At 54.5% G+C, this 137,130-nt stretch overlaps 6 protein-coding genes and 1 long non-coding RNA gene across 11 annotated transcripts; 2 read left to right on the plus strand and 5 right to left on the minus strand.

The window, feature by feature from the left end:
* Positions 1–2,643: 2,643 nt before the first annotated feature.
* Positions 2,644–44,354, plus strand: ITPR3 (inositol 1,4,5-trisphosphate receptor type 3). 2 transcript variants are annotated; one of them, XM_071449891.1, is made up of 58 exons: positions 2,644–3,086; positions 8,551–8,621; positions 13,000–13,121; positions 15,633–15,719; positions 16,407–16,565; positions 16,670–16,768; positions 16,853–16,936; positions 17,987–18,133; positions 18,219–18,314; positions 19,336–19,386; positions 19,837–19,979; positions 20,085–20,184; positions 20,467–20,627; positions 21,265–21,406; positions 21,613–21,774; positions 21,861–22,033; positions 22,734–22,853; positions 23,233–23,415; positions 23,500–23,751; positions 23,985–24,129; positions 24,259–24,406; positions 24,682–24,878; positions 25,007–25,136; positions 25,426–25,483; positions 25,657–25,822; positions 25,963–26,127; positions 26,310–26,378; positions 26,740–26,865; positions 26,995–27,117; positions 27,280–27,480; positions 27,864–28,115; positions 28,201–28,326; positions 28,575–28,700; positions 28,799–28,919; positions 29,573–29,757; positions 29,857–30,005; positions 30,213–30,321; positions 30,463–30,553; positions 30,747–30,916; positions 31,349–31,523; positions 32,138–32,322; positions 32,906–33,106; positions 33,451–33,561; positions 33,899–33,994; positions 34,202–34,303; positions 34,583–34,669; positions 35,213–35,323; positions 35,734–35,926; positions 36,688–36,813; positions 37,646–37,818; positions 38,889–39,053; positions 39,542–39,734; positions 40,086–40,181; positions 40,510–40,658; positions 40,863–41,028; positions 41,863–42,023; positions 42,476–42,637; positions 42,932–44,354. In XM_071449891.1, the coding sequence occupies exons 1-58, from the start codon at positions 2,998–3,000 to the stop codon at positions 42,998–43,000; spliced, it is 8,019 nt and encodes a 2,672-aa protein (XP_071305992.1). In that variant the 5' UTR covers positions 2,644–2,997; the 3' UTR covers positions 43,001–44,354. The 2 variants fall into 2 exon arrangements, with proteins under 2 accessions (XP_071305992.1, XP_071305991.1); XM_071449890.1 differs by having other exon boundaries at positions 40,534–40,658.
* A 414-nt stretch (positions 44,355–44,768) lies between these two features.
* Positions 44,769–48,376, minus strand: UQCC2 (ubiquinol-cytochrome c reductase complex assembly factor 2). 2 transcript variants are annotated; one of them, XM_071449893.1, is made up of 4 exons: positions 48,219–48,376; positions 46,041–46,115; positions 45,643–45,712; positions 44,769–44,947 (listed from the first exon to the last, which is right to left on the minus strand). In XM_071449893.1, the coding sequence occupies exons 1-4, from the start codon at positions 48,318–48,320 to the stop codon at positions 44,853–44,855; spliced, it is 342 nt and encodes a 113-aa protein (XP_071305994.1). In that variant the 5' UTR covers positions 48,321–48,376; the 3' UTR covers positions 44,769–44,852. The 2 variants fall into 2 exon arrangements, with proteins under 2 accessions (XP_071305994.1, XP_071305993.1); XM_071449892.1 differs by having other exon boundaries at positions 48,183–48,364.
* A 1,171-nt stretch (positions 48,377–49,547) lies between these two features.
* IP6K3 (inositol hexakisphosphate kinase 3) lies at positions 49,548–62,503 on the minus strand. The gene is made up of 6 exons (XM_071450261.1): positions 62,032–62,503; positions 58,276–58,623; positions 54,442–54,622; positions 53,225–53,397; positions 52,432–52,607; positions 49,548–50,988 (listed from the first exon to the last, which is right to left on the minus strand). The coding sequence occupies exons 1-6, from the start codon at positions 62,126–62,128 to the stop codon at positions 50,536–50,538; spliced, it is 1,428 nt and encodes a 475-aa protein (XP_071306362.1). The 5' UTR covers positions 62,129–62,503; the 3' UTR covers positions 49,548–50,535.
* Positions 62,504–64,001: 1,498 nt separating this feature from the next.
* LEMD2 (LEM domain nuclear envelope protein 2) lies at positions 64,002–76,092 on the minus strand. The gene is made up of 9 exons (XM_071449985.1): positions 74,533–76,092; positions 73,346–73,386; positions 72,214–72,289; positions 70,937–71,013; positions 70,213–70,292; positions 68,249–68,394; positions 67,207–67,308; positions 67,023–67,125; positions 64,002–65,912 (listed from the first exon to the last, which is right to left on the minus strand). Exons 1-9 carry the CDS (start codon positions 76,079–76,081, stop codon positions 65,762–65,764), a joined length of 2,325 nt encoding a protein of 774 aa, XP_071306086.1. The 5' UTR covers positions 76,082–76,092; the 3' UTR covers positions 64,002–65,761.
* A 4,707-nt stretch (positions 76,093–80,799) lies between these two features.
* Positions 80,800–84,367, minus strand: MLN (motilin). Its single transcript, XM_071449929.1, has 4 exons — positions 84,218–84,367; positions 82,876–82,992; positions 81,443–81,761; positions 80,800–80,876 (listed from the first exon to the last, which is right to left on the minus strand). Exons 1-4 carry the CDS (start codon positions 84,332–84,334, stop codon positions 80,800–80,802), a joined length of 630 nt encoding a protein of 209 aa, XP_071306030.1. The 5' UTR covers positions 84,335–84,367.
* An 11,147-nt stretch (positions 84,368–95,514) lies between these two features.
* Positions 95,515–105,035, minus strand: LOC139601286 (uncharacterized). 3 transcript variants are annotated; one of them, XR_011682864.1, is made up of 4 exons: positions 104,692–105,035; positions 103,021–103,193; positions 102,008–102,107; positions 95,515–96,845 (listed from the first exon to the last, which is right to left on the minus strand). It is a non-coding gene; the product is annotated as an uncharacterized lncRNA (long non-coding RNA). The 3 variants fall into 3 exon arrangements; XR_011682862.1 differs by lacking the exon at positions 95,515–96,845 and adding an exon at positions 98,873–98,992; XR_011682863.1 differs by lacking the exon at positions 95,515–96,845 and having other exon boundaries at positions 101,377–102,107.
* LOC139601285 (green-sensitive opsin) lies at positions 95,815–99,636 on the plus strand. Its single transcript, XM_071450200.1, has 5 exons — positions 95,815–96,175; positions 97,784–97,952; positions 98,217–98,382; positions 98,489–98,728; positions 98,869–99,636. The coding sequence occupies exons 1-5, from the start codon at positions 95,815–95,817 to the stop codon at positions 98,998–99,000; spliced, it is 1,068 nt and encodes a 355-aa protein (XP_071306301.1). The 3' UTR covers positions 99,001–99,636.
* Positions 105,036–137,130: the final 32,095 nt, after the last annotated feature.

Raw genomic sequence — 137,130 nt, forward strand, 5'->3', positions numbered from 1 at the left:
GCCTCCTCGCAGCCGCTTCCTCTCTGGGAGGCAGAAACTCCCAGTTTTTATTTATCACACGGCCTAAAGTAGGGGTGAAGGAAGGAAATGTTCTTATTTTTAACTGCTCTGTCTCCCCAGGGCCTGGGCCAGCGCTGGCATGGCGAGGTGACCACCAGGAGCATCCCCATGGCCAGGGCTCCCCCTCACCTGAGCACTGCAGCTCCCCACAGGCTCTGAGCCCATGCACGGAGTGTCCCTGCAGGCTGGGACCATCCAGGGACCCTGTACAGAGTGGGGACACCCAGGGTGGGCAGGGGGATGGCTCATTGTGGGCACAGCCACGCTCAGGGCAGCTGAGATCCACTGAGAGCCCCTGAGAAAATTCATTTCTCTTTCCTTGGAGCCACCTGCCCGTGCTGCTGCTTGTGTAGGGACAAACCTTGGGCACCTCCTGGGGGTCCCTGTTTGTGCCCTCCACAAGGACAGAGCTGTCACCAGTCCCAGGGTGCTGGGGGTCCCTGTTTGTGCCCTCCACAAGGACAGAGCTGTCACCAACTCTGGGGTGCTGGGGGTCCCTGTTTGTGCCAATCTGGGGTGCTGGGGGTCCCTGTTTATGTCCCCACAAGGACAGAGCTGTCACCAATCCCAGGGTGCTGGGGGTCCCTGTTTGTGCCCCCACAAGGCAGAGCTGTCCCAGAGCTGGAGGATGGGGAGGGTTTCATCCATCCCAGCTCCATCCAGGGAGGATTTGGGGGTGTTGTGTCACCATTCCCAAGGTTCAGAGTGGGCAGGGTGACACCCCTGGAATATTTTGGGTTCCTCAGCTGAGCTGGGACATTCAGTGCCTGGCTGGGTGCTGGCAGCACCCGGTGGTGCCATGGCTGGGATGGAGGCTCTGTCCTGCTATTCCCAGTCCTCCTGGGTGGCAGAAACCAGGCCAGGTGTCTGTTTGTGTAATGCCACAGGGGTTTTTTGCATTTCCAGAGGGTTTTCCTTGCCCAGCCATGCCAGGTGAGGCCGGTGGCACTGGTGTGGCACAGCCACAGTGCCCCTCAGCTGAGGCACAGCTCACGTCTGTGCTCAGATCCAGGTGTGAAGTTTGAGACTTTGGTTCCTTGGGGCTTCCCTTGAGCTCCTGTTGTGAAACCTTCATTTGCTTCTAAAAGCAGGGAGGTTTTGTTGGGTGGTTTTTTTTCTCATGATCTTCTCTTTTCCCCCTCTGTTGCCCTGAGATAAAGGCTTCTAAATTTGTCCTGTGCTGAAAACGCAGCTAATCCTGATGGACCTGAATTCGCATCTCCCCCCCAGAGGAATTGCACTAATTTTTTTCCCTTTGTTCTGCCAGGGGACCTGTCCGTTTCCTAGTGGAAAGAATTAAAAAAAAAAAAAAAAATCACTATTTAGGGCAAGGTTTATATTCCCGAAACCTGTGTTTGTTTGTGAGAAAAGAGGACAGGAGGGAAATAAATGAGAAAAGCATCATGCTGCTTTTTTTTTTCTTTTTTCCTTCCCCGATATTGTTTTTACAGCAGGCAAATTTTAATTAAAGTCAAGAACTGGGTCGCTTGTGCTGTCCAGAAGATGCTCTGAGGACGTGCTCCTTCCCCACCTGTGTTAATTTGGGAGCCCAGAGCAGCTGGCCCAGCCTGGAGGTGTTGGGAAGGACTGCAGGGGCAGGGTGGGCTCTGGAGGAGGGCTGGGGTCTCTCCTCCCTGCCCACAGCCCCTGGCAGCGATGCAGGGCTTGGATGTGGCTTTTTGGACGTCACCGCGGCAGGGACAGGAGGGGACAGCGCTGGTGGGAGGCAGAGCAGGTGGAGCTGGCCCTGCTGGGAGCGGCAGGAGCCACCTGGGCTGCGGGAAAACCGCGAGTGGCAGAAAAATGGCAGAAAAATCCAGCGAGAGCCGCCTGGGGCTCACCTGGGGCTCTCCCTGCTGCGGGACCAGGACAGGGACGGGGACAGGGAAAGGAACAGAGACCGGGACAGGGATGGGGACAGGGAGAGGGACAGGGACAAGGAAAGGAACAGGGGACAGGGAAAGGAACAGGGATGGGGACGGGGACAGGGAAAGGAGCAGGGACAGGGATGGGGACAGGGATGGGGAAAGGGAAAGGAACAGGGACGGGGACAGGGGCAGGGACAGGGACCTGTGGTCCCTGCGGTGCCACCTGAGCAGGGGCTGCACCCCGGGGGCGGCACGGGAGGGGTCGGGGGCAGGGAAGGAGCGGCGGCAGTGCCTGCTCGCTGTCACCGCCCTGGCTGCCGACGGTGCCTGGGGGGTTTCCCCGCGACCCCCGATGCCCCGGGGCCGTTCCAAGCGGGGCAGAGACCCCCGGGCTGGGCTGGGGGCTCCGTGCCGGCTCTGAGCGGCCCGAGGGGGAGCTCGTGCCGGGGCTCGGGGGTGGCGGAGCCGAACCGGGGCAGCCGAACCGGAGCAGCCGAACCGGGGCAGCCGAACCGGGGCAGCCGAACCGGGGCAGCCGAACCGGGGCTGCCCGCGGGCACCGGGGCTCGCAGCCGCCGCCCCCCCCCCCCGGCGGGAGGCGGGTGCGGGGGTGGGGCCTCCGGTGCCCCCCCCGGTCCCGGGCGGCCCCGGGTCCCCTCCCCGCACGCTGCTGCCGTCGGGACTTCCTGATCCCGCCGCATTGGCCGCAGGTAGCGCAGCTGTGCGGGACGGGGCACGGACAGACGGACAGAGCCCATGCGGACACTTAGCTGAGCTTCATCCCCCGCCCCCCCCCCACCCCGCTCCTCCTCCTCCTCGTCTTCCTCCTCCCTCCCTGCCCGGCTCCCTTCCTGCCCGGCACATGTAAAACTTGTGCGTGGAGCTCCGCTCCCGTCCCGCTCCCGGTGCTGCTGGCGGCAGGAGCCGGGCTGGGAGCGTCCCCCCGGCGGAGCAGAGACCCCTCCTCACCCTCGGAGCGGGGACCCCCCGGCTCCGCTGGCCCATGCTGGATTTCGGCCCGGGAAGGTGACTGCAGGAGGAAGCGGCGCCGCGCCGGGTCAGGGTAACCATGAATGAGATGTCGAGTTTCCTGCACATCGGGGACATCGTCTCCCTGTACGCCGAGGGCTCCGTCAATGGATTCATCAGCACCTTGGGGTGAGCCAGGGGCTCCCGGGGCCGCCCCGAGGGGATTCCGGGATGGACGGCACGGGAGCGGTGGGAAAAGGAGCCGGGAAGCTCCGAGCGACGGGGACAGGAGCCGGGCAGGGGGACAGGCTGTCCCCGGGCTGGCAGGGGCAGGAGGTGACCCTGGAGGGACCCTCAGCCCCCTTTCCCCTGGCCAGAAGCTGCTTCCCCCCATTCAGGGCCGGGGGATCAGATGGGTTTGAGCGGTGCGGTGAGGATGGGGACATGTGGGGGTGACAGCTGGGCCAGCCCCTCCTGGGCACGGGGTCATTGTGTGCTCCCAGCGCTGCCCTGCACAGGCAGCGGCGGCTCCGCTGTCCCCTCAGTGTCGCACACAGCCGGGGGTCAGCGGGGATGGCTGCGGGGACAACACCAGGCGGGGCTGGGGGACAGGGCAGCGCCAGCTCCGGGCTGAGGCAGCTCCCTGGCCGTGACAGGACAGGCCGGGAGATCCCTGCCCAGCCTGGGGACCCGTCCCGTGCCACTCCCGGGCACAGCCAGGCCAGCGATGCCCCCCTGCTCCCCCCGGGAATGTTTGCCCGGTGCCACCGGGACACGGTGGGTGACAGCAGGGCCACCCTAGGGCACGGCTGGGCTTTTCCTGAGCCTCATTCAGGACCCCAGAGGTGCCCACAGCCCCGGGCAGGGGGGATGTGGGGCCATGCCAGCTCCTGCCCCACGCTGCTGCGTGTAGGAGAGGCTGAGCTCAGGCAGGAATGCTGACTTGGATGGGATTCCTGGGGCAGGAGCTGCCCAGCTCTATAATCTGCGCTGAAAGCGCTTGCTCCCACATGCCTGAGCTGCACATACCTGCGCCCACACGCCTTCCCTCAGCACCACTGGGCACGTGTGGCACTGGGCTGCTGCCCACCGAGGTCCCCTGCACCTGGCTGCCCAGAAATGGGGGGCAGAAGTGCCCAGAAGCCCCGTGTGTGCAGGCACAGGGCCGGGCAGCAGCTCCTGCAGGTGCAGCCCGTCTGTGCCAGCCCTTCCTGCATCCCCACGGGGGCTTTTGGAGAGCTCTCCTTGGAGCTGTCCCCAGGCAGATGGGGCATGCTGAGCACCCCTCCAGCCCCTTGGGAATGGGGTCTGCAGGAGGCTCTGGTTGCTGTCCCCAATCACGTCCCAGTGGCTCAATTAGAATTAGTGGCTCATTTTTCAGAGCTCTGATCCCTTTGCAGCTCTGGCCTTCGCGTCCCCCTTTTTGCCAGGTGTTTTTCCAGACCTCTTCAGAAGCAGCTGAAGGGCAGGGCTTGCTTGGGGGAGCCTCTTCTCTGTGGCCCAGCACATCCTCTGCTGGGCAGCCCCACTTTCCCAGGCTCGGCTCTTTCCCTCCTCCTTCCTAAAATTGTTTTCCCTGGTGCCCTGCGACACGGGAGACCCAACCGCACCTTAAATCACTCCTGCGATAAGGGACCAGGTGACTCACCCAGCGTGCTCCTCCCGCCACCGGGACCTTCCTGAGCTCATTTGCAAGGCAAACAGCTCTGCCAGCCCACGCGGCCGCCCTGCGGAAGCTTTCCTGACATCCTTCCTTGTGGAGGGGCCGCCTCTGGGCTCTGGGGTCGCCTGGGCTCTGCAGCGGGATCCTCCTCTCTTTATGGGGTGACCCCAGGTGTTGATCACCAGTGTCACATTAACGTGGCTGCTGCCACATCCCCGTGGAGCCTCCGGGGGTCTCTGGGGTGTGTGTGGAGGTGGGGGGAGCCCTGCAGCCCCACCTGAGGCTCCTCTGCTCCCCAAATCTCTCAGTTCAGGCACGAATCCTCCCTTTCACCCCCTCTTTGCTTGTGAGCAGGAAAAACATCCCAGGCCAGCTCAGGCTGGGCTTGGGGAATGCCAAACTACCCAAACCAGCCCAAAACCACTTGGGTCAGCCCAAAGCAGAGCCCTGGGAAGGCAGAACCGGGCTCAGGGCTGCTCACAGTGACCCTTGTGGGGCTGGGGCACGGCATGGGCAGATTGGAGCGGCCAGAAGAGGTTTTGGAGATGTGGGATTTGCCCGGGAGGATTTTGTGCTGCCCCATCCCTGCCAGGGGCTCCTTTTGTGCTGCCCCATCCCTGCCAGGCTCCTGGAACCCGTCAGGGGGCTCAGAACGGGTGCTGGCAGAGGGGAAGGGTCGGTGACAAACCCAGCTGGGTGCCGGGAGGCCGTTTCAGGTGAAATCACACCTGGACCTGTGGTTGCAGGTGGATTTCGGGGTGGAGCAGCTCGGGGACATGCAGTTGGTTAAAGGGTAACTCCAGCTCTGCCGGGTCAGGATGATCCCGTCCCTGCCGGAGGGAGGAGGAGGAGGAGGAGGAACCCGAGCCCTCCTGGCACCGGGACAGCCCCAAAAAGCTGCATTTTTGTGGCTGCCCCAGCTCAATTCACTCTCTCCTCCCTGGGGCAGTGGTGCCAGAGGGGCTGACCCGGCTCTATAGCCAACAACGAGCTCTCATCACCCTCCTCTTCCTCCTCCTCCTCCTCCTCCTTCTCCTCACCTCAGGGTTTGCTGGGCTTTCTGTTGGGGCTCTCCTGGCTCTCTTGGGGTTTCCCAGAGAAGAATTCCCCGGACCCTTGACGTGCCCGAGCCCCCTTGGCATCACCTGTGCCACACCTGGCGATGGTTTCTGCCCAGCCCAGCGGGCTCCAGCTGGGGGTTGACCCCGAGGAGGGCTCGGCAGGGTCGGACTGCCCCGGATTTTGGGCGAGCTCCTTCTCCCCTGCCCTCGGGGAAGGCTCTGCCTCGCACGGGGCCAAACACGCCGGCCCAGGGAATCACTTTGTGCTCGGGGTTTGGAAGCACCAGGAAACCCCGCTGGAAGCCCGGGGCTAAGGAAGAGCCGGGCCAGATGCTCGCCCGTGCTTTGATGAGGGGCTCATCAGGGCTGGATCCCTCCCTTTCTGCTCCCGGAGGGGAATTTGGAAGGGCAAAATGACCTTCCACGGGCTCATCCCGCCTCGCTCAGGATCCCCCTCCCCACGGTTTTCCCATTAAAAGGTGCCCTCGCACATCCCCGCTGCTCCCTGGGGAGCTTCCCTGGCCCATCCCACCGCGGGAATGCCGGTTGTTGTCCCGGCCCCAGCAGCCTCCCAGGTGACTCATGTCCACTCTGTCAGAATCCCTTTTTTTTTTTATTATTTTTTCATTTATTTATTTATTTTATTATTTTCAGCAGATTTTTAGCTGAGGAATGTTCGCCCAGAGTTATCAGTTTAATAAAAAGAACACTTGGGGTCCCTGCCGAGCGTGTAATCCTGGGATTAAAGATGCTGAAAAGTGCCTTGAGATCGTTAACTAATTAAGACTTCCAGGCTGGCAGGTCACTGTAATCCTGCCCGGTGGAGCAGGGCCCAGTGGAGGGAGAGGCTCCCGTGCTCTTTTCTTCAGTGCTGAAAACAATCCTGGCAGGTCAGGCACTTCCTCAGAGACCCCCGGCAGTAAGAGTGGAGGATTTGGGGGTTTAAAGTGCCCAGATGAATCTTTCCCATCGAGCCTTTCTGCCTCCGTGGGAGCTGGGGATGTGCTGAGGGCCAGGGCTTCACTCCCTGAGCCCCACCCATGGGTTGGTGCCCTCAGCCCCCGGTGGTTTTTGCTCCCAGGCACATCCCAAGGGTTTGTTCTGCCCTGGATCCCCTCAAAAGAACAGAACAGAAACCAAAACTGCCCCTGAGTGATACCAGGGCTGGGCTGGGGCTTTGCATGTCCCCTGTGGTGCTGCAGCTGCTCTGGTTTTTCCTCTTTCCCTCTTTCCCTGCCCTCCCAAGGCTCTGCAACAACCTGGGAATGTCCCTGGCTACTTCCCTGCTGTCACAACCCAAGGAAAAGGTGTTTGGGCAGCCCCAAACACCCTGGTTTGCAAAGCCCTCTCTGCCCACAGCTCGTGGGTTTGGGGTTTTTCCAACCTTCCAGGTCTTTGCTAATGGTTTTGAAGCTTCTTGCTGCCACCAGGCAAATTGCTTTTCTCCCTTTCTGTGAAATGTGAGGCACAGAAAGCAGCTCAGGGGTGTCAGAGCCCGGTGCCAGCCCACGCCTCCTCGCAAGGCCACGGCAGCCCCGGGGTCCCCGGGGTCCCCATCCATCAGCACCGAGGCCAAATTCCTCCGTGCCGAGCCAAAGGAATTCTCCCCTCCTCCAGAGAGCGGCTGGGCTGAGGGAAGGAGGCTGGAGCTGCGGCTGGGATGGGTCTGTCCGTGTTCCAGCCCTTTGCAGAGCCATCTTCAGCCATTTTCGGGTGGTTTGGGGGACACCGAGAGTCCCTCGGGGACAGCAGGGACAGCGCAGGCTCTGCTCTGCCTTTGCCTCGCTGCTCCAGGCTGTCCCTGCCCTCCTGTCCCACCACGGGGGAGCACTGCTGGCCATTCTCGCGTCCTCCCGAGGACGGGGACAGGTTTCCCTCTCTCTCTCCCTCCCTGGGCAGGAGCAGAGTTTCTCCTGTTCCTGTGGCTTCCCGGGGCTGGGGAAAGTGGCTGAGTGGGTACAGCCTGTCCTGCTGGAGCTCCCAGTTCCCTCCCAGCACAGGGAGCCCCTCAGGGGATGCTCCCCCCTCTGATCCCCCTGCCTGCCGGGCTCTGCTTTGCTCTTCTCCCTAACTCTGAAAAGCAACGTCCCACCCACCCCAAAATCAGCCCCCAGCACCCAAGGCCAAGCCTGTCCTATCCACCCCAAAATCAGCCCCCAGCACTCAAAGTCAAGCCTGTCCTATCCACCCCAAAATCAGCCCCCAGCACCCAAAGCCAAGCCTGTCCTATCCACCCCAAAATCAGCACCCAGCACCCAAAGCCAAGCCTGTCCTATCTACCCCAAAATCAGCACCCAGCACCCAAGGCCGGGCCTGTGCCACCCACCCCAAAATCAGCCCCCAGCACCCAAGGCTGAGCCTGAGGGATTTTGCTCAACGCTGGGAAAACAGAGGTGGGCAGGGAGGAGACACAGCCTTGATCTGATGGGCAGAGCCTTCAGCTCTGATCAGATAATAATTAATTACTGGTTTTGGGGGGGCCCTGCCACCTCCATGCACAGCACCTGCACCCTCTGTGTCCCCATGGGAAGAGTTCCCAGCCAGGGAAGGAGAACTGGTGGTGAATGGAGCTGATCTCCTCCTGTTTTTGCAGGATGAAGGGTGCAATAACAGAGCTCTGTGTGCAGCAGGGAGAGCTGGGCAGGGCAGGGTCCCCTCTGGCACTGATCACCCTGCAAAGGAGCTGCAGTGACTGCCACAAACCTCCCTGGTCCCTCAGTGCTGTGCCAGCCCTGTGTGCCCGAGGCAGGGCATGGAGAACACCCAGGGAAGCAGCGGGAACTGAGGGGAATTTGGCTCCTGAGGAATATTTATGGGTGGGAAACAGGAGGTGCAGCAGCTTTGGATTTGTCACTGTGGGCCATGAGAACCACTCTGCACCCTCAGCCCTGCTGTTCCTGACCCTGCTCCTGCCTTTTGTCCCCCTCAGGCTGGTGGACGATCGGTGCGTGGTGGAGCCAGCAGCTGGAGACCTGGACAACCCCCCCAAGAAATTCAGAGGTGAGGCTGGGGCAGCTCCAGCTCTGTGAGCAGCCCTGGGGCCTGTCCTGGCCCTGAGCATCCACCTGGGGTGGGATGGGGTCCATGGGATGGGATGGGATCCATGGGATGGGATGGGATCCATGGGATGGGATGGGATGGGATCCATGGGATGGGATCCATGGGATGGGATCCATGGGATGGGATCCAAGATCTTGACATCTTCAGTGTCATGCTTTTTATAAGCTACAAGAACGTAAAATTTGGTGGGTGATTGGTTGATGGTTTATCATCATGGTTTGTATTTTTGTTTGGTTTTTTGGGGGGCGTTAGTTCTGGGGTCAAGTCAATGTTTGTTTGGGGGTGGTTGTGGAGTGATGGTGACAGTTGGGTATTGGTTTTAATACTAGGAAATATAGAGGAAGGTTAACTGATACCATCCATGGGATGGGATGGGATCCATGGGATGGGATGGGATCCATGGGATGGGATAGGATCCATGGGATTGATGGGATCCCTGGGATGGGGGCACAGCTCTGCCCTGTGCTGCACCCACCTGGGATGTGCTGGTGTGGTGCTGACTGCCCCAAGGGCTCAGGGTGCTGCCCACTCAGGGAAGGGCCCTATCTCGGCAGGATTTGAGTGCCTGGATCACACAGCCAGGGAGCAGAGATGGGAAATGTCCCCAAGCCCATGACTGGGGTGTTGGTTTAGGGCAGCTGCTCCTTTCATCCCCCCTGTTGTCATTTTATGTCTTCTTTTAAATCAGACTTTTTAAATATCAGTTCCCCACTCTGCCTTGCGCCTCCACCTTTTTCTCAGAGTGGCTTTACCAGCACCCATCCCCCTGACCACCCTCCTTTCCCCCAAAAAATCTCAAGACACCAATTCTTCCACTCTCTCAGGATCCCACCAAGCAGCGACCTGCCTCTCCACGGGAGTCATTACCATTAATTCATTCATTAATCTAATTAACAACCCATCCAGCACCTCCAGCATCCCCCCAGCACCTCCATCCCCACATCCCACCCAGGGCTGGATGCTCAGCAGCCTGGCCGTGCCTGTGGCTCCCAATCTCTTTTCCAGGCGCAGGTTTTTGGGCTCAGCCCTGCTCCCTATCAGGATATCCAGCTGTTTGTTTTAATGGCCGGAAAGGTAGAGCTCTCCCCGCTCGATAGCCATCGCCTGCAGCGAGGTGGAAACAAGGGCTGGGGCTGCTCCTGGCCCCGAGGCTGCGGGCGATTTTCGTGCTCCGTCGCCGTCCCCACATCCTGTGGCCGGACCCTGCCCTATCCTGCAGCTCACACGGGTCGTGCCGGGGCTTCCCGCTGGGAAAACAGCCGAGCTCAGCTCCCAAAAGCTCCTTTGGAAATGCCAGAACCCACCTGGGAGCTGTTCCTGCCCGGCTCCACACCTCTCAGTTATTTGCTTTTTTTATTCCTTGCGGTTTCTCCCTCCCCCTGCCAAGGTTCTTCCCAGCCCAGCTCAGGCACGGCAGGAAAAGCTTCCACCCTCGCAGGCAAGGGGACAGCAGGACCTTCGGCTGTGCCACTGCTCTCCCTGGTTCCCCAAAGGAGCCACCTGGAGCTTTTGCCCACCCAGATCTCTCTGGCTTGAAGTTTTGCCCCCAGAGCCTCTCTGGGTGGAAGTTTTGGCCTCAAAGCCACTCTGGGTGGGAAACTTTTCCCCCAAAGCCACTCTAGGTAGGAAGTTTTGCCCCCCAGATCTCTCTAGGTGGAACTTTTGCCCCCCAGCCCTCTCTGGATGGAAGTTTTGTCCCCAAAGCCCTCTCTGATTAGGAGGTTTTGACCTCCAGACCTCTATAGGTAGAAGGTTTTGCCCCCAAAGCCACTCTGGGTTGAAGTTTTGCCCCCAGATCTCTCTGGATGGAAGCTTTGCCCCCCAGCCCTCTCTGGGTGGAAGTTTTGCCCCCAGTTCTCTCTGGGTTGAGGTTTTGCCCCCAGATCTCTCTGGGTAAGAAGTTTTGCCCCCAGTTCTCTCTGGATGAGAAGTTTTGCCCCCAGTTCTCTCTGGATGAGAAGTTTTGCCCCCAGAGCCACTCTGGCTCCTGGCAGGTCAGCCCAACATCCCCCTCTGGGCGCTGCTGCTGCAGGAGCTTCCTTCACCTCCCCTCTTTTCCACCCCGATCCATTTTCAGAAATCTGGCAGTGCTTTAGGGACCAAAACCTGCTGCTCCCAACAGGAGCTGTGCTGGAGATTTTCTACACACACAGCCCCCGCCGTGCCTCAGTTTCCCTCCTTACAAAGCCACGCTCAGAGCCAGGCCTTGGATTTGCAGCCATTTCAGAGTCGCTGCGCTGGGGTTTTTTTACCTCCCCTTGGCTTCTCCTTCCCACCAGCAGCTCCCATTAATGACCCATTAATGACCCATTAATTACCCATTAACGGAGCCCCATGCAGGTGCTCAGGGGGGCTCACGGCCGCTGCCCCGGCCCTGGGGGCTGCTCTGGCTGCTCGGTAAATGGGGCTGGCAAAGGAGATGTGAAACCTGGCCCTGCCCCAGCCGGTGAGAGCGGCACTCCCAGGTAAATAAACACACACCCGGGCCAGCCGCCAGCCAGGGAAGGGACTTTGGTTTTTTGTTTTTTGTTTTTGGGGTTTTTATTTTTATTTTTTAAATCTTCTTTTTTGTGTCTGAAAAAAAATTTCTTTTAATTTTTTAATTTTGTATAATTTATATGCTTTTTATACTATATGTTTTATATAATTTATATGTTTTTTATAATATATAAATTTATAATTTATATGTTTTTAAATTTTTTAAATTTTCTTTTTTTGTGTCTGAAAAAATTTTCTTTTATTTTTAAAATTTTTTATTTTTAAATCACTTATATGTTTTTATAATATATGTTTTATATCATTTATATAATTTATGTTTTTATAATATATAAGTTTATAATTTATGTTTTTATAATGTTTTATATAATTTATATAATTTATATAATTTATGTGTTTTTTATAATATATAAATGTATAATTTATATGGTTTTTATTTTTTAAATTTTCTTTTTTGTGTCTGAAAAAAATTTCTTTTAATTTTTAAATTTTTTAAATTTTTTATAATATATGTTTTATATCATTTATATGTTTTTTATAATATATAAATTCATAATTTATATGGGTTTTTTTAATTTTATTTTTTGTGTCTGAACTTTCTGGGCTGCTATTTCAGGCATAATTAGGGCAATTCAGGCTGCAGAGCCCTTCCTGCCCTTCCAGCTCGGGAAGGGGGCTGGGAGATGTGAGGTTGTCTGCAGACATCTGCTCTCCTGCTCCAGTTCCTGGCCCTGGATGTCTGCACTTCCCGCCCACCATCCTGGGGGAAAACAGGGGAATGGGGGCAATCTGCACTGCAGGGCGGGTCTGGAGGAGCTGGGATGCATTTTGTGCATCCTTCAGGAGCTCGAAATAGAGCTGCTGACACTGAGGTTTTGGGAGTGGGTGCCTGCAGCATCCAGTGCTGGTGATCCAGGTCACGGAGGGATGGGTGTGTGTGTCCTGATGGCACGGCCACCACAGGCTCCTTCCACAGCTTCTGCAGGCTCAGGGCGTCCCCTGGGTGACAAGGGTCGTGGTTTGAGAGGAAGTGAGGTGTTTTGGGATGTTATGGTTTAACTAATAGGTGCTTACATTTGGATATTGGCACTTGGTGTGGCTATTGAGGGCGTGGATGCGCTTCTGAGAACACAGGGGGTTAAAAGCAGAGAATTCTTAGGAAAACTTTCTTTTGGTTTTGGTAAGTGAAAGGTTTAGATTGGGCAGGGCCCACTGGGTTAGTAGAGCTTTAGGGTGTTAACTAATCAGGTGGCTTTTGCCAGATGCTGCTCTCAGTTTTTGAAAGGTTTCTCATTTAATGCTTTCAATGTGGTTTTTCACAGTCTGTTGTGCTTCTCTGCTTTGTTTGCAGCTGGTGCATGGTAGGGGACATGGTGCCCCTACTCAATGCCATGTTCTTTAGCACAGGTGTTGATAAGGCTGTTTTTGAAATGAATCAAGGGACCTGGAGGTGGCTGATGGTGTCCCAGCCTCCCTCCTGCATCCTTCCCACCAGGATCCTCTCCTCCTTTGGTGCAGCTGGGCTCCATCAGAGCTCCTTCTCCCCCCTGAAGCTTTCCTTCCCGAGCAGCACAGCCATTTCCGATGGGAACACTCCTAATCACGAGTCCAAGCAGTGCAGTAATTCCTGGACTCATTATTTATCCTGATTTAGAGCCGACCCAGCAGCCAGCACACGCTGACGTGACCTCCAGCAGTTCTCCCTCGCTGATGGGGGGGACCATCCCAGGAGTGTCCCTGCCCCGAGGGGACATTGGCCCTGCTGGGGACACCCTGGTGGCTGTGCAGCCTCGCCAGGCTCTGCTCTGTGCTCTGTTCCCAGATTGCCTCTTCAAGGTGTGTCCCATGAACCGCTACTCTGCCCAGAAGCAGTACTGGAAGGCCAAGCAAACCAAGCAGGACAAGGACAAGATTGCTGATGTGGTGCTGCTGCAGAAGCTCCAGGTGAGCAGGAGCCAGGAGCCCAGAGCTGGCAGTGCCCACCAGCTGCCTGGGCAATGGCATCCACACCTCTGCTCATGCTGGTTTGGGATGAGGAGGGATTTCCAGGCTGGGTTCTCCCCCTTGTCCCCTGCCCAGCCACGGCTGTGTCACCCTCCTGATGCTTCTTGTGCAGAGGTGCTGTGGCAGAGGAGCTCTGTGTGCACAGCCCTGCACCTTGGGGCACCTTGGGGCACCCCATGGCACTCCAGAACATCCCAAGGCACCCTTCAGTACCCCAGGACACCCCAGGGAACACTTCAGTGCCCCAGGGAACCCCAGGACATCCCTCAGTACCCCAGAACAATCCTCAACACCCCAGAGCACTTTTCAGCATTTCAGGACACCCAGGGCACCCCGGAGCACCTTTCAGCACCCCAGGGCACCCCTCAGCACCCCGGGACACCCGTGCAGGAGGGAGCCCTGCTTCCAGGACGTGTTCCAAAGGGCTGGGGAAGGGAAAGGCTCCCGTTGGCTTCCCCCAGCTTTGGCCAGGGCCCACATCAAACATTGCACAACGGCCTCAGGCAGCTGGCGAGGCCCCGCCGATGATTCATAAAAGCGAGGCTGGGGAGAGATTTCACTAAATCATCTCATCGGGCCTCCAGCCCAGCCCCAGCCCCGCCAGCCCCGGCTCTGCCTCGGCCAGGGGGGGCTGAGCAGTGCCAGGACAGGGTGTCCTGCCCTGGAGGTGCCAGGGCAGGGTCAGTGCCCAGCCCTGAGCCATCCCTGGCACGCAGAATTCCCATTTTCCTGCTCCCCTTAGCCAGGTTTGTAACGTCCCAGCTGTCCTGGCCACGAGTGGTCCCAGAGGCTCATTTCTGAGCCTGATTGATTGCACCTTGCTTAGGGCTTGTCTTAAAGAGATTCTGCCATTTCCTGGCTCCTTTCTGCTGCTCCCGGTGTTTCCCTTCGCGGCCGGAGCTCAGCCCAGCCCTGCCGAGCTCTGCAGGCACTGCCCTCATCAGGGAGGAGAGAAACAGGCTGAGAACATCCCCCAGCCCACGGGGGTGATCCCCTGAGGCAGGAGCAGCCAGGCCTGGAGTGGGGGAACCCTGCCTGTGATGCCTGTGCTCGCCTTTCTGAGCTCCTGCCCCTCACTGCTGTGCTTCTGTGGGTTTAAACTCTGTTTTCCTCACCCAAAGCAGCTCAGACAGGCTGGGGGGGCTTTCCAGCCCCTCTGCTGATGTCCCCCAGTCCCTTGTGGGCATCCCTGACTGGGCTTGGGGACAGACCCTGCCCATGCAAGGGACAGTGTGGGAACATCAGTCCCGGGAACTCGAGCTGCCACTGCCAGCCCCCCTGGCTGCTGGCTCAGATCTGGAGGGAGATTCAGGATATCTGAGGTGCTGGATCTCCCATCAGAGCCCTGCTGCTCCCTGGAGTTGTTGTTAAACTCCCAGAGCAGCGTCAGTGTGGGATTTCTGGGAGCAGGTTTGTTCTCCTGATGGCAGCAGCCACCACTGCAGGGAGGTGAGGGTGACTCCAGGTGGCACCCAGAGCTCTGAGGGCATGGAGGGGTCACTCTGAGTGGCACCCAGAGCTCTGAGGGCATGGAGGGTGACTCCAGGTGTCACCCAGAGCTCTGTGGGGACAGGTACCAGCCACATTCAAAGCCCTCACCTCCTTGGGCACTCAGGCCCTGCAGCCCCATCCTCCCTCTCACTGCCAAGCCGTGGTTCCAGGTGTTTCCCAATTCCTCTGCCCTCAGGTGAAAGGGGTGAGAGAAGGATGGGAAAGGGCAGAAGCTCTCCCAGCTCCATCCCTCACTGTTTCCCATCTTCCCATCTCAATTTTGGGGATCCCTGGGCTGGAGCTGCCTGGGCCGTGCCCAGCCTGGCACTGGGGCTGTCAGCGCTCCCTCACCATTCCCAGATTTGCTGTGGGAGCAAGTTCCTGCCTCACTCCTCATGTGTCAACATCCCATCCCTGCTCCCACTGCCAGAGCCAGAGTGGAAAATCTCTGTGGTTTTGGAGAGGGGCTGCTGAGCCTTCTTCACTCCTGGGGACACCTCCTGCAGCAGCAGCAGCAGGTCCAGGCCTGCTCCATCTCTGGGCTGGCACAGCTGGCACTCAGCTGGCACTCAGCCTTTGGCTGCTTGGCTTTGGTGCTGCCAAGAGCCCCCAGTGCCCACATCCCCCATTTTGGGGGTTTGACCCCCATTCCCAGCCCGTGCCCAGCACCCCTGTTCAGTGTTACCCCACAACCTGCTGTCCTGGGGGAATTCTGGTGCCAGGGTTAGGGTTAGGCCTCGTGGCCTTCCTGGGGCTGGTCAAGGCCACACCTTGGCCCTGGATGGCTCTGGGCTGGAATTCCTGGTTGAATTCATCCCTGGGGGACAGAGGGGTGCTGACCCCGATCCCAGCCCGTCCCATCCTTCCCAAAGCCGGGGCTGGGAGTGACCCTGCTGGGATTTGCTCCTGGGGAGGGAGGAGGGAGCTGCCCCACCCTCAGCCCTTCTCCTCTCGGAGCAGCACGCGGCCCAGATGGAGCAGAAGCAGAACGAGACAGAGAACAAGAAGGTGCACGGGGACGTGGTGAAGTACGGGAGCGTCATCCAGGTACGGGGCAGCACGGGGCCAGCAGGGATCAAACACGGATTAAATATGGATTAAACATGGATCCAGCAGGGATCCAACATGGGTCAAACACAGATTAAACATGGATCCAACATGGATCCAACACGGGGCCAGCAGGGATCAAACGTGGATTGAACATGGATTAAACATGGATCCAGCAGGGATCAAACATGGATCCAACACGGGGCCAGCAGGGATCAAACATGGATCCAACACGGATTAAACATGGATCCAGCAGGGATCAAACATGGATCCAACATGGTGCCAGCAGGGATCAAACATGGATCCAACACGGGGCCAGCAGGGATCAAACATGGATCAAACATGGATTAAACATGGATCCAGCAGGGATCAAACATGGATCCAGCACAGGGCCAACAGGGATCCAACATGGATCCAACATGGATCCAACACGGGGCCAGCAGGGATCAAACATGGATCAAACATAGATCCAGCATGGGTCCAGCATGGATCAAACATGGATCCAACATGGGCCCATCATGGATCCAATATGGATCCAGCACAGGTCCAGCACAGATCCAGCATGGATCCAACACAGATCCAGCCAGTCCAACATAGATCCAGCATGGGTCCAGCACAGATCCAGCACATCTGGGAAAGGGCTGGTGTTGCTGCACTTCTCATCTCCCCCACCCTTGTCTCCTGCAGCTGCTGCACATGAAGAGCAACAAGTACCTGACGGTGAACAAGCGTCTGCCGGCGCTGCTGGAGAAGAACGCCATGCGGGTCACCCTGGATGCCACCGGCAACGAGGGCTCCTGGCTCTTCATCCAGCCCTTCTGGAAGCTCAGGAGCAACGGGGACAACGTGAGCCTGGGGCCCAGCAGTCCCTGAAGGGGGAGCTCCGTGCCTGGGCTCGGCTCCACACCCAGGTCTCACCCTCGCTGCCCTTCTCCCATTTTGCTCCCCAGGTAGTCGTGGGAGACAAAGTCATCCTGAACCCCGTGAACGCCGGGCAGCCGCTGCACGCCAGCAACTACGAGCTGGCTGACAATGCTGGCTGCAAGGAGGTACAGGAGGGGCTGGTTTTTTCCTTCTTTTTTCCCTTCTTTCCCTTTGTCCTGGGGTCGTGACCGTGCTCTCTTGCTCTGCAGGTGAACTCGGTCAATTGTAACACCAGCTGGAAAATCAACCTGTTCATGCAGTTCTGCGACCACATGGAGGAAGTGCTGAAGGGGGTAAGGAAGGAGGTTTGGCTGCATGGACCCGGCAGGCTGTGGGGGACAGGATGTGTGAGCCTTGTCCTGGCTCTGTGACAAGGGCACAAAAGAGCTCCTGCCTTGAGGGCTGTAATTCCTGCTTGAATTCATCACCTGGAGAACAGCACAGTGAGGAGGAGTGGGATATTTTAGGATCTGCTGGCAGCAGGGAGCCAAGGGCACAAATTACCGACCTCAGGGTGTTGAATTGACTTTTGGGGACAACCCCACGCAGTGCCAGCAGTGGCCTCTTGTGCAGGGACAATTCCAGCAGCTCAGCCGTGCAGCAGGGTGGCTGTTGCCTGGGAAAGGAACTTTCCCTGCTGAGCTATTGTTCGGGGCTGAGGTCCTCCAGGAAGCAGCTGGATGGATGTGGATTGTTGGGATCAAACAGCCTTTCATCCCCAGGCACTGTGCTTATCCCAGCTTCCCACATCCTCCTTCCCGGGGTGTTAATGCCTTAAACAGGTCTGGGAGTGGAGCCTCTGCCTGCTCCAGGGCTGGAAAGTGATGGATTCACATCCATTTATCCCCTGGGGGTGGAAGCAGAGGGTCACTGCATGGATAATGGGAGTGATGGCAATGCAGGGTGCCTGTGCCCTGTCCCCTGGGCTCAGAGGAGCATTCGAGCTGCCTGGGGCAGGTTTTAGCAGAGCTCCAGGAGGTTGGATGGGAAGAGGTGACAGTGCCCTGTGGTCCCCAGGGTCCCACAGTCCTGCCATGCAGCTGGGAGCTGTGTCCAGGAGGAATCCTGTCCCCTTTGCAGCATGAGGGGTCACAAGAGGAGATGCATTGCAGGACAGTCATGGAGAAATTTCTCCACTGACTGAGTGGTTAAACATGGGAACCGGCTCCCCAGGACAGTCACCATCCCTGGGGGTACTCGAAAATGAGTAGACAAACACTTCAGGTTACAGTTTGGTGGGCATGGTGGTGAAAGAGTGGATTTAATGACCTTGGAGGCCTTTTCCAACCTGAAAGACTCCAGGATTCTTTGACCCTGACCCTGAGCCCTGTGTCCTGGTGCAGGGGGACGTGGTGAGGCTGTTCCACGCCGAGCAGGAGAAGTTCCTCACCTGTGACGAGTACAAGGGCAAGCTGCACGTCTTCCTCCGCACCACGCTGCGCCAGTCAGCCACCTCAGCCACCAGCTCCAACGCGCTGTGGGAGGTGGAGGTGAGCAGGGCAGGGTGTGGAGGGGTTGTCTGGAGCTGTCCCAGCCCCTGCTGTGCTGTGGCTGAGCTCCCCCTGCCTCTCCCAGGTGGTTCACCACGACCCGTGCCGAGGGGGAGCCGGGCACTGGAATGGCTTGTACCGCTTCAAGCACCTCGCCACGGGCAACTACCTGGCAGCAGAGGTAAGGGGGTGGCAGAGGGGTGCAGGAACGTGCCCTGGGGCTGTGGCGCCCCTTGCAAAGGCAGTGCCCACCTCGGGCAGGGAGTGATGCCCACTGTTTGCTCTGGTCCTCTCCAGTTTGCTCTGGGAACCCCTGTGGCTGGCAGGAGATGTTGACACCTGACCACCGTCATCATTTACCTGGTTTAGGACCAAATTTCCCCCCTGAAATCCACCAGTGAAGGGGCTCACTTGCTCAGATTGTCTGGGTTTGGCTCCTTTTCTGGCCCAGGGGGACAGGAGGAGGTGTCTGGGGTGTTTCTGTGATCACCCCATGCCATGGGGACCGAGTGGCACAGCCCAGTGCTTGGAAGTGGGACATGACTCACCCTGCTGTCCTCACCTGGCAGAGGGTGGGGGCAAAATCTGGGTCTGGAAGCACCATCTGCCAGGTTTTTCTGCTCCCTTTTAAGGCCAGCTCAAGGCCTCCTGACGGAGGCACAAGGGAATTGCTGCACTTGGATACCGGGGTGTGTTTGGCACTGCCGGCACCGAGGGCTGTGCTCTGCTGCCAGGGCAGCAGGGACATCCTGGGGATGCTCCCCAGCTGGAGAAGACACCCAAGGGCAGCCCCCAGGACCCTTCCATCACTGTGGGATGGAAACCAGCAAACAGTGGGACTCTGAAATGGGTGCTTTAAACCCAAAGACACTCTGTTAACACTTGAAGACAAAAGAAGATCTCAGACTGAGCCCATCCTGGGCTGGTGCTGCTCACTGGGAGCTCAGCCTGGAGCCTCCAGGGAGTTCTTGCTGCCACACAGAGCCCAGGTCTGCTCCCCTGGGCTTCCCCATCCTCCTCCCAGGGCTGGGACACTGTGCAGTGGGCACAGGTCACGTCCTCCAGCCCCACCTGGGCAGGTTTCCTCTCCGTGCTGTGTTCAGGGAAGGCAGGAACAGGGATCACACACCATCCCCAGGGGTTTGGAGGGACCGAGCAGGAGGACTGACAGCTGCTTTTCATCTCCCTCTTTAACTTTCCAGGAAAACCCAAGTTATAAAGGAGACGTGGCTGAGCCCAAAGCAGCGCCCACGGTGAGCAGAACCGCTGCTGCCGCTGCCCTAACCACGCCAGCTCTCAGCCAGGGCCTGAAAGGAGGGAAATGCCCCAAAACAGAGCCCTCTGAGGGGACTACAGCCGAGTCTGTCCCTCTGTGCCAGCCCAGCACCCCTGCCCTGCACTTAGAGCAGTGTCCCACAATGAGAGGGCCCTGCCAAAACCTCTCAGAGGGGTCCCACTGCATGTTGGCTCCCCAGGCACAGGGAAATGCTTGGTGGATGAGAGAGCTGGACGTTCAAGGGGGTTTTTCTGTGCTGTTGGTGAGGTTTGGATCAGGGGGGGCCTCGTAGCTCAGGTGCATCCATGCTGCTTGTGCTCCACTCATGAGAGGCTCAGCCCCAGCAAAGCTTCTGCTGCATCCCCCCGATGCCCTGGGCACTGGGGACCCCCGAGCCGGGCTCAGAGACCCCCTCCCCACCGTGCAGGGGGGCAGCAGCCGTGCCAGCCGCAGGAACACCGGGGAGAAGATCAAGTACAGGCTGGTGGCCGTGCCCCACGGCAACGACATCGCCTCCCTCTTTGAGCTGGACCCCACCACGCTGCAGAAGACGGATTCCTTTGTCCCACGGTACAGCAGTGGGGTCAGGGTGAGGGAGGAGGCTGAGTGCCGGGGAAGGGCAGTGCTGGTGTGTCCCCGTGGGGGTCACTCAGCAGGACACTGTGCTGTTGGCAGGAACTCCTACGTGAGGCTGCGCCACCTGTGCACCAACACCTGGATCCAGAGCACCAATGTGCCCATCGACATTGATGAGGAGAGGCCCATCCGCCTCATGGTACAGCCCCGCTCCCTCCTCCCTCCCTGGGCTTGGTCCCTGTTCCCCAAGAGCTCTCAGGCTGCTCCTTCCCTCCCAGCACCCAGGGACTGAAACACCCTGGATGATCCAAAGGGGAGGGTGGACACCAGCCTGGAGCCCACCCCAGTCACCCAGAGCCCACTCCAGCCCCTCTGGTGGGGACAAACTGAGTCACTGATGTCAGCAGGGGTGGTGGCAGACGGTGGGGAGGCACCTGGCATGGCCTTGTCTGTGTGATGCTGCTGCTCTGTTGCTTCCCAGCTGGGCACGTGCCCCACCAAAGAGGACAAAGAAGCTTTTGCCATCGTCTCCGTGCCCGTGTCTGAGATCAGGGACCTGGACTTTGCCAACGATGCCAGCTCCATGCTGGCCAACGTGGTGGAGAAGATGAACGAGGGTTTCCTCAGTCAGAACGACAGGAGGTAAAAGGGAGATGGGGCCGTGCTGGGCTCCTCCAAGGGCTCCCCACCAGGATAGGGCCCCTGCCTGGTGCTGATACCAGCACTGCCCTTGCTTCCCTGCCCACAACCCCAATCCACGCCCGCTTCTCCCAGAAGCCTGGCGAGGAAACCAGATAACGGCACAGCCCCGCTCTGGCCCCTCCTAGAAAAATATCCTAGAAAAATATCCCAGAAAAATATCCTAGAAAAATATCCGAGGGGCTGGGAGATGGCCCCACGATAGGGGCAGCCGCCTTAGTCACTGTATTATTTTTAGGTGGGTGGGTTCTTGGTGCTTCCTGAGCAAACACAGATCCCTGTGGGACACAGCGAGCGGCTTCCGCCCTGCCAGCCTGGCCCACGGGGGTGACCACAGGGGAAGAGGTGTTAAATGCAGAATCCCTGGTGTAAGCCACAAGCAAAGCTCCCCAGACATTCACCCTGGCAGGGGCTGCACATCCAGCCACTGACCTCCATCAGGGAGTGCAGGATCAGCCAGCAGCTCCCCTGGCAGGTTTCTGAGGCTCTTTGGTCCCCAAAACCCACCAGCATCACTGAAGGGACCTGAGTCTGGGCAGGTGAGCAGCCCCCAGCCCACTCACCCCATGTCCCTTTGCAGGTTTGTGATCCAGCTGCTGGAGGACCTGGTGTTTTTTGTCAGTGATGTCCCCAACAATGGCCAGAACGTGCTGGACATCGTGGTGACCAAGCCCAACCGGGAGCGGCAGAAGCTGATGCGGGAGCAGAACATCCTGAAGCAGGTGGGTGGCCCTGGGGCCCTGCATCCCAGTGAGGCTGGGACGTGTCCTGTGGACATCTCCTGTCCTGCTCAGGGCCACTCTGGGGGCCAGAGGGATGGAAAACACCACGGGGAAGGGTCTGGCCTCCAGCTCATGCCATGGTGTCCAGCTGTGCACAGGGGGCTGGTGTGGAGGAGGACACAGCCCTGATCTCTGCTTTTGGGCAGATCTTTGGGATCCTGAAGGCGCCATTCAAGGACAAGGGCGGGGAAGGGCCCCTGGTGAGGCTGGAAGAGCTGTCGGACCAGAAGAACGCTCCCTACCAATACATGTTCCGCCTGTGCTACCGCGTGCTCCGGCACTCCCAGGAGGATTACCGCAAGAACCAGGTGCTGGGGGCCGGGGACTCCCCATCCCCATGGAGCCTCAGGGGGGCAGGGGGACATCGCTCACAGCCCCTCCGTGCCCGCTGCAGGAGCACATTGCCAAGCAGTTCGGAATGATGCAGTCGCAGATCGGCTACGACATCCTGGCCGAGGACACCATCACGGCCCTGCTGCACAACAACCGCAAGCTGCTGGAGAAGCACATCACCAAAACGGAGGTGGAGACCTTCGTCAGCCTGGTGCGCAAGAACCGCGAGCCACGGTGCGTGTCTGGGGGGCTCTGTGGCGGGAGAGGGGAAGGGGAGCCATGGAGTCTCGGGTTGCTGTTTGTTAATTGCTGCCCTGAGATGTGCAGGATGTCTCTGCTTTGGCCCGTGCAACTGAAGAACGAGTCTGGACTCTTCACTTTTTGGTCTTGAGGTTGTTTATTAATTCTTAGCTATAAAATTTTCTTTCTGCTCAGCAGGGCAGCCACAGGCACTCTGACCACCTCCAAGGTGGTGTTGTCCTTTTATACTACAAACTACATATAACATATTTACACTTAATTCCCAATACCCATCACCTGTGTTAGACAGTGCACTTCTACTCTAAACCAATCCCAAAGTGCCAACATCACTGCAGAAAATGGAGAACAGAAGAAGAAAAAGAAAGGCTGGACATGCCCAAGTTCCTCCATCTTGTCCCCATAACCCCCATACCAAAAATCCTAAAATCGACCTTTTCACCCTGTGATAATTTTATTATTATGCTATTTAAACTTCTGTGACTTTCAGATCCTCATACAAAGCTGGTAACTTGCTCCAGGGGTCAAAATCAAATCCCCAGGTGGTCTGGGCTGTGTGCCAGGGTCTCCGAGCCCCCCGGCGGGGTCCTGGGCAACTCTGGACACCCGGAGGGATGCGCTGAGTTCTGACAATGGGGAACGCCCTCTCATGGCAGAGCTGCCTCTCCCCCGGCAGGTTTTTGGATTATCTCTCGGATCTCTGCGTGTCCAACCACATCGCCATCCCCGTCACGCAGGAGCTGATCTGCAAGTGCGTGCTGGACTCGAAGAACAGTGATATCCTCATCAAAACTGAGTGAGTGGATGAGGGAGGGGTTTTCCACATCAGGGTGGTGTGGGGTGGTTGTCAGGCGCCCACCAAAGCCTCTCAGTCTGCAGCTGGAAGGAGAGAAAATGTATCGAAGGGTTCATTGGTTGGGATAAGAACCAGGAGAAATCGCTCATCAAATACAATCACAGGCAAAACAGGCTCTAGTCAGGGATGTGAATTAAGTTTATTCTTAACTAAATCAGAGCAGGATAATGAGAAGGTAAATAAAACCCTTACACCTTCTCCCCATCCTATAAGAAACCCTCTGCAGGATGGGCCTGGTCCCACTGAAGCTCCATCACCTCTTGAGGTGCAGCCCCTCCATCCATGGGAGCATCTCCAGATTTCCCCTTTCCTGTCCCAGGCTGAGGCCAGTGAAGGAGATGTCCCAGACCCACGAGTACCTGAGCATTGAGTACTCAGAGGAGGAGGTCTGGCTCACCTGGACGGACAAGAACAACGACCACCACGAGAAAAGCATCCGGCAGCTGGCACAGGAGGCCCGGGCTGGCAATGCCCACGACGAGAACGTCCTCAGCTACTACAGGTGATGCTCCTGTGGCACCTCCTGTCCAGGTGAGGCTGTGAGGGTTGCACGGCCTCACTCCCTCTCCCCCTCACCCCTGGGCAGGTACCAGCTGAAGCTCTTTGCCCGCATGTGCCTGGACCGCCAGTACCTGGCCATCAAGGAGATCTCCCAGCAGCTGGGGGTGGACCTGATCTTCCTGTGCATGGCAGATGAGATGCTGCCCTTCGACCTGCGCGCCTCCTTCTGCCACCTCATGCTGCACGTGCACGTGGACAGGGACCCCCAGGAGCTGGTGATGCCCGTGAAGTTTGCACGGCTCTGGACGGAGATCCCCACAGCCATCACCATCAAAGAGTGAGGCACACCAGGGCTCGGGATGGCTCTGAGGGACAGGGCAGGACAGGGGGTGGCAGATGATATGGCAGGGAGTTTGTGGAGTGATCTGGGTGGGCTTGAGCCCTCAGAAGGAAGTGGGCTCCATCTGTCTCAGCATCACTGCTGGTCACAGTGGCTCTGCACAGCGCTCCTGCCAGCTGGGTGTGAGGATACCCGCTGTCCCCAGCTCACCCCGATGTGTCCCCGTGCAGCTACGACTCCAACCTCAACACCTCACGTGATGACAAGAAGAACAAGTTTGCCAGCACCATGGAGTTCGTGGAGGACTATCTCAACAATGTGGTGAGCGAGGCCGTGCCCTTCGCCAACGAGGAGAAGAACAAGCTCACCTTCGAGGTGCGGCCCCTTGCAGGGTGTGCCACGGGCTGGCTGCTGCTGCCCCTGCAATGTCCCTGTCCCCCACCGTGGATTCTCCTGCTCAGCCCCGAGCAGGGCGAGGTCTGGAGCTGCCTTGTCCTTCCCCAGGTCGTCAGCCTTGCCCACAACCTCATCTACTTCGGCTTCTACAGCTTCAGCGAGCTGCTGCGCCTGACACGGACCCTGCTGGGCATCATCGACTGCGTCCAGAACCCTCAGCTGATGATGCAGGCTGTCTACAATGATGAGGTGACAGGTGAGTCCCTGTTTTCCATGGTCTGCCCAGTGTTTTCCATGATCTGCCCAGTGCTTTCCAGTTTTGGTGGCAAGAAAACCAGACACTGCTTGCTGATGTGGCTGGTTGTGCTGTAGGACATGGGGTGGTGAGCCCTTGGCTATGCCAAAAGAAATATTTGGTGCCTTCTGCTCATTCTCTGATTAAGTCCAGAGCATTTTCCGGTCCAAGTGGGTCCTTCCTTGGTCCTCTGCCACCTCCCTCTCCACCCACTCTAACTGTGGCTGCCTCTGCAGGGAAGAACGTGCGGAGATCGATCCAGGGCGTGGGGCAGATGATGTCCACCATGGTGCTGAGCAGGAAACAGTCCATCTTCAGCCCCCCCAGCCTCAGCACTGGCTCTGCCCCGGAGCAAGTGGACAGAGGAAGGAGCATTGAGAACGAGAACATTGTGGTGATGGAGACCAAGCTGAAGATCCTGAAGATCTTGCAGGTTGGAGCCAAAGGAGTGGTGGGACCTGTGGGATGAGGGTGTGTAATGTGATTTTCTTAAGCAGGGGCACAGTTGGTGTGAAGAGGGCACTCAGTCACTTCTGGTTTCTCTTTCCCTGCTGCTTCCAGTTCATCCTGAATGTGCGGCTGGACTACAGGATCTCCTACCTGCTCTCTGTCTTCAAGAAGGAGTTTGTGGAGGTTTACCCCATGCAGGACAGCGCAGCCGATGGCACCGCTCCAGCCTTTGACTCCACAAGTAACTCTCCCACTTTGCTCCTGGTACACCCCCAGCTCAGCAGACCCCAGGGGCTGGGAGGACACAGGTGGCAGAGGTGGCACCTCCAGCATAAGTGACATCTCCAGCATAAGTGACATTTCCAGCATAAGTGACATCTCCAGCAGCTGCTGCTGGCAGGGGGCAGGGAGGGATGGAGTCAGCGTTTTGGTGGGAGCAGGATCAGGGAGCTGGGTTGGTTCCTGTGGGTTCCTGCCAAGACACAGGGCTGGCATTGTCCACCCTTGTCACTCCCTTCCTCTCCCTGCAGCTGCAGCCATGAACCTGGACCGGATTGGGGAGCACGCCGAGGCCATGTTTGGTGTGGGGTGAGTGCCTGTCCCCCATAGCTCCCCTGGCCACAGAGCCCTTCCCCTTCTGTCCATCCTGCCCAGGCTGGGAGCTGCAGGTGATGAGCAGGATGAGGCTCTAAAGGCTCCAAAGCTGTCCCCATCAGCCCCTGAGCTCCCTGCTGATGCCCAACGCTTCCATCCCGCTCCAGGAAGTCCAGCAGCATGTTGGAGGTGGATGACGAGGGAGGGAGGATGTTCCTGAGGGTGCTGATCCACCTGACCATGCACGACTACCCCCCACTCATCTCTGGCTCCCTGCAGCTCCTCTTCAAGCACTTCAGCCAGAGGCAGGAGGTCCTGCACACCTTCAAACAGGTGACACTGAGGGGACCTGGAGATCCCACGCCTGGCTGTGGGTGGGGGACGTGGTGTGGATCCTGGCCCTTTCCTTGGGAGGGAGATCTGGGAGGGGGATTTGTGCCCCAAGCTGGAAACCCCTGGGAATGTCACTGCAGGTCCAGCTCCTGATCTCAGCCCAGGACGTGGAGAACTACAAGGTGATCAAGTCAGAGCTGGACAAACTCCGTATGATGGTGGAGAAATCAGAGCTCTGGGTGGACAAGAAGGGCAGCACCAAAGGGGACAGCACAGGGGAGGGGAACAAGAAGGAGAAGAAGGAGGTGAGAGCCCTGAGCAAGATCCTGGGATCCAGGGTGGGGAAGGAGTGGGAGGCAGGGGGGCAGCTCACCTTAATCCAACACCTGATGCCTCTGGATGGGCTCAATGGGGAGGCTCCAGAGGGTCCTGTGGGGTGTGGCTGGAGGGGCACAGTGTGACCCCAGTGCTGTCGTGTCCCCTGCAGCACGGTGCCGACGAGGAGGTCATTGCTCCAGGAGAGAAAAGCAGTGAGAACTACCAGATAGTGAAGGGGGTGAGTGAGACCAAACCCCGGTGCACTGGCGGGAAGGAAAGGGGCAAAATCCTTGGGGGGATTTCCAAGTTCTGCTGTGCTTCAGTAGAAACAAGTGCAAGCCTGGCTTGCTCCTGCCAGCTCAGCACAGGGAAAAGCTGTCACATCCTTGCACTTGAGGGGACTGGAGGGCACTGGGTGGGTGACAGCTATGAGGGCTGTGCACGGAGGATCCCTGAGGGCAGCTGAGATTTGTGAGTAAAGCAGGGAACACCCAGGATTACGGAGGGAACACATGGAATGCAAACCAGCCCCAGGGCTGGTGGCCATCCTGAGTGGCTCCAGGCTCAGCCCCTGCCTGCTGTGGTCTCTCTGTCCCCAGATCCTGGAGCGGCTCAACAAGATGTGCGGGGTGGGGGAGCAGGTGCGCAAGAAGCAGCAGCGCCTGCTGAAGAACATGGATGCCCACAAGGTGATGCTGGACCTGCTGCAGATCCCCTATGAAAAGGTGGGTGGACAGAAACCAGCTGGTCCTGAGTGCCCAGGGCAAAGGGGGCACACAGGGACCCCCCTGAGTGGCCTCCTGCCAGTCCCATCCCTCTCAGCTCCACGTGTTTCTCCTCTGTCCCCTCCTCAGGGGGATGCCAAGATGATGGAGATCCTCAAGTTCACCCACCAGTTCCTGCAGAAGTTTTGTGCTGGCAACCAGGAGAACCAGGCCCTGCTGCACAAACATCTCAACCTGTTCCTGACCCCAGGGGTAAGGAGAGGACATGGAGGGGCAGCAGCGCAGGGAGGGAATTCAGCACCACTCCTGGGGCTGAGAGCGCGGGATGGAAAAGCCAGGAGGAGACACCAAGCAGGGCAGGAGTTGGGGACAGTTCCTGCAGCCCCCTGACCTCACTCTGCCCCTTGTCCCCAGCTGCTGGAGGCAGAGACGATGCAGCACATCTTCCTCAACAACTACCAGCTGTGCTCAGAGATCAACGAGACGGTGCCGCAGCACTTCATCCACTGCGTGGCCACCCACGGCCGCCACGTCCAGTACCTCGACTTCCTGCACACCATCATCAAGGCCGAGGGCAAGTACGTCAAGAAGTGCCAGGACATGATCATGACTGAGGTGAGGACCTCTCCTGCAGGGCAGGAGTTGGGGGGGGAAGCAGGACAAGGCTTTTGGAACCTGCACCGTTGGCTTCTTCCTTGAGAAGAGCCTTCCAGCCGTGCTGGATCCTCCCTGGAACCAGCCAGCCCCAGTGCTGGTGGACATCTTGAGTGGCCATCAACCATCTCCAGGGGCTCAATGCAAGGTCCAAGAGTCAGTTTGGGAGTCCCACAATTTTTGATTGCACTGTGAATGCCTGGTTTTCCCTGTAAACACAAATCCCCGTCCCCCTTCCCAGCCATCCCCCACTGCACAGGGGACACCATTGGCCTTGGAGGCTTCTGACTTTCCTTTTTCAGAGTGGTGAGCACTGAGCACTGAGCACTGACCCTTCCCTGCAGCTCACCAACGCCGGGGATGACGTGGTAGTTTTCTACAACGACAAAGCTTCACTGGCCACCCTGCTGGAGATGATGACAGCAGCCAGGGATGGGGTGGAGGAGAACAGCCCCCTGATGTACCACATCTCCCTGGTGGACCTGCTGGCTGCCTGCGCCGAGGGCAAGAACGTCTACACCGAGATCAAGTGCACGTCCCTGCTGCCCCTGGAGGACGTGGTGCGGGTGGTGACACACGAGGACTGCATCACAGAGGTACAGGGTGGCAGCCAGGAGGACACTGGGCTCTGCACTGGCTGTCCCCTGACGGTGTCCCTGCCCCTTTCCCCATCCCTGACAGGTGAAGATGGCCTATGTGAACTTTGTCAACCACTGCTATGTGGACACAGAGGTGGAGATGAAGGAGATCTACACCAGCAACCACATCTGGACCCTCTTTGAGAACTTCACCCTGGACATGGCCCAGGTGCTTGGGGAGGGTTGGGTGGGAGGGACACAGCAGTGGTGACTTGGATGGGGACAGGGTAGTGTCACCGAGGCTCCTTTGAATCCTCCTGCAGGGCATGGATATACATGTGGGACCTCATTCAGCTGCCACACTTGGGGCTGGGGGGTGGTCAGGGCTCTCTGTCCCTCAGCTCAGTGTGGTCCCAGCAGCCTCTGGGCAGACAGGAGCTGGCCCTGGTGCCATCAGTGCCCTCCCTGTCCTCACAGATGTGCAAGAAGAGGGAGAAGCGCCTGCCGGACGCCACACTGGAGAAGTACGTGCTGACGGTGGTGCTGGACACCATCAACGCGTTCTTCAGCTCGCCCTTCTCAGAGAACAGCACCTCACTGCAGGTGACAAGGGTGGGCAGGGTGGCAGAGGGGGACAGCAGCTCAGCCAGACCCCCAAAACACAGTTTGGATGCGTGTACTGACAGTCCTGTCTCCTCCAGACCCACCAGACCATCGTGGTGCAGCTCCTCCAGTCCACCACGAGGCTGCTGGAGTGTCCCTGGCTGCAGCAGCAGCACAAGAGCTCGGTGGAGTCCTGCATCCGCACGCTGGCCATGGTTGGTAAGGAGCCACTGCTGGGGACAGGGGACAGGGCCACCCTGGGCCAGCAGCAAGCAGGACACTCTGTCCCTCCTGTGGGGGTGGCAGGACACCATGGTGAGGGGCTGCCAGCTGGGGATGGGGACATTGCAGCTCCAGGATGGGCTTTTTTTGAGCTTCATCTCAGCATTCCCAGGATAATGTGAGGATAACCAGAGCCTGGGCTTGGCTGGGAGCTCCCTGGTGTGTCCTTGCCCGGACACAAAGCCAACATTGACAGTGGTTTTCCCTGGCCAGGACTTTGCCCTCAGTGTGCAGCTGCCTGACTCAGGCTGAGGGCTGTTAGCACTGAGTCACCGTGGAAAGGATTGCTGGAGGCTGGGCTCTGGGTGGGGATTTCCCTTTGGAATTCCAGGCAGGGTGCTTGCAGCCTCCCCACGCTGGGCTTTCCCAACCAAAAACTGGGGCTGGGGCCAGTTTCCACCCTGTCAGGTGCTGTGGGTTTGGGGACATGTGTGAACACTCCAGCCCATACTGCCCTGGAGGAGTTTACTGATGTATTTACCCCAAATCTCTGCTGCAAACGAGGTGACCACTGGTGAAGGGATGCCCAGACAGGGCGGTGGGACCCAGCTGGGTGATGGCTGTGCCAACCCCACCCCTGTGTCCCTCAGCCAAGAGCCGCTCCATCGCTCTGCCCATGGACCTGGACGCCCACGTGAGCTCCCTGCTCAACAGCAGCTCCACCAGCACGGTGCAGAGGAACACCTCCAGCTACAAGGCAGCCACACGCACCTTCCCTCGTGTGTCCACCACCCCCAACCAGTGGGACTACAAGAACATCATCGAGAAGCTGCAGGTACGGGGCAGGGCGTGGCGGGGCTCAGGAGGGCTCTGGCATTGCAGGGTCCCTCTCCCGTGTGTCCCCTGGCTCTGAAGGGGTTGCTGTGGCCTGCAGGACATCATCAACGCCCTGGAGGATCGCCTGAAGCCGCTGGTGGAGGCCGAGCTGTCCGTGCTGGTGGATGTCCTGCACCGGCCAGAGCTGCTCTTCATGGAGGGCACGGAGGCGTTCCAGCGCTGCGAGAGCGGGGGGTTCCTGTCCAAGTGAGCCTGGGCTGGGGGTCCTGGGGGTGCCGGAAAGGGTTTGAGACCCTCACCATGGGTGCTGGGGGTGCTGGGAAGGGGTTGGGAGCCTCATCCTGGGCAGGCTGTGCATCCCTGTGTGCCTGCAGCTGGAGGGGCGATGGGGGTGGCTCCCCCTGGCATGCCCAGGTCCCTCCCAGCTGTGTGACAATGGCTTTGCTGTGCCAGGCTGGTGCAGCACACCAAGGACCTCATGGAGACGGAGGAGAAGCTCTGCATCAAGGTGCTGAGGACGCTGCAGCAGATGCTGGTGAAGAGGAACAAGTATGGAGAGAGGGTGAGCAGCATGATGTGTGTCCATCCAGCCCCACTCCCAGGCTGGCAGAGCCCACCCTGGGCACCCAGGGGTGCTCAGCTGGTTCTGCCCTGGCCCCAGCCTTGGCCTGGGGACACTGGTGATGTTTGTTTGCCTTGGCAGGGCAACCTGCTGCGGAAAATGCTCATGAACAATTACCTGCAGAACAAGAGGTCCAGCTCCAAGGGGGAGATGGGGGATGCTGCTGGGGGAGGTGAGTGCCCCTCTCCTGCCCCTTCCCCTCAAACAGCGACGATGGCACCAGGTCTGTGGCTGGTTGCCAGCTCCACAGAGGAGCAGAGGATTTGGGGAGGTGAAGGGATGGCACTGAGATGCCCCTGGCAGTGGTGGAGCTGTGCTGGCCCTGTGCTGCCACAGCCTTACATCCCTGCTGTCCTCTGACACAGGCCAGGACCAGGACTGGTCAGCCATTGCTGCTGTCCAGTGCCGGCTGGACCGTGAGGGGGCCACCAAGCTGGTGGCTGACCTCATCATGAACACCAAGAACGAGAAGATCTTCCAGGAGAGCATCCTGCTGGCCATCCGCCTGCTGGATGGAGGCAACACCGAGATCCAGGTGCTCAGGGGAGTTGGGCAGCCAGGGGTTGATGTGGGCAGGCTGAGGGTCCAGTGCTCAGCCCCGGGCAGAGCAAACAAACCTCTTGTTTGTGCTGAAATCTGATGATTGGAGTTTCCCAGCTCCATGGCTGGATGAAGGGCTGTGGGAAGAGCAGGTGGCTCCAGGTTGTTTCTGGAGTTCTGCTGATGCCCTCTGCCGGGAATTCCTAAAATGGCTCAGGGCTGCAGCGCTTGTGGGGGACCTCCAGGGTTTTCCCAAGCCCTTTGTCACAGAGAAGCTGAAAAATGGTGTGTGCAAAACCCAGTGGGGCTCCAGCAAAAACCAGATTATCCTGGGCAATGCCTGCAGTGCTGAGGCTGCTGCCCAGAGGGACAGGCAGGGACACTTCGGACCCCGTGGTGGGGACTGAAGCGAGTGCCCTTTCACCAGAAATCCTTTTACAACCTCATGACGAGCGACAAGAAGTCCGAGAAGTTCTTCAAGGTTCTGCACGACCGGATGAAGAAGGCGCAGCAGGAGACCAAGTCCACGGTGTCGGTGAACATGAGTGACATCGGGAACAAACCCCGTGAGGACAAGGACGAGCCAGAGCCTGGCACCAAAGGTATGGGCACTGTCCCCTTGTCCCCTCAGGAAGGCCAGCGCTGGCTCGGTGACAGGCTGAGCTGAGGAGGGGACAATTCCTATGGTGGTGTTCACAGGGGGAAGAGATGAGAATGTTGACTCTAAGTTTTAGAAGGTTTGATTTATTATTTTATGATATATAGTATACTAAAACTATACTAAAAGAATAGAAGAAAGTCCATCCAGCACTGGCTGAGCTGGGGAGGGGACAATTCCTATGGTGGTGTTCACTGGGGAAAGAGACAAGAATGTTGACTCTAAGTTTCAGAAGGTTTGATTTATTATTTTATTATATATATATTATATTAAAACTACACTAAAAAAATAGAAGAAAGGATTTCATCAGAAGGCTAGCTAAGAATAGAATAAGAAGGAATGATAACAAAGGTTGGTGGCTCAGACTCTGTCTGAGCCAGCTGGGCTGTGATTGGCCATTAATTAGAAACAACCACATGAGCCCAATCCCAGATGCACCTGTTGCATTGCACAGCAGCAGATAACCACTGGTTACATTTTGTTCCTGAGGCTTCTCAGGAATAAAAATCCTAAGGAAAGAGTTTTCCATAACACGTGTCTGTGCCATATTCCCTCCAGGACGAGGAGACGCCTTCCTGCTGCCCGGCACCCCCACGAGGTACCCGATGGCCGTGGGGTTCCGCAAGGGCCACGAGCCCGGGGAGCAGGGCCAGAACAATGAGATGGGGGTGACAGTGCTGATCATGGAGCCCATCCTGCGCTTCCTGCAGCTGCTCTGTGAGAACCACAACCGGGACCTGCAGGTTGGTGCTGGAGCCATGGGGTTCTGGGAGGTCAGCTCTGGGCTTGGGCTGGGGGAAGGTTGGAGACAAAACGATGTGGACATGCTGCTGTTCTCGAGGTAAAAGGGGAAGTTTATTTTCTGACTCCAACATTTATAGGTTTCTAAAAGTGACAGTGGACTGGAGGGTGACAGTGCCACCTCTCCAATGGCACCAGGCAAACCAACGGTCCATCAAATTTTTTTCCTCCTCTATAAAAGAATGCAAAACAATCAGTTATTTACAGAAAGTGCATGAGAAAGTTTGTTACAAGGATGTAAATATCAGAAGGCTTAGAGAATCTTTAAAAATCAGGGAGACAGTTGGGATCTGCCCCCGTTTGGCCCCAAAATTCCGTGGCGCTCAGCAGCTCTGTGCCTCAGTTTCCCCATGTGCAGTGCACCATCCAGCTTGGGGCTGTGGGAGGAGTTCATGGCAGGAGTGGCTGTGGGACTGAGGTCTGAAGGTTACAGGGGCAGTCCCAGCCCAAATGTCCCTCAAAGTGCAGCTGGAGGCGTGTGGGGAGAGAGGGATGGGGACTCCATTGCTGGGCTCTGCTCCACAGAACTTCCTGCGGTGCCAGAACAACAAAACCAACTACAACCTGGTGTGTGAGACGCTGCAGTTCCTGGACATCATGTGTGGCAGCACCACGGGCGGGCTGGGGCTGCTCGGCCTCTACATCAACGAGTACAATGTGGCTCTCATCACCCAGACCCTGGAGACTCTGACCGAGTACTGCCAGGGGCCCTGCCACGAGAACCAGGTCTGGGGGGCCTTCCCCAAAGCTCATCACAGGCCAGGGGAGCTTCTGGGGGGATGTGGGGGAAGCAGGGACAGGTTTTGGGTTCAGAATGTGGAGCAGAATGTGGGCAGCAGAGGTCACAGGGTTCCTGCACAGGTCACCAGCTGCTGCTTGGCTGCAAAATGGGGGGTAAATAAAGGGGGGTAAATAATTCAGTGGTGTGAATGGGTCCTCTGCAGGGAGAGGGGAGGTTTGGGGGCCCAGGGCTGCAGGCAGGGCAGTGTTTCAGACCAGGGCTGTGCTGGAGGGTGGAGCTGGGAGGACTGGCAGGATCTGTGGGATAACACACTGCCCGACTCCCCCAGAGCTGCATCGTGACCCACGAGTCCAACGGGATCGACATCATCACAGCCCTGATCCTAAACGACATCAGCCCCCTCTGCAAGTACAGGATGGACCTGGTCCTGCAGCTGAAGGTGCACAGAGGCCTGGGCTGGGCTGCTAGGAATGTGTCTGTGTGTCACTGAGTGTGTCACTGAGTGTGTCACTGCGTGTGTCACTGCGTGTGCCACTGCCAGGACTCACGGGCAGGGTCACAGGGTGTGCTGTGGGGTGAGGTTGTCACTGTAGAGGGGACTCTGTCTGTGTCAGACCCTTGGGTGTGGGGGCAGATGGGCTCGGTGGGGCAGAGCTGGGGCATCTCCACCACACTCAGATGCCCCTGGCACAAGGGAGTTGGATAATTCTGCCCACCCCAAATCCCTGGGCAGTGGCAGGGCACAGCTCCCCTCATCAAGGGCTTCTCCTCACCAGGACAATGCCTCCAAACTCCTCCTGGCCCTCATGGAGAGCAGGCACGACAGCGAGAACGCCGAGCGGATCCTCATCAGCCTCCGTCCCCAGGAACTGGTGAGGGAACTGGGAACGTCCCACTGAGCCCCCAGCCCATGCCCTGGCTCATGCTGCAGTTTCTGCCTCCCTCCTCCACGGCCCACATCCTCTGCCCTGGGTCCTGGGTGCTGCAGTTTCTGCCTCCCCTGCCCCACTGCCCAAATCCTGGCTGGAGGAGGAAGCAGGGAGTGGGGAGGAGCTCAGTGCCCCTGTGCTGCCTTGCAGGTGGATGTGATTAAGAAGGCCTATCTGCAGGAGGAGGAGTGTGAGAATTCTGAGGTTTCTCCCCGGGAAGTTGGACACAACATTTATATCCTGGCGCTGCAGGTAGGGAGCTGTAAAAGCATCCTGCCAGGCTGTGCTCACAGGTTGCACTTTTCCCTCCGCAATTATGCACATTTCCCTCCATAATTTTGCACATTTCCCTCCATAATTTTGCACATTTCCTGCAGCCAGAGTGGCCTCCCTGGGGAGCCAAATGTGCCTTTGGCTGTGGGGAGCAGCCATGGCTTGCTGGCCATCCTGTGCCCCGTGTCCCCCTGCCGCGTGTGCTGGGGGCTGCCTGCCATGCTGTGCTCACTGTCACCACCCCTGTCCCCCTCCCAGCTCTCCCGACACAACAAGTCTCTGCAGCAGCTCCTGAAGCCAGTGAAGCGAATCCAGGAGGAGGAGGAGGAGGGAATCTCATCCATGGTACGGAGAAGCACAGCCCCCACAATCCGCCCTCATCCGAGGCTGTAAAAAGCCTTTGCAGAGCCCACCTGGGCTTTGTTGTTCAGGATTTGATGGATTTTGGTGGGATTAAAGAGGGAGAGACACCTGAATGCCCTTTTAGCCAGAGGTAGGAGCCCAGAGGTGTGTGTGCCCTGCTGTGGGTGACACAGGCTGGTGGCCCTGGGGGGGTCCTGCCCTTACACACTTCCCCCCTTCCCTTCCCTTCAGAAAGGAAGGGCTGAGTCCTTCGCTGCTGTTCCCGGCCCAGGTACCTCAGATCCCGACAAGATTCAGCAGGAATGTGATTTCCCCGGGGGTTTTGTGAGCACCGGTTTGTAATTTGTGGATTAGCAGCACTTGGATGTAATTATTGCAGGGAATCGATTGTCTGTCACGGCAGGGAGCACTCACACCCTTCACAGAAGCTTTAATTCATTTGCTTTTCCCTGGAAACCTCATCAGCTGTGGGAGATGTTGAGGCATGTTGGATCCTCATCCTCTCCCTTTCCCTTTCCCATCCAGCTCAGCCTTAACAACAAGCAGCTGTCACAGATGCTGAAGTCCACGGCCCCAGTGCAGGAGGAAGAGGAGGATCCACTGGCTTATTATGAGAAGCACACGTCCCAAATCGAGGCAAGACCTCCTGGCTGTTGGCTTTCCATGAATCCCACCTGGCTCCAGATGCCTCATGTCTGATTATCTTGCACCAAGAGCTGCCCCCTCTTCCCACGGCCATGCTGGCAGGAGCATTAACTCCAGGAACTGAGGGATGAGCAGCCCCCTGGGCCCTGCCCTTCTCTCCCAGCAGCAGTGGGATGCAGATAATCCAGCAGCCTCATCCTTGGCATGGATCCCCCATTCCCACACTCCCGCTTACCCCAGCCAGAGCTGCCTCTGCTGGGGGAACTTTGGAAGCTTTTAAATAAGGGGCTGACAATATTTAGACCCTGTGAAGCTGGAGGGAGGAGGGGAAGGCACAGCTGGATGTGAGAAGGAGGAAAAAGCCCCAGCAGGGCAGGGTCTGAGGGCTCTGCATCCTGCAGATCGTGCGGCTGGACCGGAGCATGGAGCAGATCATCTTCCCCGTGCCTGGGATCTGTGAGTTCCTCACCAAGGAGACCAAGTACAGGCTCTTCACCACCACGGAGCAGGACGAGCAGGGCAGCAAAGTCAGCGACTTCTTTGACCAATCCTCCTTCCTGCACAACGAGATGGAGTGGCAGAAGAAGCTGCGCAGTAAGAGCAAGGCAGAGCCTCCCTCCCTCCCTCCCTCCCTCCCCTGGGCTGCCCCGCTGGGAATCTGGGGACATTCCTGCAGGGAAAGGGCTGGGAATGGCATGGCTGAGCTGCCTGAGCTCTGCAGAGCACCACACACCTGGCACAGTGCAGGGAGTGAGGGCTGAAATCCCAGCCATGGGCTCCTCTGTGCTCTCAGGGCACCCTGCTCATGTTCCCTGGGATTCCAGCTGAGGTGTTTTCCCTGGAGAGCCCTTTCAGTTGCCTTCTCCTAAACCAGGGTCTTGTAGCTGCACGTGGGAAATAAAAGCTGTTTCTCTGCCCCCTGCAGACCTGCTCAGGGGCTTCCAGGGTGCAAATCCTGGCTGTAAATCCCAGGAACTGAGTAGAGGGTTGCACTACGGATACTGGGATGCAGCTGAGGAGTAGTGTAGGAGCTGGGAGGGAGGACAGAGCCAACCTGATTCCAGGGTCTCAGAGCAGGTTTCCAGAGAGACCAAGGAATGTGAGCAGAGTCACTTAGAAGGTGCACTCCTCTTCTAACAGATGGACAGGAATGTTTTCAAAACACTTCATGAATGGTTTGAAGAAGGCGGGAGGCTGGGTTGGTCTGGGGGCAGCAGCTGCAGAGCCCACAGGGGTCTGGGGTGGCACAGAGGGTCTGGGATGGCACAGAGGGTCTGGGATGGCACAGGGGCTCCAGGAGGACCCGGTTGGCACGAGGCTGGCTGAGGTTTGTGTGTTGCCTCCTCTCCCCCCAGGCATGCCGCTGATGTACTGGTTCTCCCGCAGAATGACGCTCTGGGGAAGCATTTCCTTCAACCTGGCCGTCTTCATCAACATCATCATTGCTTTCTTCTACCCCTACGTGGAAGCCACTTCCATGGGTAAGTGCCCAGGCATCTGCTGCTCCTCGGGGTGGGAGGAGCAGGTCCTTGGGCTGGAAAAAGGCAGATCCTTGGGCTGCTACAAGCCCAGGCCCTTTCTGCTGGATAAAGGATTAATCAGGATTTCAGTTTCCAGCTCTCCCACCCCTTCCTCCTCAAGGAAACCTCTCTTCTCCTGGGCTGCCCTTCCCCTGTTTGTACAGTGTGGGGAGCAGTGATGGGATACGTTCCTGCTGTCAGGGAAAGCCTCCATCACCTACAGTGGTTCTGAGCTCTTGGATAAAAGATGTTAGAAAATGCATCAGCAAAAACCACCTGAACCAGCACAAAGCCTGCAGTGCAGCATCATCATTTCTGATAAAGAGCTTGTGACGGTGTTCACAGGGGTCTCAGGTTGAGGGAAGAGACGAGGATCTGACTCCATGTTTCAGGAGGCTTGATTTATTATTTTATTATATATATTACATTAAAACTATACTAAAAGAATAGAAGAAAGGATTTCATCACAAGGCTAGCTAAGAATAGAATAAGAAGGAATGATAACAAAGGCTTGTGGCTCAGACAGAGAGTCCGAGCCAGCTGGGCTGTGATTGGCCATTAATTAGAAACAACCACATGAGCCCAATCCCAGATGCACCTGTTGCATTCCACAGCAGCAGATAATCAATGTTTGCATTTTGTTCCTGAGGCCTCTCAGCTTCTCAGGAGGCAAAAAATCCTAAGAAAAGGGTTTCTCATAAAAGCTGTCTGCGACAAGAGCTCATTGGTGTGGCTGGGCAGCCTGGCAGCAGCAGTGCCCCTGCCTTTAGCATCCATGTGTTCCTCTTGCCAGGAGTGCTGGATTCCCCGCTGATCTCCCTGCTCTTCTGGATCCTGATCTGCTTCTCCATCATGGCCCTGTTCACCAAGCGCTACGGGGTGAGGCCGCTGCTGGTGGCGCTGATCCTGCGCTCCATCTACTACCTGGGCATCGGGCTCACCCTCAACATCCTGGGCGCGCTCAATGTGAGTTCTGTGCCTGCTGGGGGATCAGGAGTGTCCCACATTCCCAGAGCACAGCCAACCCCACTCCCTCCTGCGCAGAGGATCAGTAACGGGACATCACGCCGTGATCAATATGATCAAGTGAAGCCAATTTATTACAAAATCAAGCCATTTTTATACTATTCTCTATTGTTCGTGCCTTGAGCTAATACACGATTGGTTAAATCCTTTTTATGCACGCATTTTAATATTTCAGTTAATTTTAGTTAGTCTTCCTTCTTCATGCGTCTCACTGGGGTTTTCTTGTCTGCCTCTGCATCCTGAGCTGTCTGCTTCTGAGCATGTTCTTCTCCTTTTGTGTCCTTCAAGGACACGGTGACCTTACTTCTCAGAGTTTAGTTGTTAATTGTTGCCCCAAGATGTGCAGGATGTCTCTGTTTCGGCCCGTGCGTCCGAAGAACGAGTCAGAGCTCTTCGGTTTTTGGTCTTGAGGTTGTTTATTAATTCTTAGCTATAAAATTTTCTTTCTGCCCAGCCGAGATCTGCTCAGCAGGGCAGCCACAGGCACTCTGACTGCCCCCAAGGCAGTGTTGTCTCTTTATACTACAAACTACATATAACATATTTACAATTACTTTCCAATACCTATTACCTGTGTTAGACAGTGAACTTCTACTCTAAACCAATCCCAAAGTGCCAACATCACTGCAGAAAATGGAGAACAGAAGAAGAAGAAGAAAGGCTGGACATGCCCAAGCTCCTCCATCTTGTCCCCATAACCCCCATTCCAAAAATCCTAAAGTCGACCTTTTCACCCTGTGATAATTTTATTATTATGCTGTTTAAACTTCTGTGCCTTTCAGGTCCTCATACAAAGCTGGTAACTTGCTCCAGGGGTCACAATCAAATCCCCAGGTGTTCTGGGCTGTGTGCCAGGGTCTCTGAGCCCCCCGGCTACTCTGGACACCTGGAGGGGTGACTGAGTTCCAACACTTACTCAGTCTCTATGAGGGCTGGTTTGTGCATATGTTGGACATGTCCATTGTCCTGCAAAAAACTCTCAACACCCTCCTGTTTCTGGCTGTCCCCAGCTGACCAACAAGATCGTGTTCGTGGTGAGCTTCGTGGGCAACCGAGGCACCTTCATCCGTGGCTACAAGGCCATGATCATGGATGTGGAATTCCTCTACCACGTGGGCTACATCGTGACCAGTGTCCTGGGGCTCTTCGTGCACGAGCTCTTCTACAGCATCCTGGTATGATCAATTCAGGAGCCTGGGGAGCACAGGCAGCCTGGCTGCTGCTTTAGGAGCTGGAAGGTTCCTGTGACACCTCCCAGGGGCTGATTGATAGCGGAGAGAACAATTCCCCGTGCTCTAATCTTTGCATGGGCTGAGCTTTCTGCCTCCTGACAGCATCTATTGCTGTCTCTCTCCTGGTCCTGGCCTGTATCTCTCCTTCTAATCTGCTGTGTGCTTTATCTGGGTCAGCTGGGAGGCAACGTGAGCTGCCGAGGGCAGAGCCAGGGTACATGTGGCCTATTCTTGGCTCTCCTGCTGTGTCTAAGTCACTCCATTCTTCTCTGCTTCCCTTCAGTAAGCTGGGAAACTTAAAGGCTTTGTGAGGAAAGTTAGTCAAGGTCTGCTGAGCGATCCAAGATCTCAGGATAAAAGGGGATATAGATAGGCCAGGCATTATCAAGAGAAGCACTCAGCAGCATTTCTTTGCTCCTGGGTCCTTTCAGTTGTTTGACTTGATCTACCGTGAGGAGACCTTGTTTAATGTCATCAAAAGCGTGACACGGAACGGGCGCTCCATCCTGCTGACCGCCCTGCTGGCCCTCATCCTCGTCTACCTCTTCTCCATCGTGGGCTTCCTGTTCCTGAAGGACGACTTCATCCTCGAGGTGGACCGGCTGCCGGACAGGAAAGCCAAAGGTTGGGCAGTGCTGGGGGTGGTGGGACACTGTGGGACCCTCCACAGCACATCTCGGGGGTGCTGGCTGGGGTTTTACACTGGGAGCGCTGGTTTTGGGCTCACAGAGAGGACAGCTTTGTGCTCGTGCTGCACAGAGCAGGGTTTGGGGTTGGTGGTGGCAGGGAAGGGGGCACAATGAAGGGTCAGCTCTGTGGGGTCTCAACTCCAAGAAAAAGCTTCAGGGCCCAGGAAAAGTAAGAGAATATGAGGCAGGCTTTGCCCAGGAAGGTTGGCATCTTCCTGGGAGCCCATGGCAGTGGTTTGCTGGGGAGAGGTGCTGCTCTCACAGGGCTGGGGTCTCTTCCTTGCAGATGATCCCTTGGGGATGCAAAAGAACGTGGAGAGCTTCATGGAGTCGTGCAGCAGTGACAAAATCAGCTGCTCTGCTGCACCCACTGCCTTGGAAGGTAAGAGAGCCCTGTGGAAATGCCAGCTGTGTGTGGCAGTGTGGATTTGCCAGCCAGCTGAGGAAAATCCCAGCTTTTCCAAGGCAGAAACTCAATCTGCTTCCTGGGATGTATTGGGCAAGAGGCCTGTGAATTTTGCACTGACCCTGGCATAAAAAATGTTGGGGTGGATTGATTTAATCAGAAAGGAGGTGGGAGCTGCAGGAGGGTTTGGCTGCTGGAGGAGCTGCTGGCTGGGACATCACAGCAGCAGCAGCTGCTCCTGTGTCACTGCCACTGCAGCTGGAGCCATGCCACTGCCAGGCTCTGTGCTCTGCTGTGCCCTGAGTCCTTGCCCTGCTCTCCTCCCCAGAAGCAGAGCCAGAGCAGTGGGAACGCGCCTGTGACACGCTGCTCATGTGCATCGTCACCGTCCTCAACCACGGCCTGCGCAACGGCGGCGGCGTGGGGGACATCCTGAGGAAACCCTCCAAGGATGTGAGTGGGGACAGCGCCTGGGACTTCTTTCCTCTGCCAAACCCTGCTGCAATCACTGCTGGCCCTTCTCCATGGGGGCTGCAACACATCCAGCTCCATCTCTCACGTTCTCCTCCTCCCTGGTGCCTCAGCCACAGCTGTGTCACAGGGCTGGCTGGAGCAGAGCTGTGCAAGACACCCAATTCTCCCTCTCATCCATTGCAGGAGTCCCTGTTCCCTGCTCGAGTTGTCTACGACCTCCTCTTCTTCTTCATTGTCATTATCATTGTCCTCAACCTCATCTTTGGGGTCATTATTGACACCTTTGCTGATCTGAGGAGCGAGAAACAGAAGAAGGAAGAGATCCTGAAGACCACTTGTTTTATTTGTGGTGAGCACTGGGAATACAGGAATTGCCCCAAAGCTCTTCCTCCCCTCCCAGGTTGGGGGAAGGAAAAGAATTTCAGCTGGTTTTTATTTATCACTGCAAAACTTGAATCTGTTCATTGAGGGGTCACTGCACTGGGATGGGTTTAAACAAGAGCACAGCTGGAGGGAAATTCTCAGAGTTGTTCCTCACCCTGCTAATGAGGTGTTAAACTAAAACCACATTGTGGGATTCTTGTCGCTGTGCATGTCAGTGCTGAGACCTTCCCTTGGCCAGTGGGGGAAAAAAGCAGCAAATCACTGGAGAAATATAATAGAGAAAATGCTCTGGAATCCTTTCAGTCAGCAGTAGGCATAAAAAAAAAAAGAAAACCCCAGTAAATCTCTCTGCTTTTTTCCTCTAAAGATCCTCTGGGTTTATTTTACTGGGCAGAGGCAGAGCCAGCAGGACATGGGAAGAAATTGTTCCCTGTGAGGGTGGTGGGGCCCTGGCACAGGGTGCCCAGAGAAGCTGTGGCTGCTTCATCCCTGGAAGTGTCCAAGGCCAGTTGGACAGGGCTTGGAGCAACCTGGGATAGCGGAAGGGGGTGAAAGATCCCTTCCAACCCAAACCATTCCATGATTCTCTGATTCTGTGATTTTAAACAGAAGTCTCCTGAACCCCCAGCTGGGTTGTTGCCCCCTGGTTTGGATGTGTATGTGCTAAATGCCAACTAATTACTAAAAGCACTTAAATGTCACCTTTAGGAGAGGATGCACTGGGCTGAATTTCCTTCCACATGTTTGCTGCTCACTCACCTCCTCCCTGTCCTCCTCCTCCCTTCCTTGCTTTTACCAGGGCTGGAAAGGGACAAGTTTGACAACAAGACCGTGTCCTTTGAGGAGCACATCAAATATGAGCACAACATGTGGAACTACCTGTACTTCATCGTGCTGGTGCGGGTGAAGAACAAGACTGACTACACCGGCCCTGAGAGCTACGTGGCACAGATGATCAAGGTACAGGTGCCCTCAGGGCAGCTCCTTGGCCATCCCAACCTGCCTGCCCTAGGGATGTTGGGAACAAGGGGCTGGCCAAGGAAAAACAGCTCTGGGAAGTCCTTTTGGAAAATACTGGATAACGGTGCAGTGCCTGAGGTTGTTCTTTGCTGGTTTTTTCCATGTGGTCTGTTTGAAGGTTTGTCCTGTGGGTTGAAGGGTTGAACCAAGCAGGGAGTGGGGCTTCAATGGGGTTTCTAGGCAAGGGAGGGAAAGGAAAGCAAGGAAAGAAAAACCTCTGCACTTAAGCCCACGAATCAACCTAGAAATGGAGCATGCATGGAAAAAAGGCAGATTTTGCAAAGATTTTTCTTTAATCCTTAAGCACAGGGAGGCTGCCTGTTAAACCCTATCTTCCCTCCTCCTCTCTGACCCCTCACCCCAACTTCCCTTGTCCATGGTCACGTTCCCAGAACAAGAACCTGGACTGGTTCCCCCGGATGCGAGCCATGTCTCTGGTCAGCAATGAAGGGGAAGGGGAGCAGAACGAGATCCGCAATCTGCAGGACAAACTCAACACCACCATGAAGCTCGTGTCCCACCTCACCTCCCAGCTGAACGAGCTGAAGGAACAGGTATGGAAATGGGAAATCCCCTGGAGGAACCCTCTGTCCTTCCCAAAATAGCCACCGAGGGCAGGCAATGGGAGAAAGGACCTGCCCAAGGCAGCACAAAGACAAGCACAGGGCTCCTGCAACTCTTTTTTGGGGGGGAACTGGGGACACCTGGGACACGTGGGTTTGGGAAGCGCCTCACCAGCTCAGAGCTTGCTGGCAGAGGCTCAAAGCAGCACAGTCAGACACTTGGGAAGCACATCCAAGAGCAGGAGGGCCTGGAATTGCCTCAGCGTGTCCTTGTTGGAATTGCAGATGACGGAGCAGCGGAAGCGCAGGCAGAGGATGGGGTTTGTGGATGTCCAGAACACCATGAACCACTGAGACACGGCTCCAGCCACCGAGGGACTGCACCTGTGTCAGCTGAGGAGGCTGCTCCTCCTGCCTGGGCTCCAGGCATGGATTGTCACTGCCTGGGGACAATGGACCACATGGAAAGGGGTTCCCAGGCATCATCTCCCTTAGAGCTTGCAAGCAATCCCAGGAGCAGGGACTGGCCCGAGCCCACCCCACACCTGGGCCCAGGTGTTTTTCCAACACCCTCGTAGGAAGATAAACCATACAGGACTTTCATTCCTCATTGCAATAACTCTTTTATTTTGCAACTGTGGAGGGTTGTATCTTTATCTCCATGTGCTCCAGCCCCCCTCAGCTGTGGGGTAAGTAGCTGTAGGGCCGCACTATTTAACTTATTCCGAGTGCCACTTGTCCCTGTGGATATTTGCCAAGCAGCCCTCGTTATCTGCTGTGCCTGCTCCACGCTGACCGCTCTCCATTTACAGAATTCTCTCCGTTCTGTGGTGCAGTAAAGAGCAGCTGAACTCAAGGAGGTGGATTTAATTTAATTAACTTGCCAGATGAGGAGCTGAGCTTGTCCTAGTGGGAACTAAAAGTCTTTTGCCTTCTGTGGACCAAGGATCTTTGGGCAGCACTAGTAGGAGCCTGCAGGTTTACAGGAGTTCACTGTGAAGGGGTGTCCTGTGTTTTAGTTTCATCTCTGGTGTCATATTTTACCTTTTTTTTTTGGTTGTTTTGTTTGTTTTTTTTTTTTTTAGTTGTTATCATTGTTACTTAAGAACTGAAGTGTAAATTGCCTTAACTAAATTAAATACAGAATCATGTTATAATAAAAACTTCAACGTGGTAAAGAAAGTCCCCTCCCTGTGCCCTCTGTGTGATGGGGCTGTGGAACAGAACCCAAAGCAGGGCTGGCACCCAAGGTGCTCCCCAGCCTGCTGCTCCCAGCTCCAGGTGTTGCACATCCCCTGCCAAACGCTGCCAGGAAGAGCCACCACCAGCACCAGCCTTGGTTCCTGGAGCTCTGGACCAGAGCCTGCTGCAGTTTCAAATTCTTTCACTGCCTGCCAGGAAATCACTGCTGAAACCCATAAAAAGGAGCAGCTGTTGGTGCTGTGGAGCCCTGGCACAGCTCTGCTCCAGACACTCATCCTTCCCAAGCCAGCCCCAGCTCCAAGCCCAAGAACAGACACTGATGAAAGCAGTAAAGCTCTAAAAAAGAATAAAAAAGCCCATAACAGTGAAGTTGCAGAACACTTGAAATGTGTTTATGGCTCCATCTAGCAGCATGTCATTTAATCCTGCCTTCACCCTCAGCTCTGCACTAACCCACACATCCCTCTCCTCAGGCTGGGGGGAATCTGCACAGAGCCTGGCTCCTGCAGCAGCAGCAGCTGATTAAAATCTCAATTAAACTCGTGCTCCACTGTCACCATGGCAAAGTCACCCTCTGTCCTCTCTGTCTCCTCCGAAGGAAAATAAATGTGGTGATTAAAGTTCTCCCTCCCTGCACTGCCCTGGTCCCTGAGCTAACACACAAGCACAGAGAGGTTTTCATATCCTCTCTGTTCTCTTCACAAGAACATTTAAAGCTGCACCTCCTCCCTCTGGGCAGCTCCTGCTTGTTCCATTTTTTGAGATGCAAAGGGCCAGGTTTGACACCACAAAGTTCCCTTCCCTACGTTGCTCCAGCAGGGATGGATGTGCTCAGCTCTGCCCCAGATTCTCAGCAGCAAAAAAGGAGGCACTAAATATGAAGAATGTAAAGGGTAGGGTTGAACAAAAATGCTGTTGCTAAGAGGAATAAGTGGTTTTATTCATCATGGCAACACACAGAGCTTCAGGGATATGTACAGTGGAGAAGCTGAGAGCTGGGCCCTCACTTCAAGTCATCCTCGGGTTTCTTGGCAGAGAACTTTTCCCGCAGTCTTTTCCACGTCCCTTTTTTCCTGTCTTCCATCTGTCTCAGAATGTCTGCAAAAAGGAGAAGGGAGACAGAGATGGGGCCAGAAGAAGATAAGCAGGCAAGCAGAGAAATGAAACCCTCTTAAAACAGCTCTGCCTTCCATCTGATTTCCTTTCCTGACTTCTCTTCTTAATGAATTTTCATTCCAGGCCCGAGGCGAGGTTGGTTTCCCTTCCAATCAATGCAGGGAGTCTCTTATCACCAACAACTGATACTCAGTTTCCACGCACTGCAATCAAAGTCAGGAACTGGAGCAGAACAAAGCTGCTCTGGCTCCCAGCTCTGCCCTTCCTAAGGGATGTGGTGAGAGCATTTCTGCATGGGGCACCAGCTCCTTCCCAGGGTCTGACACACAAGGAATACCAAGGGAACTGGAAGATGGTGAAAGAGAAGCTGAGCTCAGTGTTGGGCTGATGTAGCAAATGTGTTCCTTCCACACAGATCCTGCTGTCTGACCCCACAGGGCCTTTGCAAACCCTCTGTGGTTCCTGACAGTGCAAAATCCAATTGATTCCTCACCCCAAAATACTGAGTTACTCCTATTCCTGAACTTACCCCTCATCCAACACCTCCACAGAATTGCAGGCAGCTCCTTGGCACCCTCCAGTCCCAGGGGCTGAGAAGGGATGTGAGGGAGCACCCCAAAAACCAAAACATCCCTTTCCCCTGCCCTGCCCTCTCAGAGCAAGCCCAGCAGCAGTACCTGTAGCCAGGATTGTCCTGCAATCCTCCACTGTCACCCCGGTGAAGGTGGTGTCTTTCAGGCGTGGGTACTTCCCAGGGGAGCAGCAAAAGGAGGGAGAGAGACAAAGAAGTCACTTGTAGTGCATGAAAAAGGCACAAATGTCACCAGCTGGCTCAGTCTGAGAGTGCTTTCAGCTGGGATTCTGTTCATCCACACCAAGAACCAGGCCTGCCCTGCTCACCCAGCAGCTGCCCTGAGTGACCACAGGCACGGCTGCATCATCCACCCCTCAGCTGTCCCTCAGGCATTCCCAGCAATGCTGCCATTCCCAGCAATGCTGCCATTCCCAGCAATGCTGCAGCAGGTGGGGGCTCCCCCCCAGAGAGAGGGGCAGAGGCCAGTGCCTCAACTCTCACCTTGTTTTTGTAGAAGTTGGTGTGGATCCTGACCAAGCTCTCGTACATTTGGTCACAGGCCTCGGGGTCAGGGATCTGCAGGGGACACAAGTGTCACACAAGTCTGGTTTTGCACCTCCACAGCAAAATGCCTCCTTGTTCCAAGGGACAATGGCCATGGGGGAGCAGCTCAGAACTCCCAGTGCACTGCTGGATACTGTCCATCTGCTGTCCTGCTCCAGGCTTTTCCCCTCCATCTCCCACCAGCTCAGCCTGCAGGAATAACAACACCTGGGATTTCCAGAATGGATCTGAAACTCTGCCCCAACAAGATCTGACAGTGAATACACAGCTCCAGAGAACGTTACTGGCTGGTGCTGTGAAATCTGTGGCCCTTCCTGCTGTGAGGCCACTTCTGTCACCTGCCTCATTGTAGGGAATCACCCAGGACAAGGTGCCAGGACTCCCTATAGGGGGCTATAAATAACCTGTAATTGATTAAGGAAATCAGCACAAATGACAGGGAACAGCTTGAAGGGTAACTGGATTTCTATTTCAGCTGGAAGATCCGGCTCACCCCGCTGTCTCTGCCTGGCACAGCCCTTGCTCAGCTGCTTTTCCACTCTACAATGTTTTCCCTGTTGGTTTTTTATTGTGGTAAAATGAGCCCAGCTCACCCCAGAACTCAGTGTTGGTCCATGAATGGTTAAAATAAGAGTAAAAATAACACAAAAGGTGTCAGGATGAAGTAGAAAGAGTAAGGAAAAGGTTTCTGCAGGAGAGAGGACACAGGGACAGCCACATCCCCCTGCAGGTGATCCCCAAGGCTCCAGCAGATCCAGCCATTAAAAGGGTGGCACAAACAGCATCTCTCTCCTGGAAATCCAGCAAATCTCATTTCATTAGATGGCTAAAGAAGCCCTGTGGCTCTAGTTCCCCTCTTAGAAGCTCCTCCTGCCAGCACATTCAGCCTCTCCACGCACAAATTGCCACCGCTGCTGCAGGCATCAATTCAGATTTCCAGGATCAGTGGCAGCTTTGGGATCTTGGAGCCAACTGGTGCAACACATTAAGCTGTCCTGAGCATATGGAAAAGCAATAAAACCCTTCCCAAAATGCCTGCTGCAGACTATTCTGGTCACCAGTACAGGATTAGGAGCATCTAATGGCCCCTTGTGGTCTAAAGTGCATCTCTGGAACAATGTTTTTATGCTAAGAAAGGGCACATTTGCATTCTGCAGCAACACCTCCGCGCCTGGGAAGGTCTGCAGCCAAGTCAGGCAGCAGATTCCCTAATTTATTTCAGCAGCAAAGCCTAAACTCCAAGAGAATTACAGCTGGAGGCGGAATTCAATTGTACAACCGCTGCATTCCATCAGTGTCAGGCAGTGCTGCAGCATCCCATCATCCCAGCCTCGAGGTAAGGACATCACAGGAATTAACTGGATTCCAGCAGGGCTGACAAATTCCCAAAGCCCTGTACCCCACTCCCACAACCACAGGAACGGGCTTCTCCAAAGAACATGGTGTAAAGGGTGCAAGAACTGGGTATAAACCTTTGGCAAGGGCACCAACCAGGTGTCTTGGGTCCAAACTGTCCTAGTCAGAAATTGTCCTGGGCACGCACCAGGTGTCCTGGGTACAAATTGTCCCGGTCAGAAATTGTCCTGGGCACACACTAGGTGTTCTAGGTACAAATTGTCCTGGGCACAAACCATTTATCCTGAGCACTAACCAGGTGTCCTAATCACAAAACCCAGGTGTCCCAGTTACAAAACTCAGTGTCTCGGGTACAAACCCGGTGTCCCGGCTACCAATCATTTGTCCCAGGTACAGCCCAGGTGTCCCGGGCGCAGTTTGCCCATGGAGGCACAAGCCCGTGGGCGGTATTCCAAAGCCTTCCCGGGATGCGCGTTCCAAATTCTGCCGAGCCCGGCCCGGGAGCAGCCGGACTCCATCACCCCTGGAGCTCCCGTTCCCTTCCAGCTCTAATATTCCACGAAGCCCCGAGCACAGCCCCCTACAGCCCAGCGAGCCCCAGGGCAGAACCGCGTGTGAGCCCCGAACCCCGCGCTCCGCCCCGGCCCCTCAGAGCCCCCGCCGGGCCGCTCCCCGCGCCCTCCCAGGCCGGCGCCGCGGCGGTGCCGCCCTCCCGCCCCTCACCGGCGTGTTCTCGCCCTCGCGGAAGGCCTGCGCCACCTTCTGCCGCAGGAAGGAGCCCAGGTCCCGCTGCTGCTTGGTCTCCTCCACCGGCCATTCCTCGCAGAGCCGCAGGAAGCGCCGGTACCGGCTGGCGGCCATGGCGCCGGGTCACGTGCGCCGGGGGTCACGTGGCGCCGCCGCCGGGTCACGTGCGGGCGCGGCTGGGCGGGAACGCCTGAGGGGGGAGAATCGTGAGGGGGGCGTCGGGTCCCAGAGTGCGCCCGGTGCCCGCCTTGTGGGCAGCCCGGAGCGTTGGGAGCCGCACCTCCAGCCGTGAGGGCTCCAACACCGCCCCGCGCAGCCCCTTCCAAAGCCTCACCGCCCTTTCATTGAGGAAATTCTAACCTGAGCCTCCCCTGGCTCAGCTTGAGGGTGTTTTCCCTCGTCAAGTCCCTTGGGAGCAGAGCACGACCCCCTCCGGCTGTCCCTTCCTGTCAGGGAGTTGTGCAGAGACAGAAGGTTCCCCCTTGATCCCCCTTTTCTCCGGTCTGAGCCCCTTTCCCAGCTCCCTCAGCCTCCGCTGGGGCTCCAGACCCTTCCCAGCTCCCTCAGCCTCTGCTGGGGCTCCAGACCCTTCCCAGCTCCCTCAGACACTCCTCGCAGGATTTACGATGGTTTGAGTTGAAGGAATCCTAAATTCCATCTCATCCCACCCCCTGCCATGGCAGGGACACCTTCCACTATCCCAGGTTGCTCCAAGCCCCGTCCAACCTGGCCTTGGACACTGCCAGGGATGGGGCAGCCACACTGTGCAGGTGTATGAGAGGTGAAAAAGGAGGAAACATGGAGATTTTTCTAATTATTCAGCTAACAAGTTGTTTTGTGTGCAGCAATGAAGAGTGAGGGGCTGCCCAATGAGCCGTCCTGGCTGTGGTGTCACACCCAGACTCGTCTCATCCATCCCATGTCCTGCTGTGCACCCTGAGAATGCTCAGGTGGCTCCGTACAAACTCATCCACAAAGCCACAAAGTCTTATCACAGACTTCTGCTGTGAGCCAGGACAATCTGTGGCTCGACCCCTATTGAAATTGAGTGTCTGTGGCTTTTTTTTTTACAATTTGTGGTCACGCAATAACCCAACACTGAACAAGAGGCTTCCCAGGTGGACTCCGGGCCAAGCAAAACACACAACTGGGCCAGATGTCTTAAATTTTCCAACTATAAATTGCAGCAGCTCCCCAGCTTTGTGCTGTAAATCCAAGCAAAGTGTCTCCCTTGGGATCTGGTGTTTAAACCCATGGCAATAACAGCTCTCTTAAAAAATGATGGGCTTAAACAAAGGATAAATGTACCTCAAGGATGCTGCAGGAGGAGAAAAAGAGATGGACAGTGGTGGGAGTTACTTCCACAATTTTATTTATATCCCCTCTCCCCAGTAGTGGAGTTCTGTAGCTCTATTCCTTGTGCAAGGACTTCTCCTTCAGATTTCCCACACCATGCAGGAAGGAATTGTGTTTGTTCCATCATGATAATAAAATCTGTCCACAAAAGCTGTAAACATTATTTTTAGAGTCTTTTGTTACTGTCTCCTTCAAACACACACACACACACACACACATACACACACACACACACACAGTATTAGTATCAAAGAATTTCTGGGTGACCTTTGACATCCAGTCCCTGACTCAATCTCACAGTTTTTTTCTTTTTTTCTTGTTGGTTTGTTTCTTTAAGCAAAAATCCCTTGATGTGAATGTTTTTTGTGGCTGATACCTGACAGAGTCATTGCATTCCCACACCTCCAGCCCCAGTGGAGCCTCTTTCCTAGAAAATCCGTGGAAAATTCCCTGTTATAACCCCACAGGGATGTTAAATCTTGGTGAGGTGCATCTCTTGGTCTGAACACGTGCACAGAGAATCCCGACCAGGGGCACTGGGAATGTTGGAGGGTGTTTTTCCCTCCCACCTGAGCAGGAGCAGGAAGGGAAGCTCCAAATGGAAGCTCCATCTGTTCATTCCTGCCTCAAACCCCCTCCTCCCGCTCGGCTGCGGGGCGAGCATCTCCTGGTTTATCATTAAGACTCTTCCCAAGTAATGCTTTCTTTGGCTCACAAATAAATCAAGGACAGCAGTAAAACCAGAAAGGAAAATAAATCTTCTGATGGATGGCAGAGAGAGCAGATTCTTCCAGCTCTCTGCTTTCCACGCTTCAGTTCAGTGATGGCACACGGAAAATTTTCAGCACTTCCCGACTGATCCGTGCTCATTCCGTGCCACATCCAGCGGCTGGAGGGTCCCACACAGCCGACCCCAGGAGGGATTTTCAGGGCTATCAGTCATTAGGAAATCCAGGCCGTTTCACAGAAATTCTCACTTCCCTTCCAACAGGCTCTGAAGGATTTTGATGAGGTTCTCCAAGCCAAAAATGTAGCCGTGGTCCGGCCCATCGTAGGGGGTGGGGTTGGGATTGCTCTTGGAGCCTTTGAAGGTGGTGTGGGCAAAGTCTATCATCCTCACATCCACCCTGGAGGGGTTTGTGCCGTGAGTTTTTGGGAAGGGGAGGTGTTGATCCGCACTCTCCTTGTGCTCCTGCCCGTCGTAAATGATGAGGAGGGAGCTGGAGTAGAACCTGTAGGAGCTTTGCTTCCTGATCACCGCCAGCAAGGCCTTGAGGCGCAGGATGATGGGCTCCAGCAGGTCGGTCCTCAGCTGGTTCCCGTTGCACAGGAACTGCCGCAGGGTCTGCCGGAATCCCTCTGGGGAGAGCTTCCTGCCGTAGTATTTGTCTTTGCACAGGAAATGGCCAGTGTCTGCCTGGTAAACCTGCAAGGGGACGGAGGAATAATCCATAAAATCATCCTGGCTTGTGAGGGATTCACGAATGATGCCTCACACGCCCTTATAGCAAGCCCCACCACCACAACCAGCTCTATCCCAAGACCATAACCAACAGCACCCCAATTAGCCCAAGCTTCCAGATAGGGATCCGCTGCCAATGACACTGAATAAAGATTTTAGCCTTTATATTTTTCAAATCCTGTGCTGCCAAATTAGTGCCTAACTCTAAACTTCATATAACTACTTTGGTAGTTAACACTTTACACTGACACACTTTGGTCAGACAAAACAATTCCTCCAGGCCTGGAACCCAAGGACACCCTACAGCCTCAGGCCCTGAAAAGTACAAACAAAAGTAAATTGGGGAGGAGCAAACTGGGAGTATATGACTTCATTACCTAAAGCTCTAATTGGAGAATTAACCCCTGATACGAAAATAGACCAAGCTTATATCTGTCTGAAAATCTTGTGACCCTCTTCCATTTTGGGTGTAGCCTCTGGGAGACTTTTGCCTGCCCAAGGTGTATCTATTATTTTAATAAATACCTACTTTATTCTCATAACTCTGTCTAGCCTCTGTTCTAGGTAGCCACTCCAAGGATCAATATGACCACTGAAGTTCAACTCTGCAGTTATGAAGATGCCAGAGATCAGAAAAGGACATGGGTTTTGACTTTATATTTTTAGATTTATATTCTATTCTCATTATCCTTCAGGCAGGGTTTTGAAACCTGCTTGAGAATAGTGAGTGAGGGAAACACATGGTTTGAGTTTCCAGGAGGAAGGATGGGGATTTCCAGCAGGAGAAATTTAGTTCAAAATGAACCCCTGGCTCTCACAGCTCAGTGAAAACACAACTGGGGCAACGTGGTGCTTTTGGGGTTTTTTTGTGCAGCAGCCAAGAGCTGAGCAGGAATCTGTGTGTAAAAGCAGCTTCTCAGATGGGGTGAAGGGTTCCAGCTGCTCACACTGGTGGCAGTGGCACAGGGGAAAGGTTACCCTACATGTGCCATATTTGAGAGGACATAGAGCTGTATGGCCGTGGGAATCCTTAAAATCAGAGGGTTTCTTCCTAATATCTTGCTAGATATACTTTTCTGTAGCTTAGGGAGTTGTTCTATCCAAGGGGTAATACACAGAGCATTGTTCTATTGTCCTTACTTTCAACTTATATAACTTTTCTGCTGACAAATCTTAAGGCTATTGCTCAGTTCTGCTGTTTCTGAGGCCTGCCTTTTGCAGCTTTCCCAAACCTCTCTGCTTTTAAGGATTCCCACAAGTGGCCACTTTTTACAGCCTGTATTTGAGAGCGAAAAGAGAATAAAACTGCTTCAATTCACGCCAGCCAAGAACCCCTGGAGATCCCAGCTTGGTTCCAAGCGAGGAACCAAGGGGGGAACCAACACCCCGAGGGGACGGAGGCTTTACCTGCATCCCACAGATGCGCACGCCCAGGGATGCCGAGGTGCTCTGCTCGCATTTCTTGATGTGCCGAGCTTTCTTCTCCTCTGAGGCGTCATCCCCGTGCTGCCGAGTGCCCATCTTCAGGTCCAGGATGCAGGGATAGCTGTACTTGGACACCACGTTTTCCAGCAGGAGAAACTCTGAGCGTGACTTAAGGGAAACCCAATGCTTTGAAATTCTAATTGAAAGAGGCCTTAAATCAAAGCAACTGCTGACACTCTCCAGAACAGCTCACAACTGTAATGAGACTTTCTCAGCCAATTTCTCCAAGGTGTCATTGCTATGGGCCTCTCGCTGCCAATTCCAGTTAATTTACTGTACTACAGCCCTACCAATTAAAGCCCCAACAGCTCCATTCTCCAGTGACACCGTAGCCCTGGGCTGTCACTCTGACACCTTCCCTAGGTGCTGAGCTCGCTCCGGTGGGTGGGGGAAGTTGTTAAACTCTATTACCCACATGACTGGTGGGTAATGAAGTGTAATAGGAAAATAAAAGGCGAGGCAGCTGCTAATTCCTGTATAGTTGTGTTTTTAAATGTATGCCAAGGGGATCTTTGACTTCTGCTGAGAACTCTTTATGGGAAATGGGTTTTTTTTCCTTTCTCTTTTTTTTTGTAGAAGATAACAGAGAATATTCCTTATTTTCCCAGAGTCTGTGCAGAGGAGGGAATGCATTCCCCTGCAATAAACCCTACACTGATTCCCAGCTGTTATCAGTGGCCAGGGCTGTGCTGGGGGGAGGGAGGAGAAAGGATACGATGAAGTTTGTTCTCATTGTGCTTGGAGGACATGCGGTTCAGGTGCTGCCGGTGACAGTGCAGTCCCCAGGGGTTGTAGCTCTTCCTTTCTGCTTGCTTCCCATTTGCATCCTCCAAAAGGGAATCTGTGTGGTACTGAAGGTCTGTCCTCAAAAGCATCTTCCCAGGGCAGCTAGACAAAGCACACAAAGGGACACGTCAGGTTTATAAGCTCCAGAGGAGAATATTCTCTTCCTTATTTTTTTTTTTTTTCCTGTAGAGCCTCAAACTTGATAAGGTGGATTTTCAGGGACTCTCAAAGGAACTATATTGATCATACCCAACCTGCAGAGATCCTTTGTTACTCCATAACAGTAATTTTCAGAAAGCCAGCTATTGCTGCCTGCCAATACTTTTCTTTCATTATAATTTAAAGAGTGCTGGCTCCCTTGAAAAGCCATTCACAGCCCCAGCTGCCAGGGATCTCTATTTATCCACCTAATGGGCACAGCTCAGGCAAATGGTCCAACAATGGGAATGATTCCCAATTTGGAAGGGCTGGCTCCAAGGAGGGGAGGGAGGAAAGAGTGATGAGAAGATCTGTTCTCCTTGGGGGGTCATTCCTTGGTCTTGCTCATCCCAACTCCACCACTCCCATCACTCCAAAGGCAGCAGGGATATTCCACCTCCAGTCCTGGGTGGCCCAGGGCTGCTCTGAACCACTTTGGGATGAAGGATATCCTGCAGAAAACCTCTGTGAGGCAGAGGGGCTGGGAGCACTGGGTGCCTTCCTGGGAGAGCTCTGCCCTGGGGTGGGATGGGATGGGATGGGATGGGATGGGGTGGGATGGGATGGGATGGGATGGGGTGGGATGGGATGGGATGGGATGGGATGGCACTGAAACCCCTCTGTTGCCAGCAAAGGGACATTCCATGCTCAGTGACTGTTCTCCCATGGCCTCTCCTCTCCTGGAGCCTGCTGTGCTCCAAGGAATGGGGTTTAGAGCAGAATTTGAGGCAGATATTTGAACAACAACATCCCAGATCCACCTCACTCTGTCCCCACACCAGGGGAGGAGCAGAACCACATACACAGGGCTTGGCTCTGCTGTTCTTCACCTTGGCTGGGTCCTTTAGCCCTAAACCCACAGCTGGACCACCAAACCCATCCCAAACCATCCCAAACCACCCTACCCAAGTGGCAGATGCCAGCCAGGAGGACTGCAGGGACCTTCACCTGTCTTTGAAGGTCTTGGTGACCTGGGTGTGGCTCCACTTGCATTTGTGCCACAAGGTGACAGCGGGGTCCCCTCCGGCGCTGTCCAGGCGGCCGCAGGCGTCGGGCTGGCCCAGGCCAGGGCTCGCAATCAGGGTCAGGTTGCCCAGGCTGTCCTTCTTGAGGTGCACAGACACAATGCCTGGACAGAGGGGAAAACAAAGGAGACAGGGATGAGCCCATGGGGTAGCACAGAGGCCTGGCCACCACCTCGGTGTTTTGGTGGCCTTTCACTGATCCCACTCTGATTTCAAGCCCAATAAAGCATCATTAGGCTGTGACCCTGGAAAATACTCTCAGGATTTTCAAGTGTTCCCCCTCTCGAGGCTCAGTTTGAAATCTGCCTCCTCTGAACCCCACACTCCTTTGTGCCCCATCCCTCAGAGCTCTGCTGTGCCCCAGGTGACCCAGAAAAGCCCCCCAGTCCAGATCAGGAGCTCCCAGCTTATTTATCACAAGGGATTTAAGTGCTTTTTAAAGGCAGCACAAGACTGGAACCACTTTTCATTGGCAGGAAGCAAAGGGAGGGTTGGGGACAAGGCATTTTCCAAGGACACCCAGCATGCCAACTGCCCCGAGAGCAGGGCAGGGATGTGGCCATGGGCTGGCAGCGCTGCCCACACATTGTCATGGCCATGTCCTTCCCCTAGCACCAAGACCAGCACCCAGATATCCCACGGGGGGGTTGGAGTGTCGCACCTCCTGTTTTTGTGCCCTCCAGGGACCAGGACTGTGCCCGGAGGTTATTTTTTTCCACCCTGAATGCTTAAAACACCATTCTGCATTTGAACATTGCAATTTTCCCTGACTCTGACAGGAATCACAGGGCTCAAATGCCAGCCAGTCCAGCACGGATTTAGCCCAACACGAGCCCATCCTTGGCACGGGGCCGGCTGTCTGCGCGTCTCAAGTGACAGCGCAGGAATGGCCACGGATCGCGCTGCCGCCGGCTCTGACCTTTCTGGGAAGGGCTGATAACGCCAGCCCCGCTCCCGCAGCTCCGCCACGGCTCCGGGGGCGTCCTCAGAGCACAGCTGCACCACGGGAAGTTTAGGTTAAATGTTATTAAAAAAATAATAATTCCTCACTGAAAGAGTGATTGGGCACTGCAGTTGTCTGCCCAGGGAGGTGGTGGAGTCACCGTGCCTGGGTGTGTTTAAAAAAGGGTGGATGGGGCACTCAGTGCTGTGGTTTAGGTTAGGTCACAGGTTGGACTTGGTGATCTCAAAGGTCTTTCCCAACCTGGTTCATTCTGTGATTTGGGGCTTGGGGGGCTGCCAGCTCCCAGAGAGGACAGGGACCAGGGACAGGGCAGTGGGACCAGCAAAAGCAGAACTGGAAAGAGCCCAGTTGGGGACATGGGGAGCTGGGCTGGATCCAGCTGTGTCCAGGGCATCCTCACCGGGTCTGCTGGGCATGTGGGGAGATGATCTCAGCAGCTTAACAAACACTCCTGCTCTCCCCAGCAAAGGTGCCAAAGCAAATAAAGGTGCAAAGCCCCTTCTCTCCATTCCACGAGCGATTCCAGGGAGCAAACACTGGGCAGAGGCTTTGCCTCCTGTGCCTGCCGGGCTCTGCTGCCTCAGGGCTTTCCCCACCTGAACTGTCCCTGCAGCCACCCCTGCTGGTCTGGGGTGCCCATCCCTCCCCAGGTCCTGCACCCCAAAACCTTGGGTTTGGATGCTTTTCCCTCACCACAGCCATTCCTGGTCCTTTCTGCTGTACAATCAGCATTATTGTGAACAGGCTGGGTTAAATGGGCTGACTTTACACAGAAATGGGGGGGAAATCTACCCAGGCTGCTCTGCCAAGGGAGCTGAGGGGCTGCAAACCTTCATTCAGGGAAAAAGGAATATTTTTAGCCCTCCCAACCCTCTGTGGTGAGCTCAGGGAGTTCCATCTTGCTCAGACTCCAGCATTACCTTTTCCTTGAGTCCTATTCTTAAAAAAATCCATATTTCTGAGAGCAAACAAATCTCCTCTCAGCCTGGATGACTGCTTCACATTTTCAGGGGATGTAGGCATAGAAAAAAAAAAAAAAAAGCCAACATGTCTTCCCCTAAATCAAAGCCTTTTTCATTTTAAAAAGTCACAGGGAGGCGACCAGAGCCCTCAATTGCAAACACCATAACCTTAAAAACTGTCCCAGTTCCTGCCTGCAGTCAGCAGGGCTGTGCTCATTTGCATAGTGCTGACGGGCTGGCCCCAAAAAACTTATATATAGCGTGAAAATAAGAGTTGTTAACTATCAGCCATTAATATGAAAATTAATGGGGAGATTTTCAAAGGCGAGAACCGAGCGTTAAATTGGAAGGGAATGTGATCCTCTCCCTCCTCCCAGCTGGAAATTCAGTCCTCAAAAAAACCTACAGCTCAGCCTGGAAAGTGTTTTTTGTCTCCTGGGGGGATTCCATGGGGGTTTGCAGGTGTCCTGCCATGACCTGTGTGTGGCAGACAACCCCCAGAGCTCCTCCTTTGCTGCAGTGGGCAAACATCTCTGCAAAGCCTTTGGGTGCCTGTCTGTGCTGGCCTTTGGTGTCACTGACACCCCAGTGCCTCTCCTGCTGGCACCAGCCAGGAGCCAGAGGGTATTTCTGGGTGCTGTCACCACACTGGTGGCATCCAGAGGCTCTCAGGAGGTTTCACTCTGTAACTCTGCCCTCGTGGGTTTATTTTTGTGTTTACAGGCGCATTCATCTACGGCCAAGGGCCTGGGAACCTGAGCAGAACTGGGCTGGAAAACAAGCCCAGCATCCCCCTGGGAGCTCAAGTGGGACAAGGCAGAGCCTTCAAAGGGGGTAAAAGTCGGTCCTGAGGTCACCAAAGTGCCTGATATGGGTGAGATGAGCAGGAAAAGCCACGGGCTCGGCGTGAGGCTTGAATGATATTTGATCCCCATTGTGGAGAATGTCATCATTACACAGAATGTCACCATTGCACAGAATGTGACCATTACATAATGGTCCCAGGGCCGTTCCCACAGCCCAGAAATAGAGATGAGGTACATGGATACGTGTGGATGGGGGATGGAGCCACCGGGATCATCCCCCTCATCATCCTCACAGTTCCACCTCTTTAATTGCCTGGCATCAGGGCTGGGACAGCCAGGAGAGGAATAAACCTCTGAGCCCAATGCCAGATTGGAGAATTGCTTTTTAATTACCCCTCATCATAAAATTCTGTGGGATTTGAAATAGGAGAAGACACAAAGGTTTGAATAACCAGGGCGCCCCTGGACTGGTTAAACTGGGACTGTTTAACAGCAAGGGCCCAGTGCTGCAGCACCAAACCCCAGCTCTGCCACAGGAAACCGCTCAGAGGAAACTTTTCTCCCTTAAGCATCTTTTTAATATTGCCCCATAAATCTGCAGAGGCCCCTGACTTTCTGGGAAAGGGAGAGATTGGGCTGGAAGCACATTGGAGCCGTGGCTGACTGAGCTCTTTGCTGTAACGCCGAAGGACCAAGAGATATTTTAAGTTTTTACGTGACAACCAAGCTTCTCGCCTCCCCCAAAAGCCAGGGTCAGGAGCTTTATGAGCAGCACGAGCCTGGCAGTAAAAGCAGAAAATACTTAAGGAATAAGAAAGAGAAGGGAGGGAGGATGTCTTGAAAAAATGCTGGGGCTGCTCTCCCAGTGCTGCTTTCCAGGGGCTGAGAGATTCAGCTGGGAAATGGGGTCAGGGATGGGGCAGCAAGATGAGGCACAGGCAGGAAAACCCTCACTTGAGGAAAGGCCTCACCTGCAGCAGCTGGGGATGCTTTTTAGGAGGGTGAGAGCTCTGTGCTCCCCTTACCTTTGTACTGGGGCGTGAACTGCCTCATGGCCAGGGGCAGGGACTCGTAGAAGCTCAGCTCCTGCGACACCAGGGGCTTGCAGATGGTGTGCTCATCGTAGGTCAGCATGCTGGTGTGGCCTCCCACCTGGTGCACAAAGGGCTGCAGGAGCACAGCAGCCCTGGGCTCGGCAGGGCTCTGACCCACCATGGTGCCAGGCACAGCCCAGGGGGCTGCAGACCCCTCAGCAGCAGCACACGGAGCTGGCAAACAAAGGCTGGCACGGGCAGGGCTGGGCCAGTTTTCACCCACTCTGGTGTTTCCCCCACGCTGGGTTTTCCTCCACGCTGGCCTTTCACCAATGGAATCTGCAAAGCAGAGGGAATGAAGGAATTAGAGGAGAAGGGTCACCCAGCAGCTGGGTGGGATGAGATCTATCAGTGCCCGGGGGCTGGCACAGAGAGTCCAGGGAAGCCCCAGTTTTGATCTGCTGGGGACAAGAGACAGCGATCAGAGGAGCTGTGAATTAAAGCAATGACCTCATCAAGGCAGGGGATCAGGGATTAACACAGTGCACTGATGCTGTGGAACACCCCCAGTTTGTCCCACAGGCCATGCCCGAGTGGTGCCAGGCCTTCCCTTGGACATTCCCTGCACAGCAGAGTTGCTGCAAAGCCCCTGCAAGTCCCCAGGCACTCCCTTGCTCTCCAGCACTGCAGGAGGGGTGAGCAGCAATTCCTGCAGCTTCCAGAGCAAGCTCAGTTTGGGACATTGGCTGGCATTGAACACCTGAGCAGCAGCAGCAGCGTTTCCTTCCCAGGCTGACACCCAGCAGGGGATGTGGATGTGCCACAGCAGCACCCACAGGGCTCACACCCAGCTCTCCTCCCTGCCCCCAGCCATGGATCCCTCCCTGATTCCAGAAATTCCTCCTTGATTCTCACAGCCACAAGTCTCAGCTCTAAAGCAGCAATGTAGGAAAACCACAGAGCACATCCGTGGTGCATCCCCAGCAGCAGCAACCACCAACACCTGCTCCTTCTCCATTCCTCACAGGAAACCCATGGACAGGTCCTGGAAATCAGGAATTGAATCCCACAGGCACCAAGGATGGCAAAAAGGAGCTGATGGTGCTGGCTTCACACCAGAGATGGACACTCCACATCCCAGACTCACAGGAATAGGAAAAAATCATTAAAATCATCATTTGAGGAGGGGTCCATGGCAGCACAGGCCCTTTCTCCTGATTGCTCCTCCTTCAGCACAACCTGGGGAGCTTTGCAGCCCATTTTTGCCAGCAGAACCCCAGTGCAGGGGACAAGGATGCCTTTGCAAGATCCAGTTGTGCCAGGAAAGCCTCCAGATGTGCTGCCAGCTGAGCAGCTCCACCCCTGCCAGCCCCACGGGACAGATGTGACCCGGGCAGCGCTGCCACCCCTCCTTGTGCAGCAGCAGAGGGGTGGTGGCACCTCCTGGAGGCACCTGGAGCTTCCCCAGGTGGGCAGAGCTCTGTGGGAAGGGCTTTCCCTGGAGCTGCACCATTCCCCACGCTGCAGGAAGGATCCAGAGCTCAGCAGTTGGATCTTTCTGGGTCCTTTCCAACTCGGATATTCTGTGATGCTCAAATCTCCCCTGCCGGGGTTAACCCCAAGGGAAAAGCACCTGGTGCAGGTTCCTGCTTTGTTCCCCACCTGGAGCAGGGGCATGGAGTGGGCTAAAGGCAGGGAAGAGCCACTCCCACCTCCCAAGGCTCCTTTATCTCCCCCAGGGTGGGGTTTTCCCCATTATTCCTCCTTGGAGAGGAATTCCTGCTCTACAATTACCTTTCCCCAAAGAACAAAGCCCGGCCCCCGAGCCCAGCGCTTTCCAGCCGGGAAGAAAGCGGCTCCTCGGAGCTTTCCTGGGCGGTAATAAAAGCATTTGGTTAAGTTGTGGCAATTTTTAAAGAGGATTTTCCGCCTCGGGAGCCGCAGGTTTGTTGTGGTTTGTTTTGTGTAGCTTTGCCCCCCTCCCTCCCTTTCCATCCCATCCTTAAAAAGAAGGAGAAAAGCCAAAAGCAAGCGGATTTGTCATAACACCTCTTTGGAGCAGGAAACAACATGACTTAAATCCTTTCTTGCTTCTGAGACAGTCCAAGGCTCAGACTCAGCTGCCACAACCCCCTGACAGCTCTGGCAACTTTAGCATTGCAAAGGGAGTCGGGGAAAAAACATCCACAATTTGATAAAGCTCCCGAATGTTTTCTCCCAAGCAAAACTCAGAGCAGGATTTGCAGTAGGAGAAGGAGGTTCTTTTCTGGGAGTTTCTGCTGGGAAGCAGCTCATCCATTCGGAGCAGATAAATGTTCCTGTGAACACTGAGCTCCCCTGAAACAAGACACTGGAAATAAATCACTTCCACTGGCTCAAGGTATCGCAAATGCCAGGAGATATTTACGTCACTAAAAATACACAGAATTACAGATAAATCCAGACCCTCCAAGAAAAACCAGAATCTGTCAGCATTTTTCCTCCAGCTAAAGCAAAAGCAGCTCAGGTGCTGCAGGTGGAGGTGAGCCTGGAAATATCAGGGAAGGAGGATATGGAGAACATTCCTCTGCATAGAGGAGAAATATTCCATTCTCCAGCAAAGGGATGGGGCTGTGGAGAAACCAGGGAAGGTGTCCCTGCTCCTGGCAGAGCTGGAGCTGAATGAGTTCTGCCCCAGTGCTGGGGACAGCGCTGCTCCCCTGGCACTGTCACCTCCCACCCTGCTCCCAGGCAGGGCCAAATGTCACAGGAGTCTCAGTGAAACAGGTTGTTTATCCCAGCTCCAAACCGAGCCAAAAGGAACTGGGCAGCTTCAATTCTCTAATCTTTGAGTGGCACTTACCCCATTCATCCCATCCCATCCCATCCCATCCCATCCCATCCCATCCCATCCCATCCCATCCCATCCCAAACAGGCCCCAGGGGAATGCACAGCCAGGCCAGAAACACCCAGGAATATTAAAATACAAAATCCCTCTAAAAACAAGAGCTCTGTGCTCTCAGTGTCACCCCTCGTGGCCACCTCCCTGCTCCTGGAGCATCCCAGAGCTCCAGAGCCGGGTTCCAAGCACTGCACTGCAGATTCTTTGCTTCATTAAAAGGTAAGAAAAGCACGTGGCCGAGATCTGTGTGTGCACAGCTGCCAGTGCTGGAGCTCACCTGGAGCCACAACCAGCCCTGCATGGAACCCCAGAGCTGGGACCCAGTGCCACCACAGACCCACCAGGGACCCAGTGCCACCACAGGCACAGTAACAGCAGAGAACCCAGTGCCATCATGGACACAGTGCCACCAGGGACCCAATGCCACCACAGGCACAGTAACAGCAGAGAACCCAGTGCCATCATGGACACAGTGCCACCACAGGACCTGGTGCTACCACAGACACAGTAACACCAGAGGATCTGGTGCCACCACAGGATCTGGTGCCACCACAGGACCTGGTGCCACCACACTCTGCAGAAAAGGGCACAGGCTCCCTCACCCCCCTGCCCACTCTGCCTCCCACAGCACCTCCCTCCCCTCCTCCCAGCCCAACACTTTCCAGCCATCTTCCACCATGGAGAACCGAGAGCCACCAGCTCCAGGGTCACTGCAGAGATTCCCTCCAGCCCCAAGTGCTGCCTGTCCCCGCTGCTCCCGTCCCTTCCCCCCTGCCAGAGCCTTCCTGCCAACCTCCCAGGCACCTCCAAAGCTGTGCCCATCCTGCCCCATCCCTCCTGCCCTGGCATCCAGCCCGGAGCTCACCTGGTGCTGCAGGTGCCCACCGGGGGCTGCCTGGGCCGGGCTTCTCGCTGCTTCTCGCTGCAGCTCCAGAGGGAGCAATGAGGGAACATTTGGGCATGGCCCGAGTGCGTCGGCGCTGGCAGGAGCCCGGAATGTCCAGCTGACATTCCAGGGGGCTGTGCTAGGGAGGGACAGCCTGGCCGGGACAGGCAACAGCCGCGTGTGAGGGAAAGGGAACGGAACGAGAGGAGCCGGCTGCACGCCCCGGCTGCCTTGGGAAATCGGCTCTCCAGGAAAACAACTGGGGAGTTGTTTTTGTCCATCTGTTTTCCACGGAACTCCCCCCTCAGCTCGGGTTTGTCACCTCCCTGCAGACTGGGCTGACACTGGGAGAGGGATGGAGCTTCCCAGAGCTCCCAAACCACACAGGGAGATGCAGGAGGAGAGGCACAGGGGGTGACAGGGGCTGGGGGCCACCAAATCCCCTCTGTGCCAAAGGAAGGGTGTGGGCAAAAGGAGGGGAAGGCTGGGACTTGCCCAAAGCTGGGTAGGAGGTGAGTGGATCCAGAGCTCCAGCCCTGCCAACGGGAAAGGGGCCACGTCAGAGCTGGGAGCCGTGATGGGAATGGAAAAGTCCCAGGGAGCTTCCTGCCAGGGCCACACTGTCCCCTGCAGCCATCCTCAAGGACAGCCTGTCCTCCCCCTGTCCTGGACAGCGAGTGCCAGGGGCTCCTGCCAGCCCTGCACCCCAAAGAAATGGGATCCATGTGGTTTTTAGGGCATCACAAGGAGCAGGCAGCCTGGGCAGCACCCAGGACAAGGAGGGGACGGTGCCCATTCTCACCCCCAGGGCCCAGCAGGAACCTGGGGACCTCAGCACAGCCATGCCCAGGCCTGGGGCCCCCAGGGATGCCATGGGGCAAATGCTGGGGAGGAAAACCCCACAGCTGGGATAAGGATTGGTGGGTGTGGAAATTCCCACTAAGTGGAGGGGAGAAAGCAGCTCAGGAGGGGCAGAGGGATCAAACTGCTGGTTGAGGGCAGAGGCTGAGATGAAAGACAAGGATGAAAGAAAGACCCAGATTCCCAAGGCCTGGCTTCCCAGCTCCCCTGGATCTCCCCAGGAGAGCTGGCCCCGTGCCCTGACTCCGTGCCCATCAATAAGGTGCAGCATCAGCTGTCCTGTCAGCAGCAGGAAAAACATCCCGTGGGAAGGGCTTTAAATGGAAGCAGGAAAGGAAAAGATGAAGAGCTGGGTTCGTTTCAGAGCCCTCGTTGGGCCACGTTTGCCTCCCTGACAGGGAGGGGGTGCAGCAGCTCCAGTGGATGAGTTATTTATAGAAATGTGCTCCATTATAGACATTTACTTTGCAGCAAAGTGGGAAAGGGCCCTCAGCAGCTCTGCTTGGCAGTGGGGCTGCGAGGGGAGCGGGGCAGCAGGGCAGAACCTGCTTTTCCCAGGAAAACTGCCAGGATTGCCAGTCCAGTCTGGCATGGAACAGGGCTGCTCCAGCCTGGAGAGAGGAACAGGGGACACGGTGGGGTGACAGCAACAGCCCCTGGCTCATGGAATGGCTCCAACAGCACCATTTCCTAACCTGGAACCGATTCCAGCTGTAACTTAGCAACCTCACCTGGGTGAAAGCATCCCACCAGGAATGTGGGGCCTGAAGAGAACCAGCCTCGCACTGATTCCCTCCCTTTTGTTCCCAAATCTCAGCAACAACCGCAGGCAGAGAGGAGGCAGCTCCTGCTGGCCACAGAGCCTGGAGCCACCCCCTTCCTGTGCCACTGGAAATCCCCTTTGTCACCCAGAGCCACAGGATGAGATGAATTCATCCACACTGAGTCACCCCTTCCCACAGAAGTCACAGCAGTGAGGAACCACTCCTGCCACACCCCAGAGCTTGGGAGAAGCTGCAGCTCGACCTGATCCAAGCAAAAGCACTTGGGACAGTCTGTGATGTCTCAGCACAAATAAAAGTAGTAAATGATTGGTAATAAATTTATTTTTGATATTGATTTTTTTACAGAGCTAAATGGAACATAGAAACAGCACCAAGCCATTGAAGTTTGTTCTACAAAACCAGGTTTAATACAAAAAGGATGACAGCAATGCCTGACTCTGCGCTTCTGGACGGTTAAAAAAGCTCACCCAAACCCCAGCAAGAGTTTAAAAAGGTTTAAGAACAGAGGCACCGGTGTTTGAGAGCATTTCTCTGGCAGCAGTGATGATCTTTATACATGTGGGAAGAATCAAGGTTACCTTCATTCCCAACTTATTGCAGTGCAAGGGGGCTGGTCCTTGCCTAGGAGAGCTGTTGAGTCTCCTGCCCAAACACCCACACCCAAAACTTTGGGGTAAGAGCCCCCTCCATGCAGGAAATTCCCCATTTAATGGGAAAGATCTCCTGGTTTTGCTCCTGGAGAGCTCAGCTCCACCCACGTGGGGAGAGGTGCAGACTCTGCCAGGTGAGCAGGCACAAGGAACACACCTGGAGTGGCATCACCTGCCCAGGGCTGTGCCCTGACAGGAGCAATCTGAGCATCCAGCCCCAGGATGTCCTCAAGGAGAGCAACATCCAGGGGCCACAGGGCTCAAATCACTGCTGCCTTCACTCTGCAACTCCTCCTGCCCGAGGCCAGCAAAGGATTTGGGTCCTGCAGCCTGAGGAGCTGCTGCAGAGCCCTGGGAGGAGCAGAGCAGCAGCTCCACTGCTGAGCCTGAACTGCCACACTCTGGTGCCATTTCCTGGGAAACAAACATTCCTTCACTGAACAGAAAGAGAAGCTGAAGTAACCAAGTGATTACAGACATGAGATACGATACAGCAGGACTGGGACAGAGCCAGGCTGCTCCTGGGACCCACAGGGGGCTGCAGGAGCAGCGACAATCCCAGAGCTGGCACCTCCCTGCTCTGACACAAACACAGACACTGCAGCTGCCCAGCTCAAACATGAGCCCTGAGGCCTCAGAGCCCTCCCAAAGCTGCTCTGGAACAGCCACGGAGCAGTCCTGGGCTGCAGCCACAGGAAAGCACCTTTAGAAGCTTCCTATATCCTTTATTTTTCCACCCAAATCCCCCCCCACGCCCCCCCAAAATAAAAAAGCACACAGACTGCAGACTTAAAAGTGTAACAGGGTCACAAACTCTCCTCCACCACCCCCAGCCCAGCCCAAACCACCAAGGCACGTCAGGCTCCCCCCTCTCTCCAAGCCCACCTTCACCCAATTCCCCTTTCCCAATTTTGGATGGATGAAGCCAACACAAAACATTTTCCTTGCTGGGAAGCAGCAAGTGCTTCCTCATTGTCTTTGCACTGATAAAAACAAACAAAGACACGCCTGCAACTGCCACCCTAATGTTTCCATGGGAAATGTTCTCTTTCAGCACATTCCCTGATGGACTCTGCCACCAGTTGGCCTTTGCAGAATTGAGGTCAAATTTTGCACCCCCAGGCTCTGGCAGAGCCCCCCAGCCCTCGAGAGGGGTGTGCAGTTTTTCTTTGTAGGTTGTTTGCCACGGGAGCCAGGTCTCTGTGGAAGGCTCGCTTTGGTGCAATCCCAGCTTCCCACCAGCTCAAGCCCATCTTCTTTCCAAGCCAGTATTGCCCTGAACGTGTTTGTTTGGAGAGTTTCAGCAGCGAGAGCAAACAGAGCCTGGGCCAGGCCCTGCTCCTCCCACCACCAGCGAGGGCCCTGAGGCCTGCACAGGGTCCATGTCCCACCCTGCTGCTCCTCCTGCTGCCCTCAGTGCTCAGAATCCGACAGGTACGAGGGCTGAGTCCATCTCCACACCAGCATGTCCTCCCCTGCCACCCTGTGCGATTCTGTCTGGATCCGGGACTCGTTGGAAGCCAGGAAATCCACGGCTCTCTCCCACACCCGCTTCATCTTTTTTCTGCAAGGAACGGCAAGAAAATAAATGAGAATCTCCAGTTGGTTGTGCTTCCGTGCCTGCAGCAACTGGGCTTGTGGATTTGGCTGCCTGCTGTTCCCTGTGCAGGCAGAAAAGGGCATCAAACAAAACTCTGGTTTAGAGATTTCAGACCAGGGCATGGCCACACAAATCCTGCTTGGGGGGAAGATGAGAGGCTCTGTCAGTGCCCTGAATTTCTGCCTCAATTTGTGCTGCAAAGGGACTCGATGAGCAAATCGCCCTCCCCTGTCCTGCACACAGAGATCTCAGCCAGGGGGACACCCTGATGTTCACCCCAGCTTTGGATCCAGCTGTCCTGAGCATCTCACACCAGGGATGGCTCAAATAGCTGCAGTCATCCCTTGCAGGAAAAGGAACCATTTCTGGTAGAGAGGGAGGATGTTTAACACTTCACAGGAGGACAAAGCAGCTCCATTTAACCAAAACACAAGAAATAACCCTGCAGAAATGGAGGGAAGCACGAGGATTCAGCCCTGCAGCCCCACCACCCACAAAGCAATGAGCTCAACCACAATTCCTGTCTGAGAAAGCCCCAAACCCAACCTGAGAAAACCCCAAACCCAATCATCTCACTCCAGCTCCCTTCCAGCTGTGTAACCCAAACTGGCCCCTTTCCAGGCACACAATCACTGCAAAGGGAGCCCCAATATCCTGTTCAGCTCATGGGAATTGTTCTGGTCTGGAGAGCCAGGCAGGATGGCTGGGAAAGGAGACAGCACCAGACACCCAGCGGATGAAGCAGAGGACACCAGAAGCTCCAGGTCCAAGCAAACCAAACCCAGGTACTGCTGGGCAGAGAAAGAACAACACACCTGTGGCACTGCACATGTGACACACACCTGTGGCCCTGCACAAGTGACAACACACCTGTGGCCCTGCAGCAAGCAGCAGCCCTGGGGCTGGCTCCACTGATCTGCACCAGGTGCAGGCACAGCCTGAGCTGTGCCCAAGCCCTTCCCAACCCAAAGGCTGCAGCCTTGTCCTGCAGAGCAGCTGCAGGGATTGATTCTGGAGCTGTGCTGAGTCCCATCCTGCTGCTTCCAGCCCTCCTGAGTGCCCAGAGCAGCTCACCTGCTCTGAGGAGGGATCAGGCTGTCCCGCACGTGGAAGATGCCGACGTAGGGGTAACGCTCCAAGTTCCGCTCCCATTCCTTGTAGTGGTCCTGGACAACAGCTGGAGGACAGGAGGACACAGCAGTGAGGGCCCAACCCTGCAGGAGCACAGCAGGGCTCCCTGTGCTCCCACAGCTCCTACCTATGATCTTCTTCACCATCTCATACATGGCTTGCTCCTCCTCCTCCATCTTCCGCCAGCGATACCGCAGGTAGAGCAGGATGCCCCAAAGGGTTATCAGACCTAGGAGAATAAAACCAAAGGGGATTCAGGAACTGGCAGCTGTGTGCTTGCTGGATGCAGTTTTAGTTCTCACACTGTGACCCAGGCCTGCTTGGAACTGAATCCCAGTGATTACCTTTGCTCCCCAGAGCAGCTGCACCCCAAAAACCCCTTGGTGCTGCCCCCTCTGGGGCACAGGAGCACCTGTGGGTGTGGGATGAGGTGCTGGGAAAGCCTCAGCACGGAGCTGCCCTCAGGAAAGAAACCACAGGGCCCCAGGTCTGCAAATCCCAGAGGAGGCTTTGCCAGAGGCCTCCCCTACAAGGATCACTCTGCAAGACTGTCAGGTTTGGAGAGCTGCTGGATAGGGAAATAAAGCCTGGGACTCCAGTGGCAGCCCAAAATGCAGGAGATGAGTATGGAAGGTTTAGCACTTACAATGCCCCCAGCAGGACTTCAGTGTCTGCAATAAACAGAACTGTCCCTTGTCACCCCTCCCTGTCAGGTTGGATTAGAAACTCCTGCAGTCACACAGCTCTCGTTATCACCTCGCTGGGTAAAACCCCTGTCTCAGCTGAGGCGTGACAGACTATTCCAATAAAACCTCCAACCCTGAAATGCTACAAGTCATTATTAAAGAGGCTGGAGGACTTGGGAGCTTAGAGCAAGAAAAAAAGAAAAACTGACTCCTTAAGGTAAGTTAACACACTTATTCTGCAGCCCATAATAATTGGCACTTGAGGAATACCCAGAGAGCTCATCAGCTGCCTGATTTAAAGCAACTTTTAAGCACTCACAGCACAAGAGGAGGGCTGTGGGTCTCCCGTGCTGCCAGAACAAAGGTTAATTAGACATTAACTCATCAGCAGATTTATTTCACCTCTGTTAGGTGTTTCCTATGGCTGAGCAATGTGTGATCACAGAGCTTCATCCCTGCAGCTGTGCCCCAAGAGCCACTTACTCCAGAAGAACAGGAACAGGTTCATGATGGCCGTGACCACGGCCCGGCGGAAGCGGCAGCCCAGCCCCATCTGGGGATGGGCAGATTCCAGGCAGAACACTTCCTCCACGCTGGAAACAGGCTCTGACAGGTCCCTGCCTTTCAACCTGATGGGAAGAGGAAGAAAATCTCATTGAAGAGAGCAGGCTGCAACTGCAGTCTTTAATCAAGGAGAACAACCGGACTGCGGATGCAGCTGCTCGCAGGAAATGCCCCCACACCAGGCACAGCCTCCTGCCAGAACATTGGGGAACTGGCTGCTTAGCCAGGGATGGATGTGGAAGGCAGCAGGGCTGCAGCTCCCACTGGCACGCTGAGTATCCCTGCACTGCCTCTCTGACAGCCCCTCTCAGCGTGCACAAGATTGAACTCAGAATTGGATTCCCACCTCCCAGCACAGAGATGGAAACGTTCCCCGAGTCAGAGCCACTGCTCAGCCCCAGCAGTGGGAGCTGGGGGACCCAGGCTGGGAGCAGGGGCAGCTCAAAGAGTGGCAGAGCAGCAGCACAGAGCCCTGCAGAGCCCTCAGCTCCTCTCCCTGGGTTTGCTGCTCCCAAACCCAGCACCAGCACAGAGCCCTCAGCTCCCCTCCCTGCAGCGCTGCTGCTCCCAAACCCAGGCTCACTCCACACTGAGCCATTCCCAGAGCACACAGGCACTGAGGGGTCCAAGGGACAGCCAGCAGATCCAGGGGAATGGAACAAAGGGGACTGTATTTTTTAAGCTCCTAATTATGCACAGCCCATTAGACAAAGGGGTTTGCTAATTTACAGGTGCTCAGCTCATGAACTGCAGAGAGCTTGGCTGGTTCTGGGTTCTGCAGGAGCTGCACACACACGGTTGTGTCCCACCCCCTGCTCTTATTTACAACCCAAATTCCACGGAAATATTTAGAACATGCAGCAGAATCACCCAGTGCAAAGCTCATTTTCAGTCCTGCATCTCAGACTAGCAACTAAAAAATAATCTCATGTAGTTAAAAATGCCAGGGGCAGGGTTTTGGGGATGCTGCCACGCTGGCTCTGGGGAAGCAGAGCTGTTTGGGGACCAGCCAGCAGAGCTGCTAATTAACAAAATAAAAAGTGGGAGGATATTGTATCCCACAGCCTCTGACTGGAAATGTGCTGGAGTATAAAAACATAAAATTTGAAAACTCTGCATCCCAGCCCACCTACAAATCCAGCCCTGCCCCTAAGGAAGCCGAGCCCCGTCCTGGGAATTTGCAGAGCCCAGGAATCAAAGCAGCAGATGCTGTCTGATCCCTGGATCACAGCAGCAGCTGCAGGAATATTTAAGAGCAAATGGAGCAGTGGGAATTCCAACAAGCTTGCCCACCAACCCCAGCACCACAACTGCTGCAATTCACTTAATCACAGACACATTTAGCAACGTGCAAATGCAAACAACTGTTAAGGCTTTAGAGCAGACTGGAGGCAGCCCACGCTCCCCAGAGGAAGGTGATGATGGCTGCTGACTCTGGGAAAAGTGACCTCGTGGGCAAGTTAAGGAAGAGCTGTAGGCACAGGACCATGGGCAGGACACCAGGAGCTCTCCACAGGAGCCACAACACAACCATGGATGGCCAAAGCAGCCCTGACCTCCCACCTCCATCTCACCTGTGTCCCACAGCCTGGGCTGGGAATGAGACTCCTGGAGGAAGCCCAGCTCCCACCCTGCTGCAGGGCTGTACTTTTCCTTTGGATGTTTGCCCAGCAAGCTCAGCCACAGCCAATCCCTGCCCACCTGCTGCAGCCCAGCGAGCTCTGGGAGCTGAAGGGCACCACTGACCCTGTCAAATTCCACCCCAGCCAACACCCAGATGCCCAACTTTGACACAGTGGGCTCCTGCCCACCCAATTCCCAAATCCCTGCTGCTGTTCAGTATCAGCAGACCCCTAACTTGGACACAGGGGGTTTTTGCTCACCAAATTCCCAAATCCTTGTTGCTGTTCAGGATCCAGTGCAGGGCAGCTTCAAACTTCTGTGAGGAACTGCCAGTTACATTCTGTGCAAAGGAAGCCATAAGAAGATTAGCCTTCCATTCATTTAAAATACTGACCAACGTGATTTCATTACAGCAGTGGGAGAATTCATTCCATTGGGGCTGAACCCAGGTTAATTCTTATCAGGATTCTGCAAACTGGAGGGAGGAGAACTAAGCCTGAAGATCTGCCTGGCCTAAAGTCTTCTGACTGGGGAGATGATGCATGAAGCACTCAGTGAAATAACAACATCCCAGACTGTTAGGGCTAACCACTAAATACAACATAATCTTACTGACAGGTTACCAGGAAAGAAATGGAATGCTGGATCAGAGCAGTCTGTCTCCTGACACTCTGCAGTAGAGAAAAATCCTTCTTCTGCCCAGCCCTCAATCCAGGGAAATTTCTGGTTGCACAAGACTGATGGCTCCAGTGAAACAACAAACCATTAAGATTTACAGGGGGTGAAATCAGAGATGGAGGAGAAAATGATTTCAAAAGAACTGCTGAGAACAGGACTGGCCAAAGGGGAAGTGAGAGATATGGGAGAGAATCAAAGCAGGATGAGGAAGCAAAATGGATGGTGAATTGTTTTAGTGTCTATTATTTATTGCTTTATAAGAGACTAAGCACTGGGTTGTAACAAAGCTGCTCAGAGCCCACTCACCAGCACATGATCCTTCACCTCACTAACCCAAATGCATTTGCTTTTTAGGTTCTCAGGGTTTCCACATTCAAAATTACCTGGTAAGAAAAGTCAAATAAAAAAATCATGTTTGTAAAAAAAGCCTTTGAACAGCTCAGAACCAGGCTCTGAATGTACACCAAGAAATGCTCTCCCTTCCTATCAGCCCCAGCCCTGAGCAAAATGATTCCAGGATGAGATTTATATTGCAGGCAGATCAGATGACTATTAATAAAATGCTCAGCCACTGCACTGAGGTTGGATAAGGGCAATCAAACCTCTCACTTCAGAGCTGCTGCTGGATAAGGGCAATCAAAGCTGACACTTCAGAGCTGCTGAACACACAATGAGGGGGAAAGTATTGCTCCTGCCCCTTGCAGAGCACAGAACCACAGCTGCCACCAGGTAGCAGGTGTGGAGCTAATGATCAGTGTTCAAAATGCCTCCAAGGAGCTGAAATCACAGCTCTGCCTCCAAGCCAGGCACAGAAATGCTGGCAAGGCACTAAATCCTCTAAATCTTGCCTCACCAAGTTGACTAAACAAATGTGCTAAGTAAATCTGGTGGAAATCCGAAGTCAGATTTGAAAAGATTTAGGAATTCTGTGCAGCTTCAGTATCCAAAGGTTTCAGCCTCGAGGTCTGAACTGCAGAAAATGGAACTGAAGCCCTTTTACTGATTACCACTGCTGTGGATCTTGCTGAACAAGTCCCTGCTCATACAGTGGATTTCTAGCAGCCTACTCCATCCCAAAATACCAGTGATGGGCTGGATTTACTCCTGGAGTAGGGACTGTGCTGGGTCAGCTCCTTGTCTCAGAGAGCCTGTCCCACTCTGTGGTGAGGAACAGGAGAGGCACTCGCACGTCTGCCGCCACATTTCAGCAGAAATGACAATTTCTTAGGACACTTCATGTGGAAGAACACATCAGTTTACACTCCTGTCTCTATCCTGAAGACAATTTCAAGCTGTTGGTAGAAAAGAATAACAAACCCAACCAATCCTACCTGAAACTCCCAACACTTCAAGTACAAACAAGGCCCTCTTACCCAGGCAGGGTGACAGGCGTGCATCAGCCAAGCACCACTCAGAACAAAAATAAACCCACCTTCCCCTGCTTTCCTATTCCCTCTCTGCCTCAGAAGTCCTCAAAGGGAACTGCCTGTTCCATAAACCCCTCCAGGGTGGGACAGGAGCGAGTAGGAGCTGGGAGAGGCAGCTCCTGCAGCTCAGCAGGGTGGGGATGTGCTGGCACTCACCTGCCTGCACGGACAGGTAATTGTAGAGCTCGTGCAGCATGGCCATCATCACGTCCTTGTGCTTGGCCTGGCAGAACTGCAGGGCACAGACAGGGACAGGGACACACATCAGCAGTGCCATGGGGACAGTGGGAGTGCAGCTCCAGCACCAGACACAACTACAGCACTGGAGTCTGGCTCAGTCCGACACCACCAGCTCCAGGCACATCTCCTGAGCAGGGGAATGCTCCAGACACAACCTTCCACCTTCTGGAAGTCCCTGCCCAGAGGAACTGGGAGAATTTTAAGGTTCCTTCCAGCCCAAACCAGTCTGGGATCCTGAGGTTCTGTGAAGTGCCACCAACCCACAGCCCAGCGTGCAGCACCAGCCTCGGACCCACCACAGATGGATCCATCACCTCCAGAACTTCCCAGCACACAGAACTCAGAATCCAACACAAACCCTTCTCCCTCCTAATGTTTGTGTTGGAAGGGACCTTTAAAGCTCACCCAGTTCCACCCCTGACACCTTCCCCTATCCCAGGTTGCTCCAAGCCCTGTCCAACCTGGCCTGGGCCACTTCCAGGGATGGGGCAGCCACAGCTTCTCTGGGAATTCCATCCCAGCCCTTCCCCACCCTCCCAGGGAAGGATTTATTCCCAATATCCCATCCAAACCAGCACAGGGAATCCTGGAATGGTTTGGGTTGGAAGGGATCCTGCCACTATCCCAGGCTGCCACTTTATCCACTATCCAACCTGGGCAGCCCCAGCTTTTCCAAAATTCCATCCTGACAGAGGGAGCAGGGCTGTGCAGGCACTCCACGGTGGAGCTCAGGGAATTAGCTGGATTAAATCTTGCACTGTTAAAGCTGAAAACAGCTTTATTGCAAACCAATAACACTGCTGGTACAACTGTTAAAAAAGAAATTGATTCACGTAATTGGGAATTTAAATTTTTATCTTTCGGAGTCTCAAGCACACTCCTAAATTCATCTGGCCCATTAATTTCAACTCATCAAGTCCCAATTTTTCTGTAAAACGACAGAACTAATCATTTTACAGTGATACTGTTATGGGTGGAATAGACTACCTGGAATAATCACTGTTCTGTGAGAGCTCACAAGATTGAGAATAAATAAATAAATGCTTACATCATCCGTTCTTTTGTCACAATCCACAGGCAAGAGATTAACTAGGAAAGAGAAGAGGGTGAGTTAGCTGGCTGCAAACAAGAGCTTTGATCAAGAAAATAATTATCTTTTTAAAAGCAGGCTCAACTTAAAGCCTGGTTCTGCTATTGTTCATCTCCCCCTGGTAGCACCTGGAGATGCAAAGAGCCCCCCCAGGAGCTGCTTTGGGAGCAGCTCTGAGGAAAAACACACCAATGATGGAGCTGATGGATGTGTTCAGCTGGGGAGCAAAAACTGGGGCTGGATGTTTTAACAGCTCCTGTTTGAGAAGCTTCACGGTGATCTTTACACTCCAGGGCTGCCTCTTGCTGCCCACCAGGGTCACCTGAAATATCCCAGCAGAGCCAGGGAGGGAAATGAACCCCTCTGGAGGGCTGATGGCAGCTCTGGGCTCTGCCGGGCCTGAACAGCTCCTGGCACCTGTGGCACAACTCAAACCTGGGCACCATTCCTGCCTCCAGAGCTCCTGTCACAGCTGGGACAGGACAATCCAGTGACAATGGGCAGCTTTATCCCAGCTTTGGGAATGCAGCAGCTTTCCCAGCCCACACCAAGGGCACAGAATTCCCAGGGTCAGGACCAGCACCTTCCCAAATCAGCCCCCAAACCCTTCTTTGTTCAGCTCAAAGCCTGAAATATCCCCATTTCCAGCTGTTCCAGCTGGGGAACTCTGCCTTAAAAACCCGTTGCTGGGGAAACCCCTTTTCATTTCTCATGGAAGAGAGAGACACACTCTGCCACACCTGAAGTGCTGAATTGATCTGCTGCACTTCCCCCTTGGACAGAATAAAGGCTGGGAAGGGCCATGCTGGCAGAGGGAACATCAAAAACACACCCCAGGTACTACACAGACCTCGTGTCACACCATAAAATCCATCCTTGGCCCAGCAGGAATGGCACTCCACATAAACCCCATGGTTCTGAGGGACTGAAGGCCAAACTCGTTTGGAAAAAGCAAAGTTTTGATTTGCTTCCCATGACTAACAAGGTTCCCCATAGGAAAGGAAAGATGGGAAAAGGGACAGAAACAGAGATGTCAGGTTATGGCAATGAGAATGATAAACGTGATGGGGATGGAAGCAGTAAAGGGAAAGCAGGAAGACAGGTGAGGGATAAAGCTTAAACGAGAATTAAACCAGTGCACGTACACCTCTCCTCTCTCCCGTCCAGCCAGCCTGACCCAGCCATCTTCACCACGAGGATGCCCAGAAAAATCAGCAGCAGCACCAAGCTGGCGAAGCAGAGGAACTGGGACAGGTAATACTCCAGGCCTTTCCCCTTTCCCTCGGGCTGGGCCCGGGGCGCTGAGCGCAGCAGGGCTGTCCGTGGGGTCACTCCGTGCCCCCCATCGCTGGCTGCCCGCCACGGGAAGCGCCGGATCAGCCCCCCAGCCCTGCTGCCCGCGTCCCGCTCTGCCTCCTTGCCAACGCTGGCAGCCAGGTCCTCCTTCCCTCTCCTGAACAGGCTGCTGAACCTCCCTGGGGCCGCCGAGGAGCCCCACTGGGTGCTGGGGGTCACCTCGCTCTCCCGTCTCCACCAGCTGTTGGAGGAGAGCCCCCTCCTCTCGCCCGCCGTGTCCCAGGCAGCGCGGGAGCTCTGCGCCCCAATTCCCCCTCCTGATGTCCCCCAATGGCTCCTGGGTTTCTCCTCGCTGGGAAGGGGTTTGGAACCTGCCGAGGAGCCAATTCCCCCTCCCGATGTCCCCCAATGGCTCCTGGGTTTCTCCTCGCTGGGAAGGGGCTTGGAGCCCGCCGAGGAGCCCCAGTAGGGTGTGGAGCTCAGCCCCCCAAGCCCATCCAACCCCGAGCCCGCCCGGCTGCCGAGCCCCCCGCTCCTCTCTGCCGAGGGGCTCCACTGGGACGTGGAGTTCGAGCCCCGGAACCTGTCCAGGGTGGGTCTCAGGCCACTGCTGAGCCCCCCACTCCTCTCTGAGGCGCCCCACTGCACTGAGGAGCCCCGAAACCCATCCAGGGTGGTCCCCAGCCCCTGGCTGAGCCCCTGGCTGAGCCCCCGGCCGTGCTCTGTGACATCTCTGGATGTCTCCCAGTGGGACGCAGAGCTCAGCGCCCCGGCCCTGTCCGCCCCCAGGCCCCCGCTCCTCTCTATGGACGTGTCCCACTGCGAGGGGGAGCTGAACCCCCCGTGCCCGGCCAGGGATGCCCCCAGCCCACCGCCACCTCTCTCCACAGTCGTTCCCCACTGCTCCGAAGGGCTCAGCCTCCCGAGGCTATCCCGGGAGGCGCCGCCCTCAACCCTGATGCCTCCGGCCCGGCCCGGCGGGGACCGCCGGGGGTCCCCCCAGGACTGCCCGCCGCTCTCCCCCGACGTCCCCCAGCGGGACGCGGGCGGCCGCCCCACTTCCTCCTCCTCTTCCTCCTCCTCGTCCTCCTCCTCACTCTCACGGGCGGCCGCGGCGGTGAAGCCGGAGCGCTGCCGCGAGGGCGAGGCCTGCGGCGGCCCTGCGGAGGAGCGGCCCGGGCTGGGCGGAGCGGTGCGGCCGCTGCGCCGGGCCGCCGCCACTTCGGCCCGCAGGCAGCCCAGCTTCTTGATGTAGACCTTGCGGGTGGTGGCGGTGATGGGCCCCGGGCGATAGCCAAGCGCCAGCAGCTCCTTGCGGAGCTCCGCGTCCGTCAGATCCGCCATGGCCGCGCTAGGCCCCGCCGGAAGCGCCCCGCGGGCGGGAAGCGACGCCGCCATCTTGGGAGGGGCCCCTGGCGCCGCCATGTTGGGAAGGGCACGGGGCGTGTGGGGAAAGGGCGCGGGGGCGGGCGCCATTTTGGGAAGGTCAAGGGGGTGCGGACTCCGTGTCTTGAGGGAGCCGCAGCTCCCGCTCCTCGCCGCTCCCTCAGGACCGGGGAAAAGCGGGAGAAATGGGGAAAGCAAAAGGCGAAAGCTGCCTCATCTGCGTGATGAGCCGATGTCGCTGATGGGTTGTCCCCCATCACTGTGTGGGGCAGCTCCTGCCTCGCTCACACTGATGTTCTGACACTTTTAGGGCCATTCTCCCAAAAAATGTCCCTCTCCCAACCACCTCCCACCCCCACACGCGTTTCCATCATCGCTGCCCAGTTGCTGAGCTCTGCCAGAACCTCAGGCAGGACCAGGATCCAGATCCATTAAATATTTCCTGGGAAGGGGGGGTCCCTCCACGCCCCACACCTAAAACAGCAAACCCAAGCGTTGACTTGTAAATTTATTTTGGCACAGCTGTGATGAACAGTAATTGCTTTTTCCTGCTGCCGCCGCTAAAGAAAGCGATGAAAGCGGCTGAAATACAGTGGCGTCATGTTGGAATTTAATTAAAGGTAATGGAGCAGCAGTGCTGAAGGTGCTGAGGGCTGGCTGTGTGCCACGGCAGGTGATGGATGTGTGACACTGGGGTGTGGGACACGCCGTGGTCCCTCAGGAATGGCACCTGTGGGGAGAAGGAGGTTTCTAGAGGAGTACGAAGCTGAAAGAGCTGAGCTGTGCCTTCCCGACATGAATCACAGAATTCCAGAGTCAGTGAGGCTGGGAAATCCTTCCAACACCATCGACCGACCCCTACCTGAGTGCCGTATCCAGATTTCCTTGGACACCCCAAGGATGGGGACTCCAAACCTCCCTGAGCAGCCCCTTGCAATGCTAACAACCATTTCCATGGAGAAATTCCTCCTGATGTCCAACCTGACCCTCCTCTGGCACAGCATGAGGATATATCCTCTTGTCCTGTCACTAATCCTTCTTTCAGGAACCCTCTTCCTTAGCAGGTCCCCAAAGCTCACCTCGCTTTTCCCAATTTATCCAAGAAAGCAGCAACAAGATGCTGAGATTTGTTTGTCAGGTTGGCAACAGCAAATATATCCTCAGCAGAGGCCAGGGAGCCCATTAAAAGAGCAAACTCAGCTGTGCTGGGAAGTGTGAATGCGCTAAGCTGAGCTTCCTCAGTGCTCCTCTGCCAGCTCACGATGTGGAGAGGGGTCTAATGTAAATAAAAAATTCCAATTTGCTGCTATCACACGGATCCTGTGAGCTCACAGCTCTCACTTTGCAGAAGCTCTGCCTGGGCATGCAGCTGCGCGCTGGCTGAGCTGGTGCAAACCTGGGAATTACACGAACTCACCTTTTTCTGGAGAAAACAGCAACAAAAGCCCAAACCTATCCTTTCAATTTGTGATTCTGCCCATCATGGGAATTACCCCAGGCCCAGCAGCCTCATTGCACAATCTTTGGAGAGGAAGACATGGGGTTGGTGTTGGACAGCTGGAGGATGTGGGGAAAGCTGTGATTCCTCCTTAGAAGGAGGTTGGCAGCACCAAAGCTCAGCAGGATCAGATGCCGATTCTTTGTGGAGAGAAATCCACGACCCCTTTCCCTTCTTCCCATGGGAGAATCCCTGCCTTCCCTGGAAGGCATTTGGCCCCCACAGGGAAGGCAGCAGGAACAGACATGTCAGACCCTATCTCCCCATGGGCAATCTTTGTTCCCATCCCCTGCCCACAGTGCCAATGCTGAATTTGACAGTGGATTTTCTATTTTTGCAGCCCCTCCATCATCCTCATCGCTCTGGGAGCACCGAGCAGTGCCGAGGCTGCAGATGGGCTCTGCAAAAAGCATTTCTTGGCTGGAAAGAGCCGGAGCTGGCTGTGGGAAGCTGGGACAGCATGGAGGGACAGCCTCCACCTTCCCTGCGAGCCCAGAAGCTGCCTCAGAGCTGCTGGCAGTGCCTCCCATGCCAGAGGAGCAGACGCGCCGCGCCGGCTGCTCCGGTTCTGGCAGCCTGGAGACAGGGCTGGTGTGAGCACAGCCCTGGGAACGGATCCGTGCTGGAGCAGGGCATGGCTGCACCCCAAACCCCACAGCTGAACCTTCCACCACTGACTGATGGGCTGCTGAAACCCCCATCCGTGGCTGTTGGGTGCCAGCCCTGCACACGGCACCCGGGAAGTGTCAGGGCTTTCTTGGGAGCTGACGGTGCCCGTTTGTCACCCTGTCACTCACAGCCACAGCACAGGTGTGACCCAAGAGCCCTCTGCCTGCCCTGGGCCTGCTCAGTTCCTTAGCAAGTCAGAGGTGACTCCGTTCCCTCCTCTTTCCCCCAACTGTTGGGCTGCTCATCCCACCATGAAATTCTTGTTTGGTTTCTGGTGGAGCAGATTCTTCCTGCCTGTCTGCAGGTGTGACCTGGGTGCTGCTGGCTGCCAAAGCACCTTCCAGGGCAGGGGGAAATGGAGATCTGTCCTGAAACCTGGAGAATGCTTCCTTCTTACTCAGAGCCAGAGCCCTGACAGCCTGGAGGGGGCCTGGTTGGGGTCCCTCCATCTCTTTCCAGTGGAAATGTTTCTGCTTCTCCTGCTCAGGCCCCTAAGGGTGGAAGGAATTTACTCCCAAAAGTTGAAGGTGTACTTTGGTGCCTGTTTGGACACCACAGTTGGTGCTGCAGGACAGGACAGGGGTTCCTGTGGTCTCTGTCACAACAGCCATTACATCCTGAGCTCATTTGTAACTGGGACAACTGGGACCAGCCACTGGAAAATCCATGGCAGGGATCAAAGCTGGCCCTTGCTGATGCAGCTTGTCTGGGTCCAAGGGTAGGAGTCCTGCTGGTGGATCTCCCTCTGGAATTTTCCACAGCGTCAGCCCCACCATCACCCCAGTGGGAAATGGTCCAGGAAGCAAATCCACAAGGCTCATGTTCACCTTCTTTCTTTCCATCACTTTCCTTCCTGCATGGCACAGAGGACGTGTTAGCCTAGAGAATGACGGGAGTGAAAGGGCTGGGAAAAGAGCTCGCTGCAGGGACAGCTCTGACCCACAGTGGAGCTTATGGAGGGGGTTTGGGGGCAGTTTTCCCTTTGAGGGGGAATTCTCCTTTGTTTTCACGTGGCAGAATCAAACCCGGAGTAAAGGTTTGGGTGTCTCTGAATTAACAAGGCAAGAGGTGCCCTCTGAAGCGAACACGACTCTGACCTTGCTGCACGTTGGTGTCAACGTGGCACAGCTCCTCCTGTGATTGCCATGCCAGCTCTTCCATGGATATCACCCCTCTGCAGATGGAGCTCCTGCAGCCCAGACTGCTCTCACTCCCAGCCTAATGGAATGTGTTATTTCCCATCTCCCTCCCACTCAGAGTCATTACAGAGCTTCCACAGCTCACACTGCCTCAGCATTACTGGGAGCTTCCTGGAGCTGATCAGTCCCTGGACAAGGAGCGTGCCTTTGGATCAAACATTAGAGCTGTAATCCACTGCACGCTGCCTGTTCCATTACCCATTGGGAGCTTTCTCCTCTCCCCAGGGCTGCTTGCAGCAGAGTGCTCCGAGGGGTGTTGTTCCAGCACAAACAGAGCTCTTGGAATGAGCTCAGTGAGAACAGAACTCCTGGTAGGTTGGGAGGATAAAATTGGATTGGAATTGGATATATTCACGTACATACCATTGATCTCATCCATCCGTACTTTACATATGTTGGATTTCCTGCTGCCAGCAGAGAGGAGTAGCTCTCAGATAAGCCAAAGGTATGGAAATGGAGAGCAGGATGTTCAAGTGGAATTAGGATTTCACCTCGGGGCGCGTTTGAGAGGCAGGAGAAAGGGCAGAGTGCAGTTCCCTCACACTGTGCCTGGCACAGCTGCTCCTCACTGTGCTGGTGGATTTACAGCACCGGGCTGATAGGAGGGGTTTGGGCACAGGGAGGGGCTGCCCAGCAGGGCTCCTGCATTCTCCAGCAGTGTGGGAATGTTCCAGAGCACCCTCCTGGAGCAGGGAACTGAGTTAGGGACACACAGGTCCCCCCCTTGTGTCACCAGTTTGGCCAGGAGATCTGGTAAAGGTTTGCCTCAGTTTCCCTCATTGCTAAAAGGGAGGGCTAAGACTTAAACTCCTCAAAGATTGATTCCTCAGGCTCTGACACACAGAATCCCAGAATCCCAGAGTCCTTGAGGTCAGAAAATCCCTCCAGGATCATCGAGTCCAACCTGTGCCTACCGTGAGCACTCAGTGCCACCTCCAGATGCCACCTCCAGGGATGGGCGCTCCAAACCCCCCTAGGCAGCCCCTTCCAGCCCTTTCCATGAGGAAATTCCTGCTGATGTCCAACCTGAGCCTCCCCAGCCCAGCCTGAGGCCGTTCCCTCTCCTCCTGTCCCTGTTCCCTGGGACAAGATCCCAAATCCCCCCGGCTGTCCCCTCCCGGCAGGGACAGAGCCAGAAATTCCCCCTGAGCCTCCTTTGCTCCAGGCTGAGCCCCTGCCCAGCTCCCTCAGGACTCTCAGAGCAGGGCTCAGGGAAACAGAGATATTCCCCAGAACCTGGAGCCTTTCGTATGTCTTCTTTCCCACCTTGGGCACTCCCCATCCGTTTCAGAGGCTTGCAGGACAGAAGACACAAATCCTCCTTTTAATTACGCTGCACATTTATTAAATCACCTCAGATTTTGTTAATCTCTCTCACGAATTTCGTTTACATAAGTGGAGTCTTTCAGCTTGAGCAGCTCCATCACTTTCTCTTCTGATCCTGCAGATATCAGTCAGCTAAATAGAAAAGAGAGAAAAGCACAAGTGTCCTTAAAGCTCTGGAAAGACTGAATGAACGCCAGATTTATGTGTTGTTTCCTCCTCCTCAGCTCCCCAGCTGAAAGCTCAGAGGCAAACTGGGATGAGCACAGGCAGAGCAGAGCAATCCCACAGGGAGAGCTGGACCCCCTTTCCTGGGCTTAAACATCCCAGAAAAGGCAAAGGCTCAGGGACAGCCCCATCCCACCATCCCTCAAGCTGCAGGCAGGAAGAGCAGCACAACAGCCTGCCCCTGGATATTTGCTGCTGCAATTCCCACACACGATTTCCCAAAGGAAAAGGAGGATTTGCAGCAAATTGCAGGGTAATTAAGTGTCAGTGTTAAGCCCCCGTGCAGGCAGCGAGGTGTTCCAAGCTGGCTGCACATGCTGAGCTGCCTCGCAGGTACAGTTGCTGTTATAAGCTCTGCTGGAAATTGTTCCCTGGAGACTGAGGACTTTTTGGGAGGAGGAGGAGGAGGAGGAGCAGGGAAGTGGCAAACAGAGCTGCTGGGAAGGGTTTTGTTGCTGCTTCCAGTCAATATCATCTCTGGGCAGCACCTTAGGAGGAAATAACCTTCCCAGAAGGGTGCACACGGGAGTGGTTGGGATCTGAGGACTCCACAAAGTGAGCAAACACGACACAAAAACCCTTCTGGGGAATATAAATATCTCTGTGCTGATGAGCTGGTGAGAAGAAGGAAAGGCAGAATTCCCAAGGCAGAAATCAACCCTCTGACAGTACCATCTGGGGTGTCCTGTAACAGCTCTGCCAGCAGTTTCTCCAGGACATGTTGGTATTTTTCCAGCTGCCTTGGGGTGAGCCAAGCTCTGACAGGAAGGGCTTGCTGTGGAGGAAACCAGAGAAGTCAGAACAAAAAGGTGAGGGGAGCAGAGGGAGGGAGGTTGGGGTGCTTTGACCCCACTTGGATCGAGTTAGTGGAGGGTTTAGGACTTGGAGGGAAGAGGATGAGCCTCATATGGGGAAAAGCAACATTTTGAAGGCAACACACTCTTGAGTTGTTCAGAGTGCTGTTGCATAACCCGTGGGCTGGCTCAGAAATCCAGATAAAGGCACCTCCTGGCAGCAGGGATGCAAAGAAAATAATTTCTGAACCTTCTAATCCTCCACTGTGTGGCACATCGACCCTTCCAGCCTGAGCCTGCAGAGCTCCTGCCCTAGCAACAGCTGAGGACGAGCTGTGGTCCTGCTCCAGCCTGCTGGACTTGGAGCCAGCTGTGCCTGAAGCAAAGAGCTCTGTTCTGGTGCTGGCCAGCTGAGGGATGTGCTGATATTTCACACTTTGAACTGGGCATTTTGCTGTTTAAATCCTGTTACCAAGTGCTGGTGCATCACAAGTGCAGGAGGAGCTGCACATTAAGCTGTGCCTCAGCCAAATTCCAGCCTGGTTGGTCCTGCTGTCTGTCCCACTGGGTCTGTCCCTGTTTGGGGGGACCTGCACCCTCCTTTTGCTGGCAGAGCATGGCCAAGCTTCCTGCACTGCCCACACAGGAAAATGTTCCCTGTGCTCAAATGGCAAAGCACAATTTTCAGACTTAGCTCGCCAGGTAAGGCTGCCTTTGAGGGCTTAGCCTGGCACTTCAATCCCTAAAATTGCCCATTTTCTGCTCTGTGTACAGACTTGGAGCCCAAGTTTTTAAATAAGGCCTCTCCAGTGCAGAGAACTCTGGGGCCAGAGGTGACTCCAAGCAGGAGCTGAAGCAGAACTGGGAGTTCCTGCCTTGCACCTGGCTGGGCTTCACTGCCTGGCAAAGAGACCTCAAGCTGTTCTCATCTTCCCCAGGGAGAAGCTGCTGGATCTCAGGGGTAAACGACCAAGATAATTTAGGGTGGGGCTAAAACTTCTCTCTGATATAAGCAGGCAGGCAGGGGACATCTCTTGGACTCCTTGTCCCCTGCATGTCCTCGTGGGCTTCTCAGAGTCCAGTGGCTCCACATACCTGGAGGGCCTTGGCTGCATTGACATCCACACCAGATTGCTCAGGGAAACCTTCCTCCTCCAGCTGCTGCAGCAAGCTCAGGGATTTCTTCTGCCCTGCCTTGTTCCTCTCCTTTTCCTGCAGTTTCAGGGCAGAGAGCAGAGGGGGCGAGTTGGTGATGCTGGCAGCAGCAGCAAACCCACCCTGTGCTGCCCCAGCAGCCAGGAATCCACAGTGCTGGGCACAGGCCCAGCGAGGTGGTGGAATCCTCCTGAGAAGGGCCCATCAGCTGTGGCCTGAGTGGGGACTGAAATCCAGCAGTGCTGGGGGCAGGGTGTGAGGGTCTGCAGTAAACAGGAGCCCCGTGTGGTGGCAGAGCCCTGTCAGCAGGAGATGGGAGCTGACAGCAGCACTGGGACCTTCCCCAGCTGTCCCACAGAGCCTGGCCTGGGTCTGTGCTGGAGCACTGCAAGGAAACTGAACCCAGCCCTGCGTGTGCAGAGGTCGCGTTTTCCCAGCCTTTCTGCAGGTCTGTAATGTCAGCCCCTGCCCGTTTATTTGGCTGCCTTCAGGACCCTCTGGGAAAAGCCAGAGGTGCTTTGGAATGTGACAGACACAGCAGGACACATTAAATGTGGCACAGGCCCCGCTCAGTGTCCAGCATGTGAGCACAGGAGGGCAGGGACAGCCTTTGGCAGACAGATTTCCCCTTTGTTCATCCAGAAAACCCCAATCCCTGGCAGACACGGAGCTGCAAGGGCTGTGGGGTACAAACACAGCCCGTGTGCGTCCCCATCCTCCCCAAGGACTTTGAAGAATGCCTGTGCTCCCCACAAACAGCAATTGTTATCCGGGGGGAGGTGTTGGGAATGGGATTTCTCCCGGTATCCAGGGGCTCGGCAGTGCGGGGGAAGCTCGCTGGGGCTGCGTTTCAGAAGCTGCCGTCTCCGAGCCTGCCTGACACCTTTCAACGGTATTTGTTTCACTTCAAAAGGAAAAACGTTCTCTCGGCACGTCCCAGAGGTGACAACCAGCCGGGGGATGGTTAATTATTTGTTACAACAAAAGAGCCATCGCTGAGCTGATGGGAGGCTGCAGCTGCTCTGGAAGAATTCCAGCTCCAGGAAAGGGAAAGGACCCGCAGGGACTGCAGGTGACACCCCCAGAGGTGTGGCAGACCTTTGGTAAGGGGGGGTCCAGGCTCTCTCTTTCTGTCTCACACCTTAAAAATCCCCTCTGCCTCCCCCCAAAGCCGTGGATTTTGGGAGAAGGGTATCACAGTGTCTCCTGTTGGTGTGCACTGCGGTCTGGGGGATGAGGGCAGGAGAAACCTATCCTGGTTTATTCATTCCAGAGGGGTTACCTGCATTTTCTGGAAGTCACTCTGGGTGAAAAAGGGCATGAAGCCTTGGGTCTGCTCAGCCAGCACGGACAGCAGGGACACCAGCAGCAAACTGGCCACCACCTTCCTCGAAACCATCCTGAGAGCCTGGGCAGCACAGGAAAGGAGACACCAGGGAGTGGAGAGGGAGTTGTGACAAAAACGCCTTTGGCTCTGCACCAGCTGCAGCCCAGCTCAGCCCCAGCCCACCTGAGGGATATTTACTCTTCCAGTTGCTCCTGAGCTGAGAATAGAAGTGCTTTGACTGAGAATAGAAGTGCCTTGACTGACAATTCTCTTCTCAAAGCTGTTTGTGTAAACAGATTTGTTCTTGAGCAACATCTCCAAGGATTTCAAGCCCAGCCCTTCAGGACTGCTCAAGCCTCCCTGAGTTCTGGAGCCTCAGCCCTGCAGCTGTGTTGGTTTAAGACCTGAACACATCCAGAGCAAACCCATCAATCCCAGCATGGCAGACAGAGGTGCTGTAAAGAGAAAATCCTTCAACCAGCTGGTTTTTAAATTTTTGTTTTGATTTTCCTCACCATTGAAAACCTTCCTGGGTGGACTGGGTCTCTTAAGAAGCCTCATTGAGTCCAAGGGAAATGGGAAAGGCGTTTTCTGTCTGAGCCTGGAATAAAGGGCTTTAAAAACCACCTCTGAAGTGATCTAACTGTGACTTCACCTCAGGAAAGGACTTATGTAAACATTGAATGTTCTCTTTAAATATTAAAATATTCTCTCTGGACAGACTTAATGAAGTCTGGTCCTACTGCTTAACTTCTCCACCTGATTGGAGCCTGATCCTTAATTAGTTTCAGCAACCTCTTGGTTTGGACATTATTGAGAAGACATTGTTAAGTTAGATTTGACTCCTGAATTAGATTTCCCATAAATATCAGCTGGTATTGAACCAAAGGCCAGTGGAAGTTAATAAATATTCCCTTTCCATAGCACCTGTCAGTCACACGCTCTCCTCTCCCTGCCCTGGGCACTGCACTGGTGCCATCTCCCCCTGCCCACCCAGACTGGGCCACCAGAGCCACCTCCTGCCCTGGGACATCCCAGGCTGTCCCAGCCCTGTTTCCTGCAGGGATCCAAGCAGGAATTCTCCAGCTCTGCCCTTGCAATGCAACCTCAGCAGCATCAATCTTTGGTGCTTTTTCATTTGTTCTATCGCTGCAGTAAATATATAAATAAATAAAATACTGCTGAATACAAAGAAAACACACCCAGTCACTTCCTTCATCTCTTCTTGGCTAACCCCTTTGGGAATCGATTCTCTCCCTCTTCTCCCAGAAAAACACCCACACAGACCTCCCCACTCAGAAACAGCCCTGCTGAGAGCCCTCCCTTGCCTGGCAAGCAGGACCTGTATTCCAGCCCTGAGATCTCCAGCTCAGCACCTCTCCAGGCAGAGAGCACTTGGTGCATTTGCTTCCCAGCTCCACAGGGAAAAGCAAAAAGCAGGAGGATCCTGATTCAGCATCAGCACTGCGGGCACACAGGGCTGGGACACCCCTCAAAACCCAGTCAGGTGCCAGCCTGGGGGCAGGAGGGGTGGGCAGCTGGCACAGTGACAGGACATTCACTACTGACCTGTCTCCCCAAAAATCCAACCATTCCTGGCTCTAGGAGCTGTCTCTGAGGGTCATTTCCTGCCTGCTCAGAGGGCACTGGGGCTCCCACAGCTCCGTGGCAGTGCCCAGTGTCTGCCAGGTACCCACAGGAGGCAGGAGCTGCTGGAATCGGTGCTCCCAAGGTGGGGATGAGGGAAAAAGCACCTTCCCCATTGTTTCAGCATCTATTTCATTCCCTCCTCCTCTGAGCTGGCTCTGCTGTGGCCAAGAGCTGCCAAGACCTACCTGGGAGTGCAGCCACAGACACTGGAGGTCAGAGCTCTTCTCCCTCCTGTCACACCTGGGTGCTCCTGCTGCTTCTCCTCCCTTTATAAACCCCTGCAGGCACTGCAGCCGCTCACCTGTGACCCTGTCCAGCTGCCTGGCCTGCATGGAAACGGCTTTCCCAGGCAGGGAATGTTATCTGCACTGGAGTTTTCCGAGTTCCTCGTTTCCAGGCAGATCCCTTCTGCTCCCTCCCCACGTTCTTTAGCTGTTCCTGGTGGTCCCACAGCTGTGGCAGATCAGCTGCTGCCTCAGTTTCTCCATCTTTAAGAGAAATTCCTCTCCCCTGGCTTGTGTTTCTAGACACTGAACCTGCAGAATGAGTTTCTTAGGATGTGAATGTCCCAGCACTACAATGACACCTGTGTCAATTATATTTCTACTGTAATTGCAAATCACAATAATATCAAAATTGCCACTTGGAGCTTTCAAGTGGCCCCTTCTCCCATCCTCACTGAGCCTGGCACGCTGATCCCCCTCGGGAACAGAAATCCTGCACTGTCATCCCTCTCCAGACAAACGAGGTGCTGAGAGAGGGAGGGAATTGAGCAACAACTCATCCATGCTCTCCCAGGACCGTCAGCCAGGAGCTGATGCCAGAGGGTTTGGGATCAGGCCAGGCACATCCTGGTGCTGCTCCTGAGGCAGTCTGGGAGCCGCCAGGCGAGGAGCAGGAGGGAAACACGAGCTGGGAAGCCATGAAATCCTCCTGCATCCACGGGAGAGGGGGAGCATTCCTGCCTGCGCGGGGAGGGATAGCAGGAACAGCCATTGCCCAGCCCAGGAATGGCATTTGTCACCTGGGAATGGCATTTTTCACCTGGGAATGCTGTTTGTCACCTGGGAATGCCATTTCTCACCTGGGAATGCCATTTTTCACCTGGGAATGCCATTTTTCACCTGGGAATGCCATTTCTCACCTGGGAATGCTGTTTGTCACCTGGCCCCATTGAAGGCAGTCAATAGGACACGGGCACACCAGGTGTCACAGGGACCTGCTGCTGTCACAGCTGTCAATACCGCTCGATTTGGGACACAGCCCTCCTGAAAAACCTCGTGTCCAGCACTCAGGTGCTTCCTGGAGCCCTGGGCATCCTCCCCAGCTTATCACAAAGCTCCCAGAGACTCCAGCTCAGCTTTGCTCCCTGGAAACCTCCCCGGGAATGTGGCTGAGGGTGATGCAAAGGATGTCACCCACACAGTGTGGGGTGAGCCCTCCCTTCCCTAAACAATTTGCACAAACCCCATCCCATTCCCATTTTAATTGACTTTTCCAGTGCTTTTCTTCACATGGTTGTGATGGATGCAGCTGAAGAGTCAGCAGATGGTGCTGGGAAGTGACAAATGAGTTACCAAGAAAGGTCACTTTTCCAAAGCACTGAACTTCCCCGTGTCTTGTCCCACTGTCCCTCCAAGACGTGTCTGTCTGGCAGCTTTCCATGCATCTGGGATGGAGCCTTCTGCCTGGGGAAGGACAGCCTTCCAAATCAAACAGAGGGATGAAAATTAATCATATCTGTATTAGCTGCATGCAGCCTGCCAGCTTCACCTCTTAATTATGCAAGAGTGCTCCGACAGGAAGGAATCGTGGAGCTGAAAATAAAGGATCTGACTCCAGGTCTGGGAGTGCCAGGGCAGGTGGGAGCAACAGGCACCTCCTGGCTCTGGCTCGGCCCAGTCCATAAATGCAGCTTTTGGCTGCAAAACAAGGATAAATGAAAATAAAAAACCCCAGCTGGAGGTCTCCCTGCCAGCTCTGTAATTCCACAATTCCACCCTGCTGCATCCCTGGCACAGTTTGCAACCTGCAGCCCCTGAAACTCCCCTGCCAAGTGGCAGCAGAGGTTAGAGGCAACAGAAACATGATGGGCAGGATGGGTTTGAGTGCAGCTCTGCTTGCTCTGGAAGTTAAACATGTGGCATAACTGGGAGTCGTTTTCCCAGGGAACTGGCAGTGGAGTGCAGTCCATTGGGCCTGGCAGTGCCAAGGAGAGGGGGCAGAACGAGCTGCCTGTGCCAGCAGCACACCCAAAGCTCTCTGAAACCAGCTCTGAGGTGACCTGTGCACCCCAAAACTGGGGAAATTCTACCTGCTGCCTCAGTTTTCCATGAAAGAATAAAAGAGAGGGAAAATGGTTTTCTGGACAGAGCCTGGGTGGATTTGGCTTCTCTACAAGGGCTGGAGGGGACAGGCACTGACCAAAACCATAACAATCCTCTTTCATTGAGATTTAAAAAAAAAAAAAATTTAAAATCCCTTTTTCTAATAAAATATATGTCTGGGCTTAGAAAAACTTTCTCTTCTCTCAAATAAGGAAAGAAATAAACAGGAGAAAAATGTTTCATTGCCTGGTTTCTCTACATTTTCGGTCACTCCTTTGCCACCCTCTCCCCGATGTGGAAGGAGTGAAGAGAGAAGGGAGAGGAGGTGAGAAAACACCATGGATGCAGCTCAGCTGTTCCCATTTTGGTTTTCAAATCTGAGCCACCCGGTTTTCACTTGAGGGATCAGGAATATTTTTAGGAATGGTACAAAATGCAGCCTCACACCCAGGGAGGGGATGTGACTGGTCTGTCCCGTGGGGCTGGGTGACATCCCTGGGCACCCCACTGTCCTTTTGGGGTGCTGTGACTCCAGGCAGGTGATGGGAGAGCTCAGAGGCAGGGAAATCACTCAGATTTCAGCCAAAGAGATCCCTGCCCTGCTCCCAGGGGACATTTATTCATTTTGGTGAGGAGGAATTCAGTTTTTCCATACTCCAGGCACCCTCTGACCTTTCATTGCCTCATTCCCTCCTTCCCCTGCCCTGTTCCCATGTCCAACACCAGTGGGTCAGGTTGAGCCCTGCAAGCACCAACACCAAGGCACCAGAAGAAGCCCCAGATGGTTTTTGGGGGGGCTTTTGAGGGGAAAATGGGCAGGGAACACAACTGAGGGGGGAGAAAAGGAGGGAGAGAAAGAAGAGGAGGGGAAAGAAGGGCAGGAAAAATAATTAGAGGGGAAGAAAAGGAAGGAAAGAAAGAAGAGGAGGGGAAAGAAGGGCAGGAAAAACAACTGGGGGGGAAAGAAAAGGAAGGGAAAAAAGAGAGGGAAAGAAGAGCAGGGAAAACAAGCAGAAGGAAGAGGAAGAGGAAAAGAAAGAAAAGAGGAAGGAAAGAAGGGGAGGGAAAACAATTGTGGGGGAAGAAGAGGAGGGAAAAAAAGAGAGGGAAAGAAGAGCAGGGAAAACAATTGGGGGGAGAATGAAAGGATGGAAAGAAAGAAAAGGGGAGACAGAAGGGGTCCAGCATCTTTGTGCTCAGCAGTGCCAGCTGCCAGCAGATTTCCCCAGACTGGATGATGCCAGATTCCCAGGATTTATTGCTGCTCTCACTGGAGTCTCCCTGTTCATCCCAGCACCTCTCAGCAATCAGTGGCCATTTATCTGCCACAGAGGAGAAGGGTTCTGGCTCTCAAGGCACCAGTTCATCCTGGGAGGAGCAAGGAGGCAGAGCTGGATGGCTTCAGGGTGAAAAAGAGACTCCTGTGGCAGGTCAGTGAGCTCCCAGGCGAGGGATCCCAGGAGGGACTCGGAGAGGAGCAGCAGCACATCCATCCCAGCTGGGATGTGGGAAAAACAGAATGGAAAATTGTGACAGCAGCAGAAAGATCTGCAGGGCCTCGGGGCCTGTGCAGCCAGGCCTGATCCCAGCACAGGGCTCACTTTTGATAAAATGCCCGTTTAATCCTTGGATATTTTGCTTCGGCGCGGAATAGCAACCTCAGCAAGAGCCTCTCAACCACAAAGGCTTTAGAGGGCTAAACAGTAAAGATTGGGAATTAAGAAGAATAAATATTAATGAAAGGGGTGGGAAAATGCATCATTTCTCCAGACAATCCTGCCTGGGCTCCCCTGCACGGGGCTGTTTGGTTTATTGTTCTCTGGAGCAGGAGCTGCACATGCTTGGAGGGATCGTGCTGGGATGGAGCTGCAGCACGAGCCACACAGAGCCTGGAGAGAGCCCACATCCCATGGGAGAGGGAAAAGGGAGCAGATTGCCCCCAAAAAAGGATCAATATGGGATTCAACATGCAGCAAACCCTGTGCTGGTGTCAGTGGCTGTGGGTCAAGCCCAGAGTGGCAGTGCCAGAGCCAGAGCTGTTACATAAAGGGATGGGGAGCAGCCCTGGATGGAGGAAATGAATCCAATTACAGGATGAAGGGCACAGGGAGAGGATGGACACATTTGGTCTGGAGCAAATCCTTAAAAGGCTTTAAAGTAGGGACAGAAAGAATGAATCATGGTGCAGGACACGCTGCCACCACCGAGAGGAGTTGGGGCCTTGGAATGGGCAGGAGGCAGGAATGGGGCTCTGCACCTGGCTGAGGGACAAACACTGCCAGGATGTGGTTCTTCTGTGAGCTGGGACAGCAGTTTGGCTGTTTCTGGGGATGTTGGAGCGAGGAGCCAGCCCAGCCAGGCAGCAGGGAACAGCCCTGCTGCAAAGAGGAAACAAGCAGGCAACCCCCAAATTTCCTCCGTGCTGATTCCCATAAGATTATAACCCAGCTGCCCGTGTCACAGCAGGGTCCAGACTTCCACTGAGAAAACTAAGGGCTTGCATTAGAAAGGAAAAAAAAAAATTGACCCAGTTATGACAAAACGAAGCAGCACGTTCACAGCATCGCTGTGGAAAGCCATGAGCAGCCACAACAAGGCCCTCGGGAGTAACAGGATTCCACTTCAAATGAGATTTACAAATTAAAAATAAAAGAGCTGGATTATTTCTGTGTGCCTGAACCCCCCTTCCTGGCTGCTCAGCCAGCCTCGAGTGGACACTGCAGAGTGGGGAGGGGTGCCATGCACATGCAGACCTTGGGAATTTGGGAAAATCCTTTCCTTTGTCTCTCTGACTTTGCAGTCAAGCACTGCCCCATGTCAGACAGAGGAGGAGAGCTGGACACAGATCCCTGGTAACTCCCTCAGAGAGCCCAGAAACCAGACCAAAATCCAGACTGGTTCCAGTTTGCCAGGCAGGGAGATCAGAGCAGCATTTTTGCCATCACCCCTGGCAGAGCCCGACTCGCTCCCAATGCAGCCCTGGGAGCGCTGCCAGAGCTCCTGGGATCTGCCAGAGCTGCCGGGATCTGCCAGGATCTGATGGAGCTGCTGAGATCTGATGGAGCTGTTGGGATCTGCCAGGATCTGATGGAGCTGTTGGGATCTGATGGAGCTGCCAGGATCTGCCGGGATCTGATGGAGCTGTTGGGATCTGCTGGAGCTGCCAGGATCTGCCAGGATCTGATGGAGCTGCTGAGATCTGATGGAACTGCCAGAGCTGCAGGGATCTGCCAGGATCTGATGGACCTGCTGGAGCTGCCAGGATCTGATGGAGCTGCAGGGATCTGCTGGAGCTGCCGGGATCTGCCAGAACTGCCAGGATCTGATGGAGCTGCTGGGATCTGATGGAGCTGCTGGGATCTGATGGAACTGCCGGGATCTGCTGGAGCTGCCAGGATCTGATGGAACTGCCAGGATCTGATGGATCTGCTGGGATCTGCCGGATCTGCTGGCTGGGCTGTGCCAGCTGCTCCTCGCTGTGGGGCCGGGGGAATGTCTTGCACACCTGCCCACTCTGCCGCAGCCCCGGGTTGTCACCGAGGGAGAAGTGTTGACAGCACCACACGGAGCGGAGCAGGTTCGCAGCTGAGCCGGGATTGCTCAGCTCCTTGGCAGCGAAATGACAGGGCCCAAAGAGTGCCTGTCTCTCCAAGGAAATCCTGCGGCGCTTGGAGAGACATTACCTGGATCGGCAGCGGGAGGAAAAGGCTGGGAGCTGACAGAGCGTGCAAATACCAGGAGAAGAGGTTGGCGTGGGGGAGCTCTCCCCACATCCCAGCTGCTTTGTGGCTTGGGGGGAGACCCTGAGCAGGATGCAGATGGAGAACCTGCATGGAAAACGGGAGCTGAGATCCCAAAATTTAGTGCATGAAACACAAAAGACAGCCTGCTGTGCGCTCTTATTTTTTGTGACAAAAGCAAGGTCACCTCCCTGTCCACCCCCAGCCCCTGCCCTGGGTGGGTGCCCAGGGCACGGCCACAGAGCCACAGGGCCACCAGCCATGGCCAGGTAATCCCTGCTGGGGGAGGGCCGGCCCAGAGAACCCAATTGTAAATACATCAGTGTCCTCCTTCTCCCTGCCACACGTTTAAATCTATTTGATCCACTCTAATGGATTGATCTACAAGTTTGTGCACACACATCCTGCTTTGGACGGGCAGCTGGCAGCGCCTCGCCCATCACGGCCTGTCAGCTCCACTCAGCCTCACCTCGAGTGCAGAGCGAATCCAATTACAGGATAAAGGGTTTTCTTCCCCTCCATATGGTCTCCATAACGCTGTGGCTTTATCTTGCCTTAACCCCTTTCCTGGCGAGGGAGCTCCCAAGCCCGGCCTAAGCGGCTCAGCGCCGCGGCCCTGGGTGGCTGCTATGTGATACGGGAAATGGGGTCTTCCCAGGGCACCCAGAGCCACATTCCTCCCTCTTCTCCTGCCCACTGGGGAGGAATGAGCTCCCACGGGAGGGAGATTCAGGGCAGCACTGGTTATAAAAGCAGCCAGCAGCACAGGAGTGAGCCCAGCCGTGCAGTCAGAGCTGTGCTCACAGCCGGGATTCACGGGGCTGTGTGTCAGCCCAGCACCGGGAGCTCGGCACAGATGTTCCCTTCATGACTGATTTGTTGTGCTCTTGCATTTCCCTCCACCTTGCTCTGCCAGGTGTTCCCTGCGTGTCCCTGGGCAAGCGGCTCCTGTGGCAGGGCTGGGGATGGGCACCACAAAGGGCTCCAGGAGCCCCCCTCCCCTGTGTGAGCTCTGCCTGTCGCTGATCCCTGTGAACCAGGCGTGTCGGCTCTGTGCAAGCCAGTTATTTGATTATAATTATCATCCCTTGCTTTACACAGGGCATGAAAGCCCAGAGCAGCTCAGGGCCCCGTCACGCCGTGCGCCAACAAACAATGAGCCAGAGACAATCCCAGCTCAAAGCAGGAAAACCTGCAAGGGGCAAGAAAAGCCTTTTCCTGAGGACAAACACAGAGCAGCAAAGCTCTCCTCCCGCATTAGGCAGGGCCTGGAATTTGCTGCTGTCGTAGAGTCAGCACAGAAAACAACCGGGAGCTCTCCTGGAGAGAGAGCAGCTCGTAAACTTTCCCTGCTAAGAGACAGCAAATTAAAGCCATCCCTGTGACAGGGCTGCAGCAGGAGCTGAGGTTGCATTCAGGACACGTCCTGGAGGGACCAGGCACTCTCAGTGGGGTCATTTCCCTGCTCTGGGTTTACTCGAGGCCTTGGCCATTGCTCTGGGTGTGCTGACCTGCCCAGAGCTCTAAATCCACCAGCCTTGGGGCAGTGACCCCAGGGGACACATCCGTGAGGACAGCTGAGAGGGGACAGCCCTTTTACAAAGCACAGGTGGCTCAGGCTTGCCTGCTCCACAGGCAGCTCCCAAAAAGGGGAAGGACCTGGTCCAGGTCAGTTGAAACCCTTCCAGTCCAGTTGTCCCTTTGAAAGGTGTCTGGGAACCACCCATGAAGCCAAATCTCCTCCACTCTCAGCTGCCAGGTGAGTGGAGAGGATCTGCTGAGCCAGGAAAGGTCCCTCTCCCAAAAAGTGCAGCTGAGTGTTCTCCCAGCACCCAGACTCAGTGTCCCTGTTCCCCCCACAGCTTCCTTTGCACCAACCTTGACTTTAGAAGAGGGCAGGACACCCCAAAGGGGTGCTAGGAAGGGATGGGAGGTGACAATTTACTTTCCCATGGGGTACCCGTGCCCAGATGCAAAACCTTGGAGAAGCTGCAGAACTTTGGGATGCTGCTGGCACTGGCAGAGAGGCCCAACTGTTTTTGAAGTGAAATCTTGGAGCTGAGGATTTGCTTTCTCTTTTGAAGGTGGGCCACCACAGTGAAATATTGGAGCTGGAGGGAGTTGCCTTCTCCCATAGGAACTGGGAGGTGCACACTGGAATTGAGATGGATGCACAGCTGGTTTTGTGGATTAGAATTTCTGGGATTTCCTTTGATATTCATTCTGCAACAATGTGCCAAATTTTTGTACAAATTTTTTGAGCTTGACTATGGCCAGGAGAGGCAGGAAATTCCTCCAGGAAAAGGTCTGTGAGAAGCCATGGGGCTCCTCCACTTTCCCCTCATCCCCTCAAGGAAGACCTGGACCAGGAATTTGGTGCCTGGTGGCTTCGTGGTGTGGCAATTCCAAGAAGCACATCCATCCTGTGAGGAACCCTCATCCCAGGGCACCTGAGGCTGGCCTGACCCACTTCCCTGCACCACGTCCTACTTCTGCACCCACTGGATCAGGAATTAGGACACCATCCATCCCAACACCCCCTCAGCCTTCCGCTCCAGCTCGGAGATGCTCCAGGCGTGCAGGAGACCTCACTCATCCATGGGACAACGGTGACTTTTTCCATGGGCTGTGCCTTGAGGAGGCCCAGCTTACCTCGTTATCCGATCAGCTCCCTTAACCCCCCACATCCCCAGGATTAATGGAAGAGCTGCCCTAAGGCGCCTTAGGCAGGTCCCCTGGAGAAGGAGCCCCCATGACCCAGAAGAAGGAAATGGGGAAGAAGAACTTGGATGAGCTGGAGCGTTGGCACTGGCCCTGGGGATCCCACACTCCGTGCTGGGAGCCTGGGGAAAGCTCCTTTCCATCCCTCTGGCTCTCCCAGGCTGTGCTGGTCTATCCACACTCTCTGCAGGGAGTTCAGGACGTCTTTGCTCTCCTCTGCCCCGTGGCACAACCAGGGGTGTGATCAGAGTCACACAACCAAGAGCTCTGCCCCAAAATGCTGCATTTACCAAAAAATTACCAACTGCATTTCCTTTGGGATGGGAAGTGGCTTCCCCTCCTACCTTTGGCCAGCTCCAGGCCTTTGGCTGTGTCAGCAGAGCCTGGATTTGGGATGCAGACCCCAGCAGTCCTCACACTGAACCAGGCACCTGAAACAGAGCCCAGCCAACAGCTCAGCCCCACAAAGCCCAGTCCAGTCTTCCCCCAGTGACCTCCCCAAGGTCAGTGGGGCAGAGCTGGCCACTCCCCAGTCCCCAAGTGGTCTCACAGGGTCCTTCAGCCACCTAGGGACACCCCAAGCCTGTGACACACTGTGGACCCCAGAGCAGCCCATTTTCACATCGGCCCCTCCCAAACTCCCCACTGCTCCTCCCACCTTTGCCCCTCTTCCCAAGCACTCCCCACCCCATCCCTTCCTGCCCCCAACACCTTAAACAACATTAAACACTTAATGGCAATTAATACTCTTTAATGCAGGTTTTGGGGCCAACTGGCTGCTTAGAGGGTGCTTAAACCATCAACCCCTCTCAATCCCGTTGCCCTTGTCATACAAAGTTAGCCGAGCCCCTCGTCAGCCTCCCCCCTCCCTCGAGGAGGCCGGAGGGTATAAAACCACCCCGGGGCACGGCACCGCCAGCCCCCGGCGCGGCGCAGGGCAGGGCACCGCCTCCATCCCCTCCACTTCTGCTGCTCCTCGTAATTCATCCATTTCTTGGGTTGGAGGGGAACCCTCTCAAAGGGGTGGGGCCTCCCTTTTTTCATTAATCAGGGTCAAAACTCGATTCGTTGCAGAAAACCCCTCCGGCGGAGCAGCTCCCGCAGCCAGGGCAGCATGAACGGGACGGAGGGGATCAATTTTTACGTGCCTATGTCCAACAAGACCGGGGTGGTGCGGAGCCCCTTCGAGTACCCGCAGTACTACCTGGCCGAGCCCTGGAAATACCGCCTCGTGTGCTGCTACATCTTCTTCCTCATCTCCACCGGCTTCCCCATCAACTTCCTCACCCTCCTGGTCACCTTCAAGCACAAGAAGCTTCGGCAGCCCCTCAACTACATCCTGGTCAACCTGGCGGTGGCTGACCTGTGCATGGCCTGCTTTGGTTTCACCGTCACCTTCTACACCGCCTGGAACGGCTACTTCGTGTTTGGCCCCATTGGCTGTGCCGTGGAGGGATTCTTTGCCACGCTGGGAGGTAAGAGATGGGAATGAGGGCTTGGACTTTCCTTCTCCAGGGCTTTGGGAGTCTGGTTCCGTCCCTTCATGGCACTGTTGGGATGTGCAGCGTTGTTCCTCCGCGTGTGGGGCTCGCACTGCTCTTAAAATGGGGGAGGAAAAGAGAATTCTGCGTGTTTGATCTTGATAGCAAGGAGCCTCCATGGCAAGGTGGCAGGGAAAGGAAGCCTGGGAAGGGATCCTTGTTTGTAGGATCCAGGCTGGGGTCACCTGGCCCTGGTAACAAGGTGGTTGCCAGAGACCTGCCAGGGACGACCACGGCGTGTTCCTGAATCAACGCCAAGCAGCTCGCACCAAGAGCAGGCTTGGACTTGAGGTCTTTTCCCAACATTCATGATTTCATGATAATTCCTTAACCCAAAGGCTTCCCTTTTTGCGGAAATGGAGGGTTTAGAAAGTGAAGAGAAATCCCTCAGGAAGGGAACCCCATGGTAGAGCTAGAGGTGTGGAGACACGAGAGGGCTCAGAGCTTATCCAGGGGCAAAAGGAAAGTGAGGAGGATCCAGGGTGGTTCCCAGGCTCCTCAAGGATGGCTCAGCTCTGTCCCAGCTGCCCCAGATTTGGGCGCCCTTGGGATTTTCCTTGAGGCATTTCTCAGGGACACACACGAGTGCTGCCAACACTTGGCCCTGCAGAAAAACAGGGAGAATTCACTCGGCAGCCGGAGCCCACGCAGCCAGTCCTGCCCACGCCACACCTCGTGATGGATCTGACAGCCACCAGTCCTTGTTGGAGAGACCCAGAGCCACCACAGGGACTTTGCTATCCTTCCCCTAAACGGTGCCATCCCCCACAGTGATGCTGCTCTGGATATACACATTTTAAAAACATGAATATTCTGCCAAAGGCACAGCTGAATGTCCTGATCCAATCCAAGGAGCAAGGAAAGGCTTGGGGTTGAAAGATCCCAAAGTCTGCTCCATCCCTGTTCAGTGAGCCTTGGGCAGTGTTATTTTGCCTTCCCAATGTTTGTACCTCTCAGAGGAGGAGGAGGAGGCTCCTGTTCCCAGGGAAGGAAGTTGGCTGGGAAGCAGCGGGCTGTGCGAGCAGCAGGTCCCCAGCGAATCCCAGCACAGGGTGTCGTTATCAGCAGCTTATCACAGCTGGGGGCATTAGCAGGCTTACAGCACCGACTAAACGCTCCCAAATCCCCTGAAGTTTAATTATCCCTCATAAATACATGTGCACGTTTCCCACCCACACAGTCCCCCCCCCTCCCCGCGCCTCCCTCGATCCAGCGCCAGCAGAAGGCTCGTGAAATGCACAATTTAAAGGAATCAACAGGTTTGGAGGCATCTGGCAGCATTGCCAGGGATTGTGCGTCCCCACGCCCAGGTGGGATTCACTGCCTTGATTCTTAATTTATTAAAAGCCCTCCGCCCCCAGCATCCCCTCGGCTCCCAGAGCTTCTGCATGTTACGGGTGGAGGATTCCCAGTTTTCTAGCAGGATGCTGCTTCTCCCACGCTGATCCCCAGCTCCCCCTGCTCTTCTGTGGAAGCACCAAGGGAAGGTGGAGCCCGGGGGGGCTCTGACCACTCCATGGGCTCTCCCTCTCCTCCCCGCAGGCCAGGTTGCCCTGTGGTCCCTGGTTGTCCTGGCCATCGAGCGCTACATCGTCATCTGCAAGCCCATGGGCAACTTCCGCTTCTCCGCCAGCCACGCCATGATGGGCATCGCCTTCACCTGGGTCATGGCCATTTCCTGCGCCGCCCCGCCACTCTTCGGCTGGTCCAGGTGAGCCCCGGGATCCCCAGCAGCTCCTGGACCCCTCCATCCCTGCAGGGAGAGCAGGTGGCTCCCAGCAGGGAAGTGCTTGGCCTTGGAGGAGGGAAATGAATGTTCTCATGGGAGGGGGTGTCACAGCAAGCTGACGTTGCATGCTCGAGTGCGCCCCAACCACCCGTACCACCCCTCCAGCATCCCCCATCCTCGGGGAATTCCGTCCCTGTTGCCCCTCAGGGAGGGTCCTGGAGCAGATTCTGACCTTTCTCCTGCCAGGTACATCCCGGAGGGGATGCAGTGCTCCTGTGGGCCCGACTACTACACCCACAACCCCGACTTCCACAACGAGTCCTACGTGCTCTACATGTTCGTCATCCACTTCATCATCCCCGTCGTCATCATCTTCTTCTCCTACGGGCGCCTCGTTTGCAAAGTCCGCGAGGTAACGGCCGGAGGGGACCGATGGGGACGGGGGGGTGGCTCGGGCAGGATTGAGGGGTGTGAGTTGGGGCTGCAGAGCTGCCCCTCACCACCCTCTGTGTGCACAGGCAGCTGCCCAGCAGCAGGAATCGGCCACGACCCAGAAGGCAGAGAAGGAGGTGACGCGGATGGTGATCCTGATGGTGCTGGGCTTCATGCTGGCCTGGACGCCCTACGCCGTGGTGGCGTTCTGGATCTTCACCAACAAGGGCGCCGACTTCACGGCCACACTGATGGCAGTGCCTGCCTTCTTCTCCAAGAGCTCCTCCCTCTACAACCCCATCATCTACGTGCTCATGAACAAACAGGTGAGACACCCACATCTGGGGGCTCCACAGGCACGTTGCTCCTTCCCAGAAGGATCTCAGTCCATCCAGGGACTCCTGGCCCTGTGGCACATCCCCTCTGGCCCCCGGTGCCACCACTGTCATTTCTCTCCCCTCCCCAGTTCCGTAACTGCATGATCACCACAATCTGCTGCGGCAAGAACCCCTTTGGGGATGAAGACACCTCCTCCACCGTATCCCAGAGCAAGACCGAGGTCTCCTCCGTCTCCTCCAGCCAAGTATCACCTGCATAGAGCATGGACAGTTTGAACTGGGGTGACCTGCCGAGCTCGGGGACCCAGCCAGACGCCCCCCAGCCATTCCCTCGTGCCCCGGCCCCCTCCCCTGCAGGGGAATTTAGCTGTGCCCGTCCTGCCATAGCTGTGCAGACCCCACCCCACACATCCACGGGGACCCACCCGTGGCACTCTGAGCTCTGCCAGAGTGCTCCCACTCTGACGTGCTCCCAGGAGCACGGCACCTCTGGGGGACTGTCCCTACCTGTCCCCACTGAGTTTGAACAGCAGCAGATGATGGGGACCCCAAACATTTTCCTGCCTGAATCCCACTCCCCGCCAGCATCGCCCTTCCCTGGGCTCCAGGGAGCATCACAGGAGCACCCAGGCCTCATTTGCAAAAATCTAAATATTCTGGCAAAGCCCCAGGAGCAGGACCCTGTGGCTGGGGTGGCCCCACCTGCCCCTCAGCAGGGCCTGAGCCTGGGGCTCTCTGGAGCCACGCTCCTGCCGGGATTCCCAGCAGGAATCGATTCCTGCAGCCTCTATAAATCAATACAACAAACGGAGCCACGGGCGGGAGCCCAGCTCCCTCTATCCCCAAGACAGCACTGTAGATACATTTTTTTGTCTTGGAACCTGTAAATATTTGCTCATGTCCTTTGAAATCTCTATCCCTCTCAGCTCTTTCCTTTCTTCTCCTGTTCCCCACTCCAAAGCAGAGAAATTCCCCTTCCACCTCTGCTCTGGCTGGACAGGCACGGCCAACCCTGGAGGGTGGGGCCGGGACCCGAGCGCTTTCCTGTACATATTTTATAAATAAATAATCTCATGTCAGCACAAGGACATCTGCAGTCAAGGAGTAGGGGTTTAAAAAAACTAAGAAATAAACAGAAGCAGCACAGAGAAAAACACAGATGCTCAGTCCTTGTCCTTTCTCTTGGGCTGTGGGGACAAGATGCTGGTGGCCAGCTGGGGGAACACAAGACAGGAGCTTGCAGCTGTCCCAAAAGCCATGGGAAGGGGGATCTGTGGGTGACACCATCCCCACAAGGTGGCAGCCCCATCAGCTGGAGCACCAAAGGTGTTTGGAGGCAAAAAGAGACACAGGGCACAGCCCTCACTGCCCAGCCAGGGGTTTCAGTACTTTAATATTTAAGATTTCCCCATGTAGCCTTAAATAAAGCTTCAGCTGAGAGCTTCTCACAGAGTTCAAGTTCCCCTTCCTCTGGGGCCCTTCCAGGCAGCGTTGTGACAGAATTGGAAGAATCAGGGAAAAAATTGTTCCCTGTGTCAGTGAATTCATTCAGGAGTGGCTGGAGAGCGATCCCAGTGCCAGAACCTTGCCCTCCTCCCCTCCCTGCTCAGCTCTCACCTCCCCTCTGGTGTTTTTCCTCCTTTTTGGGTCCAAAGCCACCAAAACCAGTGAGAAGTCCCAAGCTCATCCCTGGCGTGGGAAGGCAGGGTTGGGAAGCATTTTTGCCCCCAAACACCAGGTCTGGGAGGGGAAGGATGCAGCCCCAGCTCTCCAGGCACCCTCCTGTCTCTGCACCCACCCAAATTTGGGGTCCTGGCCGGGATTGCTCTGGAGCAGCTCCCACACCACTCCTGCTGTGCTGGATGATTCACTCTGCCCATCCCAGGAGCCTTTTTTCCTTCCCTACAAAGCCCCAAACCAAGCTCAGAACTGATTTCTTCAAACCACGGGAGCAGGGGAGGAGCAGCCACCAGACAACCAAAAACCCAAACCTCACCCAGCCCAACAGACCCAACCCTTCCATGGCAGAAAGCATTTCAACCAAAGGTTCCTCTTCCAAAATCACCCAGGAGCTCTCTCCTTCCACTTTTCCATGAATCCGTGGATTTATCCAGGCACTGCATCTGCAACCAGCAGGGACCATCCTGGCATCACCCACTCAGAGCAGGCACCACCAGCTGCTCCAGTGCTGCTGGCCTGGCACTGCTGCCACCTAAATTCAGATGCAAACCGAGGAAAGCAGCCAGACTCATCCAGGGAATGGAGACAGCTGGAATCTCAGGCCCAAAGGGCATCTCAGTGTCTGACTCCCATCCTTCTGCAGCTGGGACTGCTCCTCCTCATCCCAGCACTGCTGTCAGCTGGTTTAGGAAAACTGCAGTAATTGGCTCAATTCATTTTAAATCAGTTCTCATTTGTGCAAGCAGCACTCAGGGAAAAGCAGCTTGGAGTTTATAACGTCCTGATTTGGAGCATCCACAGGGATGAGGGGGAGATCTCAGTGAGGTGTTCTTGGTCTTTGCCCCACAGCCCTGGGCACAGACAGAACCCCAAAAAAAAGGGACAAACCAGGCTGCTGGCCCAGTGCTGTTCCCCACAACCCTCATCCTGCCAGGGCTGATGGAAAGGGGTTCTGGTAAGGACAGGATGGAGGAGAAAAGGGGCTCTGGGTGGAACAAGCTGGAGTAGAAATGGGGTTCTGGAAGGGAAAGTCTGGAGAAGAAAAGGGATTCTGGAGAGGATGGATCCATCCTGGGATGGCACTGCCTGGATTTCTCCCAGGACATTTTTATCCCATCAGTGCAGAAGGAGCAGCTCCATGCCAGAGGGTCTGGCTCTGCTCGTTTGTCTCTGCCAAAGGAAAAACATCTCCTTGTCCAGCCACAAGGAACAAGAAGATTAAAACCCTCAAACACTGCCCCCTTCCCTCTGTGCCATCACACACAGGGCTGGGGGCCAAATCCCTTTCTGGGGTGCCCAGACCCTGCTACCAGGAGAAAAAGCTGCTCCTCAAGGGAAAAACTGCTGGAATTTGGGCTTGGGAGAAGCCAGGATTGCCCCTGACAGTGCCAGGGGGACCTTGCACAGCCCCAGCAGCTCAGGGAGACCCAGGCAGTGTTTGCCTCCCACCCAGGAGGGTTCAGGAGTCCCCACATTTGTGTCACTTCCCAGCAGGGCCACGTTTGTGTCACATCCCCAGCCCGAATCCATCAGGGCTGCCTGTGTCACGTTAGCAGCAATAAAAGGATTCAAACAGCAATTCCTTACTTTTATGAACAAATGGCCCTGGCTGGATGATTCAGGCAGCATTCAATTCCCAGCCAGAAAGTGTCAGCAAAATCCCAGCCTCTCACATGTAGGTGGATAACTGCAAATGAAAGGAGGGAATTATTAGCACTTAATACCCAGTGGGTCTGCACTCCCCAGTGCTCCTCTCCAGGAGATGCCAAACGCTCCAGAGCCCCAGCAGCTGCCAAGGGGGGGCTGCAGGGATTGGGGTGATGGCTCTGGGCACTGGGATCGACCTCACCCCACTGCCAGGGCCCTGCTCCAGCCCAGCCCCACCAGAACCCCTGCTCTCCTCCCGCCTGTCCTTTTCTCCTCCATCCCATCCTCTCCAGAATCCCTTTTCCCCTCCAGACTTTCCCTTCCAGAACCCCATTTCTCCTCCAGCTTGTTCCATCCAGAGCCCCTTTTCTCCTCCATCCTGTCCTTACCAGAATCCCTTTCCTCCTCCAGCTTGACCCCTCCAGAACCCCCTTTCCCCTCCAGACTTTCCCTTCCAGAGCCCCTTTTCTCCTCCAGACTTTCCCTTCCAGAGCCCCTTTTCTCCTCCAGCCTGTCCTTTCCAGAACCCTTTTTTTCTTCCATCCCATCCTCTCCAGAACCCCTTTTCCTTCTCCATCCTGTCCTTACCAGAACCCCTTTCCTCCTCCAGACTTTCCCTTCCAGAGCCCCTTTTCTCCTCCATTCTGTTCTTACCAGAATCCCTTTTCTCCTCCATCCCATCCTCTCCAGAACCCCCTTTCCTTCTCCAGCCTGACCCCTCCAGAACCCCTTTTCTCCTCCATCCTGTCCCTATCAGAATCCCTTTTCTCCTCCATCCCATCCCATCCTGAGCCCCCTTTTCTCCTCCAGCCCATCCCCTCCAGAGCCCTTTGCTCCTCCCCACACCCCCTCTCCCATCTCCCCCTCCCCACCCAGGGACCCTCAGGCACCCCAAACCCTTGGTGGCACAAATCCCCCAGCTCCAGAGGGATCCAGGGAGGCTTCCCAAGCACCTGGGGCTGCTCCTGGCCATGCAGGACCGTGCTCCACACTCTGCCTTTCTCCTTCACCCAGCCTGCCCGTATTTTTCTTGTTCATCAGACTGACAAATGGGCAGAAAACAGACTCCTGGTGATTTCCTGCACAGGCTGCCCACTCCTCCTCTCCCCTCAGCGATGACTGAGAGCTGAAAAAGCAGGAATAGCATATAAATTTCCTCCCTGCTTTAATAAATACCTCTATTACCTTGTGCTTTCCCCCGGCTCGCTGTGCAGCTCCTGCTGCCCGCCAGGCAGACGTGATAAACCAAAATTCACATTTCTGTGGGGGACCAGCAGCAGCAGGGCTCAGGCAGGCTGGCAGCAGCATGGGAGGGGTGAAGCTCCCACCTCGGGGGTCTGGCTGCAGCTTCACGTCATCCCACGGGGAGATAAATCCATTTATTTATTACCAAAAGGGAGCTGGGGTTTGTCTCTGGTCCCTCTGTGGACTCCCTGTGCTGGCCCCAGGGGGAGGAGGGGTCCAGGGCTTGTCCCAGACGCCTCTGAGCCCCTCGGGGTGAGCCTGGGGTTTCCTGAAGGGTGGCAATAAAGACAAACCCTGCTAAAATCTCAGCCAGAGAGCGCAGGGGGGGAGCAGAAGGGTTTGGTGGTGGAGGGAAAGCTGTCAGAGCTGGGATCTGTGCTGGGTTCCTCCTCCCTGGGCCTCATCCAAATCCTTGCCTGGGGCTCTCAGGACACCCGGGACAGGACGTGTCACTGTCCCTTGGCCAGGACACCCCCGAGCAGTGCAGGACCAGCCCGAGCATCCCAGTGGGATGCAGAGACCTCGCTCCATCCCCTCTGCAGGACAACGGGCAAAACCCGCCGGCCTTTGACACCCCCAGCGCTGCCAGCAGCCCCTGGGGCACCCCTGTCCCCTGTGCCACCCCCAGCACAGCCTGATCCAAGCGGGCAGTGCCGCTGTCCCCATCCGCAGGGCGCAGCAGCCTCGGCTCCTCCTCCCCCGCAGCCGGATTGATGGCGGTGTTTGCAAAAAGCACCTTCAAAAGGAGCATTAGGAGGTGGCAGCCTCCCAATTTCCCCCTCAGCCAGCGATTGCTGCGTCTCATCCCCTTCCCGGAGTCTGTTTAAGTTCTGCTTTTAACAAGATCCTAAACAAGGAGCGGCCGCAAGGGGCAGCGCCCGCTCCCTCCCTGCCAGCGGCGTTTGGGGACCCAGGCCGGGAATGGGAAAGTCCTCCAAATTCCTCCTCTTTGATTTATGGCTCTCGTTAATCCTCCAGGAGGGCCCCGAGCTGCCCCGAACCTCCGAGGGATGAATAATTTAGTAGCTGGTCAAATATTCTTTAAGGGTTAGAGAACATCAGTGGGAGCGGGGATTTCGGAGAGGGAGGGACACAAAATGACAAATTGAGGCCAAAAAGTGGAAAAAGGAGAGAAGGGAAGGGAAGGGAAGGGAAGGGAAGGGAAGGGAAGGGAAGGGAAGGGAAGGGAAGGGAAGGGAAGGGAAGGGAAGGGAAGGGAAGGGAAGGGAAGGGAAGGGAAGGGAAGGGAAGGGAAGGGAAGGGAAGGGAAGGGAAGGGAAGGGAAGGGAAGGGAAGGGAAGGGAAGGGAAGGGAAGGGAAGGGAAGGGAAGGGAAGGGAAGGGAGGAGCCAGCAGGGCTCGAGCCCAGCCTGGTCTCACCGGATGCCGATGCTGCCCCAGCCCAGCACTGCCTGCTGCCCTCGGGGGCAGAGCTGCAGGGACACAAAGTTTTGGCAGCAGAGCCTCGATGAAAAGTGCTGCCAAAGGGATTTTCCACCTCCTTCCCTCCTCCTCCTCCCCAGGGATCAGGGCAGCGTTCCCAGCGAGGAATCCCCGGGGCTGATGCTGGAGGGCGGTCACGGAGCAGAGGCTGGAGAGGAGAGTCCAGGAGCTGCTGCTGGGAGCTCCCAGCTCCTTCCAGCCCCGGCTCGGGATGGTTTGGGCTCCCAGGGCCCCCGCAGCCCCGCGGAGCCGGCGGAGGTAGAGGGCAGCAGAGGCTGCTCCTTGCGGCAGCCGGGAGGGGACGGGTCCTGCCCGCTGGAACCGCGTGAGGAATCGATGGAATGAACGGAATGAACGGAATCAATGGAATAAACGGAATAAATGGAATAAAGCTGCTCCACGGCAAAGGCACAGCCCGGCTGCTGGGTGGGAACAAGGTGCACATCCCAGTGGGGATGGGGGATGGAGCCAGGATGGGTCCTGCAGGCTCTTGGACCCCTCCCCAGTGGGTCTGGGCACAGCAGGGCCACAGGTCGGGTTCCCAGGTGTCCCATGCCATGGCCACAATCCTGGGACAGTCTCCAGACACTGGAATTTGCTCTGACACAGACACGGGATTTCCATGGGATGACACCAAGGCTGGCAATGCCACCCCTCATCATTTCCAAGAGGTCTGGGGGGGATAAATTAATAAAAAAAACATGTTTATAACCTCCCCATCCCATCCCCAACTGGGGCTTTAGCTGGGATCTCAGGAAGGAGGAGCCCAGGCCAGGTGCCCCCATCCTTTCTCCTCTCCTTTGCTCATCCTCACTCCTTATCCCAGTCCCCCACCCCACAGTGATGGAGGCTGGGGGTGAAACAGGGAGAGGAGCTGGAGCTGGGATGGATCCCAGAAGCCGGGGAAGATCAAATAACCTGTCCTGAAACACAGGGGAAGAGGAGCTGGGACTGCAGCAGGAGGGACCCCAGACAAAAATCCTGAGCTTTACTGAGCCCTGCTTGTATAAAGGAACAAAAAAAAGGATTTTTTTCCTAATTCCCACCCCAAGAACCTGCAGAGAAGTGAGGGAGGGGTCTCATTCTGCCCCTGCCCTGAGTTCTGGGGCATCCTGGAGCTCCGGAATCCCAGAGGTCCCGAGCAGGAGCAGTGGGGGCTGGATAGATCCATGCCATGGCTACAGGGAGGCACCAGGGGCCACTGGCACGTGCCCAGAGCAGGATTGTGATGCTCCTTTTGGTTTCCTTTTTTTGAGGGCAGCGGCCACCGCCTCCTTTTCCAGTTTTTTCCCTGTTTTTCCTCCTTTTCCTGGTTCTCCTCCTCCCTCTTGGGCTGCTGCCTCCCGCCTGCGGTGCAGATGGCCCAGCATATGGGCAGCCTCCCCTCGTGCTCGCACCTTGTAAGCAGATTCTGTCAGGTTTCAAGAGGAAAAGCTTAATTAAGCAGTTGTGTGTGTACAATTATGTCCTTAATTATCTCCGCGTTTGGCTCCTTTGTTGTTCCCTGTTTGTGAGAAGTTTGGGAACAACCGCGGGCGTCCTGCAGGAGCTTTTCCCTAACCTGGTTTCTCTCTTCTCCTGCCTCATTTTAGGGATTTTCTGGCTGAAGGGAGCTGCAGGATGAGCCCCCCCTGGCCCCCGGGATTCACTGAGCCCAGCTCAGTTCCCAAAGCAGAGCAGCTGCCAGCACTGCCCACACCAAGGGCAATGGCAGCTGCTCAAAAGCTGCTCCAGCCCAATTTACCACCTCCCACATTTGTGCTCCAGTGCCCCAGCCCTGCCCCAGCACCCTGGGGAATGAACAGATCCCGTGAGAGCATCTTCAGGGTGCTGCTGCTCCATTGCTCCCATACCCAGCAATGCCAGCCAAGGGACCCTGCCTAATGAATTGCTCTAATTACTCCACTTCCCCCCATTTCCCAGCTTGGGCAGCAAGCCTGTCACATCTCCAGGGACATCCTGGGTGCCTCCTCACTCTCAGTCAGGGTCTGCAGCCACCTGCAGAGATCAGGGACAGAGGTGGCACAAACAACTGGCTAATTTGTGGTGGTGCTTTCATTTTATGCTCAGAGCACTAAACAGCCATAAACATCCCGAGCTGGATGGTGGAGCTGGGGGTGGTTTTATTGTCTGCAAGTCCTTGAAGTTTTGCCATGAACCTTTTATTAAAAATAACCCCAAACTCTCGTTTCTCTAATTGAGTGTATTCCAGAACCCACACGCTTGCATTTGTACCCAGGTATGTTTATATCACCACCACCAGTTAATTTTTATTTACCTTCTAGTGAAACTCATCTTCCTCCTTAATTCCCAGGCCTGCATTTGCTTTCAGATCAGAATTGGGACCCAACAATCAGCCGTATATTTAAGGTGCCATTAAATCCTCAGCTCTGCTCTCACAGCTTCCAAACCAAAGCACAGCAGTGACCTCCCCCTCCTTTGCCAGACATCTCAGCAGGGAAAATGAATCTTCATCCAGCTGAGAGGTGCCAAGTGCCAGGAATGAGCCCGGGGAGAATGGCAGGAGTGATGGGGGCTGCAAAGGGAGGGCTGGGGGGAGATTGGAGGGAATGAGGAGAGGAACAATCTGTGAAAAATGTGTATTTTATGATTGGCTTTTCACAAGTATTAAAATGAATATTATATGTGTTGTGTTAGAAAGTGATGCTGTATTAATTCCCTGAGCTGGCCCCGGGGCAGAGCACAACGTGTCCAAGTGGGGCTGGGGCAGATCCTCCCCCAGTTCCCTGCCCCGCTCCCCAATTTTCCACTCCACTCCCCAGTTCCCTGCTCCAATCCCCAGTTCCTCTCTCTGCTCCCCAATTCCCTGCTCCACTCCCAAGTTCCCTGTTCTGCTCCCCAGTTTGCCACTCTCCAATTCCCCCTTTGCTCCCCAGTTCCCTGCCCCACTCCCCAATTCCCCTCTCCATTCCTCAATTCCCTTTTCTACTCCCCAATTCTCCGCTTTGCTCCCCAGTTCCCTGCTCCGGCGCGGGGCAGTTGAGGACAGGGGCGGCTCTCGGGCTGTAATTAACACTCGGCAGTAATTAACACCCGGGATTTGATCCCTTTCATCCAGGGGCTGCGGGGAGGCATCAGAGCCCGGAGGCTTTGGGGCTGTCGCACACCAGCCTGGTGTAAATTCAGTCCCTTTTTGGGGGAATTTGAATTTTTTTGGGGGGGCGCAGCGAGGAGAGGATTTGGCAGCATCAACAGCCAAATCCCCGCTGCTCCTGCCCGGCCCCAAGATCCCCATCAGGGCAGTTTGGGATGCAGGATGTGGCTGAAACACAGCCCCAAACCCCATCCCCGAGGGTGCTGAGGAAGCAGGTTCAGGGATCCCAGCCCTCTCCTGGCTTTTCTGTCTCTCAGTTATTCCCCCTTCCCGCAGGAATTATTCCTGTCCAGCAGGACTTTTACACCCTGCAGGACTTTTACACCCTGCAGGAATTTTACACCCTGCAGGAATTCCACCAGGCAGCCCAAAGCAAACACAATATTTTAAAGTCCTTCCCAGCCTAACCATCCCCAGCGCTATTAATAACACTTGTAAGGAGTTGTTCTTGAATAGATATGATTTTTATCTTGACAGCGTCTCCCTAAATCATTTTTATCCCCGCGAAGTTTGCGAGGAGCAGATTTTCCTGAGGGCCATTTATCTCGGCAAATATCCCCACCCCTGTTTATTGCTCACTCCCTCTTTTAGCGATGGTTTGGGCTGTTCCCCACCCTCAGCCTCAGCTCCCAAATCCCTCTGTCCCCTCCCTCCACGTGTGTTTCACTGGTGGCAGCAAAATAAACTCAAATTCTCCAATCTCTGTGGCTGAGGAGCTGTTGGGAGGTGGGATGGGGGTGTGAGCTCGCTGCCAAACATCCTCCTGTCCTCCCTCCCCCGCGTCTTCAGCCACAATTCCGCTTCAGAAAAGGCTCAGAGCTGCCCTGAATTATCTGAATTTTCAGCTTTTCCCCTCATCGTGGCAGATGGACAAAGGCACAGGGAAAGCTCGAGGCGGGGGAGGCAGTGGGGCCATTCCTGCTGTCGCATCCATCACTGGAGGGGGAATAAAGGGGTTTTTAAAAGAGGAGAACTGCGGGGAAAGGAGCAGATTCTCTGATCCTGCTTTGGGAAATACCGATTCTGCTGGCAGATGGGCCGGGCTGCTCCTCCTGGGGGCATGAACCCATCCCAAAGGGGCTGAACTCACCCCAAAGGGACTGAATTTACCCCAAAAGGACTGAACTCACCCCAAAGGGGCTGAACTCACCCCAAAGGGGCTGAATTTACCCCAAAGGGGCTGAACTCACCCCAAAGGGGCTGAACTCACCCCAAAGGTGTTTGTGGATGAATTTTCCTAACCCCAGGAACCCCTCAGGAGGTGAATTCAGTGACCTGAGCTCAGCTCCCACCCCAGCCGGCGCTCATGGACTGGGAATTTGGGAATTTGGGCTCTTGCTGGAGGAGGTTTCTCCTGCCAGGTGTGGGCAGGAGTCCCCTCCTGGCTGTCAGCAGCGCTGCGGGGCTGGCAGTGGGTAATTAAACCTTTTATGCTCTTATCAAAGCAGGAGCCCAGTGCAGAGGGGAGGGAGAGATGCCAAAGCTGCCTGCAAGAAAGTTTGGGCTTCATCCTCCTCTCCCAGCTCTTTAAACCCACCCTGTGAACAGCAAATCCACGAATCCATGTTCAAAGTGACTGCAGGGCTCAGCTGGGCAGGGCTGGACCCTCCTGTCCCTCCATTCCCAGCCCTGCCCTGGCTCAGGGGTCCCATGGGCCCAAGTGATCAAGGAACAAGTGTTGGGGAAGATGAAACAGGAAAGCTTAATAAATATGATTGCTTGGCAAAAGATTTTGAGAATATGGAAACTATAAGCGAGATTGAAGTGAAAGCAAGCTTTGAGATCCCTCAGTTACTGAACTACTGGAAAACAATGGTGTGGCCACTGAAGGTGATCCCCTTTTCATGGAACAACACCCTCTGCTTGCAGACAGGCCCAAGGGGCAGAGCAGACCCTGCCAGCTTGGCAGAAGGGGCCCAAAGAGGAGTTTTTAGGGTTTAAAATGTAACACAGTGTGGTGATGTAGTGATTCTGTATGGAAATGCTATAGGATTTGTATCTTGTACTAGATTGGTTAGTGAGAATTAGAATATTCAACACAGAAGATTTATTGTATTGTAATGGGAACCTTGCTCTCTTACCCCTTTTACTCTCTCACCCTCTCATCCTCTCTCCCCCTCTCTTCTCTCAGTCCTGCTCCGAGCTGTGCCTGGCAGCCCCAGCAGGGCCCTGCACTTGGCCCTTTGCAATAAACCCCAAGCTCCAACAGGGCCCTGCACTTGGCCCTTTGCAATAAACCCCAAGCTCCAAGCCCTGGCCTCAGAGATCTCTCATCTCCATCCATCCTGACCGTCCTACCCTCCTGACACTCCTACAAATAAGGAATCAAGGATCCCCTGGCCCTGCCCAGGCCTGGGGGCCCTCCCTGCAGCAGGACAGAGCTCACCCCCCGTGTTTGGCAGCACGGAGGGGCTGTGACAGCAGCTCCAAGGTGCAGAGAATTTCCCAGCTCTCAGATACAAGGAAGGAGCAGAACATCATTTGTCATCTTTAAAGATACGCAGAGCCGGCGAGAGAATGAATTCTTCTTCATAACCCAGTTCCCAGGGTATTTTTACTGTGCATCATAAATTATAATACCTTTTTATTTTTGCTTTATGGCCTGTCCCCCGCCAATTCTGGTGATCTACATCCTCACCCCCCCCCCTCCACCCAGTGCTTTAGGAACAATCCCTGCCTGGCTCTCTCCTCCTCCCATCAGCTCCTCAGCCTCTCTCCTTCCACCAGCAGCTCTTTTTCCTCTTGTCCACCCATGGGAGTCACCAGGAGGGGACTCTGGGCTGCTGCAGAGCCTCAGGCAGAGGTAGTGAGAGGGGACAGTTGTCAGGACCCAGCACATCCCTCTGGCTGTCCTGAGCAGCCCAGACCCCTGCCAGGGGGCTCAGAGATCCTGGCACAGAGCCCAAAATGCCCCTGTGGGTTTGATTATGACCTGTGGAGCAAATCACCAACCTTAGATGAAGATCAGCAAAGCCACAACAGTTTAAGTAGAATATTAGTGAAGTTATCACAGGGTGGAAAAGTAGATTTTGGGGTTTTTGGTATGGGGGTTCATGAGGCAAGATGGAGGGAACTGGGCATGTCCAGCCTTTCTCCTTCTTCTTCTTGGCCTCCATCTTCTGCTGTGATGGTGGCTCTTACAGATTGGTTTAGAGTAGAAGCTCACTGTCTAACATAGGTGATAGGTATTGGAAAGTAACTGTAAATATTGTACAGGTAGTTTTTAGTATAAAGACATAACCCTGCCCTGGGGGCAGGCAGAGTGCCTGGAACTGTCCTGCTGGATGGACCTTGGCAGGGAAGGAGAAATTTTTTTATAGATAAGGAACAATAAACAACCTTGAGACCGAGAAATGAAGAGCCCTGACTCCTTCTTCAAGCACTGGGCTGGGAAAAGAGACTCAGGAACTTTTCTCGGGGTCACTGTGAGCAGCAGAGGTCCCGAGAGACAGCAACGCCTCCGGGCTGCTGCAGGGCCTCAGGCAGGGGTGGCAACATCCCCAGCTCTGAGCCACAGCCCTGGCAGCTGCAGGGAGGGCACCTCCAGCTCCTGGCAGGCCTGAGGCAGCCCTGAGACCCTCCCTGCGTGGGTGACCCTGCCCCTCACACCTGGGCACAGCCCAGCTCCAGGTGCTCCTGAGCTGGGGACAGCTCTGACCTTGGCACCGGCCTTGTTCAGCCCTGGCGCATCAACAGCCAGGGCTGCCTCCGAGCACAGCCAGCTCTGGGGTCCCCAACTGAGGTGGGGCATAGGGAGGGCACGGAAAACAGCTCAGTGCAGCCCCCAGGGTGTTTCCAAGCAGAGGTGGAGGCAGAGCAAGGCTGTGGTGCCCAAGAATGTGGGGACACATTGGCCCCGGGGCCACGGCGAGCCCTGCGAGGAGAGCGGGCAGGGAGCAGGGCAGCAGTGACAAATGAGTTTAATTCCTGGGCAGACACCGATGGGAGGGGGTGATTAATGAGCCCAGCACCTCATCGTGGCCTCAGGAGCTCAGGGAGATATTTTGGCAGAGGGTGGAGGCAGCAGGCTGGGAACTGAGAGCAGGCAGGAGGTGACAGCCACTCCTAAAGTCCCTGTCCCGCCTGCCCACAGTGTCCCTGGCTTTGCTTATTCCCTCCTTTCCACACTGTGAAAAATGCGTATTTTATGATTGGCTTTTTGCAAATATTCAAATGAATATTGCATGTGTTATGTTAGAAAGTGATGCTGTATTAATTCTCTTAAGTAGTGTGTTAAATACGGTTTTAGGTTATAACAAAATGTTAAAGTAGAAACTATGCTATGTAAGATACTTTTTTAAAAGAAAGGACTCACAGTGAGAGAGCAGCCACGGGACACCTGAATCTTTCAGAGAAAGAGAATTTCTTGCTCTTTTATAGAGTAGTTCTCATCTTGCTCAGCCCTGAAGATGCTCAGGATTCAGAGGAAGAAGTTGACACTGCCCAGACAGAATCCTGGGTTTGAATGGAATTTATGCATCATGGATGAGGTGTATGAATATGCAAAAGGCATATTTTTAAGGGTTTTTAAGGGTTAATCCTCTGTTAACATGGGTCCTTTTTCAGGCTTATTTTGCCCAGAAAGAGGTACCTGGATTGTCCATAAATCTTTGTTTTTATTGTCTCATATTGTCCTAATCCAAAGTTTCCAAATTATTATTACTCTAATTGTATCACTGTTTTATAACCATTTTATTACTATTAATATTATTATAGTTATTATTATTATTACTATTAATATATTATTTTTAAAATTTAAAAAAAAGAAAGTGATTGGCGTTTTTCACACACACCCTGCATAAAATCCAGGCTCTGTGCTGGAACTCCTCAAAAATGAGCTGGGACCAGGCTGGGCTGGGGAATATCCTGGGAATGGTGGGGAGGAGGAGGAGGAGGATGCTGCGGACAGGTAAAGCGGGGCTGGCACTCTGGGGGCACGCAGGGAACAGCAGAAAAACCTCCCACCTTTACTCACCTGTCCACTCCGGCCCTGGGGGCACACCCAGGTGGCTGCAGGAGATTAATGACCTTGGCAAAATGTAATTACAGCCGGGGCCCGCGCCGCTAATGAGCGCGTATTCTCCCTGTCAATGCGCCCTAATTGAAAATGAGTAGGCGACTCGGCTGGCAGTGGAGCTGGCTGCAAAGGCTCGTTGCTGTATTAATTGTAGTAATTAGCAGTCACTTTAGGCTGGAGTCAGCTATAAATAGGGGGTCCGTTCGTTTAGCGGAGAGCGTGATTTAAAATGCAAATAAAATCTGTAAATCGCTGCTCTCCCCCAGCCCCCCAAAGCTGCGAGGATGCTCTGGGGAGTTTGGCTTCCAAAAAGGAAATTATCCCCTTGTTTGCCAGCTCGGGGTGGTGGCAGCAGCCCCAGGACACCCTGGCACTGAGGTTTGGTGCTGCCAGGGTGATGGGCAGCCCCAAATCAGCCCCATCCCACACTCAGGGCTTGGAATGTGATGGAAAAACCCCAAAATCCACTTGGTGCAGAGCAGGCCACAAAGCCAAGTGCTCCATCTCTGTCCTGGAGCTGCAGGGACGTTTTTGGGGGGAAGAAAACCACTCAAGGACTGTGAAGATCCAGGAAAAGGGAATGAAGGTCCAGCCAGAGCAGGAACCATGCCAAGGTGGGTCCCATGGCCCCAGGCACGCTCTGGAGCTCTCAGGCCCTTCCTGACATGCTCCATTTATTTGATTATCACCAAAGGAAGGACAAGTGAGAGAGGAAGGAGGAGGAATGATCTCTTATTAATGCAGAGCTGCTAAATTACAGCCTGTAAGAGCAGGGACAAAGTAACGCCTAAAATAAAATCCTGGCTCTGAAAGATCCCCAAAGCAGAGCCATTAAAAGTTAAAAAACAAACACAAGAAATGCATTTTAACTGCTGGGTAGTCCTTGATTTAACAGGGACCATCCAAGGCCCTGCCTGCTGCTGGGCCGTGGAGGTGTGGGGAACTCGATTTTAGGGAATTAAAAAGAGCTAATAAAAGAGACTGGGGGAGGAATGAAAAGCTCCTTGATCAGGTTGGCGAGGAGTTCCTGCTAATTGTGGCTGCAGCTTGGAGCACATTGCCCCTGTGGCACGGGGGACACTGTGAGCCAGGCCAGGCCAGGCCAGCCTGGGATTTGTCCCCTGGCCAAGGAGATGCCACCACTCACTCTCAGGTTTTGTGTTGCTGAAATGGCTCCTGAGGTGTTGAAAAGTGTCTTTTCCCCAGCCCCACACTGAAAGAAACTGAGATTCCTCAGCTCTGCTTTTCAATGTTGTTTATTTTCTCTATCCCATTCTGAGGCCTGTCCAGCAGGTTGGTTCCTGGCACACTGACCACCCTTGGGGTGGTGTTGGCTTTTTATACTCAAAACTGCCTGTACTTTATTTACAATAATTTCCCAACACCTATCACCTATGTTAGACAGTCTGTCTCTGCTCTAAATCAATCCAGAAGTGTCACCAACACAGCAGAGGATGGAGGAGAAGAAGAAGACGAAGACGACGAAGAAGACGAAGAAGATGGAGAAGGAGAAGGACAAGGACAAGGACAAGGACAAGGAGGAGGACAGGACACTCCCAGATTCCTCCATCTTGCCTCTTGAACCCCCATTCTAAAAACCCCAAAATTCTACTTTTTCACCCTGTGACAAATTCACTATCACTCTACTCAAACCCTTGTGGCTTGTAACTCCTCACACGAAGCTGGGAATTGTTTCCATGGGATAAAATCAGAGGCACAGGTGTTTGTGACTCCGTGCCAAGGTCTCTGAGCCCCTGCCAGGGTCTGAGGGCAGCCAGAGCAATGTCCTGGGTTCCAACATCCCAGGATCCAGCACTGGGGTCCAGCACCTCCTCCCCTGCCAGGGCCTGGCAGATGCTCTGAGCACAAACCCTCAGGCACACAGAGCCTCTCCAGCCCCAGGCTTCCAAAAAGACCTTCAGAGTGAGCAGCACTGTCAACAAATGTATTTAAATTACAAAAAGAAAAGGAAAAAAAAAAAAAAAAGTAAAGCCCAAACCCAAACCTAAACCTGATGTGCTTTTAAATTGGAAAATAAATTAATTGCACAGGAGACAGAGGAGAGAATTATTAAAATCTACGTAGCCTTCCATGTTTTCCTCCCAAAATGAGGAGGTTGGATGCTCAGCTGGGGTAAATCTCCTCTAAGTGACACTTGTGTTAATGGTCCTGCCCTGATTTACACCACAGGGGGGGATTGGCTCCCTCCCTGCACATCTGTCCTGCGAGAACCAATAAATAAAACTCAAACAAAAAAAATATTCATCCACCATTTATTCTGCTTAATTATTTAAACTTCAGATTCTGGAAATAATAAAGGAGTAATAAAGAAGAGATTTACCATCCAGCACAATTGCTGGGAGCACTCTGGGTAATTTCCTCCTTCACATTTTAATCTCTCCCTCTCTTTTCGCTTCCTTTTTGCCTCACCAGAATGAATCAATTTATTAAAGTTGTTGCCAAACTGCTTTGCTCTGACGTGCTGGTGGTGATGGAGAGGAATGGGCTGCTCTGTCCCCCACAGGTGTCCCTCCCCTGGAGAAGGGGACGTGTGGCCACCCTGGGATCTCTTTGTGCAGTGCTGAATGTGAAATACAAAGCTGTGTTTGGTGTCAGGTACACACAGGCAACGTGTGTATTTGTGATTGTGATGTGTGTGGAGACTGACCATGGGACAGTTGTGAATTCTAATAATAATAAAGCATGGAAAAAGGCCTTTGAACCTATCTTTTGTTTGCAATTAACCCTGGCTGATTTAGGAGCATTGGAATTAAGGTGTTAAGGATGTTGCTTTTTGCTTGTAGTTAATCCTCAAAGAGCTCTGCAATAATAACCTTTTGAAGTATAATTTTAGAATATTACCTGTACCCTTGAAACTATAGCTTTGGAATATATATAAAGGAAACATGTTTATCTCACACCTTAATAAAGCAGAGAAAAACAGCTTGAGAAAGGAAGATGAACATCACCTCAAGCATTTATGGTTTCAACCAAGGGAAGCTGGACATCACTGTTATGAGATTCACAGTCCTGTCAATTAAAGGGTGGATCCACATCTGGGGAGCTGGACCTCACCAGCTGGGATTCGTCTTCCTTCTTTTGGAAACCAGACCAGCACCATCTGGGGATGCTCCTTTTGGGATAGATCCTGAGAAAAACTAAATCACAATAGTGTATAGAATTGTGATGTAAAAATTGGAATAGAAACTGCTGAGAAAGCTGATGAGTGCCCCTATAAATACCTGTAAGCCCCAACTATGGGTGTGCAGTTGGAGGGAAAACTTCCCCCACTGTAGCCAGTGCTGTATTGCTCATACTTTACCATATTAATTAATAAATTGATTGCTGCTTGAATATTTGCCTAGTCAAGCTTCTTATTCATAACATGAAGGAATCAGCTCAAGCTCCATGTCCCGATTTTGGCACCAGCTCCGAGGAACACAAGGCAAACACAGCGCTCAAAAGAGCAGCAAGGCAGTCCCTGGGGACAGGCACCAGCTGGAAAAGGGAACAAAAACTGTTTGAGAAGATTAGAAACTACAGATAAGAGCACAGACCTGTTCCCACAGAGCTCCATCCTCAAATCTCCAGCACTGGAGGCTGAACAAACAAAGCCACAGCCCAGCCAAGGGGCCAGGGACCCCCATTCCAACCCCTTCCCCTCAATTTCCCTGCAAAGTGGCCTTTCCCCTTCCCAGAGCCACAGAAATAAATTAAAATTTAAAAATATGGGGGAAATTATTCACCATGGAGATCTGGAGAGACAGCAATTAATTAATAAAAGTAAGTATTGCTAATACTGGGTTTTCACACAGCCCTTTAAATTGCAAATTCCTCTCCAAGCATGCACTAATAATTAAATCATTTACATCCACCGTGACCCTCAGATCCAATTATTTATTCTGATAAATAATTTTTTATTTATCCTGACAAATCTTTATTTTTAATGCTGACAAATAATTGGTGGGGGAACGCAGGGCTGGCAACAAGGCCTGGCCTGAGCCTGCCTCCTGCACAGCCCTGTCTACCTCGATCAGCCTCAGCCCCTGCTTCCCCCCAGCTGATTTCCAGCCTCTCTGAACACAAATAACAATTCTCCAGCCCACATCCTTGCAGGGAAATGCTGTGGTTTTGCAGGAGCCAAGGCCTGGGGCTGTTTGAGGCTGTGGCAGTGTCAGAGTCAGGGCCAGATGGATGCTCGGGCTCTGTCCTTCCCCCTGCCACCAGGGACCCCAGACCTGCAGCTGCCATCCCCAGTCCTGCAGGATTTCCTGGGGTGGCTGCTGGACAGATGGACAGGACTGGGGGGCCTGACAGAGCCAGGGCAAGGATGAGGCTCTGAGCTGCCTGAAATACCCAGGGCTGAGCCAGAGCTGGAGGAAAATGAAGCAGGAATTCCCTAGAGGAGCCAGTGCCAGGAATTCCCAGGGAAATTCATCCACAAACACCAGAGGTTTGTGTCCAAAAAGGAGACAGAGGAGTTCTGTGACTTTATTTGAATATTTCATTTATTTGAAATGCCCCATGGGGTCTCTCAGATTTTTAGGGGACACAGACTCCTTTTTATCCTCATTTCCCTCTCTCTTTCCCCATTTTTGAGGTACTTGAGAGGTACAGACTTCCCAAAACCCCAATACCTCAGATTCCTTCCAATATGTATCCTCCCCTTTTTATTTCTTTTTCCTCACATCCATCCATGGAATACCTATGTAATTCATGGTTCTTCCCATTGTTTCTTTCACCCCTCAGCATCCAGTTTTATTTCTTAGCAGACCCACAGGTGGTTTGTAAAGACAATTCCCTCATTTCTTTCACTGGGGAGGCTCCAGCCAAGCCCAGTGACCCCACAATGGGAGCATCTTCACCTTTCCCTATGGAAAACTGATCCTTCCTGGAGCCCATCCCTGCAGAGAGGGGAATTCATCCTGGGAGAGGGGAATTCATCCCTGGAGAGACATTACAATACGTGAAAAACGCCAATCACTTGGTTTTTTAAAATTTTAAAAGTTTAATAGTAATAAAATGGTTATAAAAATAGTAATACAATTAGAGTAATAATAATTTGGACAATTTGAATTAGGACAATATGAGACAATAAAAACAAAGAGTTATGGACAGTCCAGGTACCTTTTTCTGGGCAACATAAGCCCTAAAAAGGATCCACATTAACAGAGGATTAACCCTTAAAAACAACAGCCTGTTGCATATTCATACACCTCATCCATGATGCATAAATTCCATTCAAACACAGGATTCTGTCTGGGCAGTGTCAGCTTCTTCCTCCTAATCCTAAGGTGCCTTAGCCAGGCAGGAAGAAGTTCATTTCTTCTGATAAAAAGGCAATAAATTCTCTTTCTCTGAAAGATTCAGGTGTCCTGTGGCTGCTGTCTCAGTGTGAGTCCTTTCTTTAAAAAAAGTATCTTACACAGCATAGTTTCTATTTTAACAATTTTATAACCTAAAACTATATTTAACACACTGCTTAAGAGAATTAATACAGCATTACTTTCTAACACAACACATATTCATTTGAATATTTGTGAAAAGCCAATCATAAAACACACATTTTTCACACAATATAAGAACCAAACTACCAGTACATGCTTAACGATCTACCAGCTATTTTACAACAGTTTCCAACCTATTTTTAACAGTGGGGACAGAGGGACAGCACTCAGCACCTGCTCTTGCTCCTGTGACTCCACCTGGGAGCAGTGAGAGAGGGTTTGAAGTGATGTGGGTTTGCAAAAAGTGAATTTGCAGGAATTGCAGAGTCAGCAGCAGCCATGGAAATTAAAATCCAGCTCCTCACCTGCCACTAAACTTGCCACAATCAGTTGGGGTTTTGGCACACTGCACCTGGGCTAAAGGAACGAACAAAAAGCCAAACAAAACCCAAAAAGAGAAAAGAAAAAGTACCACAAACCAAACCCCAGCCCTGCAGCAAAGCGATTGATCCTGTCAGAAGCAGGAAAAAGGCACCCAACAGAATCACAGAGCGAGAAGTTGCAAAGCAGCAAGAGGTGACAAGTAATTATAGAACAGGGAAATGCAGAGGGAACTCATTTGGATGAGCAGCCACTGATTAACGGGCCCAGCATTTATTTTCTTTATTTATGGCCTGGCATCACGGGAAATTGATACAGAGCAGCCCATATACAACATGGCTGGTGACATGTTCAGCAAATGAAGAGGCTGGGAGGAAATCAAACTGAATTATCCCCGCTGCTGCTCAGCCCCCCCTTGCCTCTCCTGTGATGGTGCTCACAGGGGTCTCAGGCTGAGGGAAGAGAAGAGGATCTGACTCCGTGTTTCAGATGGTTTGATTTATTATTTTATGATATATATTATATTAAAACTATACTAAAAGAATAGAAGAAAGGATTTCATCACAAGGCTGGCTAAGAATAGAAAAAGAATGATAACAAAGGCTTGTGGCTCAGCTCTGTGTCCGAGCCAGCTGGGCTGTGATTGGCCGTTAATTAGAAACAACCACATGAGCCCAATCCCAGATGCACCTGTTGCATTCCACAGCAGCAGATAACCATTGGTTACATTTTGTTCCTGAGGCCTCTCAGCTTCTCAGGAGGAAAAAAATCCTAAGGAAAGGATTTTCCATCAAAGATGTCTGTGCCACTCTCCCACCCCTCAGAGGGAGGAGCAGGGGTGGCACAGCCCCGGGTGGCATCTGGGTGTCCCCAGCAGGAGGGGACAGCCAGGCCACATCCTCATGGCCATCACCTGCTGGCTGGGGGCCGTGCAGCTCCGTTGTCACCAATCAGCCCAGGTGATGCTGGACAGCTCCCTGCGCTGAGCCCTCCTCCACACCATCCCCGCCCATGCAATTAGGAGGTTAATTGGGGTGGGATTGAGCCTGTGACCCTCCCACCTGAACCCCCGGGCATCTCCCAGAGGCTCTTAAATCAGCAGTGATCCCAATCCCTCTGCTCCCACCTCCCTGAGGAGAATTAAACACAAATTAATGCTGGGCCTTTGTGCCCTGAGCTGGATCCTGGCAGGATTTGAGAAGCAGGAACTGCAGCCCCTGCTCAGGGTACCAGGGCTGGAGCACCCCCAGCCCAGCTCTGGGGTACGAGGAGAGGCCTCCCCATTGCCAGGAGAAAGGCAGGACCGTGAAAGGGTCCCCATGGCTCAGGGAGCTGGGTAAAGGCCGTGCCCACAGGTAAAAACTGAGCTCATGGGGCAAAGCTGTGCCCACGGGCAAAGGCTGAGCCCGCAGGTAAAGGCCGTGCCCACTGCAAAGGCCGTGCCCACGGGAAAAGGCCGAGCCCATGGGTAAAACCTGAGCCCGCAGGTAAAGGCCGTGCCCATGGGAAAAGGCCGAGCCCACGGGTAAAAGCTGTGCCCACAGGTAAAGGCTGAGCCCATGGGGTAAAAGTTGTGCCCACAGGCAAAGGCTGAGCCCACAGGCAAAGGCTGAGCCCACAGGTAAAGGCTGAGCCCACAGGTAAAGGCCGTGCCCACAGGTAAAGGCTGTGCCCACGGGCAGCTCTGCCAGGGATGAAATGCTTTGATGCAAAACTCAGGACTGCAAACAAAAGGGACTGTGAGGATGAGGTGGCACCTGGGGCACCCCAGGACATGGGGAGGTGCAGTGCAGTGAGCCCTGGTGCCAGACCTGGAGGTGCAGTGGAATGGGCCCTGGTGCTGGGGGTTTTGTACTGGAAAATGCAACATTTTTGTGCTGTTTTTTTTATAGAGGCTGGTCAGCAGCAGCACAAGCTCGTTCAGAGCAGAGTGAACAGCTGAGAAGCTTCCCAGGTGCTCAGAGCAGAGCAGCTCCTCCTGGTTTGCCCTCACAAGTGCCAGCTCTCGTCAGGATCTGTGTTTTGTGCTGGAGCCTGAACAGGGTTAAGGCAAAAAGGAGCTGAAAGGAGAAAAGCTTTAAAGTGGCCAAGAACAGAACACTCGAGTCCATCCAAAACAGGTTTAAAAATTTATAATTGCCTCCCATGCACTGTGCTGTGAACACTCCCTTCTGCTGCAGTTTCCTGGTGTCACCCAGGCTGGGCACCTCTGCACCTGCCCCAGTTCTGCTCTGGGGGGACAGGAGCCCCTCCAAATCCCCTGCTGCTCATTCCAGGGCTGCCCAGACGTGGTCAGCCCCATGGAGGGGCCTGAGATGCTCCAGCCCCCATGGCTGAGGGTCAGCAGGTGCCACCAAGGAGCCAAGAAATGCCATTGTCAGCCCCCAGTGTGAGCAGGGCCAGTAAAACCCCCCCTCTGCTCCCCCTGAGCTCAGCAGAGCCCAGAGCACCCCTTTAAGAGGGACACTGGGTTATGAAACACGGGTGATTTAAATGCAAATGAGTGAAAAAACACAACTTCCTTTATTAAAATGGAAATTGCACTTCAAGCTGCCACCACCGCTCCCCACAGCCCCGGGGTGTCCCGGTGATGGCAGCAGCCACATCCTGAGCCATCCTCGGTGGTTTGGGGGTTCAGGGTGCCTGGGAAGTCATGTCCAGCCCTCTGTCTGCTGCACATTTCACATTTTGAGAGGTGTCACTCAGCTGCAGCCTCCTGACATCAGCTGTCCCCAAAGTGCCATGCTGAAGGGAATAATTATTTTCCCATTTCCTGAGATCTCCTCACTAAATTTGTTCCTGTAGGAATAGAGAAAGGGAAATTAAAATAAAATAAAATAAAATAAAGAAATAAAGGCCGATATGCCTTGCTGTTCCTCCCCAGGATGGTGGGGAATTGGGATTTTTGGGACATTTGGGGCCCAAGGCAGAGGAGCAGGGATGATTCCTCCCTTGCAGCATTCCCCATAACCCCCATCCCCTGTGGCTCTGCACAACCTGCCCTGGAATCTGCTGCTCTCCCAGCTCCTCCAGCAAGTCCTGGCTGTTGCCTTCAGCCACCAGCTGGCTCCAGTTGCTGGAAGATGATGAAGGCTAGCAGGGACTGGAAAAGTCCCAAGTGGTTATCCTCTCCATTCCCCCATTCCCCCAGGAGAGCATTTAATTGCCTTTTGAAGGATCCCACAGCCTCTGCAGGAGCCTTCCTGACCACCCAGCTCTCCTGGCATTTATTCATCCACAGGGCCTGGCCTGAACTTTGTTTTCCTTTCACTTCCTATTACTGTTCCCCTAATCCTCTCCTCCAGCCCTTTGCCGTCCTTCATCCCTCATCTCCTGCCCTGTCCTTCCCTGCTGCGCCTTTCAAACATCCCTGTCCTGATCCTCAGCACGGGAAATGGCACTGGGAGACACGGCAGGGGCTGAGATGGAGCTGAAACCAAACCCTGCCTGCAAACAGCCCCCAGTGCTGGCCAGGGAGAGCCCAGCATGGCCAGGGAGAGACTGGCATGGACAGGGAGGGGCCAGAATGGTCAGGGAGTGCCCAGGATGGCCAGGGACAGCCTGGCATCAACAGGGAGAGCCCAAAACAGCCAGAGAGAGCCCAGGATGGCCAGGGACAGCCTGGCATCAACAGGGAGAGCCCAGGATGGCCAGGGAGAGCCTGGCATGGACAGGGAGAGGCCAGAACAGCCAGGGAGAGCCCAGAATGACCAGTGAGAGGTTGACAGGATGCACACAAACCCCTCCTTGGCCTCCATCAGGGCAGGGACAGACCCCTCAGCCTGAGCTGGGGGCAGTCACCTTCTGGCTCTCACCTCTTCCACTTCCCAGGATTTGTAGGAAAGGGAATGGGGAGGGGAGGCAGGTGCTGGTCCCCCACCACGGACAGGAACCTGTGCTGGGATGCTGAACAAACCATGGGAGAGACCACAACCGCCTCATTTCCAGCACTTTGCAGAAACACCCATTTGCTTAAGGCATCTAAAAATTAACGTGTGACAAACCCAAGCGACCCCATGAAGCCCCCACAGCCCTGAGCAGCTCTGGAGGAAGTTTTGCCAAGCAAATCCTGCAGGAGCTGCCCAAGAGGTCACAGCCTCCATCCTCCAGCCCGATCCTTCCACTCCAGCACCATTTAATCACCATTTGGAGTTTAGCATCCAGCATTACTGCCTCATCGTCAGGCACCATGCCAGCGTCGTGAAGCATCACTTCATCCATCATTGTCTCCCAAGCTGTCTCTCCTGCCTCCCGGGCATCATTCCTGCCCCTCCCAAAAAGCCACCAAGCCACTGAGCAGGCTCTGAGCCAGCCCTGAAGCTGCAGCTCCTGAGGAATGAGCCGGACTCGCTGTTCCCTGATCGGGGCCCGTCTGCTGCTTGCAGAGCTGATGTATTTATTTTCATTACATTTCATCCAGGGCTATTTCTCCTCCTCCCACCTTCCCTCCAGCCCGGGAAAGGAGCCACCTTCCAGTTGATTTCTCGTCCAGCAGAGCCAGGTCCGTGTTCCTGTCCCATTTCATTAGCACAGGGAGGGAACTGGGCTGTGCAGCCGCAGAGCTGCAGCCTCCACACAGGCACCAGGGTGGGCACAGCCTCCCCCAGCTCATTCCCCCTCTCCTGGCACCCAAACCCACCCTGGGCCACCCTGGCCAGCGTGCCCAGGTGGGGCAGGGATGCTCCAGAGTGGATTTGCTGGGGAAGATTGTAAGAGCCCAAATGAGAGATGCAGTGAAATAAACAGGGCAAGGAGAGTTTTTCTCCTTTTATTGCCTGTATCAAAAGTGAGCAGCTCAACGGGTCCGCAGCTACTCTGTTGACACTCCTAGGGCAATTCAGAGAAAGAGGAATGTGCAGTTTTGTCCACTAAAGGGCAGAGGTGGGAATCCTATCCTCACAGAAACAGTAGGGATAGCCCCAGGTTTCCCATTTTTTGATTCCTCCAGGCTCGGTGGTCCTGGTTCCAGCTGAGGTCTCTGCTCAGGCCAAGGGACAACAAAGGTTCTCAGCATCTCTGCAGGCTCAGTGCTTTGTTCCTCACCTCCAGACATCGCTCTGATCTTTTAATTCTGGGTTGGCTCGTTGTTTTTGGGGTCTTTTTGGTAATTCTGGTGGGGTGGCCTCCCATGGCATGCTGGTCTCAAGGCTGTTTTGCATCCTCTCTGATGCCTCCCTCCATGTCCCCTCCCCTCACTGTCAGACAACTTAGCTTTAGGCAGGGCTATACGGATGCAAAAGGAGCAATTAGCTAAAAGGACTGCTGGTTACAATAACAAACAGGTAGAACTCCACCTTGGCAACAGCTGGTCCAACTGGTTCTGCAACTCTTTTTTGCCCCCAAAAAAAAATTGGCAGATTTTTTGTTTATAACAGTGACTGTAAGAGCTTAAATGAGAGATGTGGGACTCCATGGGGCTCTCCAAAATGCAGTTTATTGTATACAAAATGCAGTTTATTCCATCCAAGGTGTTACAGCAGTCCAGGGTCGTGGGTGACAGAGCTGTGCCTACAGCTGTCAGCTCCAGCTGCAGGCAGGCCTGGAGACCCTTTGGTTTTGGTTACAATGCATTATAGACTTTTCTTTGCTGAGCATCTTAACACAGTAGAACCAATCTATACCGTAACTATTATCTATAGCCTATCATAACTGCTATAATTACCATATTCATGTCACTGTTCTCCAGTCACTAACAGTCAGTACATTACAGTTTAAGCCAGAAGTTGTTTTTCAGTTTTCTTGCAGTGGAAAATTCTGAGACTTTTTTTCTACTTGCACCATTTGCTGACTTGTTTGCCTGTGCTCTCTTTGTGCTTGGTAAAAACATCTTCATGTTTGGGGTGAGTTTATCCTTTGCTCTAAGCCATAAAACCCCCTTCTAACTAACACACCCTTTGCCTCCTTGGTTATCCAGCAAGACTGGCTCAGCAATTCTTTCCTTCTCTATCAAAACTTGCTTCCATCTCTATTCCTTCATCAGACTCTACATTTAAAAATCTTTCTGCTAAGCGCACGTATCTGTGGGACTTTCTGGTCAAACTTTCATCCTTCCCAACAGGTGATGAATGGTGCAGCTCTCCCCAGCTGTCACAGCCCCTCCCAGGTGGCAGCATCTGAGTCACGAGTGAAATGTGTGAAATATGTCCCCATCCTCCCCACTTGCCTGCACCTGGTGGGAAACAATCGCTAAATCACCTCCTTCCCCAGCATCAATCACCCTCACCCGGCCAGGCTGCAGGGACACGGAGGGGAGAGCTTTGATGCAGCTCTTCTAGGATAAAAACAATAAAAACCCATGGATAACAGCAATTAAGTGCCAGAGAAACTCTGAGATCAACTCGACTCTCAGTGCCAGGCTTGAAGCTGCGTTTTGGGTTTGGTGGAGCTGGCAGAGGTGCAGGGAGGAGCAGTGGGAGCATCTCCAGGTCTGCTGCTCAGCAGGGCAGGATTTAGGGACCCAGTTTAATTTCCAGAGCTGCTGGAACAGCCCTGGGCTGGCACCCTGAGCAGGGCCTGCAGCGCTTTCAGTGTCCAGGGCTGAGATGTGGAAAGGAGGGAAAGTTTTAGGGCCAGACAGAGCAAAACTCTTGTGTAATCAGTGCTGAATTATGCGGCAGGAGCTGCAGGGGAAACATCCTTGAAGGCTGAATTTCCCAATGTGAGGAGCCACACTAATTATCCCTCAAACAAGGATGAGCTGTAATTGGAGGGGTTTAGCACTCACACGTGGCAGTGATGTCATTGAGAGGCAATAAATAAATCCCAGAGTAGAGGGAAGGCAGCAGAATCTCCCCAGGAGCAAGGAGGGGAGTGGGACAGCATTTCTCAGGAGTGGGAGGGTTGGGAGGGGATCAGACAGGTCCAGAGGAGCCCTGGGACATCTTTTCACAGCCTGAGCTGTGAAGAGACGTCAGGGACCCACCCTGGTGCTCCCCAGAGCCAGCAGAGCTGGCAAAGCAAAGCCCCAGAGCTGGTGCTCCCCCCTCAGGGGTTCTTTTCAGCCTCGGAGTGTTTGGGAGGATTCAGGATCAATTGCAGGAAGCCTCTCCTGCTCAGCCCCGTTTGGGGTCAGGCCATGGATTGGGGAAGAACAAAAGCCTGAATTTCTCACCCTGAGCTCCACACACACCTCGGAGCTGTTTCTGCATTGACTTCCAGAGCCTTTGAATCCACATTTCCCATGCTGAGACCAGGCTGGAGCTGAGCAATAACAGGATGCCATAAACTCCATCTCTCCCAGTAGTGAAATCCAGTAGTTCAATACATTCTTAATATTCAATTACTATTTATGTAACATGCAGCAAAGGATTATCCCATTAAACCGAAATTAAGTGTTTCGTTCATTAATTAATACAACTTATTTCAAGTGCTGCCAACATTTATCCCTGGAAACGTATTGTTTAAAACCAAAACTCACAAGTGAAGGGAAAGGAAGTTATTTGCTTGCTGCTTTTATGTGTTCTCAGAGATGAGCTATGGAGCCTGTGAAGGATCCATCCAGAACCCAGGAGGGGAATCTCCCAGGGAGCAGCAGAGGAGAAATCCTGGTTGGAAATGCTTTGTGCCCCCCTGGGTAAGGAGGTCCAGCCTCTATTTCCTCCATTTCAGCTGGAACAGAACGGGGAAAACTCTTCTTTGCCCAGCCTGGAGAATGTGCTCCACCGGGCAAACCCAGCTCCAGCTCCTTGGGGACTGCAGGACGTCACCATCCCATGGATGTGGCATCTCCCATGGGGTCAGACCTGTGCTTAGACCCTCTGTGAGTGCTGCCACAGGACACTGGCTGGTTATTCCAGCCCTAAATTCCTAGAAAGCCACATCCTGGTCCCACTCAACCTCCAGGAATTACCCAATTGACCCATCAAACCTCCAGCACCGGCAGCAAGCGCCGGGAAAGAGCGTGTAATCTAAATTAAGTCAAGAGCCTCTTTCCAAAACAAATTTCTTCTCGAAGAAGCAAGCCCAGACTTCATTACAACAACCCAATTATCCACGAGGCTGAGCTCTGGAGACAAGAGCTCCCCACGAGTGCCTCTCCGTGCTCTGCTCCCGACACAACGTCCCCTCCATGCAAATGGGAGGGTGGGGAACAGCTGGAGCTTCCCCAAAGCTGGAAATGGGAGGATCAGAAACATCTGGAGCTTCCCCAGAACTGGAAATGAGAGGGTGGGGAACAGCTGGAGCTTCCCCAAAGCTGGAAATGAGAGGATCAGAAACAGCTGGAGCTTCCCCAAAGCTGGAAAAGGGAGAATCAAGAACAGCTGGAGCTTCCCCAAAGCTGGAAATGGGAGGATCAGAAACAGCTGGAGCTTCCCCAAAGCTGGAAATGAGAGGGTGGGGAACAGCTGGAGCTTCCCCAAAGCTGGACATGAGAGGATCAGAAACAGCTGGAGCTTCCCCAAAGCTGGAAATGAGAGGATCAAGAACAGCTGGAGCTTCCCCAAAGCTGGAAATGAGAGGATCAGAAACAGCTGGAGCTTCCCCAAAGCTGGAAAAGGGAGAATCAAGAACAGCTGGAGCTTCCCCAAAGCTGGAAATGGGAGGATCAGAAACAGCTGGAGCTTCCCCAAAACTGCAGACAGGAGGGTCGGGAATTGCAGGAGTTTCCCCAGCACACCCCAGAGAACAAATCACAGCAACAGAGGCAGAACTGGAGCTTCTCTGTGGCAGAGCCTGGGTTTCTGTGAGCTCCCTCCAGGGCCACTCTTTAGGGTGGAGAAGCAGAGTTTGATCCCCAAAGTGCCCCATCTCTCAGGAAGGGGAACTAAACATGAGATACAAGAGCTGTACATTCATTTTTGAGCCCATGGGTCTCTCTCTGTTGAAGGAACTCTGCAGGATTAATATTTTTGGAGTCATCTTTCACTCCAGATGATGCCTTTGGAAATCAAATGATCCTGCTGGCTCTGCAGGAGCTGGGGGACCCTGGGCACCTTTCTACACTCCTTGCCCCAAAATCCCAAAATCTTCACTTCCACGAGACGGAAACTTTGAGCAGTGACTTCCAACCAGCTCAGGTCCCACTCTGAGACCCTCCTGCTCCAACCCCACCCTCCATCTCTCTTTGGAAGCACTAAGGAACAGTTTCCCCCTCTTTTCCTTCCTGACTTCCAGCTGCTCTGTTTCCATCCCAGAAGCAGCAGCTTTCCATGGGCTCCTGGGGAGGTCACAAAATTCCAGATGCATCAAATCACCTCAGGAAAAGAAAAAAAAAAACTCAAAACAAAACCCTGCAGAAAATCTTCCTGACTGTTACTTCTAGATTGAAGAAAGGGGGGAAAAAAGTAAAAAGAAGAATTTACAGGTAATTTCCTTGTCAAAAGTTCCTGTCTGTAAATACAATCAAGATAAGAGTGACAGGGCAAATAGCTCCTCTTCTCTCCTGAATGAATTATTCAATCCGCCACTGATCCCCTCTAACTGCTCCAGGATTGCCTTCTGCTTCCCTGATTTATTTTACTTTATTTAGTTCTGTAGAGAAGCGCCGCCAATAATCAAAAGGAATTCAGGCAATTTCAGGATTCAACAAATCCCTCCCGCAGCCCCGGCAGCTCAGCCCGACCCCGGCTCCCCCCGGCTCCTTCCCATTCCCTCTGATCCAGGATTTCTTCTTCCTCAGGAGCAATCCCTGGATAACCCAGATTACTTTCCTTTGGAATGGAGCTGAATTTTGGGACAGGTTGCAGAGATCCTGCAGGAACAGGAGTGTCCCGTAAATCTCCCCATTCCCAAAGGATGGAGGAAACCCCATCCAGCACCCGGGAATGGGATAACCTTGCTGAGCTGCCAGGGGTCTTGTCCCTTAATTTCTCCTCCTTGGAGACACCACAGCCCCCATCAGAGAATGGGAATTCACCTCTCCTCACACCCACGGGGAATTTTTTTTTTTTAGGACAGCCCCAAAATCCCTGCAAGACATCAATAAAGAGCAGCGCTGCAGCCGGCGTGGAAAGCAAGGAAATGATATTACAGCTGCAAAAACGCTGCTCTGCAGCCCCACCAAAGCTAATAAAAATATGACTGGAGAACAGAACTGTTTCGGAGCCGCCAAATAATATCCAGAGGATGATTCAATTACAGGGGATTAGCGCCAGGCTGGCTGCAGAGCCCAAAGTTCCTCTGCAAGGTTGGGAAGAGAGGGGCAGGTGACGACTTCATAAACCCCCAGCCTGCAGTGTGGGGGCTCCAAAGAGTGGAGAGGAGGAGCAGCAAAGCAGAAACCAGACAAATAAACCCCTCATTCGACTCACGAAACAAATCATGGGGATTTTTGTTCTTTTTTCCCCGGAGCAGGTCTCAGCCAGGGCGGCGTTTCTTTAGGTTATCGATTAGCAATTAGAGAGGTGTTTTAGCTGCTTCTCTGCTGTGTCCGTTCCTCCCTCCAGAATTTCAATTCCACAAGAGCCTTTCCCACCCAGCAGTGGGGGCCAGAAAGAAAGCAGCACTGCCTGACCCCCTGCCCTCAGGCTTGCCAAAAAGCCTCGGGGAGGAGCGGGGAAGGCGGCACTCGGAAAAAGAAAAACAGGCTGGAAAAAAAGAAAGAATCTCGGTTCAATCCAGCAGGAAGCTTCCCCCTGTGGCTTTTGGGAAGGGGAGGATGCTCTCCAGCAGCTCTCTCGCTGAGGAAAGCAGTTGGGATCACAGGGCCAGGGTATGGGAACCTGCTGGTGCCTCTGTTACTGTCACCTGCAAGGGGTGGCCCCACAAAATGCCACCACGACGTTCAACAGCTGCCACCAGCACGGCGTGAGGGGAGGCTCTGTGGGCAGAAGGCAAAGCTGGATGGGGCTTGGGACACCCTGGGGGATGTCCCTGCCCACGGCAGGATGGGCTTTAAGGGCCCTTCCAACCCAACCCAGCTGAGGATTCAGTGATTCCAGCCACAAACCCCAGCACATTCCAGCCTGGAATCAATGGAGGAAAAACCGCCGGAATCTCTGAGGAAAGAGAGGCCAGACCCTTTCTTCAACAGCAATTTTCAACCCTTTTTATTTGCTTCCTTGTAAAAAGGGGGAAAATAAAAGGAGAAGAAATAACAAACTGATTTCAGATAATTTGCTGGGGCTCCGGGTGCATTGTAAATGTGTGCTCCAGCCAACCGGCAATTTGATGGATTTCACAGCCCGCTTTTGTGCCGCCGCTCGCCGAGCAACATCCTCCACTGAAATTGTGGCTGCCTTCATGTTCTCCTTAGCACACGGCATAATTGCCCCCTGCAATTTGTTGCCTGGAAAGGTTACCAGGAAAGAAAGGAAAGGGAGAGAAGGACAACTTTGTTGGCAGGGGGAACAAGGGAGAAGGGGAGAGGCAAAGCTGGCGGCATTTGAAATGTGATTTATTCCATGGCAGGAAGGCACAGGGGCTCCCCAGACCCTGGTGGGGATGGAGCTCCCACAGGGATGGGATCCCAGCAGCCCAGGGCTGGACATCCCTGCTCCTTTTAGGAAAATGAATCCACAAACACCAGAGGTTTTATGTCCAAAAAGGAGACAGAGGAGTCCTTTTTACTTTATTCCAATAAAGGGGGAGGCCATGGGGTGTTCCCTTGGGATCTCTCACATTTTTGGAGGATGCAGCCTCCTTTTTATCCCAATTTCCTTCTCTCTTTCCCTATTTCTGAGGTACTTGAGAGGTACAGACTTCCCAATGTGCCTGATACCAAAGATTTCCCTCTAATGTATAACCATCCCTTTTCATTTTTAATTCTTATGGAATTTAGGGGTTTTTCCCCATTTCTGAGGTACTTGAGGGGTACAGGCTTCCCAAAACACCTCATACCAGAGATTCTCCCCTAATGTACAACCCTCCCTTTTAACTTTTAATTCTTATGGAATTTGGGGGTTTTTCTTCCCCATTGTTTCTTTCATCTTTCAATGTCTAATTTCATTTATCATCAAACCTAAAGTTTATTTGTAAAAGCAAATACCTTTTCCCATTCATCAATCAGCGGAATCCTTCCCATCGTTTCTTTTATCTCCCAGTGCTGGTTTTATCTACCAGCAGCCCCACAGCTTGTTTGTAAAGACAAATCTGCTGTTCCTCTCAATCCCAAGGGGGGCTGAAATGCCAGGAGGAGAAAATGAGGAAGCAGAGGGGAAGGGAAGGAGGAAATCCTGGTGGAAAGGCTGAGCAGGGTGGGGAGGGGGCGGCAGGCAGCAGCAGCAGCCAGTGTTTATTAATTTTCTGCTTGGCTGCTCTCGGTGCCACAGCTCCGAGATCATGGAGCAGCTCCACACTCTATTAAATAATTCAATCTGCGAAGAATCCAAGTGTGTAAGCGAACACTCTTATGCGTCTTAAAATTTAATTGTGGAGCTAAACAAGATGAAGTGCAAGGAAGACATAAAAGATATGAAAATAGATGCTGCAGCTTTTGTTTCTCAGGCTGCTCCAGCCCTGCCCAGGAGCCTCTCCCCATTTTTCACACGCTGCCACTAAAGAGTCTGAGCCTCCTTCATCTGCTCCCCCCCCTCCCCTTTGCTATTTACAGCTGTGTTTGCAAGCAGCAGGCCTGCAAATCACTTAATATCCATTAGAGCAGCTCCATTCACCCCGCTGGCTCCTGCTCTGGCCGCCCTTCCCTTATAAATCCTCGTGTTCCAGGGTTTAGGGAATCAGCTGGGAGCACTTGCTCCGGCTGCCCCTCTGCAGCCTCCCCCTCGCCAGGCTGGAGAGCCCTTCCTGCTCCTGCAGATCCTCTCCTCCCTTTCTGGAGCCTCTCCAAGCTGAGATTCCATAAATCAGCCCTGCTGGAGGGTGAATCTCAGCTACCTGCAGGCCCTTCCTGCACAGGCTGGGTGGAGGGATGAGAGCATCCCCTGCCCTGTGCCACTGCCCAGAAAAGCTGGGAAACCTCAGAGAAGGGATGAGGGGCTGAGATTTATTTGGAAAGAGGGGTGAATTTGTCTCTTGGGACTGGGGGGTGAAGGAGAACCCATCACTTGCATTGGATCAAAACCTGAGGCCCCAAAGCCCAGCAGAAACCCTGGTGAGCTCATCCCCGAGCCAGCCTCACATCCAAGGTGCCAACAACCTGAGAGCAGCCCTGGGGGTTCAAAGCCCAGCTGTGAGCATTAGAGATTTGCTCAGAACATCTGCAAGTGCACAGAACACCTGCTCCTGCCCCAAAAAACCACACACCAGGCTCGGGGCTGGTCCCACAGCCCCAGCAGCTGGTCCAGCACTGCTCCCACCTGCTGCCAGAGCACATCCCTGGGGCTGGATCCCAGGGAATGGCTCAGTTCTCAGCCACTGAGCTGCAAACACACCAGGAAGGAGGTTTGGGGTGGGAGCACAGGGCTGAGGGTCCCCTCTGTGGCACAGCCCTGCTCAGAGCTGCAGCAGCACCGTGCAAAGCATCCCTGCAAGAACCACTCACACAGAGCTGCTGCATTTCCCTCTCCGTGCTGGAAGATCAATCACAGCCCTGGCTCGTGGCAGGAGCAGCCAGCTCAGCCCCTCCTGCACCCAAATTTGTGGAATTTCAGCTTTGTTATTACACCCAGGCTTGCAGGTGTATTCATGTAATTTCTTCTTGCAAAGGGCAACAAGTGAGACCTCGGGCTGCTTTGTCTTCATTTGCTCTGCTGCTGAGCTTTTTGGGTTGTTCCAGGGGCTGGTGGGATGGGAACTGCCACAAAACCCTGCAAAGCTCCACAGCTTGAGCCTCATCAGCTCCCCAAAAGACAGGGGGGGTTTTGCTGGGTGCGGGATGAGACAGCAAACCAATATCAATAATCAATAAAATACAGCAGCTCTGCTGAAGAATCCAGCAGGCTGAGGCACACGGGGACCAACAGCACCAGTTCCACGTGGATGTCCCCACTCCAAAGAAATGGAGGGGGTCTCAGCCAGCCCCCCACACTCCTCCCTGCCATCCCCCCGTGTCAGATCTGCTCCAACACTGACAGTGATTGACGGGGGGCAGAGCAACAGGTGAATTAAACAGGCACAGCCGCCAGGACTGGTGCTAAATGTCAGAAAAGATCAACCCTGGCGCTCACAGCGAGGCTCTGCTCCCGCCCAGAGAGGTGATGGAGTGGAAAAGCAGCCTGCAGAGAAGGGAGGGCAGCTCTGGAGGGTGCTGAGCCCAGCTCTGAGCCTCGCCAGGAGCCGCAGGGCGGGAGCCTTCAGCTTGGATCCATCAGCTTCAAGGGCTGAGCCAACCTGTGGAGCAGGGGTCATGTCCTCCCCCTGGACAGGAGGGACCTGCACGGGCACCTCTCAGCTCTGCTTCTGCAGGTGCTGTGTGTGCTCCCCTCCCTGCCATGTGAGCATCAGGATGGAAGCAGTTCAGGACAGCAATGCAGGAGTGAGACCTAACTCTAAACCTAACTCTAATCCTAACCTTAATCCTAACCCTAATCCTAACCCTAATCCTAACCCAATGGCTGTTCCAGATGCAATCCAAGACATCCCAGTCCAACCAGCCTCCCAGGACCTGCCTGCCTTGCACAGGAGCCAGGTGAAAACTTCCTGCACTCCACAAAGGAAGTTTCTCCTCTTCCCATCTCCCTTGCCTTCCTCACATGGCACATTCCTCCAGGACAACCCCAGAGAAGATAATATCTGTATTCCAAGGACACCAGCCCTAAAATAATGTTATTTTTCAGTAGTGCCACTTTAAATCTCGAGCAGTTGAAAAACCAATTTGCACCTGGAAACATTCCATTTGTTTGCAGGTGTTTTCCTCTTAAGTGGCACCAGCTAATCGGGGCTGGCAGGGGGGGCACCAGCTCAGCCAGTGTGGGACATTCCCGGAGAGTCCTGGGGCTGGAGCATTGGGAAATGCATTTGTCACATGAAACGAGTGGGGACAGAGAGGGGCTGAGCTGAGCATCCTCCAGCACGTGGTGGTGTGGAGGGGACACCCTGGTCCCGTGGACATGGTGGGGACAGAGAAGGACACAGGGAATGGAAGAGGCATGAGTGGCAAGTTTGGCACTTTGCCCACCTGAGACTCAGGAGGTGAGAAAGAGGGGAAAGGGGCCAAGAGCCCTGTCCTGCTGCAGGAAAGCTGCTGCCAGCTGCTGCCGTGGCATGGAGCTGCCAAGGCTTGGTCTGCCCGCAAGGTTTCCTCTTCCCAGCAAGAGGAGAGAGTGACTAACCCCAAACCCAGCCATACAACACCCTAATCGATGTCCCTGACACGCGGCGCCCCCGTCCCTCACCTTGCAGCCGGTGCCTGGAGGTGTGAGGCTATTGATCCCCGGATGCCCGTGTGATTGCAGTCCACAATCCACTGCCTGCCAAGCCCAGCCGAGCCCAGACCTCTCAAATCATGCTGACACCTTTAGGAGGTGCCGGGCGCTTCATCCTCCCCGGTCCAATATGTAATTATGTCCTTGTCACCGTGATGTAGGGGCTTGGCAGGGCAATGAAACCCCAGGGGCCCCGCGCCACCGGCCGGAGCGGCTGCTGCCAATCCTGGGCCGTGGTTGGACTGCAGGAAATAGAGCTCAATAAAGGCGTGTGTGCATCACCACAGTGAAAGTTTGTCTGGGAAAACAGGTGGGGGAGATGTCAGGGGCTGCTGTCACCGCGGGCTTGGAGCGTTATTCACTTCCTCACCTTCCTGCTGCCTGCTGGGGAAGGGAGGGAATGCAGGATCTGACCCTGATCCTTTCATTTCTCTGCTTCAGACACCACCAGCCTGGCCCTCCAGAGATAACCAAACCCTCCCTCTGCTTGTGGCATCCTGGAAGCTGCTGGCAAACCGGTGCTTCTCTCTCTGCCCTGAGGGCTCCAGGACAGCCCAGGCATGGGTGGGCACAGCACAGGGCCTCTCCTGCTGTCACAGCCTGCCAGGCTGGAAGGACATCAGTGGCTTTTAGCATGGCACAGCCAGATCCTCACCAGCCTCACAGCAGCAGCCATGGCAAATCCTCTCTCTGATTCCCAAATCCCTTCCAAGCCCTGGAAGGCTGCTCGGGAAGTTGCCACCAGTCCTGCTGGGAGGCAGCAGAGCTGATGTTCCCCCAAAGAGCACAAACAGTTCCCAGCAGCTCGATTCCTCCCCTCAGGGCTCGGCAAGCATAATTTTTCTTCACTAATATATCTTTTGCTTGATGAGCTGTCGATGGCAGGAGGATTTAATCTCCCATACCCTCGCTCTCTCCCAAATCCACTAAGGTGAAGGCACTTCATTACAGAACCACTCAGCTGTCCGTTCCTATCGATCACACCTTGGCATGGGTGACCTTGGATCGATGAGCTGCCGATTATTTAGTGCCTGTTTGCCCACACCAAATGCCAGCAGGGCCAGCACCTGCACCCAGCTCTAGACAGGAGCCTGGCACCACTCAGGAGCTCACAGGCAGGAGCAGGGACACACAACCAACTCAGACAGCAGGATTTGCCATGTGAGGACCATTTGTCCCTTCTTCAAGTGGATTCAGGCCTTGGGTTTGATGTTTCCCATGTCCTGCTCCCAGAGCCTGTCCTAGGCAGCATTGCTCCCTGAGCAATCTCCCATCATAGCTCAGCCTTCAGGAACCCAAGATTCCCATTAGGATAAGGGCAGTGAGAGCCAGGACAGCCAGTGATGAGAGGGGCCAGCCCAGGGGGTGACAGAGTCCCTCACTTCTCTCCCAAACCCAAACTCTCTGCAACTCTCTGGTGATTCATCCGCCTCCACCACGTCCCCTCCAACCAGTCACTGCCTCACTTTTTTAATCAAATCCTTCGCTTGCCTTCCCTTCAGGAGCCAGAGCCATTTTTCTATTATGCCCTGATTGATCAGGCCCTGGCCAGGTGCTGTCCTGGTGCTTCATTTCCCATCCCCACCCAGCGGGGCCGTGGGCTGAGCCCCTCGCTGGGCACCACAAACACATCCATAAATGCACACAGCTAAGGAGAGAAGGCAGGGGGAAATCTGATCCTGCTTTTGATTTGCTGCCCCCCCAGCTCCACACCCTGCATCAAAGGCAGGGAGAAGCTGGTGTTAACCCTGGAACACGGGGGCAGAGGAGGAGGAGGAGGACACGGGGGTGAGTCTGCACTGCTGCTCAGTGCTGGGAGAAGGAGACTCCATCCTCGTGCTGTGCAAAAAAAAGCAGGAGGAGAATCTCCAGGGCTGCTCGTTGCTCGTGCTAATGAGTTGTTTTCCACTGTAAGGAACCAGGAGAACAAGCCCAGACTCTGCTAAACAAGGACTGTGGCTACGCCAGGTCAGAGATCAGCCGCCCCCGGAAGAGAGCGCTGACAAGGTGGTAAAAACACGGAATTAAACCTCTTTTCCCTCCTCCCTGCTCATTGCTTGGCAAATTGAACGACTCCTGTGTGCACAGGCAGCTGCAAAAGGCTCGGTGGTGCCTTGTGTGGCACCTTGTGTGGCACAGACACCCCTGGGATGGCCCAGGTGGGTTGGGAGGTTGTGACCGTGCTCACAGGGGTCTGAGGATGAGGGAAGAGATGAGGATCTGACTCCGTGTTTCAGAAGGCTGATTTATTATTTTATGATATATATTATATTAAAACTATACTAAAAGAATAGAAGAAAGGATTTCATCAGAAGGCTGGCTAAGAATAGAATAAGAAGGAAAGATAAAGGCTTGTGGCTCGGACTCTCTGTCCGAGCCAGCCGGGCTGTGATTGGCCATTAATTAGAAACAATCACATGAGCCCAATCCCAGATGCCCCTGCTGCATTCCACAGCAGCAGATAACCATTGTTTGCATTTTGTTCCTGAGGCCTCTCAGCTTCTCAGGAGGGAAAATCCTAAGAAAAGGAATTTCCATAGGAGATGTCTGTGACAGGAAGTGGCTTTGGGAGGGCGAGTTGTGCCTGTGCTCCACGGGATACACCCAGGACAGGAGCCTGCCCGCCTGAGCACTGCAAAACCCGCACACAGGTGAAGAGAGAGGCTGGACAAGCCCATCCTCAGTGCCACCGAGTCTCATTCCCTGTCCCAGCAGAAGCCAGGGACAGCTGGATCAGCCCATCCTGCCCTTTTCCAGCTCCTGGAGATCCCTGCTGGCACGGAGCTGCCTTATCTGCGCTGGCACAGCAGCGCAGGGCTGCCCTGCCATCAGCCACCGGCGGATTACAGGGGTTTATCAGTTTATTAGGGGACAAAAGGCGCCCGGCAGAAGGGTTCTGAGACAGTGCAAGCGGCTGATAAGAGCCCGCCCGGCTCCTCAGACACCCCAGCCTGGTCTGGCACATGGTGGGCAGCAGGACCCTGGTGCAGAACAGGTGCTCTGGGCACGGGGGGCACTCCGGGAGCTCCAGCTGCCCTGCTCGGATGAGCAGAGATGTGGGAGAGGCTCCCTGGGAGCACCTCCTGAGGCACCAACCCCTCAGGGTCCCCCAGGGGGTGGCAGTGGCAAAAAAAGAGCAAAAACCTCCCTGGATGAAGCACTGAGGCAACATCTGTGGGAGCGCCAGTGGAAATTCCCCGGGAGGTTTTCATTTTC

Source organism: Agelaius tricolor, unplaced genomic scaffold (assembly GCF_023055355.1).
Source record: "Agelaius tricolor isolate 1412-34295 unplaced genomic scaffold, bAgeTri1.0.p SCAF_30, whole genome shotgun sequence".
Lineage (NCBI taxonomy): Eukaryota > Metazoa > Chordata > Aves > Passeriformes > Icteridae > Agelaius > Agelaius tricolor.

What these genes read in the sequence shown, in the direction of transcription:
- ITPR3 (XM_071449891.1), top strand. Translation starts at nt 2,998, where the DNA reads ATGAATGAGATGTCGAGTTTCCTGCACATCGGGGACATCGTCTCCCTG. An exon ending in ACCTGGTCCTGCAGCTGAAG is followed by an intron (nt 33,562 to 33,898) that starts GTGCACAGAGGC and finishes TCTCCTCACCAG; the next exon opens with GACAATGCCTCCAAACTCCT. An exon ending in TGCACCCACTGCCTTGGAAG is followed by an intron (nt 40,182 to 40,509) that starts GTAAGAGAGCCC and finishes CTGTGCCCTGAG; the next exon opens with TCCTTGCCCTGCTCTCCTCC.
- UQCC2 (XM_071449892.1), bottom strand. Translation starts at nt 48,320, where the DNA reads ATGGCCGCCAGCCGGTACCGGCGCTTCCTGCGGCTCTGCGAGGAATGG. An exon ending in GCGAGGGCGAGAACACGCCG is followed by an intron (nt 46,116 to 48,182) that starts GTGAGGGGCGGG and finishes TGTCCCCTGCAG; the next exon opens with ATCCCTGACCCCGAGGCCTG. An exon ending in CAGGACAATCCTGGCTACAG is followed by an intron (nt 44,948 to 45,642) that starts GTACTGCTGCTG and finishes TCCTTTTTGCAG; the next exon opens with ACATTCTGAGACAGATGGAA.
- IP6K3 (XM_071450261.1), bottom strand. Translation starts at nt 62,128, where the DNA reads ATGCCCAAATGTTCCCTCATTGCTCCCTCTGGAGCTGCAGCGAGAAGC. An exon ending in GTTCACGCCCCAGTACAAAG is followed by an intron (nt 54,623 to 58,275) that starts GTAAGGGGAGCA and finishes CCCTCTGTCCAG; the next exon opens with GCATTGTGTCTGTGCACCTC. An exon ending in TGCGCATCTGTGGGATGCAG is followed by an intron (nt 50,989 to 52,431) that starts GTAAAGCCTCCG and finishes GTCCCCTTGCAG; the next exon opens with GTTTACCAGGCAGACACTGG.
- LEMD2 (XM_071449985.1), bottom strand. Translation starts at nt 76,081, where the DNA reads ATGGCGGCGTCGCTTCCCGCCCGCGGGGCGCTTCCGGCGGGGCCTAGC. An exon ending in AACAAGGATTTGGGAATTTG is followed by an intron (nt 68,395 to 70,212) that starts GTGAGCAAAAAC and finishes TCTTCCCATCAG; the next exon opens with GTTGAAAGGCAGGGACCTGT. An exon ending in GATGGTGAAGAAGATCATAG is followed by an intron (nt 67,126 to 67,206) that starts GTAGGAGCTGTG and finishes CCTGTCCTCCAG; the next exon opens with CTGTTGTCCAGGACCACTAC.
- MLN (XM_071449929.1), bottom strand. Translation starts at nt 84,334, where the DNA reads ATGGTTTCGAGGAAGGTGGTGGCCAGTTTGCTGCTGGTGTCCCTGCTG. An exon ending in GTGACTTCCAGAAAATGCAG is followed by an intron (nt 82,993 to 84,217) that starts GTAACCCCTCTG and finishes CTGAAACTGCAG; the next exon opens with GAAAAGGAGAGGAACAAGGC. An exon ending in ATGCAGCCAAGGCCCTCCAG is followed by an intron (nt 81,762 to 82,875) that starts GTATGTGGAGCC and finishes TTTCCTCCACAG; the next exon opens with CAAGCCCTTCCTGTCAGAGC.
- LOC139601285 (XM_071450200.1), top strand. Translation starts at nt 95,815, where the DNA reads ATGAACGGGACGGAGGGGATCAATTTTTACGTGCCTATGTCCAACAAG. An exon ending in ATTCTTTGCCACGCTGGGAG is followed by an intron (nt 96,176 to 97,783) that starts GTAAGAGATGGG and finishes TCCTCCCCGCAG; the next exon opens with GCCAGGTTGCCCTGTGGTCC. An exon ending in CCACTCTTCGGCTGGTCCAG is followed by an intron (nt 97,953 to 98,216) that starts GTGAGCCCCGGG and finishes TTCTCCTGCCAG; the next exon opens with GTACATCCCGGAGGGGATGC.